The sequence below is a fragment of the Rhizophagus irregularis genome, chromosome 4, assembly GCF_026210795.1.
Source record: "Rhizophagus irregularis chromosome 4, complete sequence".
In the NCBI taxonomy this organism is placed as follows: domain Eukaryota; kingdom Fungi; phylum Glomeromycota; class Glomeromycetes; order Glomerales; family Glomeraceae; genus Rhizophagus; species Rhizophagus irregularis.
In genome coordinates, this window is record NC_089432.1 from 692,602 (window position 1) to 814,497 (window position 121,896).

Here is a 121,896-nt window from a genome sequence, read left to right on the forward strand (position 1 = left end):
TACTAAATTTATTAAAATCTGAAATACGAATTATTTAAGAAAATACTGTATATATATACTTGTGAGATTTAGATTTAGCAATTTCATTTTTTTCTTTTGTCATGTTATATTTTCGGATGTAGGTGAAACCTATGAGTTCCGTCAGATCTACAAATTTCTGAAACCTCCAAAATTTCCGTTAGAATTTATGATTATTTTTACAATCTCAATAAAATGAATAGATGAAATTTATTAAATGAATATATATTCATATTACATGCTATTATGCTTTATACTACAATTTACAAATAATTTTCTACTGTTAATTCTAGATCCCAATCATTTTCAGCATCAACATCAATCTCTTCATCATTTACTGTATCATCATCATTATGCATATCGGTTCACATACAGGTGGGTTCTTTTTTTTTTTTTGTTTTCTTTTTCGTTTTCTAAATTCATTTCTAACTTCTTTTCTTTTTTTTTTGTTTCTTTCTTTTCGGTCCTTCTTTCTTTTTGTTCTTTTGTTTTCTCTTTTTCGTGTTTTCACTGCGTTTTGTTTTCTTTTTTTTTCTTCAATACCCAAAGAAAAAAGAGAAAGGTGATATGAAAAAAATTATTAAGAAAAATAAAAACTAAACGCGTCCTAGACCCCAGTTCAAGTTTCTTATTCTAGACCCCGGGGTTCAGAATTCTTATCCTAGACCCTCCTTAAATATGATTGATTTAATCAGCCACCGAAATCCATTAGACAAGACTTATTTTTGCATAACATTTATCTGTTATCTTGGAAAATTTTTCACGATGTACTGTATACCTGTGAGAAGAATAGTTGTGGAGTCCGGTGAGGATGTTGAGTGGAGTACGGTGACATTTGGCGGTGTGTAACATAAGAGTGTGAAGCGTACTCAGGTGATAAGAACTACCAAAAATAATATTTATTTTTTTTTTCAAAAAATATTAAAATATTTATTATTATTTTTATTGACATAATATCTCAAATAAATAATAATAATAATAATAATGATTACGCCTGATACCTTGATGAATACTATCTCAGCCCGAAAATATTTTTGAGCATGCCATGTTGGTACACTCTGAATCACGTGTTTGGCCGTCGTGTTAGAGTAAACTGTCACATATGGGACCGGACTCCACACCGGACTCCACAACTTTCCATATCACTACTGTATACACGCGTAACAACTATAACTTTCATCTTAGAAGATTTTCATAAATTTTTTTTTTATAATATATACATTAATACGCACGTAACATTTTTATCTTAGAAAATTTTCATAAATTTTTTTTATTATACATTATACGCTAATACGCGCGTAACATTTATAGAAATTTTTCAAGATTTTTAAATTAATTTTTTTATTAAAGAAATATTTTACAACGAGATACAAAGTATGAGCATTTTTCTTGGAATATTTTATGACAAAAAATTAAACTAAACCAAATATTAGAAATGTTTATCAAATGGGTAAAGAATTATCTATTATATTATTATTTATTCTCTCCTTACAAAATAACCTTTGTATTAAAAAAATACCATTATTAAAGTGAAAACACTTCACAAATTTTCCATTGAAATTTTGTTTGTAAATATGAGTATTCAAACAATTTTATTTTTCAACATACCAATCAAAGCCAATTAATTTAATCAGAATGCTAAAATTATACTATGAAAATCTACAAAAAGCACGTACATGTTAGTAAAATCACAAACTTTAGTTGAAAGAAGTTTCAAACAATACATAATAATTATTTAATCCAAAACTCAAAGAAACCAGAATAAACTTACCTATTGCAAGTGTTAAAGCGTAATTATTAGGGAAAGTACACTTTGTATTTATTTGATTTAAAAATTTTGAAATTTTTGATAAAAAGATTTATTTATTGTTCTAATATACACTATTATGAAAATAATGGTAATAAAAAAATATTTAATATAAAAAAAAGAATATAAAAGAAAAAAAACCAAATGAAAGAGCAGTGTAAGAAAGAGTGTGAGCATAGCGTTTATGATTTCGTGTGAAAAAAAAAATGGACTAACACATGGTCAATAATAACATAATCAGTTTTCCCAACAGAACTAATGATAACTTTATTTTTCCGGTGCATGTAAGTTTAGTCAATAGCATAATAAATATGACAATATACAAAGTATAGACATTATTTTTATTTTATAATGTTTTACATTCGTAGTATAAAAAAAAATGATTATTTAGCTTCCTCTACCCACTGATCACCCTTCTTATGAAGAACCCTACTCAACACATATGCACGTTTCCCCTGAAAAACAATTCCGCACTCAACCAATTTTGTAGTTCTTATCCCGGTGCGGTATTTTTTCTCCTTTATCTGATCTAATGCCTCTTTAGCTTTTTTTTCCATATCTATGTTTTTCTTTTTCTTATCGTATATTTTGAAATCCATAAGTATTGATACCTCATAAATTACTTTTTCTGTATTTGGTACTATTCTAACATCAAAACGTCCTTCACCAGCTTCTCTGTTTGAAGACAGCTCATAATTATGATATCGTACTGGTGAAAGTATGCCAACCATGAGCATATGATAATTAGTTTCCGCTAAGTTATCTGGAACATCAAAATATGAAAGAGATTCCATTATCATTATTGGAAGTTCTTTCTCAAATTTCGTGAGGTTGCATTGCAAAAGCATCTCCAACATTGTATCTGGATTAAATGAAATTCTTCTATTTAACCATCCCTTCCATTCTGTGAAAACCTCTGTGTTTGGAATGTATAGATGCCCTTCTTTGTTCATGGTAAGATAACCTCCATAGTAAAGTAATGTCCATAGTGTATCATTTGCACATTGAGATAATAAATTGTAATCGATATCTCCCATAATCTCCACATTGACCGCGTCTTTTCGGAGCAACATTATGGTTTTGTTTCTAAAGTCTTCATTTGAGTGCCAAAGTAATTGTTTGATAGTTGCGGTGCCTCCTGTTATATTTCAAGAAACCATGTTATGAAACAATTTCTAACAGGGCCAATTAATGCATGCCTTACCTGTATCTACCCAGTGTGCCTCCAAACGATTCGTGCTAATGAATTTATTGATTGACCAAGGATTGTATAAAGGTATTGTACCATTCGAAGCCATATAACCGTCATACCAATCTTTGACCTTCTTAGCTTGAGACTTTTTGTAATGTTGAAGAATAATGGAAACCTCATCTTCAGTGAAGCCAAATTTGTCAGCATACTCTTGATCGTGCATTGGGAATACTTGCATGTTGTTAAGCCCTGACAAATATCCTGATTTGGCAACACGGGACACACCGACAAGAAGAGCTTTTTCCAAATTGTCGTCATTGCTCTGTATTTGTCAATCCAATCATTTGTTAGGTTATCGCTTGCATGATCTTACGAAGACAGTCTAAAATATGTAATAAGTGCTTACCTTGAGGAGCGCTCCAAATAGAGAAGCAAAAAAACCACGAGCTTCTTCATAATATTGATACCGATAGGCAATGTCAAGAGGATGGTCATATTCATCAATTAGGACGATACACTCTTTTCCATGATAATCTTTCAGATACCTAGAAAGGTCAACGAGAACATCATCCATGCGTTTACAATTCTCATCTTCAGAACGTATTTGACTGAAACGTGTCTTCTCATAAGGGTCAAGTTTATCATAAACATAATTATGATTTTTGTACAGCATTGCAAACATCCCAAATAGCTTGATTTTCATCTTTGACCAAGTTTCACAGCCATCGAAATTCTGCAAAGGAAACGTAAAAAAAAGGCAGATCAACAGAACAATTCACAGTAGCAGTCCGGATGCAAATAATGCCATACCTTCAAAGAGAGAAAGATGACTGGGTACTTGCAAAAATGTGTGTCAAAAAGGCTCTGTTTCTCCATAATTTTCATGTCTACGAACAATTCACGGCGGTATTTCTTATTGTCTGGGTGGATGGGAATCGAAAAAAAATCTCTAAGCATCGTGAGGTTAATTGTTTTTCCAAACCGCCTTGGCCGAACGATAAGAGAGACTTTCGAATTGCACTCAATGAACTCGGAGATCAGAGATGTCTTATCAAGAAAAGTGCAACCTCCGTTCACAATTTTGCTGAAGCTGTCCCAGCCAATGGGTATGCTTTTTCCTGCGAAGAGAGTAGCAGTACCATCTAACATAATCGAAAAAGAGATTAGTCTCTATGAAAAGAAAAAAGGGAAATAAACAAAGAATAGTGCACATACATTTTATCATCTTTTGTCTTTTGCACGAAGGTGACCACGGTGGCACTAGAAAAAATGATTAGAATGATTTTGTAAATTACAGAGAATACTAAGGGAGTATATGCCTTCTTTATTCTGCGAATATTTACCTTCCTCTTCTGTACGTGCTCTCTTCAAAGGAGGTTCTTTGGCTGAATATAGGGATAAAAGAAAAAAGAAGAAAGGAAATGCAAGTTAGTCGAAAAAGTTGTACAAGATATCCTCAAAGATAAGTATTTTCCGCCATAACTTTTCTAATAAAACAGTATTTATACCAAACCAGTACTTACCCGGTTTCTCTATTATGATGTGAATGTGTTTATCGGGAGGATCCTCAACAAAAATGTTTTTAATATAGTCATCCGGGTTTAATGGCACACCTCCGAGTTGCTTTTTAATATCAATCCCTGCGTGAACATTTGGTACGTCTTGTAATTTTGTTAGTTTATCGTCCTTGTCTTCTGGCTTTGTGGAAATGGACACCTTCCATAACCTTAACTCGTTGGCTATAAAGGTGTACCTGTAATATTCGCATAACAGTTTTTTGAAATGATCAATATTGAGTTTTTCGAAACTGATTTTCTCTCGTCCTATCTTTTTTCCTTCAGTCCTACTAATATTAATCGTGAAACGGTCCTCGATACTGTCGCCTAAAACAAGACAAAAAATAATCATTATGTCGTTTAAGTTAGACATGTTTATGCGCTATTTACAGGTATATATACAAAAATATGGTTGTTAAAGGTGACCAACGTTGATAAACGATGAATATGTTTCGAAAGAGTATAATAATGTTGCGTAACACTGAGTAAAATTCGCACGTCTGAAATGTGTGTCAGGTTGACGGCGCAATGTGGTGCAGTAATTTCAAAAAATCTTTAACTTTTTTATGTAATGCTTTCAAATTTACACATTATGTGTATTTTAATCTGTTTTACAAAATTCACTTATAAATGGAAGGAGGTTTTGGAAGTAGATTTGACTTTAGTATATAAAAACCGATTTTATCGTTTTTGCCGATCATTTCCAAAATTGGATTTGTCAAAAAAAAGGTTTTTGTTAAATAACTCGAAAATGCACCACCGTAGGATCTTGTGTAAATATCGAAATGTCATTTTTTTGTTATGTGGTAAATAAATAATGAGGATGATCTAGGTTAAGTTGCGCACGATGTATTGTAAATGGTTATTTATGTGGGTAGCCTAAACATAACGCCCACGTGATTGCAGTGTTTTTAAATATTAGATAACAGTTTTTAATTGATTTAATAATTAAATGGTGTGAACCCATTTTTTATTATCTAAATCACTTAACAAGAAATGATTCATGCCATTTCTTTATTAAACCTATTGTTTGTTATCAAATTACTAATCAAAAATGGGTTCGCACCATATTTATTATCAAATGGCTAATAATTTAATAATATAACAGTGCGAACTCTTAAAACTTCAAAGATTTTTAAAATTAATTTTAACCCTTACAATTTAAGGGATAGTTAAATAAAGTATAATGCTTAAAAGCTTACTAACTTGTACTTAGTAATTATCCTAGTTTTTCTAATAAAGATTAAAATATACATTTTATAATTTGTTAAATAAAATTTATTATATCAAATAAATTAATATGCAATACATTTTATTTCAGTGATGTTTGTCATTAATGTCAAAATATTAGCTGTAAAATTTAACTAATATACTTTGTTATATTCTATTTAAAGATTTGAATAAATGTTTTATGTAATATTTTATAACTTACTATAAAGTTGAGTTACTAAACATTTTATGAAGTATTCTAGGAGTAGATACTAGTAAATTTCCAACAAGTATGTATCAATTTTAATTTTTTCAATAAAAAGTTCATGAAACGAACGATTTTCTTTTTATTTAATACTTAAAAAATTTTCCAAAGTATGTTGAATAAAGCAAAAATGATATTATTAAGAAAAGTAAATAATTATAAGCTGTTAAGGATATCTTTTAAATCAAATAAATTTTCCATTTCTTTTCTTGAAAAATACTTGTCTTTGAAAGTTTCTGGAACATTTGAGAAAAATTTGTGATAATCTGGTAACAAATAACTCATAAAACTCATGTCGGGAATGTAAGTTATTGTGTTTGGATTATCAAATCGAACATATTCTATTTGCTATGTAAATCAAAAAATATTATTATATTTTGTTCTGAAAGTAATTAATCTGAATAAGTAAATAGGAACATACCATCTCAATAGAATTTATTTCAATTGAAAGTTGAGCATTATGTAGGCCATATATTGAAATCTGATATTCTATCCAACCTAACCCCTCAAGTTTTGATACATCTTTATGTTTTAACATATAATCTTTACGATAATTCTATAATTAAGTTAATATTAATTTAAATTTAAATAAAATAATAGAGATTTTAATCAATTAACTTACGCCATTGGGTATAAATTTTATAAAGCAATCCTTAGATAATATTTTTTTAACATTCATTTTACAAATGAGATTATCATAATAATTATTTTCTAGTTTAGGCAAAACCAAATGAAGATTTTCATTTTTAGAAGACATTACCAGTCCTGATAAACTTTAATTTTAAAATTATGATTAATTTGTATTTAAGACTATTTGATTTAAAGTATTATTATCATGAGTAAACCTTACCTGCTTATATCACTTTCTTGAAATTGACAAAGTTCACTATTCAAATTTATAAGATTTGAAACAAAATATACTCCATGTTCTAATGAGTTTAAGATATTAATTATCATTAACTTAACTAGAAGATAATAAATAATTTGAATATTTACTTACCTTTATACATATATTTACTAAATTCATTGACAATTCCAAATTCGGTAAAATCATTTTTGTTAATTTCACAAACTTCATATAAATATGACCAAAAATCTGGATGATCTTGTATAAAATAACCAATAAATGTAAATCCAATATAATTATTCAAAAGTGGTATTGCTTTACTATACTCTTTTAATTCAATATAAGTTTTGCATTCAATAAAATGTAGTGATTCATCTTTATAAATATGAATTTGATCGATTTTTTTTAATATATTGTTTAAATATATAGAACTATTTTTATTTAGTAAGTATTCTAGATGAAATAACTGAATCTTTGCTAAAGTATTATCAGAATTCAATAATTCTGCATACTTTTTAAATGATACTTTAGCTTTGTTATTATCATTCTTTGCATAATACGTTAAACTTTTAAGATAATATGCTGAGCTATTTAATGGATCTAATTGTATAATTTTATCAAGATCTGATAATACTTTATCATATTCCTTAATAATACAGTATGTAATAGCTCTCCTATTCAAGTTATGAATGTTTTCTGGATCTATAGTATAAGCTTTTGTAAAGTATGATATAGCTTTTCTATATTGTGTCATATTATATAAAATTTCTCCATAATAACATAAAACCAAAGAATCCTCGTTATTGATATTTAATAATTTATCTAATGTATCTAATGCACTCAAATAATCTACTTTTATTTCATAAATGTATGCACAATTTTTAAGACATAAATAATTATTTGGATCATTTTTCAATGCAATATTATAATTTTCTATAGCTTTAGCTGCTCTATAAACATAATAATATGAAAAATAGCTATTTCCGAGTAATATATATAAGTTATTTATTTTTGATTTATGTTCTAATGATTTTTTTATATTAACTATTGCTTTATCATATTTATTTTGTCTAAAAAATATTTCTCCACAAATAAAATAAGCAACTGGTCTTTTGGGTTTTAAATCAATAGCTTCTTTTGAAAATAAGTGTGCTTGTTCATAATTGTCAAGACATCTATAAATATACGCTAAAATACATCTTAAAGAATAACTTTTAGGAAAAAAATTTATAAATTCTTTGCATAAAGATTCAGCTTTTTCATAATTTTTTTCATTTATTTCTTTTATAATATTTTGGAATGTTGGATGTTGTTTTTTTGTAATTCTTGAAAATATTGGGAATGATATTTTTGAATTTAATTTAATAATTGAATTCATAAATTCCTTTTTTTTAGTTAATATGAGTTCAACTTCCGAATTATCTGAATCATCACTGTCATATAATTGATCAGAATTTTCTAATTCAATTGAAGGTAAAATACGTCCAGATTCAAAAAATTTTGTATACAAATTTTTATAAATTGAATTTTGTGGTAAATATCTAATATCATTATCTTCAATTTTTTCTCGACAATTAGGACATATTTTTTGCTTCAATTTTTTTAAATTGCTTAATGCTAGCATATGTTGGCATTTTAAAATACATAATTGATCCGTTGGTTCACTATTAATTGGACAAGTAATTTCATCTGCTATAACATCTAAAATGTTAAAATTTGATATTTGTTCTTTCTTTAAATATGAATTTTGATTTGAGTTTTTTCCTTTCCCCTCTTTTTCCTTTCCAGTATTATTACTTAGAATTTTTAAATCTTCAAGGTATTTCTCTTTAGCAAAAGTTAATAAATTTCGAAATTTTTCTAAAGATTCTTCCAAATTATTTTCACTTAATTTTTGCATGTATTGATCAAAATCAATTTCAATCATTGAAAACATTTTATTATCAATATTATATAAATGTAATAATAATTCAATAGATTTAAACTGAATAAAACTGCTTGGTGCTTTATTAAGTGATTCAATTGCTAAATAATAACAAAGACCATATGTTGCTATTCGAGATGATCTTTGAATAAGATTTTGTGCAAGATCTAATATTCCAAACCACAAAATATGTGGTAGTGCTATAGGTTCATTTCCAGCAAGTTCATTTAAAAAACCTCCAACATTTTTCAAAGCTTTAGCGGCTTTATTTGATACTTCATCAAATTTTGTTTGAGAATCTAAAATAGATTTGTCCGCAGCATCAACCCATTCTCTTTCCAAAAAGCTCCAAATATATTCCATTAATACCAATTCTCCAAATTTTTTACTTATGGTCTTTTCAGAACTTCCAGACCAAATGAAAAGATTATGTTGAATTATTAACATAATTCTCCAATCTACATAATAAGATGCTACTGGATATTTAAAACTTAAACTTTGACGTATTTGAGTAAGCATTGATAAGATTGAACTATCATTTGGAAGATTGATTCCTGCTATTGTTAGAATTCCTGGTGTAATATTCAATGCAGTCTTAAGTAAGTCTCTAATTCTTCGTATAATTTCTTGAAACCAAGTCTCATCATCACGTAAACTATGAAGAGTATCTCGCAAATGGATTAATAAAAAATCAATATTATAATTACGCTTTTTAATTGCAATTTGAGCATTATTTTGTTGATTGAATTGATTAAAATTTGATCTAAAATTATTATCAAGTCCTATTTCGATAACCTGAGTTGTTTTACGATGAATTTCTGCAAATTTTGCCAAAGAATTATAAACTTTATCTCGAAGTTCTTTACTAAGTACTATTGGTGAAAAACATATCCTTTCTAAAACAGTAACCAAAATTCTTAAATGTAATTCCAATCTTGCTACACTTTCTTTTGAATAATGCTTAAAAGAAGTATCAACTAAAGCTTCTAATGAATTTTCTAAAACTTGAGACGAAAACTCATTTTGTAAATTTTCAAAAAGTAATTTAAGTGCATACAAATAACTTGGTTTAGTTAGATTTTTTAAAAGTTCTTCTACTTTATCATCTGGAGTAGTGAATCCATCCTCTTCTAATTTGAGAAGGATATGATTATTGAGCATATTTTCATAAAAAATCGTTTTATATGAAACAAGGTCATTATTTTCTAAGCTACCAGAAGCAGTATTAGTAGAAGAATTTCCACTCTATTATTATATAAAGTTAATTTTAATGATATGCAATTAATTAATTTTAATATCTTTTAAATAATAATTTACCTGACTTGAACTTCCTTCCATATTTTTTATTAAGAAAAAATTTTATTATACCAACCGAATTAAGTAAATTATAATCAAAATGTGTTTGTGTAATAAATATTACTAATCTATGACATATTAAATTGTTTTATTTAAATCACACAAAGTTTTGGCTCCTTTTTTTTCGGGCAATTACGAATGTACGAAACGGGTACGCAGGAAACATGTAGTGTCCGGTGTGCTTTGTACGTCTGTATGGTGTTGCGTATACGTTGTACACGGGTGTGACGCTTTCACGTGACTATGCATTAAAGTATTGATGTGTCATATAACATATATTTATCACGTGATTGGGAGTGTTGTTTAGCTATTTCAACTGTTACATGTCGCACTGGACGCGACGTACATAGCTCACCGGACGATACATGTTTCTATGTGATCTTAGCAGAGACCGGATTTATTCCGATATTAAATCGCAAATTTTTATCACGATAACGGAAAAAATTCGATTTTATTCTGATAAAAAATTACCAATTATAGTAAGAATTCAGGCCAACTTAGGTTGCGCTAGTGACACGACAATAATTTTAGCCAAAAACTGTATAGATATTGCAAAATTGCAAAATCACATTTTTTAATGAGACTTCTATCACGAAATAAAATATGCAATAATTATTGACTAGTTGTCACGTGTCGGAATAAAATTGTTAAAAATCATAAAAATTCCGTTTTATTCCATAATACAGCAAAAATTCCGATTTATTCATTTATTATAAAAATGGAATTTTCCCGGGTCTCCTTATGTGTAGTGTACGGTGATCTTTTGCTATGTACGTTTGATTGCACTAAGTTGCACTAAGTGTATTATTTATAATATGTACATAAATAATATTAATTAAATCAAAACGTACGTACGTATGAAAGAAATAAGAGACCGAACGCACGTAAATAGATTATATAGAAAAGATGTTATGTATAGACACCTATGTATGTAGTGTATAGTGATGTGCACTATACGTTGATTTTGTGATTGTACGACATGACAAACATATTTTTTGTACGTATGTACACTAACCATACGTAATTGTTATATGTATATATAAATGTATCCAGTGGCGCAGCATATGTGAACCGGCAAATTTTGCAAACAGGGCCGTTTTACGGCGTCATGCACTAACACGTGAAAACAAAGTGACGAATAAAGGCGTGACGAATAAGTTTTTACTCACTCGAAAAAAACTAAGTCCCTCAGATAATTATAAACAGTGAAACAAGGCTCGGGCGTGACGATGTGATGAATTAAAAATAGATCACGTGACTGTGCAAAAATTGCCGGTGCGGCTGGGCTAGTACTAGTGTAGACAGTTACTGCGGCTGCGCCTTATCATTTGTATTTACGTGCGTTTGGTCTCTTATTTCATTCATACGTACGTACGTTTTGATTTAATTAATATTTATTATTATTTATTTGCCATGTATGTACGTACAGTACACTCAGTGCAACCATACGTACATAGCTAAATTTCACCATACACTACACACAAGGGTCTCTATACACTACATGTTTCCTAATTGCCCACGTAAATACAAATGATAAGGCGAAGCCGCAGTAACTGTTCTACACTCGGGTTTAACTAGCCCAGCCGGCCAGCCGCACCGGCAATAATTTCACATAGCATACCTCTAAGTCATCACAACCATCAAGTTTGCGCTATTATATTTTCGTCATTGTTTACTTTCATGTGTTCTTGCATAATGTCGTAATGCCAGCCCTGTGCTATCTGACGACAAGAAGTACTGCATCATTTGTGTGTTTCATAATCGACATTCGATTTTATCCATTAAAAATGGCAATAAATTAATTGTTTTTGGCATTTCAAAAAAAATAAGAAAGGGTCTTCTAATCTGTTTACATTATTATGAAAATATTATCATATTATCAACAACATCTTTGTTATAGATTTTTACGTAAATATTTTAAATATTTTGAATTTTATGGTATCACTGACTGGTCGTTGGAGTATTGGTAGCAAGAGTGTTCACTACAAGCAGTCTTCTGCAAATTTGTCAATATGGGCTTTAAACATAATTTCAATGATCTATTTGCTATATTTCATTTTATTGATTCTTTTTTTACGAATTAATGTTGGAAGAATTTTATTTTATTATACTATATCACCTTATTCACAAATATTAATCACATAAAATTTGGCTTTCATGTATAGATGAATAAATGTTGTGTAATATATCTTAATTAATTAGCCAACTGTTTGGAAATTTTAAAATTTTATTTATTGCAACCATATTAGTAAAAAGGATTTTTGTTTCACAATTTGTTTCAAAAATGATGTCGAAAAAATGTTCAGGACTTCAGGGTTTGTTTGGTGATTTTTTTTAAAAAAAAACTTAAACAAAAAATAGTAGTAAATTCGCATATCCGTCGATCTGCAGAATGCATGTGCGCTGCTAGACGAGACGTTCGAGACGTCGAGACGGGCTTTTATATAATAGCAGATCGCCAGATATGAAAAAGATAATATATAAAAGAATTTAATGGAAATGTAAGAAAATAACCCCTTTCTCTAATTAATGGGTTAATAACTTTATGTTATAGATAACAATTTCATGCTACTTTGCATGTTTAAAATTATACTATTTAAGTTATGAGTTGTAAAGGTTTAAGAATTAAGACTTGGGAAATTCGTATGTTTTTATTTCTTTCTTTGCTTATATCACATTTTAAAAAAATTTAAGTAATAATAATGATTTTATTATATAAAAATTACCTTTTGTAGATCGATTTAAAATACGTAATATTTATTTGATGTATTCAGGTTAAATTAGTTCGGCATTATGAACTTTACCCTTTCAGTTTTTAATTTGAAAAAAAAAAAATGTAAATTATTTTTTTAGCATTTGTACACAATAAATTTATTACAATAAATATAAAAACAAATTAAATGAAGTTCGATTTTCCGTTAAAATTCGTGATCAACAAAATTGCTGCGCCACTACTATTATGGTGGTTATCGACCACGATCAAAAAATTAATTTTTAAATTTTATTATCCAGAATTTCGGGTCAAATCCGGATTAACCGAATAAAAACCGCAATTATCCGGAAAATTATCCGGTTGAACCCGGTTATGGATCGAAGCAATATTATCAACAACTCATTAATAATTAAAATTTTTATTTTGAAATATAGAAAAAGGAAGAAAAATTTTTAATAAAGTTATTACAACTTACAAAGCTTATTTATTTAACATCATGTTATATTATGGTTTTTTTTATTTTTTATTTATAATTTATCTAATTTTGGACACTAATTGATTGAAATTCAGTTGATAATCTATATTTGAGATGATCATATCTAATTGAAATTTGACTTAATAAACAATATATGTGGATCCTTTTATAATTTTGGGTTATCTACCTTGTACATACCTTTTTAAATTTATTAAATTTATTAAAATGAGAATGAACGTAAATCGTTCATTAGTAATTGCCGATCATTTGTGACTACTTAATGATCGACATCAATTTCCTTTTTGAACGATTATATGACAATTATAGAAAGACTTTTTTGTATTTCCAAATACTTCATTAAAATTGTCAAATAAAAAAACAAGAAATATGGACAAAAAACGGAAATATGAACGGAAATATGGACAAATATGGTTAAAAAAACGGGAAATATGGAAAAGACGTTACGCTTCAAACAACCAATCATGCACATCATAAATATTCTATATAAATATGATAAATATAATGTTAAAGAAATTAAAGACTATTAATAATAATGGTATTCCCGCAACATAAAAAATTATCATATTTATTAAATGATGAAGAAAAAGCAGAAATCGATTCAATTTGTTCATTTGATTCAAAACATTTAATCTCATGTGATGACCATCAATATATTGCTGTAAGTTCAGATGGTACTCAAATAGTAACATTAAACGCAGAAACTTATCAATTAAAATTATGCAAATTTGATAAGATAACACAATTACGTGAAATAAATTGTGCAGGATTTAAAAATATTGATATGCCTTTGGAAAAAATAAAATGGAGTTTATCAATATCCAACGAATTTACTTTGGCTGATGGGACTATCGATGTTCTAATTGCTGTCTCTCATTTTAAATCTGAAATAAATTATAAAAGTCATTTTGATGATGAAGAAATTGATGATATCAATAATTATAGTGATGATATGATTTATACTGAAAAAAGTTTGGCGTCTACATGGATTATTTCTGTGGCACAACAGTCAAGAATATTTTCTAGTATCAATAATCTCGGCGGTATCGTTAAATTCTTGGATAATAAAGGTGATGATTCAACTGAAATAGTTCTTATTAATATGGATGGAATCATTAAATATTTAATAAAACATGAAAAAATTAGAGGAATGATTAATAAAAAACATAATGATATGTTTAATTTCTTTCGCTCTAATGAATCAATTGAATATTTTAATTTTCCAACAAAATTTTTAAACCAATTGAAAAAGTCTTCGATGAATGAAACTTGGTTTTTCGTTCAACGAAGGTTAGTGAAAGGACGGCTCGTTGTAGAAGATTATAAAGATAAAATACAAACTGTTGAAATGTATAATTTAAAAACAAATTTATTAGAAAATACTTTTCAAAAATTTGAAAAATATGTTATGGGAAATGGTCCTTCCTGTTTTGCTATTTCAAATAATGAAACACTTTTTGCTTATTGTCATGGTGCAAATTGTATTACTATTTATTTAATGGAAAATGGTTTAAAAGTTACTACAAGGAAATTTAATGATAAAAATATTCAAATACTTTTTTTTGATTTTATACAAGAAGATAGTAAATTATTAATTGTTATTGAGAAAGGAAGATATAATAATGATACTGAAGAAATTGATATTATACCTATAATTGTGATCTGGGATTTATTTGATTGTTCTGATAATTGTGTTAAAAGAATAAATGATAGTTATTCACTCTTTCCCACAAAATATGAATATCCTCAAAGATTAATAAATTCTTCTGGAAACCTTATTATTATAACAGAAGGTGGAACTATTATTTCAATATTAGAAGAATCAGAAATTATTAAATTATTAAGCTCTGAAAATAATAATATGAGAAATATTATTATACTTGATAATTCTCATTATATTAATGATACTTTTTTGTCATCATCGTCCTCGCCTATAACAGATTATCATTTAATTTATAATTCTTTTGGAGAACGTTTATGCTTTAAACCTGAAAATAATAAAGAAATTATTATTAAAAATCCTGAACCATGGTTACAAAACAAAAGATACAAACGTATTTCAGTATATCTTGATGATAATAAATCTATTCAATTAATTATTGGAGAATTAACTGTTCAAGTATGGCGTAAAAGAAAAAGTGGTTCAAAAGTTCTTGAATACATTTGGGCAAATAAGCACACAGAAAAACATAAGCAATTTCAAATTCATCTTTTAAAAGTCGGACTTAATGGATTCTATTTAAAATTACATATACCTTCTGGAAATTCACCTCAACTTGGAAATGAAATTGAGTTTGAATGGCCTGAAAAAGTTAATACTCCAGTAGATGCATGTCAAACATTAGAATTCCTTGAAAAAACAAGGCGTGAATCTAATAATTTAAAGGAAAAACTTCATATTGAAAATTTAATTCAAAAAACCGAGATTATTATCAAAAAATTTTTTGTTAAGAAATGTGGACTGTGGAGAATGTTAGATATACGTTTTGATATTATGGCAAATCTCATTCGTGGTAATCGTGTTTCTATCATCAGAAAAATTTTATCTTCTAAATCCGGTGATGGAAAAAGTAAATATCTACATATTCCAAGATGTTATTCTTGGAGCAAACAAATTAAAGAAACCGATCTTGAGATTGCTATTAAATGCACAAATAGAAGACATCGTAAATATACAATTATAATTAAGTATTTATTAGACTATTATTCAGATAATGCAATAAAGACTTCAAATTGGATGTTTACCGTTGTTAAAGCAATTCCATTACTCTATGATAATCAATTAGCATTTTATGTTAAAGAATTATTTCAAAAACCTTGTTTTGGTTCTAATGAAGTTTGCTTGAAACGAATCAACATTTCCAGTAAGGTTATGAAAGATATTATCAAAAACAATAAGAAAAATATACATGCGATAAAAGTGGATACTTCACTTCCCAAGAAAAATAATGGGGATGGTTTTATACGAAAATTATTTTCTCGAAAACAAAGGTAATATTTGCTGTATATTAATTAAATAAAAAGTATTTGGTGAATTAACAATTTTTTTAAAAATATTTAGTGAGAAAATGACAACTTCGAACGTAATAGGGACAAAATCATCTTCTACTCCTAATCAAGTTTACGTCGTTCCTCTCCCAGATTTCACTTTGTATCCCGAAGGAATTGATGATAAAAGAAAAGAATGTTGGATGATTTTTCTTAAATTCCTAAAGTTGCTGATTTGGCCACGTGGGCATGTAATTAGAAAAGAAGAAAAAATGAGTCCATTCTTACGAATGATTAGAAATGAAAATAGTGCAGAAATTTATGATAATCCATCAATAGCCGCAATAATAGATTTTAAGTGGAATTTGGCGAGAAGTTTTTTCTTTAGAAAAATATTATTATACTTCATATTTACAATGTGTTATGTCTTAATGGTGTATAGTTTTGAAGGTTATAGAATTGCTCCTTTAACTGAAAATGATGAAAATGTTGCTATTCTGGTTTCGATAGTTATATATTATTCTGCAATATTGATTGGATTTTTTTGGACTGGAGGTTATTTATTAAATACTGAAAGAATTCGGCTAAAATATGATGGATGGAAAAGATATTTTAATTTTTATAATTTTTTTGATTCGGTTTCAATACTTCTGCCAATGATATGTTATTTTACTGGATTTGTAAGATATAAAGCTGATTATATGACACCATTTACAATTTTGGTAATTTCATTTGAGCATTTATTGGTAAGCTTATTTAAAATGTCTACATGCATTATAACATTTCATATGATATTATAAATTAATTATTATTAATTATACCAATTTTTTTTTAAAAAAATAGTTATTACGATATTTTGAAAAAACTGGGGCTTACATTTATATCATTGACAACATTTTGAAACAAATAATACCATTCTTACTTTTTATTCTTTTGTTTGTTTTCGGGATTGGTTTTTCAATGTTAGTTAAATTTAATTTGTGCAACCAATATTGTTCTCGTAATTATTAACTCATGAACCTTTGTATTTTACTTGATAGGTTTGCTTTACTTAAGGATAATCATATTAAACCCGAAGGTACTACATATCAATTCGATGTAAATGGAAAAGACACTATTGAAATGAAACAAAGGATAGATGTAGATAATTATTATGCAAATTTACTTAAATCTATCGAAGCAGTTTTCTTTTGGACAAATGGTCGTTGGGATCAATTAGATCAATGGAATATCTGGGAAGTAGATGTTATTTCTATCATTGGTAGTATTCTTCTTGTTACAATTTTACAGAATATGTTAATCGCAATTATGACGTAAGTGTTAACTTATATTTGAATGATAATCAACTATGCAAAACTATCAACTAATTATTTCACTATTAGTTCGGCATTTGATGATGCAAAAGAAATTAGTAGACATGCCGTATTAAAATTTCGGGCAGAAATGATTGCAGATTATGAAACAATTGAAAAATTATCTGGAAATGAAGATGGAAATCCTCGATATATATATTTTACTGCAAATTCTAATTATATTGAAAGATGGTTAAAAAAATCTAAAAAAGCTAGAGACAATCATAAAAATTTATTAGCTAAAGTTGATGATGATGGTGATGATTCTAATGATGATGATAATTGTGATGATGATAATTGTGATGATGATAATTGTGATGATGATAATAGTGGTGGTAATATTGTTGATAGTGATGGAGATCTGACCAATTCTCTTCAAATTCCTTCTTCTAATACTTTTAATACTTTACAAAGTGAAGAACAAGTAATTCCATTATCATCATATTGGTTCGTTGATGAGGATGAAAATAAATCCCAAACTTTATTAATAACTTCTTTAAAAATTCAATCTAATGATAATAATCAAATATTACAGGATAAAATTGATCAATTAATTTATTTATTACAAAATCAAAATAATTGTTGTTCAAATAATGTTTAGTTTTATTAATTGATAGTTAGTAACATATTACTATTTAGTACTTTTCCTTTTCTAAAACAAATTATTACGTTAAATATGTAATAAAGATTTATTATTTCTTGAATACTTTTTTCCAAATAATAATAAAATTTGAATTTGCATTATTGTATAATAACTGGTAACTTCTTTACTAATTTACAAAATATGCAATTTTTTTCAACAGTAACACAATTTACACATATTAATATTGTACAATACTTGTTATTGCAGTATTCAAAATGATGTCTATTAAATATAGTAAGGTAGTGATAGAATAACACGCAAATAAATTGGTTCACAAAACACAAAAAAATGTATATATATAAATGTATGTAACGTAACATTTAAATTTTCGACATTTAATTCTTAATAACGGTAAATTAATTATTTCATAATATCATATTATTTATAATAATAATGTGAAAAACTTATACGGACATTTTTGTATTTGTAGTTTCGTTTAACCGTTAAGCGCTCCACATGGCCCATTTGTTTCATCGCTTCATATATTTTCTCATCTTTCAGAAAATCGTAAATCTCAAGTTACGTGATGTAAAGGAAAAATGTTTATCCAAATAGTTGCTGTTTCCGTTTTGCGGTTTTTGTGTAGCTGATTTATTTTATTTTCCATGTTTAAATTCTTTTGTTCTCCATATCAACTCAATAAAAAGGCCAATTTTCATAAATGAAAAAATTCACAAGCAAAAAAAAAATTTTTTTTTTTTCCACATTACAATATATATAATATATATTTTTTTTCACATTTTTTTTTGTTTTATTTTTTTCCGGTTGTTACGCTTCCGCCCAGACTTACTTCTTTTGATTCCGTTACTCGTTTCTTTTTTCTTTTCTGATTCTAACTCCTTTTAATTCTATTTTCTAAATTAAGATATAATGGCTTCAAGTTTCTCTTTATGGCTCAATATTATTCTTCTGTTACATTTTTTAAATCAAATTCTCCAAATCACATGGTACCGAAGAATTACTGCGGCTTTCGTTGGAAAAATTTTTTTCAAGAAACAGTTTAAAATGGTTCAAAAGAGCTTTGCCGTTCCATTTTATTATAAAAGTGCCAACCAAATATGCCTCTAAAGGTCGTTTTAATACCAATCGTGAGTATTCCTGGCTATAACTTTTCCTGCTTCCATAAAAGCGTTCGGGCCTAGCAGCTAGTTCTTTCCATTCAAAGTTGACATAATCATTCACAGTTTTTATCTTGTATATTTGTTCTAAAAACTTTTTCCTTCCAGTCCTGTAAACTCGCTATAAAAGTCTTCCATAAATTTGCATATCAACTCTTTCTGCGTCTGTGTAATTAATATGTTTTTTGACATATTTGTATATAGTTTATACGGTTTTATTAAATAAAAAATTGTTATTATTTCTTAATTTGGTCGGAAGATCAGCCAATCCTTCCAATTCCAATTCTTTTCAATATTCCAATAATTTTTTATTCATATTATCTTACATATAATATATATGTAAATCTATGGTATTGAAAGCTTCCAATAGAAATTTTATTGGGTTGGAGGGTTGGAATTTGAAGAATTGGAAGTTTCCAATGTTCCAATGCACATCGCTGCACATGGGCAGTTTATAAACTAAGATGTAATGCACGCCCACTAGAGGTTTGCAAACGGGACCCGGAACCCAGAAACCCTAACCCGGCCCGGACCCGGATCCGTGTTTAGGCCGGCAAATTTTCTTCAAAATTCACCCGGGCCGGGTCCGGGCCGGGTTGTAAAATAGTGGATGCAGACCTCTAACGCCCACCTAGCTTAGAAACTATGTCGATTATTTGGCTGGGGTGCACCAATCAAATCTGAAATCCTTTGATGTGTGAAAACAAATAAGGTTAGTCTTGCAGATCAACTTTATTACAAATATGCATCTGCCCTTCGATGAAGTAGTGAAGTACTTTCAAATAAAACCGAATTTTCAATGGTACAATAGCGAATTCACCGACAGAAATTTCCTTTTTTTTTTAGGGATTCGTTATAAGAATTTGAAAAACTATAAATATGTCAAGTTTCTTATACTGTAATATTATAAAAATGGAACTTTTAAAATTAAATGATGAAAATTCTTTTGATCCAACACCGAAATTAAAATCTAGTCCCGTACCGATTTTTTTTGTTTCATTTAATTGTGATGATAAAAATTGTTTTCATTGTGGAGAAGAGTATACGGAAATGACTATTTACAGATATTGCAAAAAATGTTTATCGTATTATTTAACCAATATAACCGATACTAATAATATATACTTGGACGTACATTTATTCACAAAGGAACTGGAGTGTAATAAACATGAAATAAGTATAACAAAAGTACCACAAAATATCCAAGAATGCTGTAGAAATTGTTTGACAATATTATGCTTTAAACAAATATCTGATTATCGATTTAACCGGGATGCGGATAGTGAATCACACATTTCATATAAAAATTTAATTGAAAGTGAAAAATATTGTAATCTATGTGGAAAATTATTATATTATGGAACAGATAAAAAGAAGATAATATTGTGTTCAAGTTGTTATCTAATATCTTCCGGATGTATCGAATCAACCTTTACTAAAAAGTTTATTTCAATTATTTATTTGCCATGGTGGGATAATGTGTCTCAGTGTTATTTTTGTGATGAGGAATTAGTATTTACATCAAAATGTCAAAAGTATTGTATGTATTGTATTATATTTTTTATTGGGTGTAGATACTGTTTAACAACAAACATAATTTTTGGATATACAAATCAATCGCAATGTAAAAAGTGCAAAAGAATATCAACTATTACTATTGATATTAGAAAGATTATTAGTATTAACAGTGGGAATAGTGTTTTAGATGAATTTCTTGTTAGTACAAGATCATATCAATCAACAATAGCTAAATTTGTTGATAATGTAAAAAATATTGGTAGATGGTTCTCGCCAGATATAACTGCTTTTTTATATCATGATATTGAAACATATAAAATTATGAATTATATACCATATTCTCAATTTACAAATGTAAAAGAATTAGCGGAAGGAGGATTTAGTATTGTGTATCAAGCAACTTGGTTAGATGGTCCAAAAAATAGTGATAAAATTGCTATTTTAAAAAGATTTAAAAATTCTCGGGACGTTAGCAGATATTTTTTAGATGAGGTAAATACTTTAGATTAAAAAATTCGTATTTGTTGTATGAAAATTTAAATTTAATCTTGAAATTTATAGTTAAAGTCGAATTATCATTGTTATTATCGTTATTTGATTAAAACTTATGGTTTTACAAAAGATCCTCAATCAGATATTTATATATTAGTTATGCAATATGCTCCAGAAGGAGATTTGCATAAGTATTTGCAAAAGAACTTTAGAGAAATTAAATGGATAAATAAATTATATTTCCTAGAATATATTATAATTGGGTATTTATATTTTAAATATATTAGTAAATGATTAATTTATAATACAAATTTACTAATTACTATTATTTTAGACTTACTGATATTCATAGTAAAAATTTCATACATCGAGATTTCCACAGTGGGAATGTGTTGGTAAATTCGTCTGACGATTGTTTTGTCGGGGATCTAGGATTATCACGACCTGCAAATGATAACTCATCGGATAATGAAATATATGGAGTGATACCTTATATTGCACCAGAAATATTTAAGGGGTCTGCATTTTCCAAAGAAACTGATATTTATAGCCTGGGTATGATTATGTGGGAACTGACAACAGGCTGTAAGCCTTTTGCTAATTTTGAACATGATCATAGTCTTATTTATAAAATTATTGATGGTGTACGACCTGAAATTACAAAAGATACACCAGAATCCTATGCTGATTTAATGAAAAGTTGTTGGGATCCTGATCCCAAAAAAAGACCTTCTATAAAAGAAATTTATAATATTAGTGATAAATGGCTTCAATCCAAAAGTAAATCCGATCAATCATTCGAAAATCAATTTGATCAAGCTGAATTAATAAGGAAAAAGTTAATAGATTCAAAGAAGCTTGGACCCGAGTTCAGTGAAAAGTCTCATCCAAAAGCTATTTATACAAGTAGATCATTAAACTCTTACATTTCCAAATGTTCATCTATATTTTCTAAATGTTCATCAATAAATTTTACATCAAATGGTATGTATTTTGCTATTTAATAAAAATTATCTTTAGATAGATAAATTAATTTTACTTTATTTTTTTATAGATTACATTTCAGAAGAATTAAAATTAGACATAGATATTGAAAGGTATTATAAAATTTAAAATATTTGTCATTTATAATTTAATCCAGCAACGAAAGTCTATAACAAATACAATTCTATATTAGTAGTGGGCTCAATTCACTTGGAATTAAGAGGAACATTGAAGAATTAAATATTAATTCTTGTGAAAATAATGGTAAATATTTTAAAATATTATTAAAATTTGTTTGCTTATATTGTTTATTTATTTTTCTACTTTTAAAAATAGGAAAACGCATTAAAAATTAGTTTTATGAACTCCTCTCAAATCTCAAAAAAAAATAATAATGAAGAACTATTTATAAGGCGCAGGTAAAATAATAACTTGAAACGATTGATAAACCGAAGTTTTTCAAAAGTGTTGTCACTTCAGCAACTTTATTCATGAAAAAAAATGTATGATTTTGTAGTCAACATATTTTTTTATTTATATTGTCTATTATAAAAATTTTTATTTATATTAATTATTTATATTATATATATATTGCGTCAACGAATTTTTTATTTATATTATCTATTATAAAAATTTTTTATTTATGTTAATTTCTAAAAAATGGTCGCACATTTTACAAATTTTTCCAATAGTTTTGAATGTACATTTTGATTAAATTTAACATATGTCGTAAAATACAAAAAGATTTCTGCTAATGACGTACGCCTAAGAAAATTCTACTTTACACTTTGGCAATTTCTCAGATAGAGCCATCGTATAAAAATTTTCATATCCTTTTATATTCTTTTTTTTTTAAAATAGTTTGGCAAGGAATTTTCATAAATATTGATATACTAAGTTCAATAAATATAAATTTTAATTAATCTCATTTAGTAACACGCATATGAGAAGTCGTTACACTAGTTATAATTGCAAAATATTTTGCGTATAATTAAACTAAAAATATGTTAGCCAAATTTACTGCGTCCACTGCGGTCCACGACTGATTTTTTTTGTATGGTATTATGGCCGCAGGCGCAGTAATGAGCTCATTGATGATCGATCCAGAACTACTGCGTCTGCTTCAGCCACGTTATTATTGCGGTGTGATCTGCAACACATATAAAGCAATTATTTACGAAAATTTCTTTAACCTATTTTATTATTACTCGCAATGTCCGAAATAAAAGTTACCAATGATTCCGATAATTCAAATATATCAAATACGGCCAATTCATCTTATAGAGAATTAGCTCCAAATTATGATAATATTGATAAGATTAATATAAAAGAAATAAAACCCACAATTAAAAATATTAATGAAAATATATATGAAGAGGATCTAAGTTTTATAATTGAAGAATTAATTAATATTTACCTTAATGATTTAAATAAAGGAATTAAAACTAAGACAAGAAAGAAAAATTTTCTTAATTATATTAATAATAACGAGATAAATTTACAAGAAATTTATTATTGGCTTTTAAATAATCAAAATAATCCAAATTCTATTTATTTACTTGGATATTTTAATTATCATGGAATTGTAACAAATATAAATAAGGAAAAAACATTTGAATTATATCAAAAAGCAGCAAAATTAGAAAATATTGCAGCTCAATTGGATCTTGCAGCTATATATATGGATGAAAAGGATAAAAAAGATTATGAAAAAGCTTATGAATTATTTAAAAAGCTAACAGAGAAGGAAAATCCAAATGCAATAAATATGTTAGGATATTGTTATGATTATGGATTTGGAATTGATGTTAACAAGCAAAAGGCAGTTGAATTATATCAAAAGGCAGCAGATTTAGGAAATTCAGATGCATTAATAAACTTAGAAGTTTATGAAATTTTTAATTGATCATAAAGCATTTGTGGTTATATATTTTAATTTTTGTTCTGTAATTTCCGTAATTAAACTGATATATTAATGATTTATAATTATTACTACAATAGAAAAATGAATATGCATTGAAAAAATAATAGTAGAACAATATATGAGTAACAAAGAATTTAAAAATAAGCAAATAATTTAAATTTTAAGATCACACCATGCTGTTTTTATGCTAAATTTGTACAACAATTATTCTTTACCAGTTATTTTAACTAAATGGTAACGAACTATTAAATTTATGTAGATGAGAAATAAATCAAAGTTCTAAAAATCTTCTTTAAAATGATAACATCTCACAGTTTTTAATTTACATTTTTCTGTACATATAAAATATTCACCAATTTTATTCTGGCAAAATCAAAATGCGTTGCAGATAGTTGACGAAGCTAGCCATATTATTGGAATCTTATTTGATTGCACAACCACTAAATGGATACCCGAAGAATGTACTCTTGATATTTAATTGGGATGAAAAACTTTTTCTTGGCCCTATAATTATTATTTAAATAATTAAATATGCTTTTACGTCTATGATTACTTCATTATTATTTAATTTATTGTATGTGTTTCACAACTATTTTAACAACAAATAAGCTATTATAAAAAAAATTCTTAATTTATCGTATATAAATTTAAATATTTTATTCTCGAAATTTATTCTGTAAACATTTTGATCTTTAACTTAAATTATTAAAAAAAAAAAGATTACCTTACCAAGGTCATAATATATAGGATGTTATACAAAATCTCATATGATATATTAAACTTTATATAAAATTATGATTTAAATGGTTCAATCTTCAATAAAATTTTCTAACACTTCTTTAGCATTCATATGTCCTTGTTCAGCAGATTTTTTATACCAATAAATTGCTTGAGTTATATCTTTTTTAATTACATTACCATTTTCATACATCAAAGCAAGATTATATTGAGCAAAATGATTTCCCAAATTTGCTGCTTTTTGAAATAATATAAAAGCTTTTTCTTCATCAATTTCAGTTCCAATACCACTTTCATGACAAACTCCCAAGTTACATAATCCATATAAATTTCCTAAATCTGCTGCCTTTTTATATAATCCAAATGCTTTTTGTTCATTTATATCAATTCCAATTCCTTTTTCATAACAAAATCCTAAATTATTTATTCCATAAGAATTTCCTAAATCTGCTGCTTTTTGAAATAATTCAAATGCCTTTTCTTCATTAATTTCAGTTCCAACTCCATTTTCATAACAAACTCCCAAGTTACATATTCCATTTAAATTTCCTAAATCTGCTGCTTTTTGATATAATTCAAATGCCTTTTGTTTATTAATATCAATTCCAATTCCAATATCATAACAATATCCTAACCTATTTATTGCATTTGGATTATTACTTTCTGATAATTTTTTAGATAATTCAAAAGCCATTTTATAATTTTTTTCAATACCCTTTCCATTTATATACATAGCAGAAAGTTCTAATTGTGCTACAACATTTTCTAATTCTGCTGCTTTTTGATATAATTTAATTGCTTCTTGTTTATTTATATTTGTTACAATTCCATTATAATTAAAATATCCAAGTAAATAAATAGAATTTGAATTATTTTGATTATTTAAAAGCCAATTATATAGCTCTTGTGGAATTATATTATGATTATCAATATAATCAAAAATATATTGTTTTCTTACATTATCTTCATTTCCTTTATTTAAACTATTAAAAATAAGTTCAATTAATTCATCTATCATAATACTTAAATCTTCTTCATATATATTCTTATTAATATTTTGAGTTGTAGGTTTTATATCCTTTATATCTATTTTATCAAAATTTTGAATAATTTGAGTATCTTTTTTATGTGATGAATTAGAAGTATTTGATACATTCAAATTATTAGTATTATTAACAACATGCATTTCAACATTGTTAGACATTGTGATTAATAATCAAATAATTTTACTAAAGGAAAGAAAAGTAAGAAGTAAAAAAAAAAAAAAAAAAAAAAAATAGGTTATACTAAAATAGTTTACTAATTTTGTAATAATCTACTTCTATATTTATCTTGTATCCGGTAGTACAGGTAGCTGAATTCCCTAATTACGATAATGGTCACATGACTTGTACAATAGCTAAATGATAGATAAGAAATTTTCCTTTTTTGGAAATTAGCGTAAATTCACGTGATATACCATGAAGGCATTACGAACCTGGCTGAAATTAATTTACGGCATTACGGGTATTTACGGCACGTGGCGCAACCGTAAAAATAATTCTGTAAACATGGCGGCATAATCCATAATTGGATCAGGATTATACAATATGATTCCAAAGTATATTTTATGGACAACATACTTTATAAAATATGGTTAACCAAATCATATATTTTGACGTTACCTAGTTATTTCATTTAACGTTTAAAATTATATTATTGAAAATTGTAAAATTATGAACTATAGCAGATAGAAGCGTATATAAAGATTATCTTCAGAATAAATAGATTATTCATTATATCAGCAATTAAATTATATTTATATCTTTAATTGATGTTAGAAAATATTAATTAATATAAAACCAGAACTTACGTCAGTAATATGAGAATTCTACTTTTTTTCACTTAATACTAATTTCTAACATTTTCTAAATAATAATAACGATAGCTGTCATAAACTATTACTACCATTTTCAAAGTTCATAATTATTAAATATAGAAGATTAGAAAGTTTTGTTTTAAATATACAGTATTTTCAGATTATTAAATTGAACAAAGTAATCAAATTAGTTAATCTATTTTTCAGTCGTTACTTTGTCTGATATATTTGAAATAATTTAAGGCAAATATTAAAAATTAAAGTTTATTTAAAACTACTATGTTATAAATATAAAAGACATGCAGACTTATTGAATACGCCGATACGCCGATTGGTAAACCATTTTATAAAATCTTTAATTAGCTATTTCGTACAATAACCATCATAATAATTAGGCTTTACCTATTAAAGGTATAAAATGTTTTATTTCATGTTCACTAATTGGTCGCCAGTGATTTTTTTTTGATGATATTTTTCATGCTCGCGTGTTTTATAGTTTATCTATATCTTTCCCACTCTTTCCCATCACTGGACGTTAGTCTCCATGAGATAAAAAAGTTATTTTACGTGTCGCATAAATATCATGACTCCCCGTGAAATAACTATTATAATATTATTTTAACTTATCATATGCATATCCTTTACTAAAACAATGTATTAAAATTTAAAAACATTAAAAACCAAATTATTAAATTTATAATATTGTTATTTCGCAAATTTTTTTGGTTTATTAAATAAAATATAACAACTTAAAATAAGGTCTTTTAGTATATAGTACGATATTAAAATATAAAATATGAATTTATCTTTATAATTACTAATCATGGCTATTTTAAAAGCATAAATAAGAAAATTAATCCATTAAATAAAAGGTAAAATATTAAATTCTTTAACGTGAAATGAATTTCTTAATAATTCCTAAATTAATATATTTTTCAATTAATTATTTTCATATTTTCATTATTTTACATAGTAAAGCCATTACTATAATCTCTAAAGTAAATGGTTTTGTGGTATACGTTTTTGTCCAACTTACAAAAAAGGACTCTAATTCTTCTGAAAGTATTTTCAAATTTTAGTTTATCTTGTTAAAATATTATTATTTCATGAATAGTACTTATTGAATATTTCACAATAGTTTCCAACAATGTATCCACATGCCCAATATGCAAATGACGTAGAACATGTCCTTTTCCTTTTCAAAGACGTAACTTCATATTCGAAGAAGGTTGGTGTGATGTCTTCTCATTTAAAAATGGACCACCACACCAAATTTTAATACTTCCAAATATCGGCTATATTGCAGTATCATTAGGACACTTTTGGCAGTGATTCGCTAAATGTCTTCCCTTGTTTCCAAAATTTTTACAATAACTTTATGTTGCAGAATAATGTCCTTTTGATTGTTTGGCGCCTTGTATCATGTGCTTATCCCAAACATCAGAAGGCAACAATCAAAATTTTCTTTTAATGTTTCTAATTTATAAATTCTATTAGAAAGTTTTCTAGGAATTGTAATGAATTATAATTCCCTCAAATTTTTTCCGTTATTTTCCAAGAAATTTATTATAATCCAATTTCTGGACATTCCAAAATTTTCAAGAACTGCTACCATATCGCCTGATTCTGTTAGAAATATGGCTGTCACCTTTGTTAATTCTTTTCTGAACATCTGTTATAGTGATTTGACCATCATTTAGGTATTACATCTTCTCCATCTGTCATTGAGTTCTCATTATTATTTATTTTTTTACCTTCTATATTTTGATAATAATTAATTAATTCTTTATTATAATACATGATATAAATTTTTAAGAAAGAAGTGGTAATTGAATTTGAACTTGTCTATTTAGTTCACTGAGATTAAGATACCAATGTTGTTACTTTGAAAATTATAATCATCATATTTATAATAATTATATTGTCAATTAGAATTTCTTTGAGATTATTACCAGTAACAGTTCTAGTAGAATTATTAAAATACATATCTTCATTAATTTTACTAAATTTTCAAGAATTTTATAATGGTATTTATTAAGGTAAAAAATTTTTTCAATGATTGTTTTACAATGATATTCCATTACTAGGAGCCATGTTGAGAGATTTAGAAGATTGTTGATAAGATTAAAATCCAATAAGGCTCTAGTCTATTATTGTTATATTGAAATTATTATATTTATGATAATCATATTAGAATTTTTTTTGAAATTATCACCATTCACCAGTAATAGGTCTAGTAATATTTTTAAGAATATTATAACTTGATTACCTTTTTCTCTATACATGTATAAACTTTTAAGTAATAGAAGTGAGTTATTGAATTTGAATCACTACTTTTCGACTATTTGGTTCACTTTCTCATAATCTTCAAAAATTTTTGATAAATAAATTTAAAAATTCATGGTAATTTAAGGTTTCATTAATTTCTCCAAATTAGAGGTTGGAACTGGTCTGAAAGTCTTAACTGGTTAATCGTTTTAATCAGTTAATTAACCGGTTAAGCTTAGCTGGTTCCAACCTCTACTCCAAATAAGCATTCTTCCTTTCAAAAATCCATATCATCCTCCAACTTCATAATTATATTATCCCATTGATGCATCACCTTATCTTGTGCCTCTCAAACCTCTTTCTGAGTTTTCGGTATTTTGTTTAGAGTTCTTTTATTCTTTTTTTTAAAAAATCTGATAAATGACAGAAATACGGTATAATGTCAACCTCTCCTCTATAATTATCTGCTTCAGATCATACGTATAGAGGTGATAAAGGTCAGTTTTAGTGTTAAGGGTGAGGTTTTTGAAAAATATTAAAGAATGTCTAGTTTGAGTGTGATTTGTTATTCATATAATATAATATTTTTTATTTTATTTTTTTTTTTTGAAGAAATGTGAGAGAAGAAATTTAATTTATAAGCAAAATAAAAAAATTGTCAAGATAAATATAATAATAAAGGGTGGCTTAAATATTTGTTTATTACTTTGATAGTGCCATAAATAAATTCAGGAGGAATTTTTTTTTGTTGTATTTGTGGTTTTTTTGTAAGAAGAAATCTTCTATAGAATGCTCATTAATCATTATGGCTTGGAACTAAAACAATATTTCCTAAAATAATTATTATCATATGCATTAGAAATTATATAAGTTGAGAAAATTAAATCAAGTGATTCAGTATTCCAGTTTGAAAATAAAGCTGGTGGTACAGCCTAATGGGGCTGTTCTCAAAGTTAGAATCAAGTTATTCAGTCCGAAAATAAAACTGGTAGCATAGCCCAATGAGGCTGTTCTTAAAGTTATAATCAAGTTATTCAGTTGAAAATAAAGCTGGTGACATAGCCCAATGAGGCTGTTTTCAAAGTTATGATCAAGTTATTTAGTTGAAAATAAAGTTGATAGTACAGCCCAATGAGGCTGTTCTTGAAGTTATAATCAAGCTATTCAGTTTAAAAATAAAGTTGGTAGCACAGCCCATTCTCAAAGTTATAATCAAGTTATTCAGTCTGAAAATAAAGATAGTTACACAACCCAATGAGGCTGTTCTCAAAGTTATTGCTGTGTTAATTTGAGTCATGTGAATTTTGAATTTAAGTAGTGAAATTAAATTTCAGTCAATATAAGAGTATATTGAATTTGCAAAATTCTCATAAAATTAAATTAAGGGTTTAAATGGATGCATAATAAAATAATCTTATGATGTCAATCACTGTCACATTTAGAATACCCTGTATAAATAATTTCAATTGTGTAACATTTTGTGCAACACAAGCACGTGCAACTGTAAGTCGTGTAATCTTTTGATAATACGGAAAAAATAAATAGTAAAATATATTTTTCCAGCCTCAGTAATTACTTGACATATTTTTTCTTGCTCAACCACCAGAAAAAACTCTGATAAATGAAGAAACTCAGACACGTGATCATTTTTATTTTTCCGAAAAATTTTTTATAGGAAACTAGCTTGACAATTAACAGAAAAAAAACATAGTCTCAAGTAAATCATATTTAAAAGCTAAAAGTTTTCATGAATTGACAACAATAAAAAATTCTTCATGCTATATTCGCATTATTTTACAATAGAAAAAAATATTTCTGCTAACAAGATTATGTAATATTATGGGAAATTTGCAATTTAAGCTGCTATAATTTAAATAATTTGTTTTATGATATTTAGTAGAAATATAAAACTTGCTACGCTAATATAATATACTAGCAATTTCATATTGAAATATATGAATATCAAGTCGTTAAAATAAATCAAAGAAAATTTGATTTACAACAAGATAAAATATGAGTATGAATTACTTTTATTACTGTATCATATATAAAAAAGAATTAGCTATTAAAGTTTTCTTAACTGAAGAAACATTTCTGTATGTTGTAAATTTAATAATAATATTTAGAAATTATATACATTTTCAGTAAATGTTTAATAATTGCAAATTTTAAATGGAACTATTAAATACTAATATCTTACCAACGTACATCCGTATTTCCATTGAGTTAAAAATTACACCTATTCTGATAGAAGACCATGAAATATGATATCTAAAGAAAATATTTAATATTTTATTGTTTCAATTGATGAAATGATTCTTCGATAATTTATAATTTTTGATTACCTTCTAAAATAATTTCTAAGAATTCCTCAATTGTAAACTCGACGCTCGATGTAAATCTGTTGTCAAAATAATTGAGAGGTTAGTTAAAAATTACGAAAATAAATGATAATAGGTAGGATTATACTTGTTATTCCATGGATATCAATGAATAACTAAAATATTCACTGATACTTTGGTCATTGTATATATTGTGTATGGTGATGTATATATACATCAATGGATTTTATACTTTTTATACTTTTTCTTACTGGTGGAGTAATTGACAAAAAATCCTCAGTGTATACATAAAAATAGCGATGGGATAAAATAATAATATTTGTTAATTGGGAAATATTTCATTCGACCTATAAAAATTTTCTGGGAAAAAAACTCTGATAAATGATCATAGAGCTCGAATGCATGATTAATCTTCTAATCAATTTAAATAAAGCATTAATTACTTTTATTTCTACTTACTGCAATGTATTGGCATTATTCGTATTTCATACTATTTTATTTTACAAAGTTAGCCTGTACAACAACCAATCAAATGTTAATTATAATTAATTTATGGAAGTATACAAAAGATATTTTTTTCACTTTGTTAAAATTTCTTTCTGAGTAAGCGTAAAAAATTTTTTTTAAATAGTTTCTTGTAATTTAAAATTGAATTGAATATTGCATTGCATTTATAATTTTAACAAATTTGGAATTATTAAAGAAGTAATTTCCTTTAATCGTCATATTAATTATCTCTTTGATGTCAATATACATATAATAAGTACAATCTAATTACTATACTAGGTTTATAATAAGATATGGAAATAATTTTACAGAACAAATATTGACGAAATTTACACAAGCAAAAAATATTAAAAATTTAACTATTATTATTTATTTATTAAGATATATTTTTTGAAAACATAATGCGAATGTTACATTATATTAATAACGAAAATGGGTCAATGAAATAAACGTTTATACTTAAATTAAATTCCTTAGAAATTGTAAGAGGTTAATTCATTATATTTGGTGTTTGAAATATTTTAAATTTTTTATTATAACGTCTATTAATATAAATATATATTTAGGAATTTAACAAAACTTAATAATTTTAGAATATCAATGGGAATGAGATTTTATTAAATATCCTATTTAGTCTCATTCAAATAAATATGTAAAATATACAAAGCAAATATACTAATAATAAATAATAAATAATTTAAAAATAGCCGTTCTGTAAAATTATATTATACTTTAATAGTAAATTAATTTTAAGCAGTTTTGGATAAGAAAAAAAATGTCCAAAGTACCGGGACTCCAAAATTTAAAATCGTGATATTTGTTTTATGCACTTTTTTAATGGATGATGTACCTTTTTATTATTATTCATTCATGATGAATCAATTGCTTACGTAAATATAAATATTTAATTCAAATTTATTTTTTGGCTTCTTTTACTTTTTAACGGAAAATTAACATAATTCTACATTCTAAGAAAGAGAATGTGTTCATATATGAATAGAATATCGTACGATGTAATGAGTGATACTTATTACGAAATGGAATTTTTAATAAAAAATATGTTGAATTTTGGGATCAGGAACATTATATTATGAGAATTTTTTTGATTCATGAGACTCAATATTCTAATGATCAGTAAGTAAAGAAAAAGACATTCAAGTTATAAAGAAATAAAAAAAATATTACCTGTATTTAAAATATTTAGGACATATTTAAGAGATACTATGGTGATAATTTCGGAAAATTCTGAACTTTCAGCTTCAATTATTTATAAATTTAATTACTCTTCATATGAAACTTTGTCAATCATCTGGTTAAAATTTAAAATTAAATTTAATATTATAATAAAATAACTAGTGTACTTTTGGATATAGTGAGTGAGTTTATTTTTAAAAGTACACTAATAAATTAATAAAAGATTTTTTTATAACAATATGAACCTTATTAAATGTAATTATTGTTATAAAAATCTTTTATTATCATTACTTATTATTAATATTAGTGTTACTGTGAACTAAAAAAAATCTTACTAAAAACAATTATTAACTTCAGTTAATAAGTTAATTGTCTATTACTGATATATTGTTATTAAAAAAAATCCTAGAAAATTTTTTTATACCAAACAAGAGTCCATCATTCGTGGGGAGCTGTGAAATTCATAGCATTCTGTTCATTTTAGTTGGTTTTCAAAATACAGTAGTTGACTCAGTAATTTCGGCAGCAATTCCCGAAACTGAAACTCTGCCGAAAGTCAAAATTCAGGCCGAAATTGTCTGGCCAGCACTATACATTCTGGCTCGCATTGTGAATTTTGTAATGTTTGCTTGATCAATGATAACTTGTCAAGTGATGAACCGACTGATTTGTAATTAAAATATGGGTTTGTCACATGATTGCCGATCAATGTTGCGTTTTTTAAATTAACATTTTTTTAATTCTTTATTTAAAAATTATTTAATAGCAAGTTATTTTTAATTCTATTATTACTTATTTATATAATAACTACAAATGTTATAAGTTATTTATTTAATTCTATAATTACTTTATTTATATAATGTTTACATATAATTTTAACTAACTAAATTCTTTATTTAATAGATCGTAAGTTATAAGTTATTTATTATTGCTTATTTATATAATATTTACATGTAATTTAACTAAATTCTTTATTTAAAAAATTATTTATTTATTAATTAATTCTATTATTACTTTATTATATAATATTTACATATAGTTTAAACTAACTAAAATTAACCATGATAAAAAACGTTATTTTAACGTTACTTTAATGTTTTTTTAAATTAACTATGATAAAAAAAATGGTATATAACGTTAAATAACGTTATTTTAACATGTTTTATAATAAAAAATGTTATATGACGTTAAATAACGTTATTTTAACATGTTTTATAATAAAAAATGGTATATGACGTTAAATAACGTTATTTTAACATGTTTTATAATAAAAAATGGTATATGACGTTAAATAACGTTATTTTAACATGTTTTATAATAAAAGAACGTTATATGACGTTAAATAACGTTATTTTAACATGTTTTATAATAAAAAATGGTATATGACGTTAAATAACGTTATTTTAACATGTTTTATAATAAAAAATGGTATATGACGTTAAATAACGTTATTTTAACATGTTTTATAATAAAAAATGTTATATGACGTTAAATAACGTTATTTTAACATGTTTTATAATAAAAAAATGTTATATGACGTTAAATAACGTTATTTAACATGTTTTACAATAAAAAAATGGTATATGACGTTAAATAACGTTATTTAACATTATTTTAACATGTCTTATAATAAAAAAACGTTATATAACGTTATATAACGTTATTTTAACATGTTTTATAATAAAAGAACGTTATATAACGTTATATAACGTTATTTTAACATGTTTTATAATAAAAGAACGTTATATAACGTTATATAACGTTATTTTAACATGTTTTATAATAAAAGAACGTTATATAACGTTATATAACGTTATTTTAACATGTTTTATAATAAAAGAACGTTATATAACGTTATATAACGTTATTTTAACATGTTTTATAATAAAAGAACGTTATATAACGTTATATAACGTTATTTTAACATGTTTTATAATAAAAGAACGTTATATAACGTTATAATAAAAGAACGTTATATAACATTATTTAACGTTGTTTTAACATGTTTTATAATAAAAAATGGTATATGACGTTAAATAACGTTATTTTAACATGTTTTATAATAAAAAAATGTTATATGACGTTAAATAACGTTATTTAACATTATTTTAACATGTCTTATAATAAAAAAACGTTATTCTAACATGTCTTATAATGGAAAAACGTTATATAACGTTATTTTAACGTTATTTAACATTTCTTATGATAAAAAAACGTTATTTTAACGTTATTTAACATTTCTTATGATAAAAAAACGTTATTTTAACGTTATTTAACATTTCTTATGATAAAAAAACGTTATTTTAACGTTATTTTAACATTTCTTATGATAAAAAATGTTATATAACGTTATTTTAACATGTTTTATAATAAAAGAACGTTATATAACGTTATTTAACGTTATTTTAACATGTTTTATAATAAAAGAACGTTATATAACGTTATATAACGTTATTTTAACATGTTTTATAATAAAAGAACGTTATATAACGTTATATAACGTTATTTTAACATGTTTTATAATAAAAGAACGTTATATAACGTTATATAACGTTATTTTAACATGTTTTATAATAAAAAATGTTATATGACGTTATTTTAACATGTTTTATAATAAAAGAACGTTATATAACATTATTTAACGTTGTTTTAACATGTTTTATAATAAAAAATGGTATATGACGTTAAATAACGTTATTTTAACATGTTTTATAATAAAAAATGTAATATGACGTTAAATAACGTTATTTTAACATGTTTTATAATAAAAAATGTTATATGACGTTATTTAACGTTATTTTTCCAATATCTACTGCGCCACCCAAAGTGCAATACAAGATCTTAGAGAATGCGAAATGAAAATAACAGCTAATACATAAAATATTTAAATGAACATGAATTTTCAATCACTAAATATTACTTAAGGGTTTTATATTTAAGAATCCTTGGATAAATTAGTTTTTAACTGTAAATAAAAATATTGGCAAAATTAAATTTTTGTTTTGTGCAAGAACAAAAATCGATCGACATAATATTAAAAAATGTGATTTATTCGTGATCTATCAAATTAACATTCATCTTTAGTAGCACAGTTAAATTCAGTGCAAAAAGTTAACATTATGATTGACTGTCTATGTACTGTACATGTACATGTACAGTACATGTTCATGTTAATGTACTGTACATGTACATGTATAAGTACATAAGTTATATAAGATTTGATGGACCTTTTTTTACCAAAAAGGAAATTTTTTTCAATTTCATGGCAATTCTGCATGTGGGTAAATATCAAATTAAGAAACGATGTACATATATTCGAATTAATAAATTTGATAAATTTATAAAATGATTGACAAATGATTGACATAAAAATAACTACTTTTGTAAAAAACGCCCAACAAAAGATTATCTCTGTGTTAAAATAAATTAATAATACGATGATAACTCTCTCTCCTTTCTCTCACTTTTCTTAATGGAAATAATATTTCACTCATTTTAAAATACTCGTATTTAAAGAAGTTGCCCTAAATACCTGGTTAAAACACCAACTTGGTTTCCGCTACTTGTCTCTATTGGGTCCAGCGGCACTTGTTCATATGTTTTGAACGACTTTGGTTATAAGGTTGAAGATTCCAAGCTGGAAGGAAGAAATTTCCATTTCGCTCAGTGGTGAAAGTTCGCTTTCTTAATAATAAGGGGTTGTTCCTGGTGATAGTTTGGTGAAGTTTCCCTCTTTACCTAGGTTTTTACTCCTTTGGGTTGGTTTTCCTAGGGTTATGAATTTTTCTTATTTTTTTGGTGAATTTTTCTCGTCTTTCTTTTTTGCCTTCTGCTTTTTGGAGTTTTTCTGGGGGGTAGGGGGGTATCCCAAAATTGATCGACATCAGGTGGTTTGTAGATCTTTTCTTTTGAGAGAGTTGGGTGTAATTTAAGGGGGGTGCAGATCTTGGTGATCAGTTTTTGGTCAGGTGAGGTCAAGGTGGTACATATTTGGACTATCATGGGTTTTTTTCTGCAGTTTAGTTTAGATTGGAGGGATCGTTCGAAATGAGGTGGGTGTCCTTTTGGGGATTGCACGACACTAAAAAGTTCCCCTTTAGTTTACTCTTAGGTAGTTTATTAACTCTGGTAATATAGTCACTTGGAGAATTTATTTTTATCGACCAGTGTGGGGGGATTTTTCCAACCAGGGGCTGGCGGTTCAGTTTGATAATCTGCGGGGTACGGGCTTCAACTTACCAAAACTTAGGTTTACCTAGGCGAGAGTATGGGAGGCAGTGGCGTTATCTGGGTTTTTGTGTCGTGGGGTCTAATTTTAGTATCTCACATTATACCTTCTTCCTGTTAATTGCCCACCGGTTTGAGTAGATTATTTTCGCGTGTAGTTTAGTTAGTATTTTTGTCAATTTTGACTTATATGTAATTTTCTACTTATAATCGCGTCCATGTTAGGTTTCTAACTGGAACCCATTAATAAAAATAAAAATAAAAATAAATTAATAATACTGATCCTAACGTGTTTACTTTTATTGACATTATTAAAGGAATTATACCTATGTCACTTTCGGATTTGTTGAATTCTTGGACTACAAAGAAAAATGTTGTTGTTGTTTTGATTCAAATGAGACAGTTTATTTTCAATGAAATATTTGAAGAGGTTTGGATTCCACGGTGTTCGCACCTGAAGGAATTTGAACGTTCGTTAGGGTTGACTAAAAAGAAAAAATTAAAGTTTAAAAGTGTTCGTTCATTACCTAATAATAATAGTAGTAATAATAATATTATTCATTATGATTCTTTAGATAGTGTTAGAAATTACATTTATTTTGGCAAAAATATAATAGAATTTTATACTAATCTTACTTCGTAGCGCCATTGTAGATTTTAGTAGTTGATTTATATAATTTTATAGGGTCAATTTTACTTTCTTCTGCAGGGCGGGCTTCAACTTACCAAGTTTTGGCTAGTGTATGGGAGGTAGTGGGTTAATTAAAGAAATGGTTTTTAGGTGTAGTTGGTTATATCTTTAATAGTTTCGTATTTAATTGCCCCACCGTCGAAGTAGATTCTTCTGATAGTTTAGTTCATTTTTTTATTTTACTTTTTCATTTTTGATATGTTTATAAAATTTGTTTTCGCTAACTATTACTGTTTAATAAAAATAAATTAATAATACGGACTCTTTCAATACAACACACAATTACCTATCGTTCAAATTGGTAAACAAGGGGCAAAGGTATCATTTTTGGATAAAGAAAAATTTGACCAATTTCTTAAAATGGAAATTGTTATTCAGGAGCAAAAAGAAGGTGATTCAGGTGTAGTGTTTAATGTGAAACTTCAACCTACCCCATTGAAGCCTGAGAAGGTGCCTACTACAAATGATAAGAATAGTGATATGTCACAAAATTCCAATAGTTGTACAATTCAAGTAATCGACATTCCTGCGTATAGGCAGGTACGCGAAATTCGTGAGTCCTTTGAAGATCTTGGTGAAATTGAGAAAATTTATACACGAGGTGCTGGTCTTTACCAAGTTGCTTTCATTACGTATAAAGATGCGAATTCTATTGATTATTTCAATGAACAATGGAGCTATCATATTAATAAAGACATAGTTAGAGTTTTACCCCTGTTATTGAGCAAGGAGGAACGCGAGAAAAGGAAGCAATTCTCGTTAAGATTATCAGGTTTACATTATCAAACTAGTGGTTATGATCTTAAGGAAGTTATGACACAATGTAAAGGGAAAACTTGTTTCATCCCAGCTGTTATGATTCGTGGTAAATATCAAAGGTGTCGATATGCTTACATTCATTTTTCTTCACAAGATGATTTGGTGGCAGCCAGACAAATGAAAATTGAATTCAAAAAGGGTAACGCAGGTACTCGACAATTATACTGGAGTAAAGAGGAAGATCACATTTGTAATATTTGCGGTAATCCCACTCATATGGCCAAAGACTGTACCAACAAAGATATTAACAAATCTCAATCTAAACGTTTTGTTAGTGGCGCTGATAATTGGAAAAATTTGAAAAAGTCGTATGCGGATGCGACTAAATCTAAACAAAAGCCCAGAAATAGTTCTAAATCTAATAATAATATTCCATCTGGATCATGTGATCTAGGAAAAGCTCGCAGCAATCATGATAATGATGATGACGATAGTGAAGATTTCAATAATCATCCGATGTTTTTAAAATTCAAGGAACAAATTATTAGCACTATAAGAAAGGTGGAAGACAAAATGCTTAAAATGGAATCACTCATTGTTGACACTGGCAAGCAAATTAGTGAAGTTGTTACTGCACAACAAGCGCTTAAATGTGATAAAGCGCATCCGGTCCCAACTAGTATGAAAAAGAAAAATCAACAATCTGTTTCTGGTGCAGAAGTTAAAGCAGCGAAAAAACGCTGTAAAAGTGACTCTGAATCAAGTGAAGATGAAGATGAACTAGCAAATAAATCCGTTCTTCAATCACAACAATTTCAGAAATCTGATCAAAATATCCAAAGCATTGTTGCACAACAAAAACAAATACAAGAAAACCACAAGGAAACTAAATCCTTACTCTCATCACTTTACAACATGTTAGCTGGCGGCCCTTCAGCTTCATCATTATTGGGGGATAATGATGAAGTTTTTGATGATTCTGTCATATAATTATTTTTAATGATGAACAATAATATAATATCTCCCTCTAGTTCAACTTCTCAACAACAAAAAAATTTCCCCCAAATAGAAAATAACAATCCATTAATTACTAAAAATTTTTTAAAAAATTCTTCAATAACGAAAATAGCTACTACGAATATTCGTACCCTTAGTAAAGACAAATTAATTTTCACGTTAGATGCGATGAAAAACAATGATATTGACATATATGGATTAGCCGAGACTAATCTTTCTTATAGACAATCGAAAATATGGCAACAACAATTTGGTTTCCATGGTTATTTTGATTATTCACAACAAGGGGGTAAAAGTCAAGGTGTAGGAATTATCGTTAGCAATAAATACGATATTTTTGTTCATAAAGCGGTTGGTCATAAAGGCCGTGTTATATATCTAGACTTAAATTTTAGTCAAAAGAAAAATGTTAGGTTAATTCAGGTGTACATTAACGCTAATAAAAAAGAAAGAACACAAATTGAGGAGCTATATCAATATATCGAAAATACTATTGATGATGCGAAAAACAAGAATATGGAAATAATCATTATGGGTGATTTCAATATTAATTATAGAAAATATTTGATGGCATTTGTTAATAATAGATGGTATTTCAAATTGTTCAAAATGCTAGAAAACAGACACTTCTTAGATACAATTCCAATATTTAACGAAGATGACGAAAATATATATACTTATATTCCGCCTAATGATTCTAATGAAAAATCAAGAATAGATTATATTTGGGCTTCATTACCAATACTTGGCCAAAGTTTGAATAGTACTGTAATAGAAAATGATCATTTTACAACTGATCATAATACTGTCACTTTATCGCTTGATACACAATTATTTATAGGAAAAACATTACCTAAGATTAACAAAAGTAAAAAGAAAATAACTCGTACTGTGTTTTTATATGATGAAATGGATCAGGAAGATGATGAATTTACATGGGATAATTTCCGTGCTGGTTTGGATCATGAAATCGAAAGACTCAAACTAAAGGATCGATCGATCACGAAAAGAAAACATGTTGATCATGTGTGGGATTCTCTTAGACAACTTATCATGAAATCTGCTAATGAAAATATAAAAAACAAAAAAGTTATAAAACAGAAAATCAAATGTGCTCCTGAGAAAAAGTTGTCCGTTTACTTTGACTTAAGATATATTATTAATCGTATTCAAGAAATCCGCTCATGTATCACAGGATTAAGAAACTATCCAAATCAGGAAACGATCGACAAATGGATTAATTATCAAAACACGATAATTAAACTAAAAGACAAGTACGAGTTAGTTACTTCTGATACTAGTTTTAATTTCTTAAATAATGATCAGTTCCATAGTTATCTTGACGAACTTAATGAAATTAGAAAACAATTGAGAATTGTTTTTAAACTTGAACTTAACATTATGGAACAAGAACAAATTATCTCTAACATCAAAAAGCGATGTGATAATTATAAAGATGATCAAGGGAGAATGATTCAATCTATTACAGAAAAAGAAATGGTTTCTATTTCAATTGAAAAAATTTATAAGAAAGATCATAATGGTAATGAAGTTTTAATTACAGATGAGAATCAGGTGATGGAAGAAACAAATTGTCATTTTCAAACAGTAGCGGGCTCTGTTAATAGAAAGAAACCAATACAAGGCAGATGGAAAGAACAATATAAACCACAGCCTCATATTAACGAAAATATATATTCTGGTATTATGGACGCTCCATCTTATGATGAATGGTTAGATATTATTCGACAACTATCTAATGGAAAAGCGACAGGACCTTCAGGCGTGTCGAATGAAATGTTGAAACATCTAAGTGATGATTGTAATCATATTTTATATTATTTAATTTGTAAGATTATAGAATTGGGATATTTACCAAAACAATGGAAAGAAGCGACGGTCTTTCCTATTGCTAAACCTAAACCCTTTAATTGTGAATTATCAAACTCTCGCCCTATTACTCTTTTAGAAACCACTCGAAAAGCACTCATTTCTTTGCTAAATCGTCGTTTAACAATTATTTTGAAAGATAATAACGTATTAAAGGCAAACCAATTCGCGGGTCTGCCTAAACAATCAACATTTGAACCGATAAGGATTATGAACGAAGTTATTCAAGATTCAATCGATAATAATAATGAATTATGGATACTCTCTCAGGATATGGGAAAGGCCTATGATCGTGTGAACATCTTTCAACTCAAAAAAGCGATGGATAGAATTAAAATTCCTAACGAATTTTCATCCCTCATTTTAGAACTTTTTAAAGATAGAAAAAATCAAGTAATCACTGCGTATGGAAAAACTACACCTTATGATGTTCTTACAGGAATCGATCAAGGAGAAGTTATTTCACCGTTGCTTTGGTGTATTTATTACGATCCTCTTTTAGCAGAAATTAATAAACAACAATTGGGATATAATATTTCTTGTATATCAAAATCAGTTGTTCAAGAAGAAGGTGTTCTTAATCAACAAAATGTTTCCATTATGGCGTATATGGATGATACTCAATGGATTACTGATGAAAAATCAAAATTGGAAAAAATGTTATACATCGCTGATACATTTTATCGTCTTAACGATATTCAAATTAACAAAGAAAAGTCTGAGCTTATGATGCGGTCTACAACTGAGAAGCGTAAATATTCTCATAATTACAATGATAAAATTTCAATCAAATTTGGTCGTGAAGAAATTAATATTAAAGCCAAACATCCACACGAACCTATGCGTATCCTGGGAGTATATTTCAATATTGAATATGATGGAAATTATTTGATGTTCAAGATCAAGAATGAAATAGACCATTTAGTTAATCTTATGTATAAAAAGAAGATTACTGATAAACATATTTTATATATATTTAATAGAATTATCGTCCCTCGAGTTGAATACTGGTCACAAGTTATGGCTTTATCAAAAACACAAACAGAATCTTTAATTATTCCTTTTAGAAGGATGTTTAAAAACAAACTAAAATTCGCTCGTTCAGCGCCTAACGCTATACTCGATAATCCTTATATATATGGATATAGAGATTTTTACGACAATCAACTTCAAGCCAAAATTACGGATTTTTGTATTCAACTTAACGACAATGGTCTCTTAGGAAAAGTTACTGAAATTCGTTTAAAATCCTTACAGGATCAATTATGGACATCGCGCCCATTAATAGAAAAACTTCCTTATAATCGTGTTCCGCACACACGAAAAAATAATTATATTCTTAATATGCTTTTATTATGCTATGATAATAATATTTCGTTAGAATATTTAGATGATAATATTTTTCCATCAATTAAAGGAGGTAAAATTCCTTTGGAAGACGTGGTAGATAATGCATATTATTCTAAACATAGGAAGAGACTTCGTGAAAAGAATATCTTATTTTTAGATCAAATTATTTCAGGTGATAAATTTCGTTTATTGTTATGGAAAGAAATACTTATTAAGGCTTATATTCCTATTTTTTCACAACGGAAAGAAACTAAATGGTATTCAGATATTAGAAATTTAATTACTTCAGATGGTGTTCATTTGAATCATAATATAACACAATTATTTGGCGCTCGTGTTGATAATGTGGAAGAGACTCGATCATATGATATTAATAAAAAAAATAGATCTTTAGTTGCATGTTATAATTCACAATTTAACTCTGTAGTCATTGGAAAGATTCAAAGAATAGATGAAACAAAACGACCTGTTATTAAACATTTTCATATTGATATGTCTCGATGTACCGATACACATACTTATATATATCAATGTATGGAATATGGATGTGCTGCTAATGCATCATTATCAACTCGATCACCTTGTACGTTTTCTGCTGACTGGGAATGTTTAGTACCATTATTAACAGATTCTCAATTTGCGCCTAGTCAACTTATAAACTTAATAGAATTTAATATTTTTGACATTTTTGATTTTGCAAAAAAGAAATATGATATTATAAATCAAGCGTTAACGCAAAATCACGTGATTTCTCCTTCTTCACAATTACAAGATAATATAATTTTAGATTTATTAGATTCTTCAACTTCAAGAAATGACTTGTTAACTATACAACGAACATTAGCTCCTTTTGACAATAACAATTATTATATTTTTGAATTTTACACTGATGGATCTTTAATCGAATTAGGTACTGAGCAGTGTAGTATCAGTTGCGCCTTCGCTCAGATTAGTGATTTGTTTGATATACCTCATGTCGAATTTTATTCTACTATTGATAAATAGCCTTCTGCATATAGAGGAGAATTGTTAGCTGTTCTTTTAGCATTAAGCGTTGTTCCAAAAAATAGTAAAGTTAGAATTAACACAGACTCGCTTAACGTGATTACTCAATTTGAAAAATTGAAGAAGTCAAGATTTTCTCAAACCTCACGTGAATACTTTAAGGCTAATAATAATTTCTTATGGGCTATTTTATGTAGAATCATATTAACATTGAACTTGCATGTGGAAATGTTTAAGGTTGTTGCTCATGGTGATGATATGGGTAATAATTATGTAGATAATTTGGCGAAAATTGCACATACTGATCAAGATCGCTATATAGTTTTACGACAGAACGCTTGTATGATGAAAGTTCTTCCTTGTTGGAATGGAATTATTATTGAAAATAAGCTGCACTCATTTTTGAAAAATATATGCAACTACAAAGGTTTAGAAAAATTTATTAATTTGAATAGAAATTCTAAATATCGCACGCTAGAAGTCGACTGGACATTCACATTTAGTTGTTTAAATTGTGACATAAATAACAATGAAACTTCTGTTTCTTCTTCTAAAACGAAAGCTCAAAAAGTTCACTTGTTAATTGAAGAAATTCCTACAATTGAACAGATGAAGAAATCATTGTTTGACTTATATGATGGTTGGATGTGCCCTATATGTGGTCTACAAGATGAAACCTTTAATCATGTCTGGACGTGTAGTGGTCATTATGATATTATTAACAACATTCGAGATAAGACTATTAATCATCTCTTAACTTGGATATTAGAATATAATGATAATATACAAGATTTTAATGCTCTTATGGCACTTGATATATGGGATATATCTTATGATCCTAACGTGTTTACTTTTATTGACTTGATTAAAGGTATTATACCTATGTCACTTTCAGAATTATTGAATTCCTGGACTACAAAGAAAAATGTTGTTGATGTTTTGGTTCAAATGAGACAGTTTATTTTTAATGCTATATTCGAAGAAGTTTGGATTCCAAGGTGTTCGCATTTGAAGGAATTTGAACATTCTATAGGATTAACTAAAAAGAAAAAAATTAGAATTCAAAAGCGTTCGTTCATTACCTAGTAATAATAGTAGTTATACTAATAATATTCATTATGATTCTTTAGATAGTGTTAGGAATTACATTTATTTTGGTAAAAATATAATAGAATTTTATACTAATCTTACTTCGTAGCGCCATCGTAGATTTTAGTAGTTTGATTTATATAATTTTATAGGGTCAATTTTACTTTCTTCTGCAGGGCGGGCTTCAACTTACCAAGTTTCGGCTAGTGTATGGGAGGTAGTGGGTTAATTAAAGAAATGGTTTTTAGGTGTAGTTGGTTATATCTTTAATAGTTTCGTATTTAATTGCCCCACCGTCAAAGTAGATTCTTCTGATAGTTTAGTTCATTTTTTTATTTTACTTCTTCATTTCTGATATGTTTATAAAATTTGTATTCGCTAACTATTACTGTTCAATAAAAATAAAAATAAAAATAAAAATAAAAAATAAAAATAAATTAATAATACTAAAATGATTATCTGGGTGTTAATTCACATAAAAATATGGCAAATTGTTAAAATCGCTTAAAATCCGCAGTAAATATTTAACAATTTATAGAAAATGTCTGGAAACGCTAAACGAGGTGGTAGAGGTGGTAGACAAACACGTAGCTCAAGCCGTAATTCCCAAGCAGGTGGAAGTAGGCCAACTAGTCCTGAAAACCAGTTCACCTTCAGTGCACCGAAGGAAACTGCTTCTCATCATGAGAGTATTTGGAATACCTATCGGAAAAAGCCGCAGCCAACTTCTGACAAAAAACTGACAGAAACCATGGAAGCTGAACGTGCTATGGACATGGAAAAAGAAATTGTTCAGGATACTTATGGTCCAAACTCCAAATCTTCTTCTGGTAACAACTAAGGGAAAGCTACTGAAAAGTCCAAGCCGGTCGCGAAAGATTTGTCACGTGACCCTCCCTTACCTCCGCAGAATATTGTTAACAACGTGAATGGAACCAATAAGATTCCGACTCTTAACAAAGAAATTACTTCAACTCCTCATAAAGATCAACAACAATCTGTTGTATTGCCTAATCAGGAAAAGATTAATCTGCAAGTTGATCAAGGGTCCCAGCCCATGGATGTTGATCCTAGTACTTCTAACAAAGACCCGTCGATCATCACTATAGAAAAAGTAAAAGAACACATTGCACTTGTTCCATATGGTGAGCTTATTGGAGGAAAAAATCTGAAAACTACTAAAATTAAAAAGGCACTACAAACCTATAATATCCAATATAACAAACAACTTCCAGTTACCCCGTTGGGGAAACAAGGGGCCAAGGTATCATTTTTAGATAAAGAAAAATTTGACCAATTTCTCAAAATGGAACTAATTATTCAGGAGCAAAAAGAAGGCGATTCGGGTGAAGTGTTTAATGTGAAACTCCAACCTACCCCATTAAAACCTGAAAAGGTGGCTACTACAAACGACAATAATAATGACATGTCACAAAATTCCAACAGTCGTACAATTCAAGTGATCGATATTCCTGCATTTCGACAGGTACGCGAAATTCGTGAGTCCTTTGAAGATCTTGGTGAAATTGAGAAAATTTATACGAGAGGTGCTGGTCTTTACCAAGTTGCCTTCATTACGTATAAGGATGCTACTTCTATTGATTACTTTAAAGAGCAATGGAGCTATCATATTAATAAAGACATAGTTAGAGTCTTACCTTTGTTATTGAGCAAGGAGGAACGCGAGAATAGGAAGCAATTCTCGTTAAGATTGTCAGGATTACATTATCAAACTAGTGGTTATGATCTCAAGGAAGTTATGACACAATGTAAAGGGAAAACTTGTTTTATCCCAGCTGTTATGATTCGTGGTAAATATCAAAGATGTCGCTATGCTTACATCCATTTTTCTTCGAGAGATGATTTGGTGGCAGCCAGACAAATGAATATTGAATTTAAAAAAGGCCACGCTGGTACTCGACATTTATATTGGAGCAAAGAAGAAGACCGCATTTGTAATATTTGCGGTAATCCCACTCATATGGCCAAAGACTGTACTAACAAAGATATTAACAAATCTCATTCCAAACGGTTTGTTAGTGGTGCTGATAATTGGAAAAATTTAAAAAGTCGTATGCAGATGCGGCTAAATCTAAACAAAATTCCAGAAATAATTCTAAATTTAATAAAAATATTCCCTCTGGATCACGTGATCAAGGAAGACCTCGCAGTAATCATGATAATAATGACGACGATAGTGATGATTTTAATAACCATCCGATGTTTTTAAAATTCAAGGAACAAATTATTAACACTATAAGGAAGGTTGAAGATAAATTGCTCAATATGGAGTCGCTTATTAGCGATACTGGCAAGCAAATTGGTGAAGTTGTTACGGCTCAACAAGCGCTTAAATGTGATAAAGCGCATCCAGTTCCGATTAATAAGAAAAAGAATAATCATCAATCTGGTAATAATACAGAAGTTAAAGCGAAAAGACGCTGTAAAAGTGATTCTGAATCAAGTGAAGATGAAGATGAACTCGCGAATAAGTCCATTATTCAATCACAACAATTCCAAAAATCTGATCAAAACATTCAAAGTATTGTTGCTCAACAGAAGCAAATACAACAAAATCACCAGGAAACTAAATCCTTACTTTCATCTCTTTACAACATGTTAGCTGGTGGCCCTTCAGCTTCGTCATTATTGGGGATAATGATGAAGTTTTTGAGGATTCTGCCGTATAATTATTTTTATGATGAACAATAATATAATTTCTCCTTCTAGTTCGAACATTCAACAACAAAAAAATTTCCCCCAAATAGAAAATAACAACCCAATTATTACAAAAGATTCTTTAAAAAATTTTTCAATAACGAAAATAGCTACTACGAATATTCGTACCCTTAGTAAAGACAAATTAATTTTTACGTTAGATGCGATGAAAAATAATGATATTGACATATATGGATTAGCTGAGACTAATCTTTCTTATAGACAATCGAAAATTTGGCAACAACAATTTGGTTTCCATGGTTATTTTGATTATTCACAACAAGGGGGTAAAGGTCAAGGCATAGGAATTATCGTTAGCGATAAATACGATATATTTGTTCATAAAGCGGTTGGTCATAAAGGCCGTGTTATATATTTAGACTTAAATTTTAGTCAAAAGAAAAATGTTAGGTTACTTCAGGTGTACATTAACGCTAACAAAAATGAAAGAACACAAATTGAGGAACTTTATCAATATATCGAAAATGTTATCGATGACGCGAAAAACAAAAATATGGAAATAATCATTATGGGTGATTTCAACATTAATTATAGAAAATATTTGATGTCATTTGTTAATAATAGATGGTATTTCAAATTGTTCAAAATGCTAGAAAACAGACACCTTTTAGATACAATTCCGATATTCAACGAAGATGACGAAAATATATATACTTATATTCCGCCTAATGATTCTAATGAAAAATCAAGAATAGATTATATTTGGGCTTCATTACCAATACTTGGCCAAAGTTTGAATAGTACTGTAATAGAAAATGATCATTTTACAACTGATCATAATACTGTCACTTTATCGCTTGATACACAATTATTTATAGGAAAAACATTACCTAAGATTAACAAAAGTAAAAAGAAAATAACTCGTACTGTGTTTTTATATGATGAAATGGATCAGGAAGATGATGAATTTACATGGGATAATTTCCGTGCTGGTTTGGATCATGAAATCGAAAGACTCAAACTAAAGGATCGATCGATCACGAAAAGAAAACATGTTGATCATGTGTGGGATTCTCTTAGACAACTTATCATGAAATCTGCTAATGAAAATATAAAAAACAAAAAAGTGATAAAACAGAAAATCAAATGTGCTCCTGAGAAAAAGTTGTCAGTTTACTTTGATTTAAGATATATCATTAATCGTATTCAAGAAATCCGCTCATGTATCACAAAATTAAGAAACCATCCAAATCAGGAAATGATCGACAAATGGATTAATTATCAAAATGCGATAATTAAATTAAAAGACAAGTATGAGTTAGTTACTTCTGACAATAATTTTAATTTCTTAGATAATGATCAGTTCCATAGATATCTTGATGAACTTAATGAAATTAGAAAACAATTGAGAATTGTTTTTAAACTTGAACTTAATATTATGGAACAAGAACAAATTATCTCTAACATCAAGAAGCGATGTGATAATTATAAAGAAGATCAAGGAAGAATGATTCAATCTATTACAGAAAAAGAAATGGTTTCCATTTTTATTGAAAAAATTTATAAGAAAGATCATAATGGTAATGAAGTCTTAATTACAGATGAGAATCACATGATAGAAGAAACAAATCGTCATTTTCAAACAGTGGCAGGCTCTGTTAATCGAAAGAAACCAATACAAGGCAGATGGAAAGAGCAATATAAACCACAGTCTCATATTAACGAAAATATATACTCTAGCATTATGGACGCTCCATCTTATGATGAATGGTTAGATATTATTCGACAACTATCTAATGGAAAAGCGACAGGACCTTCTGGCGTGTCGAATGAAATGTTAAAACATCTAAGTGATGATTGTAATCATATTTTATATTATTTAATTTGTAAGATTATAGAATTGGGATATTTACCAAAACAATGGAAAGATGCGATGGTCTTTCCTATTGCTAAACCTAAACCCTTTAATTGTGAATTATCAAACTCTCGCCCTATTACTCTTTTAGAAACCACTCGAAAAGCACTTATTTCCTTGCTAAATCGTCGTTTAGCAATCATTTTGAAAGATAATAATGTACTAAAGGCAAATCAATTCGCTGGTCTGCCTAAACAATCAACATTTGAACCGATAAGGATTATGAACGAAGTTATTCAAGATTCAATCGATAATAATAATGAATTATGGATACTCTCTCAGGATATGGGAAAGGCTTATGATCGTGTGAACATCTTTCAACTCAAAAAAGCGATGGATAGAATTAAAATTCCTAACGATTTTTCATCTCTCATTTTAGAACTTTTTAAAGATAGAAAAAATCAAGTAATCACTGCGTATGGAAAAACTGCACCTTATGATGTTCTTACAGGAATCGATCAAGAAGAAGTTATTTCACCGTTACTTTGGTGTATTTATTACGATCCTCTTTTAGCAGAAATTGATAAACAACAATTGGGATATAATATTTCTTGTATATCAAAATCAGTTGTTCAAGAAGAAGGTGTACTCAATCAACAAAATGTTTCCATTATGGCGTATATGGATGATACTCAATGGATTACTGATGAAAAATCGAAATTGGAAAAGATGTTATACATTGCTGATACATTTTATCATCTTAATGATATTCAAATCAACAAAGAAAAGTCTGAGCTTATGATGAGAACTACAACTGAGAAGCGTAAATATTCTCATAATTACAATGACAAAATTTCAATCAAGTTTGGTCGTGAAGAAATTAATATTAAAGCCAAACATCCACACGAACCTATGCGTATCCTGGGAGTGTATTTTAATATTGAACATGATGGAAATTATCTAATGTTCAAAATCAAGAATGAAATAGACCATTTAGTTAATCTTATGTATAAAAAGAAGATTACTGATAAACATATTTTGTATATATTTAATAGAATTATCGTTCCTCGAGTTGAATACTGGTCACAAGTTATGGCTTTATCAAAAACACAAACAGAATCTTTAATTATTCCTTTTAGAAGGATGTTTAAAAACAAATTAAAATTCGCTCGTTCAGCGCCTAACGCTATACTTGATAATCCTTATATATATGGATATAGAGATTTTTACGACAATCAACTTCAAGCCAAAATTACTGATTTTTGTATTCAACTTAATGATAATGGTCTATTAGGAAAAGTTACTGAAATTCGTTTAAAATCCTTACAGGATCAATTATGGACATCGCGCCCATTGATAGAAAAACTTCCTTATAATCGTGTTTCGCATACACGAAAAAATAATTATATTCTTAATATGCTTTTATTATGTTATGATAACAATATTTCGTTAGAAAATTTAGATAAATTTATTTTTCCATCAATTAAAGGAGGTACAATTCCTTTGGAAGACGTGGTTGATAATGCATATTATTCCAAATATAGGATGAGACTTCGTGAAAAGAATATTTTATTTTTAGATCAAATTATTTCAGGTGATAAATCTCGTTTATTGTTATGGAAAGAAATACTTATTAAGGCTTATATTCCTGTTTTTTCACAACGGAAAGAAACTAAATGGTATTCAGATATTAGAAACTTAATTACTTCAGATGGTGTTCATTTGATTCTTAATATAACACAATTATTTGGCGCTCGTGTTGACAATGTGGAAGAGGCTCGATCATATGATATTGCTAAAAAAAATAGATCTTTAATAGCCGTTTATAATTCACAATTTAACTCCGTAGTTATTGGTAAAATTCAAGGAATAGATGATACACAACGACCTGTTATTAAACATTTTCATATTGATATGTCTAGATGTACCAATACACATACTTATATATATCAATGTATGGAATATGGATGTGCTGCTAATGCATCATTATCAATACGATCACCTTGTACGTTTTCTGCTGACTGGGAATGTTTAGTACCATTATTAACAGATTCTCAATTTGCACCTAGTCAACTTACAAACTTAATAGAATTTAATATTTTTGACATTTTTGATTTTGCAAAAAAGAAGTATGATATTATACATCAAGCGTTAACGCAAAATCACGTGATTTCATCACAAGTGCAAGATAATATAATTTTGGATTTATTAGATTCTTCAACTTCAAGAAATGACTTGTTAACTATACAACGCACATTAGCTCCTTTTGACAACAACAATTATTATATTTTTGAGTTTTACACCGATGGATCATTAATAGAATTAGGTACTGAACAATGTAGTATTAGTTGCGCTTTCGCTCAGATTAGTGATTTATTTGATATACCTCATGTAGAATTTTATTCTACTATTGATAAATGGCCTTCTGCATATAGAGGAGAATTATTAGCAGTCCTTTTAGCATTAAGCGTTGTTCCAAAAAATAGCAAAGTTAGAATTAATACAGATTCGCTTAACGTAATTACACAATTTGAAAAATTAAAGAACTCAAGATTTTCTCAAACTTCACGAGAATACTTTAAGACTAATAATAATTTCTTATGAGCTATTTTATGTAGAATTATATTAACATTGAACTTGCATGTGGAAATGTTTAAAGTTGTTGCTCATGGTGATGATATGGGTAATAATTATGTAGATAATTTGGCAAAAATTGCACATACTGATCAGGATCGCTATATAGTTTTTCAACGGGATGCTTGTATGATGAAAGTTCTTCCTTGTTGGAATGGGATTATTATTGAAAATAAGCTGCGTTCATTTTTGAAAAATATATGCAACTACAAAGGATTGGAAAAATTTATTAATTTAAACAGAAATTCTAAATATCGCACGTTAGAAGTTGACTGGACATCCACATTTAGTTGTTTAAATTGTGATATAAATAACAATGAAACTTCTGTTTCTTCTTCTAAAACGAAAGCTCAAAAAGTTCACTTGTTAATTGAAGAAATTCCTACAATTGAACAGATGAAGAAATCATTGCTTGACTTATATGATGGTTGGATGTGCCCTATATGTGGACTACAAGACGAAACTTTTAATCATGTCTGGACGTGTAGTGGTCATTATGATATTATTCACAACATTAGAGATAAGACTATTATTCATCTCTTGACCTGGATTTTGGAATATAATGATAATATACACGATTTTAATGCTCTTATGGCGCTTGATATATGGGATATATCTTATGATCCTAACGTATTTACTTTCATCGATCTTATTAAAGGACTTATACCTATGTCACTTTCAGATTTGTTGAGTTCTTGGACTACAAAGAATAACGTTGCTGATGTTTTAATTCAAATGAGGCAGTTTATTTTTAATGAGATATTTGAAGAGGTTTGGATTCCAAGGTGTTCGCATTTGAAGGAATTTGAACGTTCTTTAGGGTTGACTAAAAAGAAAAAATTAGAGTTTAAAAGCGTTCGTTTATTACCTAATAATAATAATAGTAATAATAATATTATTCATTATGATTCTTTAGATAGTGTTAGAAATTACATTTATTTTGGCAAAAATATAATAGAATTTTATACTAATCTTACTTCGTAGCGCCATCGTAGATTTTAGTAGTTGATTTATATAATTTTATAGGGTCAATTTTACTTTCTTCTGCAGGGCGGGCTTCAACTTACCAAGTTTTGGCTAGTGTATGGGAGGTAGTGGGTTAATTAAAGAAATGGTTTTTAGGTGTAGTTGGTTATATCTTTAATAGTTTCGTGTTTAATTGCCCCACCATCGAAGTAGATTCTTCTGATAGTTTAGTTCATTTTTTTATTTTACTTTTCATTTTTGATATGTTTATAAAATTTGTATCCGCTAACTATTACTGTTAAATAAAAATAAAAATAAAAATAAATTAATAATACTGGAACTCTCTCTCCTTTCTCTCACTTTTCTTAATGGAAATAATATTTCACTCATTTTAAAATACTCGTATTTAAAGAAGTTGCCCTAAATACCTGGTTAAAACACCAACTTGGTTTCCGCTACTTGTCTCTATTGGGTCCAGCGGCACTTGTTCATATGTTTTGAACGACTTTGGTTATAAGGTTGAAGATTCCAAGCTGGAAGGAAGAAATTTCCATTTCGCTCAGTGATGAAAGTTCGCTTTCTTAATAATAAGGGGTTGTTCCTGGTGATAGTTTGGTGAAATTTCCCTCTTTACCTAGGTTTTTACTCCTTTGGGTTGGTTTTCCTAGTGTTATGAATTTTTCTTATTTTTTTGGTGAATTTTTCTCGTCTTTCTTTTTTGCCTTCTGCTTTTTGGAGTTTTTCTGGGGGGTAGAGGGGTATCCCAAAATTGATCGACATCAGGTGGTTTGTAGATCTTTTCTTTTGAGAGAGTTGGGTGTAATTTAAGGGGGGTGCAGATCTTGGTGATCAGTTTTTGGTCAGGTGAGGTCAAGGTGGCACATGTTTGGACTATCATGAGTTTTTACTGCAGTTTAGTTTAGATTGGAGGGATCGTTCGAAATGAGGTGGGTGTCCTTTCGGGGATTGCATGACACTAAAAAGTTCCCCTTTAGTTTACTCTTAGGTAGTTTGTTAACTCTGGTAATATAGTCACTTGGAGAATTTATTTTTATCGACCAGTGTGGGGGGATTTTTCCAACCAGGGGCTGGCGGTTCAGTTTGATAATCTGCGGGGTACGGGCTTCAACTTACCAAAACTTAGGTTTACCTAGGCGAGAGTATGGGAGGCAGTGGCGTTATCTGGGTTTTTGTGTCGTGGGGTCTAATTTTAGTATCTCACATTATACCTTCTTCCTGTTAATTGCCCACCGGTTTGAGTAGATTATTTTCGCGTGTAGTTTAGTTAGTATTTTTGTCAATTTTGACTTATATGTAATTTTCTACTTATAATCACGTCCATGTTAGGTTTCTAACTGGAACCCATTAATAAAAATAAAAATAAAAATAAATTAATAATACTGGTTATCATCATTACTTAAAAAATCTTAAATGGAATAGTAATCAAAGAAACTTGTATTAAGAATACAAATGAAAGGACCAATCTACCAAAAAATTTAATTCATTTTATAATAAAAAATAATAAAATTTTTTATAATAAGGCAAGAAATTTACAATTATTTTCCTAATGTTATACGGTAGTTGAATTATCATCATTATTATCATTATCATTATTTTATATAATTTTAATAATTTAAGATACAATAAAATCTGAAAGATGTGATTGGATTATTTAATGATAAATATAAATATATTTATATTCATAGAATTTCATATAATGTCATTACAAATGCTTAATATAAAAGTGATAGAAATACTTGAAAAGATAGAATCGTGTAACTTTTACAAATATAAACTAAAAATATCTATTATTCTCTTGAAAATTCAATGAATATAGAAAAGTAAGTGAAAACAATATACTATATATTTTTTATATAAAGTTATTCTATTATAACAATGTATCTTTATTTTTATACAATATCGATAAAACCATATTCCTTATAACATGATACCTTAGCACTGATAAGAAAAATCAATCTGCTCATATTACATGGAAATTTGATTACAGACCTGGCTACTCTCCTGCTTTTACATAAATTAAATAAATAATAAATATTACAGACCCGGAAATTTTCATATTAATTCTTTAAAACTTAAATTGAAATTTCATTATTCTTCTAATAGATCAAAAATTCAATGGTTAATTAAATTATTACCTACAAGAAAAATTGTTAAAGATGAATATGGATTCATCTTAAAAGTAAAGATGATTGGCGGAAAAAACAAGATGTAAATAAAAATAAAAAATCATTATTACATTTAAATGATGATGGATATTGAAGTAAAATTAACTATAATATGTGATGAATTTAAAAAAAATTTACTATAAATGAAAAAAATTGATTAAATGATAAAAATACGAGATTTCATTATTAGATTAGAATTAACAACAAATAATTATAAAATATTTTAGAAAAAAATTTTTTACCTGATTATAAAATTCTTATGTCAAAATCAGATTATTTAAAGTGTTACTTATTAATGATTGGATTGATTTATTATATGTTTCCTCTAGATTTCTAATACCTAAATTGGTTGAAATTTCTGTGAATATTGATGATGTAGAAGAAATTAAATTAATCGCAAGGGAATGTAATGTCATTTAATTAGTTAGATATTGTGAAATGTATGAAATTAAAAAATAGAACAAATAAAACAGTTGTATAGAAAAGGACTATAGAAATATGAATAAATTGATATATCAAAATCTAACGCATTATAAAGTTATAATTAAAATATGAATGATCATTATTTTGCACTAGTCACAAAATTTTTATTTAAGTCTACAAATTTATTAGTGAACAGTCAAAAATGTGTACAAAAAACTTTCTTGTAACCAAATCTTGCGTCTAACCAATTTTTCCAGTATTATCATTTTTAGGGAAATAGCTTAATCATGTTTCTGTAAGTCAATTTTAATTCACAAGAGCACTGCAAAATTTCGTAAATTCATAATATTACTTAACGGTATGAACTGAAAAAAAAATAAACAAATAAAAAAAAAATTTTATTTTTTAATATTGAAAAAAATGAAAAGAAATACTGTAGATTTGAACTTTCTATTTAATTATTTCTGAAAAAAAACATTTTAATGGATCCGAAGAAATTTTGTATTGTTACACTATACCTCATGTCTCTTACGTCATAATAGCACGTCCGAAATGTGTGACAGGTTACGCCGAAATCGGTGACAAATAACTGGTGACAAATAAGTTTGGGACCACTAAAAAAAAAACTAAGTCCCTCAGATAAATAGTGTTTTTGAACCACGGGCTTGCACGTGATTATGTGACGCTAAAAAAACTTACCTAGCGTCACCTAGAAAAAATGGTAGACGGATAGGTTTGCTGGCTACACGTGATTCGGAAACTGATTTCCGGTTACATTAATTGATTATAAATCAATTTTTACCTTTTTACCTTTTCATCAATATCTTTCTGTAATAATACTTACTTCGGAAGGTGATGGCTATTCATGGGTTTATCGCAATAAAAATCAAAGAAAAGACTCTCTTCATATATTATATTATTGCAATTGTCGAATTGAACTTGGAAAACGGCAAGTAAAGCATCCTATATTAGATAAACAAAGAGACACATCTACCTATTTATAACGGTACCATTGTGAAGGAACAATAAATATAGAAATCTTATCAAAACTGGACTTAATCAAAGTTTAAAAATATTCTCATAAAATGTTACATCCACGACCAAGGCATGTTAATACTATGTATAAATTTCATATACAGATGCATTTTTAATCTTTACTAATGTCAAAATAATTTTTTTAGGCTAAAGAATTGTTAAAAGAATCATATAACAAACCAAAACGACATCTATGGTTAAAAAATGTTTGCAAAATTTCAGATTGTTGGAAAAGGTGAATAATTAAAAAACGTGGCAAAATCGTTAATAAAACGACAATTTTATGGCAAAAATACCCTTGTCTACGCCTCCTTTACTTCGCATTTCATTGGTAATATTGGTAATAATATGAAACAATGTAATCATGAAATAATTTGAAATACGTGTTACTATAGAAAAAGTTTCTTATTATAAACACTTGAGGAAGAGGAGAGAAATTTCTGATCAAACAAAATAACAAACAACAAATTAAATAGATATTAAAGCACTAGAAAACTGTTGAACAATGCCAAAAACATCGAAAAACTTTAACAAAATTACAATAAATAAAATAAATAATATCATAGCAATAAATAAAATTTCAGCCATTTTCTTAAAATACTTAACACGTGTAACTCGGAAAACCTATCCGGAAAAACTCTAAAGCTAATATATTCGGCGTTACCTGTCACACATTCCGGACCGGCAACAAAATATCAAGTTGTTTGGCACGTGTTTCTCCAAAAATTTGATATGTTATAGTATGTTTTTTTATTAAATAGAATTAATAATAATAATTTACATGTTAAAAAAAATAATCATTATGAGATTATGAGATCAGATACTGTAATATCATTGACTTATATGAGTAATAATACAAACTAACATATTTTATTAATACGCAGTATATTATAATCATTAATATAAATTAATTAAATAAGTTTTATAACTTAATAAAGAAATGCATTACAAATTTTTTTTTAAAAAAAAACTAAATAAGTTCTATAACTGGTATTTATAAGTATATAAATTTGTTATACCTACCTCTGCAAATTTTTCCATATAACTTATGATTGTTCAAATCTTGTTCCAGTCAACTAAATATAATAAAGTATAAAATATCTTTAATTCAATATCATATTTTAGTAAGTAAAGAATTATAAACTTACCAATCAAATTTGAAGAGAATTTATGATATTCCGAAGGTTCGGTACTAGTATGCGATTCAGAAATTAAATTACCATCCATTCTTTCAAATTCATCCAATATTTCATTAATAGTTGGTCTTAATCTAGGTTCTTGACTCCAACATTTTGTATAAAGTTTCTCATATTTTTCAGGAGTATTGGGAACTAACTTTTCACGAGTATTATTATTAACAATAGAAGCAGCAAGTGCCATTTTATCATCAATATGTTTAAATGGAGGATGACCACTAGAAATTTCCCACATTAATACACCAAAGCTATAGATGTCTGAAGATTTAGTATATGGGGATTCTGGATTTTTAAGATGTTCTGGTCCCATATAAGAAATAATACCAAAATTACCAATATAAGCTGAAGTTTGATTATTTTGATTTTTTGAAATACCAAAATCTGTGATTTTAGCATTATTTTCATGAATAACTATATTCTTAGAATGCTAAAAAAAAAAATAAATTACATAAATAAATTATTGCTGCTAGTACTAATATGATATTAAATAATAAATACTAATACTTACAAGATCTCTATGTAAAATATTTACATGATGCAAATAATTTAATCCATCTGCAATTTGAAATGCTAATTTTTTCTTATCATTCCATGTCAAATTATTAAAATTATTTTTGAGATAATTTTGAAGATCCCCATCATTAGCATACTGCATAATAAGAAGATATTCATTTGTTTTTGGATCTAAAAATAATTTATAAGAAATTAAAAAAATAACAAAAAATGTAATGTAAAAAAAAAAAAGTTTCAAATTACCTAAACTAATACCAAAGCAACGTATAATTCTTTCACTATAATCAAGTTGCATATGCATTTTTAGTTCATGAGTAAATGCATCTAACAAATCATTCTTAATATAAGTTGTGTTAGTTAATTTTTTACAAACAACATAATTATTAGTTTTAGTCCAAATTGCTTTAGATATTATTCCAAACCTTCCTGCATCAAGTGGTTCCACATTTTTTAATTCTTTATAAGATATAAGTTTAACTTTTTCATATTTTAAAGCATTTTCAATCCATTTATTTGCGCCTAAACTTCCTTTTTCTACTCTTTTAAACGGGCTTTTTAAAACTTCTTTCACCCCTTTACCAATCTTATAAAAGAATCCAGGTCTATATTGTGCATTGCTAAATCTTTGTTGAACCGCTTTTTGATACCAATAAGAGGCTTTAACTTCATCTTTTTTAACACCAATTCCTTCTTTATAACAAACCCATAAATTAAATTGTGCTTCTTTATCTCCATTTTCTGCTGCTTTTTTATACCAATAGAAAGCTTTTTCTAAATTCTTTTCTATTCCTATTCCATTTGTATAACATATAGCTAAATTAAACATTGCATAAGTATTACCATTTTCTGCTGCTTTTTGATACCAATGAAATGCTTTTTCTAAATTCTTTTCTGTTCCTTCTCCATTATAATAACATATGGCTAAACTATTCATAGCAACTTCATTACTATTTTCTGCTGCTTTTTGATACCAATAGAAGGCTTTTTCTAAATTCTTTTCTGTTCCTTCTCCATAGTAATAATATATGGCTAAACTATTCATTGCAGCTTCATTACCATTTTCTGCTGCTTTTTGATACCAATAGAAGGCTTTTTTTAAATTCTTTTCTGTTCCTTCTCCATTGTAATAACATATAGCTAAATTATTCATTTCATTTTTATTGCCATTTACTGCTGTTTTTTGATACCAATAGAAGGCTTTATCTAAATTCTTTTCTGTTCCTTTTCCATTTTTATAGAATATAGCTAAACTATTCATTGCATAAGTATTACCATTTTCTGCTGCTTTTTGATACCAATAGAAAGCTTTTTCTAAATTCTTTTCTGTTCCTTCTCCATTTTCATGACATATGGCTAAACTATTCATTGCTTTTTTATCTCCATTTTCTGCTGCTTTTTGATACCAATAGAAAGCTTTTTCTAAATTCTTTTCTATTCCTTCTCCATTTTTATAACATATGGCTAAACTATTCATTGCTTTTTTATCTCCATTTTCTGCTGCTTTTAGATACCAATAGAAAGCTTTTTCTAAATTCTTTTCTATTCCTTCTCCATTTTTATAACATATGGCTAAATTATTCATTGCAGTTTCATTGTCATCTTCTGCTGCTTTTTGAAACCAATGAAATGCTTTTTCTAAATTCTTTTCTGTTCCTTCTCCATTTTCATGACATATGGCTAAATTATTCATTGCCTTTTTATTGCCGTTTTCTGCTGATTTTTGAAACCAATAGAAGGCTTTTTCTAGATTCTTTTCTGTTCCTTCTCCATTTTCATGACATATAGCTAAATTATTCATTGCATTTTTATCTCCATTTTCTGCTGCTTTTTGATACCAATGAAATGCTTTTTCTAAATTCTTTTCTGTTCCTTCTCCATTTTTAAAACATATCATGGCTAAATTAGTCATTGCATTTTTATTGCCATTTTCTGCTGCTTTTTGAAACCAATAGAAGGCTTTTTCTAAATTCTTTTCTGTTCCTTCTCCATTGTAATAACATATGGCTAAACTATTCATTGCAACTTCATTACTATTTTCTGCTGCTTTTTGATACCAATAGAAGGCTTTTTCTAAATTCTTTTCTGTCCCTTCTCCATTATAATAATATATGGCTAAACTATTCATTGCAGCTTCATTACCATTTTCTGCTGCTTTTTGATACCAATAGAAGGCTTTTTCTAAATTCTTTTCTGTCCCTTCTCCATTTTCATGACATATGGCTAAACTATTCATTGCTTTTTTATCTCCATATTCTGCTGCTTTTTGATACCAATAGAAGGCTTTTTCTAAATTTTTTTCTGTTCCTTCTCCATTTTTATAACATATGGCTAAATTATTCATTGCAACTTCATTACTATTTTCTGCTCCTTTTTGAAACCAATGAAATGCTTTTTCTAAATTCTTTTCTGTTCCTTCTCCATTTTCATGACATATGGCTAAATTATTCATTGCTTTTTTATTGCCATTTTCTGCTGATTTTTGAAACCAATAGAAGGCTTTTTCTAGATTCTTTTCTGTTCCTTCTCCATTTTCATGACATATGGCTAAATTATTCATTGCATTTTTATCTCCATTTTCTGCTGCTTTTTGATACCAATGGAATGCTTTTTCTAAATTCTTTTCTGTTCCCATTCCATTTTTATAACATATCATGGCTAAACTAGTCATTGCATTTTTATTGCCATTTTCTGCTGCTTTTTGAAACCAATAGAAGGCTTTTTCTAAATTCTTTTCTGCTCCTTCTCCATTGTAATAACATATGGCTAAACTATTCATTGCAACTTCATTACTATTTTCTGCTGCTTTTTGATACCAATAGAAGGCTTTTTCTAAATTCTTTTCTGTCCCTTCTCCATAGTAATAATATATGGCTAAACTATTCATTGCAGCTTCATTACCAATTTCTGCTGCTTTTTGATACCAATAGAAGGCTTTTTTTAAATTCTTTTCTGTTCCTTCTCCATTGTAATAACATATAGCTAAATTATTCATTTCATTTTTATTGCCATTTACTGCTGTTTTTTGGTACCAATAGAAGGCTTTTTCTAAATTCTTTTCTGTTCCTTTTCCATTTTTATAACATATAGCTAAACTATTCATTGCATAAGTATTACCATTTTCTGCTGCTTTTTGATACCAATAGAAGGCTTTTTCTAAATTCTTTTCTGTCCCTTCTCCATTTTCATGACATATGGCTAAACTAGTCATTGCTTTTTTATCCCCATTTTCTGCTGCTTTTTGATACCAATAGTAGGCTTTTTCTAAATTTTTTTCTGTTCCTTCTCCATTTTTATAACATATGGCTAAACTATTCATTGCAGTTTCATTGTCATTTTCTGCTGCTTTTTGAAACCAATGAAATGCTTTTTCTAAATTCTTTTCTGTTCCTTCTCCATTGTAATAATATATGGCTAAACTATTCATTGCAACTTCATTACTATTTTCTGCTGCTTTTTGGTACCAATAGAAGGCTTTTTCTAAATTCTTTTCCGTTCCTTCTCCATTTTCATGACATATGGCTAAATTATTCATTGCTTTTTTATTGCCATTTTCTGCTGATTTTTGAAACCAATAGAAGGCTTTTTCTAAATTCTTTTCTGTTCCTTCTCCATTTTCATGACATATGCCTAAATTATTCATTGCATTTTTATCTCCATTTTCTGCTGCTTTTTGATACCAATAAAATGCTTTTTCTAAATTCTTTTCTGTTCCTTCTCCATTTTTATAACATATCATGGCTAAACTAGTCATTGCATTTTTATTGCCATTTTCTGCTGCTTTTTGAAACCAATAGAAGGCTTTTTCTAAATTCTTTTCTGCTCCTTCTCCATTTTTATAACATATGGCTAAATTAAACATTGCATAAGTATTACCATTCTCTGCTGCTTTTTGATACCAATGAAATGCTTTTTCTAAATTCTTTTCTGTTCCTTCTCCATTGTAATAATATATGGCTAAACTATTCATTGCAACTCCATTACTATTTTCTGCTGCTTTTTGACACCAATGAAATGCTTTTTCTAAATTCTTTTCTGTTCCTTCTCCATTTTTATAACATATGGCTAAACTATTCATTGCAACTTCATTACTATTTTCTGCTGCTTTTTTTTGATACCAATAAAAGGCTTTTTCTAAATTCTTTTCTGTTCCTTCTCCATTGTAATAACAAATGGCTAAATTATTCATTGCATCTTTATTGTCATTTTCTGCTGCTTTTTGATACCAATAGAAGGCTTTTTCTAAATTCTTTTCTATTCCTTCTCCATTGTAATAACATATGGCTAAATTATTCATTGCAATTTCATTACCATTTTCTGCTGATTTTTGATACCAATGAAATGCTTTTTCTAAATTCTTTTCTGTTCCTTCTCCATTTTTATAACATACGGCTAAACCAGTCATTGCATCAATCTGATCCTTTTCTGCTGACTTTTGATACCAATAGAAGGCTTTTTCTGAATTCTTTTCTGTTCCTTCTCCATTTTTATTACAAATGGCTAAATTATTCATTGCATCTTTATTGTTATTTTCTGCTGCTTTTTGATACCAATAAAAGGCTTTTTCTAAATTCTTTTCTGTTCCTTTTCCATTTTCATAACATATGGCTAAATTATTCATTGCAATTTCATTACCATTTTCTGCTGATTTTTGATACCAATGAAATGCTTTTTCTAAATTCTTTTCTGTTCCTTCTCCATTGTAATAACATATGGCTAAACCAGTCATTGCATCAATCTGATTTTTTTCTGCTGCTTTTTGATACCAATAGAAGGCTTTTTCTAAGTTCATTTCTGTTCCTTCTCCATTGTAATAACATATGGCTAAATTATTCATTGCATTTTTATTGTCATTTTCTGCTGCTTTTTGATACCAATAGAAGGCTTTTTCTAAATTCTTTTCTGTTCCTTCTCCATTGTAATAACATATAGCTAAATTATATATTCCATTTTTATTGCCATTTTCTGCTGCTTTTTTATACCAATAAAAGGCTTTTTCTAAATTCTTTTCTGTTCCTTCTACATTTTTATAACATCTGGCTAAACTATTCATTGCATTAATATGACCATTTTCTGCTGCTTTTTGATACCAATAAAAGGCTTTTTCTAAATTCTTTTCTCCATTTTCATAACATATGGCTAAATTATTCATTGCAATTACATTACCATTTTCTGCTGATTTTTGATACCAATAAAAGGCTTTTTCTAAATTCTTTTCTGTTCCTTCTCCATTGTAATAACATATGGCTAAATTATTCATTGCTTTTTTATTGCCATTTTCTGCTGCTTTTTGATACCAATGAAATGCTTTTTCTAAGTTTTTTTCTGTTCCTTCTCCATTGTAATAACATATGGCTAAGCTATTCATTGCAACTTCATTGCCATTTTCTGCTGCTTTTTGATACCAATGAAATGCTTTTTCTAAATTCTTTTCTGTTCCTTCTCCATTGTAATAACATATGGCTAAATTATACATTGCAACTTCTTCACCATTTTCTGCTGCTTTTTTATTTTGATGAAATAATTCAGTTTCATTTTTTACACTATTAATTACATTTTTGAATTTTTCTTCAGACATTTTTAGTTAAAATTTTTTTTTTTTTTTTTGCTTACAAAAAATTACGGTGAAAATCTGGCATCTCTAATTATAAACAAAAAAAAAACTAAGAAAGACGAAATACTGAAAGTTGAAAACATTTATGTTTGTTGGCGTTATTAATTACACTAGATCAACAGTTTGTGTAATTTAGTTCTTATTATGTTTTCTAAAATGGATGTCGCACAAAAAAACGAACAGACAAATGATCAGCGATCACATGATATTAGACCAATCAAATGGTTTATTGTGCACAATAAATTACCTGCCGATCAAGAACTCACGTGACATTACTTCTGGAAGGACGAAGAGATTTAAAAAGCATAGGATACGTGAAACAATTAAAAGTCAAATATTGCTATAGATATAAAAAAAATTCGGTTTACTAAAGCCTACGAACAAGTATTTACGCGAGAAGGCTCCGACAATGTCGTTAGTAAAAATGGTCAGAATATTTTTTAGAATATTTGACTCTAGTTAGTAATTAATATTTTTCCTGATACACGATTTTTTGCCTGATACACAATTTATTATAACCATTTTTTAATTATAAAATCACATGATACCGGATAAAATGATGATATTTGTACGAAAATATTTAATCGGCAAATCAGGCTTAATAATTTCATAACATTTTCTTTAAAGATATATTTTAATTCTATTTTCATTAAGATTATTTGTATAAATTTATATTCTAATGTAAAAAAAAATTTCAAGTTCAGTGATTCTTTTAAAACTATTAAAACAATTAATAAAACTCTGCGTATAAAACCAAATTTATTCTAACATTAAAAGAAGTTATATTATTTTAATGATGCATTAAAAATTCGTTATTTGCAGAATTTTAATTTGTATATTCAATAAGCAAAATTCTATATCAGTTTCCAAATGAAATTAGTTAGTAACTAGGTGTAACCCGTCGCGTTGCGGCGGGAATGATACTTGCCCATCAAGTAAGAGAGTAATAAAGAGAGTAATAATAACACACGTCTCCCACTACTCCTCTTCATCTTCTCATCACTTCTTTACGCCTCCCATCGCTCCTCTTCGTCTCCCATCACCCTCCCATCACTCCTCTTCGTCTCCCATCACTTCTTTTTGTCTCTCATCACTTCTTTTCGTCTCCCATCACTCCTCTTCGTTTCCCATCACTACTTTTCATCTCTCATCATGTCCTATTTCTCCTTTTTGTTTCCTATCACTTCTCATTACTCTTTTTTTCTCTTTCATCTTCTATTACTTTCCATTACTCCATTGTTATTTCATTTTTTTTATTAGCATCTTTCTCCTTGGTCATTGTAATTTATTTACCTTTTTATTTATTGTTATTGTTTAAATACGGTGATTTTTTTCTTTAAAATCGTAAATGTGTGGCTTAAATTTTAATATTTGCAAATATAATTTCATTAAATAAGATTATTTTGAATAAATATGCAAAGAAATTTTTTTTAAAAATATCTTCGCAATAAAATTTTAAGTTTAACCGATCAAAATAGCTAAGTTAAAAAATAAGACTAATAAATTTGTACATCATGTGACATATTTGAAAAAAACCCAGGCGGTGATCGGTTAGCAATCCTCCCAAAAAAATATCTCCCCAAAAATCAATTATAACAATCTTATGTTTAGAAATTTCGTTACTTATATAATACTAATTTTTTTGTAATTAGAAATTTGAAGAATTGAAAGTAAATAAATAATTCAAAATAAAATAAATAATAAAATTAAAATAAAATAAAAATTTAAAAAGGTAAAAAAAAAACCTAAGAAAGGGGTCTAAAAGGTGGTCAGAACCCTTAGAAAAAATTTTTTTTATATAGAAATATTCTTTTACATATTAGAAAAATTTTTTGGATGTTAATAAAAAACTGAAGTAGTTATGTAGATTTATTTAATATTTGACTAAGAATTTAATTTTTGTATAATACTGAACATACAGTAATTTATATTTACAATATTTACAATACAATAATGTGAGGCATATTTACAATACGATTAAATTAAAATGATATATTAAAATAAATGTTGCAGTATTATAGAATTTATGGTTTATTTATATGTTTGCAGACTCATCACAAAATCAATTCTGAATAATTAATTGTTACAAAAAAAAAAATAAATTCTCATCACCAAGAATACCATCATACGAATGTATTATTATAGAAGATTACATCATAATAATCTATTTAAAAAAAATTTATATAAAAAAAATTTCCATTATCAAATCTATTATTACAAAAAAAAAATTCTTATCACCAAAGCCTATTGTAAAAAAATTGATAGAACTATTACTTAATAGTATTAGAATGATGCCAGTTACCAGGAAGCAAAAAAAAAGTAAATTTTTTTTAACCGGGAACTTACCGAACATAAAGAAAGGGCAAAGTCCGATCTATTGTTGGAAAAAAAATTTAATGAAAAAAAAATCTGATCTGTTGTTAAAAAATTTCTAAATTAAAAAAAAATCCTAAAAAAAAAAATTAAAAAAAATTAAAAAAAAATTACTAAATGAGAAAAATTCTGATTGTAAAAAAAAAAAACTAAACAAAAGAAAGGCCAAAAGTTCGATCTATTGTTACAAAAAAAAAAAATTCTGAAGTTAATGTATTACGGTTAATAAAAAATAAAAATAAATACTAATCGTAAAAAGAAGAGTAATATTGTTTTTAAAAATTTTATAATTTATTAACTTTAATTACTTGTTAATATTAGCAAAACTTCAATTACTGGAAACTAAAAAAGTAATCAAACATGGATTTGCTGATCAACTACTATATGAATACGGAATAGTTCAGGCGCAGACAAATCATGTGTTAGACAATTCAAAATTATTTATACAGGCTCTAACATAATATGGAATAGATTAGGCGTGTTTCATATTACACAATTCAAATTATTTATATACGGTAATCTAAACATGACCAAATTTTTTTAGTTATATAGATATTTAATATTATATTTCTTTTTAAGAGTTAAGTTTGTTAAGGAAATAAGGAAATTGCTAGTAAATAAACTGATGCTATCCTATCCTTATATAGTAAATAATAAAAAGATTCTTATATAGAAAAAAATTCTAATAGGAAAGTAAATGATGAACCTATAGAGACAAAAGAATTAATAAAGGAAAATTTTTTAAGTTCCATCTAGGAGAATTTTAAATACCTATGGAAAAGATTTATAAAGATCTATGACAATTATGAGATTATTTGATATAGATGCATAAACAAATTGAACAATTCATGACTAACTTATTTATTATTATATAATTTCATGCAATTAATTAATAAAAATTAAAAAAACCCAATAATTAAATATTTTAAAAAAAAATTAAAATACATGCATTAATCCACCTGCTATTATTTATGCTTCCAATTATGTTTCAGATTAATCATACATTAAATATTTAATTTTTATGCTTCTAATAATTAAATCATATCCACTTGCTTTTTCCAATTTTCCCATAATCCTTTCTGGTTTAAGGTTATAACTTGATTTCTTGATACCACATAATTTCATTTAAAATTTTTTTTGCATATATTGCAATCTAGTGAGAAAAACCAAATTTTGTTTTCACTATACATATTTTGTCATTGGTATGTTTTACAGGTCACTGGATTATTAAAATTTTCAAATCTCCTTTGATATTTCATGCAACAACTATCACAAATTTTATCATTTACCATACCATTCATCTCTTTAATTCTTTTTTTACATTCAGGACATTCTTTTTTGCTACTATAAAATCTATTGCTCCTTTTTTGATAACATTCATGACATTCTCCTAGTCTAACAGACTTTTTCTTATAACAATGGATACATCCTCCTTCTTTCTTTTTTACTAGTTCTGAAAATGCTGGTGAATTCTTTTTCGTTAGTTTGTCTAAGGATGCTGATGGTATCTCCTTCTTTTTTTGATAACATTCATAGCATTCCCCAAGTTTAACAGGTTTTTTCTGATGACAATGAACGCATTCTCCAGTAGATATATTTTTAATACTTTCATTCTTTTCCATTTGTTCAGAAGATGCTAGTGAATTCTTCTTTTTTTGATAACATTCATAACATTCTCCTAGTTTAACAGGTCTTTTCTGATGACAATGGATGCATTCTTCAGTAGGTATATTTTCAATCCTTTCATTCTTTTTGTTTAATTCTAAAGATGTTGATGGTATCTCCTTCTTTTTTTGATAACATTCATAACATTCTCCAAGTCTAACAGGTTTTTTCTGATGACAATGGATGCATTCTTCAGTAGATATATTCTTTTCCATTTGTTTAAAAGATGCAAAATTCTGAAGATGTCGCTTGCCTAGGATATGAGGATTTAGGAAATGAGAATATAACAATCCTTATGAATTTAAAAAATTCTTTTTTTTTTTTTTAGAATTTAAAAAATTAAGAATTTTTTTTTTTTAGAATTTTTTAACCAATGACAAATGATTCCTATTTATACTTTTATTCTTTACAGATTTGCAAAAATTTCAAATTATTTTCCAACATTATATATTTGAAAAAAATTATTTGAAACATTTTGCATTATAAAGAATTTCTTTTAACTGTTACATATTTAATGTTTTTAATTTTATATAAATCTGCCATAGAATTAAAATAATAATTTGTTTGACACACTTTTTGGAAATTTTCATTGTAAAAATTATACTTACATATCATTGAAACCATTAATAAAATCTTCCTAACACTATAGGATCATAATTAAATTTTAAATTTTTAGACTATTTCACTTGAAAATTTTTGAAATACATTATTTAATTGATGTTTAAGATTGTAAATATATTATTATTATGGTAATGTATAAGAATGATTAGAAAAACCATTTAAAGAATATATTTGTTATAATTAAATTAATTGTTATTGTTAGTGGTTCACACCCATTAAATCATTTCCTAGTTAATTAGTTATATACAAAGTTTTAAAATTTTTATTAAGTCATGTGATGTATTTAATTATTAGTCATCTTTTATAATATCTTAGAAACTTGTATTATACCAATAGTCGATTAATCGATACTTTTATGGATGATAGTTTATAATCGTGTACGTGACGTTAGTCTCCATGGTTATTTCACGGATCAACCCTGATCTAATCATTCGTGATGATCAATGATTCGGAAGATTTACTTTGCACGTTGGAATATCAGAATATCATGATCTTTACAGCTGCGCCATGAAAATCAATCATCGATATCCACATGTAAATTTTTATGTTTTGAATAAATAGTTATTGTCTAACTTACTTTTTTAGCTACTTGAAATACTTCGTAATCTTTTATTACAATAGTTTCTGAAATACCTATATTAGGAAACCAATTTCCATTATTATAATTATAATTCAAATTATTGGAATTAGGAATGATGGTTCAACAATTATTGAAAATGCAGAAACGAACATTATTGACAATTCACAAAATTTCCTTGAAATTATGAATATTATGATATAAAAATTGAAGATGGTGATGTAAAATCATTGAATACTTACATATTGGTCATTTTATTAATTACCGTTCTCCTCATCTGAGAAAAAAGTTATCGACTAATATAAAAAATAATGATGGAACTTTTGGCACGCACTGAACTATCTAATATTTTATCAAAAATAATTTTAAGGTAAAAACTAATTGAATCAATGTATTATTAATTTATTTTCATCATTACATTTCCAATCTTAAAATATTGTATTTTTTATTTTTTAGATACATTTATGGCGGAAAACTTTCTTAAATAGATATTGATAATTAAATATAATTAAATTATTGGTTGCCGTTAATGAATTAAGAATTTTCTATATTCAATCCTTTTTAATTGAAATCAAAAAAAACTGGATGGAATAAATTTTTGATTTAATATATTTTTGAAAAGTTTTAAAAAACTAGAAGTATTTATTCGATAATATGCTACTATTTAGTACACGATTATTAATTATTCATTTCACCAAAAATTGTGATTGAGCGCTCTCTTGAAATTATGAATTTTCTAACATAAATAAGAATATATTAAAAATAGAAAATAGAAAATAAAAAATGAAAGATGGAAAATAGAAAATAGTCAAAAGAACATAATTTCTGGTGTCCATTTATAAGAATAATATATTATATAGAGTACATTTTTTTTATAATTGCTTTACAACTATCTGTTATTGTTAAAAAATCCAAATTCATTAAAATTTAATTTGGTATTATTTATTCCATGGACTGAAAAATAAATTATTGGTTACAAAATAAATATATAACCTTGTTATTTCAAAAAAATTTTAAATTATGTTAGTGTTAGTGTCGGCATTACGGTATATCAAAATGGCATAACTTTATGGCATTACGACACGTGATATAACCTGCAGCCGTGACGCAATCGTATTATAATTTTAACAGCGCCCTCGTTAAATAAAGATTATAAGCTTTATGACTTTATCCCCTTTGTTCAAATGTATCATGTGATAGAACAAAACAAATACGTATAAAAACTTAACAGGTTTCTTATTGTTTGTTATGTAAGCAGATTTGTAAGTAAAGGCTAAAGGCTTTTAAAACTAAGCCTTAAAACAATTTGTTCGGCATAACTAAGCCATAGGAATAAGCCTGCATATTTTTATAAAAAATATCAACTTATTATTGATTTTTATTCTAAATTTATTATAATTTATTTTAATTTATCATCAATAATATGTATCTTATTCCTGATTTTCAACAAGAATTTAAATGAATTAATATAGTAAAATAAGAGGCTTTTAAGGAAGTTTACTTATGTGGCTTTAATGTCAGTAATATTTATTTCAATTCTGGTTTGCAATATTATAAAGATAATTTCAGCCAAACTCTAATAATTGAAAATATAATTAGTAAAGGTACAAATTATTATTTAATTTTTTCATCGTAAAACTTTATTGTTATTGGAATATATTTTAATAATGACTATGTAACTTTGAGTGTAACCGATAATTAGTTTCATCCTAATTAATGTATAGTACAAATCATTTATTATAAAAAAAAAATAATATATGTATATATTTACTTTCATTCTTTAATATATCTCTACATTACTATATAATTTTAACAAACTTGTAGTTTTTTTGATTTTCAAATGGGTTGAAAATTGTGTGGTTGTGACTAAAGCTTTGATATTATTTATACCCGGGTTGAAATTGTGTGGCTGTGACTTAGGCTTTGACATTATACTCGGATTGTAATTGTGTGGCTGTGACTTAGGCTTTGACATTATACTCGGATTGAAATTTTGTGGCTGTGACTTAGGCTTTGATATTATACCCAGGTTGAAATTTTGCGGCTGTGATTTAGGCTTTGATATTATCATGTTGCAAAATTCTGATTTAAAAAATAAATAAATAGGTTCAAAATATATTAATTTGATCATCTTTATTTCCTTTTTTCTACTTAATAAATGGAGAATATTTTTTACAATTATACTACATATGAATATTAAATAAATTACCTATGTTTAAATTATTCAAGTTTAGAATAGCTAGTTTCAACAATACGAAGAGAAAAACCATAAACTGATATTTACCAAAAAATCCATATCTTGTCAATAAACAATAAAACAATTATGGACATACAAATGATAATAACAAGGAGTATGCATAAAAGGACAATTCAGGATCATTCCTACCGTCCAAACCATATGCTTATTTCACCTTTGTCAATGATTGACACCAAGGCTTCAGCTGTGGAATTTTCTTGCTCCTTTCCGCAACATTTGTCCTTACCTGGCACGAAGGCAAAGATAAATTTAAATTTTACATTATATATAGTTTAAACATTAATTGCATAAAAATAATTCTTTAATAGAAATATTACAACAATATAATAATGAAAGTATCAGTAGCAATTGGATTTATTATTAATAAGCAAATTTATAAAATAGCATATCTATTAAAGCACATTTCTTAATTTTATAATACTCATTCAGGGTAAATCTAGTATTACTTAATATCCATATTCAATCATTTAAATAGTATTAATGATGAATACATAATACAATTCTGATCAGAAATAGTCTAATCAATCTGATACTCAAACATCCAATTATTAAAAAATTTTTACAAAAACAATTATACGAGTAAAAACTAGAAAAATGATCATTCATTGGAGTTTTTTCCAGATTTTTTTTTATAGGGTAATACTATTGTATACTGTATATCCAATGCAGTTCTTAAATATTATCAAATATAATTATTATAAAGATATTAGAATAATAAAGTTCGATTGTTGAAATCATGTAAAATTAGACTTGTTTGTAATTTGTAATTTTTGTGCAAATCTTTTATTAATAAAGAATTTTTTAACGAATACCAAGTAAAATGCTTCTGTTAGTTATTACTCTGTTTAAGTAAAATTTGTTGAAAATTTTTACACAATATTTTACTCAAATAGTAACTCCTTTATTGTTACAATTTCTATGAAAAGTCTCACCATCAAATCCATCTCTGCTTGAACGACAAATTCATAGGTGCGTGCTATACATTTAATTGTGAATTAAATCTCGTGGCAAGATGTATGTCCTTATAAACGAGCAATCTGAGTACGGTATAGTAAAATTAAGCATATTTGTAATGACGTCATGGTCATTTAATAAAGAACATACATTAATAAATGGTGTACGAATTAAAATTCGATATAAAAAGGTTTTCTTATCAATCCGATCACTGTTCCTAACCTAAAGAACAAAAGAACAAAAAAACAAAAGGAAAAAGAAAAAGTAAAAAAATTTTAAAATTGATAAAATTGATTAAAAATCCGGTTTAAAAAACTGTGAAAGGAGAAAAGTATTATTGAACCGGAAGGAAGAGAAAAAAAATAATAAATCCGGTTTAACCGTTAAAAAATTTCGTTTTATAGGTTTAACCATTTTAAAAAGGAAAAACCGAAGGGAAAAAATTCAAAAAATTTATTTTTTACTGTATCGTTTCGAAATGATAATGATAGAACGGCCGAAAAAGAATATGATTAATAATTTTATCATTCCCTATAAAAATTCTATCTGTTATTTCTGTAAAAACTCGACTTTTTTTGTTTTGAAATGATAAATATAATATATAAATTTTATACGGTTCTAAAGATCCTATATAATATTATAATGGTTCCAATTATTTAGTTATTATCTAACACTGGCAGTAATACTTGTAAATTTCTCAATTTGCAATTTTAAATTAATTCGTTATTTGAAAATTGCTAAGCTCACCGGCGGTGATGATCACCATACCAGCATTATGATGTACTTTCGACCAGAATTAAAAATCTAATAAAATACTGGCCGGCATTACATCATAATTTCACCACCGGTGATGTTTAGTAATACTCCTTATTTTATTTATTAAAATACATGTAACATTGTAACATACATAAATAATTTTACTTTATAATTTATTTAATTAATCAATAAATACATTTATAACATAATTTACATATATCCGCCAATTCGTCCTTATTTTTTTGCGCTAAGATCGTCTTTCCGTTATCAACAGGTCAAACAAATCCAAAATTATTTTATAAAAGGAACGTATTATTAAAGAAAAAAGTATTATCATTAAATTATCCACGAATTACTAATAATATTGACTTACGTGTTTAATCAAACAATTATCACAATTATCACAATTGTTATACAAATTTAGGAATATCAGCCACAATTTCTCATCAATCAGTGATCAGTAACTGGTCATTTTTTATTTTTTACATGTCACGACTCATTACAAAAAGTTTGTATAACCAAAAATATGAACTTTTTTTTCCCACTTAAATTACTTATTTAGATAAACTTTTTTTTCCCACTTAAAATATTTAAATAAACTTTTTTTTTCCCACTTTTTTTCCCACTTTCTATAATCTAAAAACTTTTTTCTCTCCTATAGAAATATTATTATTTTAGTAAAAGCTTTTTCCAATGGAAGAACCGTTTATAGAAGAATCAGTAAGAGGTGAAATTTTTATACGAGATCCTGATGCTATATTCCAAGAACTTGCGCGTAAACAATCTTACATCAATTATATGATATTAATGATTTTCCCATGAGAGAAATTATCTATAAAATCGCTTTTTTTTTCCCATTAGAATTTTTAGTTTTCGAAAGTTTTTTTTTCCTTTTAATATTCACTCTTGTCCTCAAATATTATTTCTTCAATACAATATTTGCTATTTCTTTTTCTTCAATATTTCTTTTTCAGTTCAACTGATATGAAATTCAAGGCAATTATGTATGGTGAGTATGAAGGGATGGTGCGCACTGCAGGGTTCACGATCGGGCTAGTTTCTTCCCAATTGTATCCAAGGTTACAGCCTGAACGGAGTCTTACTTAGTTATTTTTGTAACTAATCTTTAATTCTTTAAAATTTGTAGGTTATCATTCTCAAGGAGAAATAGGAAAGACTGGAGAAAAATCCGGATGATTATACCTTTGACGTGGTACATACTAAATATTTAAGTTACTATAATGTCAACATTTGAAATGGTTAGTGTTAGTTAGGGTTAAGGTTAGAGTTAGGGTTAGCACTTCGTTATTGCACCTACAATGTCTATGACAGAAGAAACTTTTTATTTGGTAACAAAGAGACAAAATATGACATGGACCGTCTTCTTGCATACGCAATTCATACATGGATCGCATTGGACAAGCCAACCTTTAAAGATCTTCTTCAGAATGAGTCCTGTATATAGCATTTTCTGCCTCGTTCGTTTGATTTCATCAAACAAGATTGATATATTTGGATGACATTTTGGAAGAATTAGATGCTTTCGGATGGAATCCACACGCGGACCAGCATACGGTAGGAATAGGAGATGATGAATTAAAAAAGAATAAAAAAGTTGATTTAGAAAGTGTTATCTAACCAATATTTCTGATATTGAGGATACGTTCATTATGTTTTAACAATATTATCTGATTATTGTGATTGAATTCCGAGGGTCCAGTGATGTTTTTTTGCTAAATTTGTAGTAATGCATAAGAAAAATAATTAAAGAACGTTGATTTTTAAGTATTTCTTTTTCTTTTTTAACCCAATTTTATTAATTAATTATAATCGGGTTGGTTTTTTTTTAAACCGAAAAAACTTTCAAAATTTTTTTTTCGGTTTTTTTTAACCTAATTCCTGTTGATGAAATTTTAATGCTATTTTTTTTTTTTTTGCTAATTACTTAAAAGTTTAATTTGTCTTATTAATCATATTTTATTTTTTTCCAAACAAAAAAAAATGTTTTTCAAACCAAAATATTTTTTTTTTAGATAGTTCTATTTACTTATTAATTATTAAATATTAACATTAATATATGCATCTTTAAGTGCAAAAGCTACTGAACATTTATATAATCAATTTTTTTTAGTTTAGCAAGTGTAATAAGAGATAAGAAATAAAAACGTTAGGGAACTTCTTATATATTTAAAGTGTCATAGGTAGTACAAAAGGATACGAAAGGGTCAAATTTTACTGTCTACTAAATTAGTAAAATTTCATACATAAATAAAAAACTTCTATTTGGCTTTTAGACGTAATCTCATTATAATTGTAAATAAAAAAAAACTTATAAAATGAAATAAATTGATAATGTAGTATTTGCGTAAATTTTCTTAAATACGGATTATTTTATTTTATAATATTTTAAAACATTCAATTTTTTATTTTGGATTTTAATTTAATTACTTTCCATTACTTTGTATAGTTGTATAAGGATTTTAAATTAATAGGTATATAGCAATCATGTATGGTATGGTAAGGAACTCTTTCAACTACTTATAACTTTTGAGAAAATAACATATCTACGAGAGTGAATAAACAGTTGATGATGTCAGAAATGCGTAAACTTCTCTGTCTATTTTTTTCGTTCTGAAAATTTTTTGGACTGATGATTGATGTATAGAGTTTTACTAAAAAGTTGTTTTTGACCGGTTTTGTAAAAAAAAAAAGAAAAGAAAATACCCAAAAAGCTGGCAGCCTGGCATGGGCCAAGGTTTTTAAAAAGGCAAGTCTAGAAAGAAGCAACACAGGATAACAAATAATTAAACCAATTTTAACTTTTTTTATAGTCTTTGGATACTTGGACTTGAACTTTTCGGTCTTTTGGTGATTAATTAGTGATGGAACATGAGGTGATTGTTGTGGTACTGCAACGAATATTCACACCGTAGTATTACCTACAAGGATAATCATCCTTTGACACCAGACCTATTGCATTTGCCAAAATAATAACTTCATTTCCGAGTTCATTAGTAAATACAAAAATAACAAAAATAAAACAAATTGGAAAATCCGCTCAAATTTTTTTTTTTATTAAGATCAAATTTCTAAAATTAGTTGTTCATAATTATCACCAATCAAATAATTTAACCCAAATTTTTAATATCAACTTCATATCATCTATATAATTAAAATCTATATAATTAAACAAGTGGCATTTTCGTTTCTTATGATGTAATATGTTCATAAACAAGTAGTAATAAATGACAGGAAAGTTGAAGTATTAGTAGTTTATTGCGGAACATAGTTACTTTTGGGTTAACTTTATTGTTGTAAACAGGGACAGAAAAGTATAACAATTGTCAACAATGGAATTTGAAGGTATAAAAAACATGTAAAAGACATCAATATTAAGATATATTTTGTATAGAAAGGGTATATGGTGAAATGAGAAGGTTGGCCAAATAATAAATTAATTTTTTTTTTGTTTCGAAGTGCTATAATTATTTAAAAACAATATAAAAAAATAGTATAATAAAAATAATAAAAATAAGCAAACTAACTTTACTAATTAATATTATATATAAAATAATTTCATTGGTGCCTAATAATTATCTAAGATGAAATGAATAATCAGTTACTGCAAATCTGCAATTTTGTAATAATTGAAATACATTCCGGTTATGCAACATTTGTTTGTCATATATGCAATGATGCAATGCTTGTACTTGTGAACAACGCTTTTGCACATAATGCATTTTGCATAAATATTATTACCATATTTATTCATACAAATAGGGGCTTTTAATAATAATAATAAAAAAAAAAGATATTTACTTTATCCTTTTCAATTAGGGAGAATTTTTGATATAGCAATGGACCAATGTATTGGTAAAGGTAAAGTATATAACATGAATAATAATATAAATTAGAATTATTCAAAATTATTAAACCAAATTTGCAATATAACAAAACTAGTTTCTAGTAATATTGAAGAATTTGAGGAAAGTGGTACTGAAGAATTTGAAGGAAGTGGCACTGAAGAATTTGAAAGTAGTAGTATTGATGAATTTGAAGGAAGTTACACCAAGGAATCTGAAGGTATATCAAACAAACTGAAATTTAAGTTTTTATTTATAAACAATTCAAATACTACAAATATAATTTAGACTAACTATATTATATAAAAATTATATTAAATATTTAGCTCGTAAGTTAATATAATTGAATAATAATGAATTACTCATTATTTTATTGTATTCCACATAACTAAATAATTTATTCGATGATTAATGATGATGTAGTTAGTAAGTTATCAGTTATTTAAATCTTTAGTCCTTTACTTTATTTATTCTACATATATAACATTCAAATAACTAAATTCTTTGCTTAAATAACTATTTAATAATTAATTATATTATTACAGTTGGTAAGTTACAACATATATATTATATTTATTTGTTTAATATTTTACATAATTCAACTAATTATATTCTTAATTTAAATAACTAGATTGTAAGTAATATATATAATTTACAGCAAATAATGTTATATTATCTTTATATCCAACTAATTAATAATAATTAACAATACTACAGGGTGTAAGTTATATGATATTTATATTTGTATTATTTATAAAATTTAACTAATTCTTTATTTAAAAAATTATTAAATAATATAGGGGGTAAGTTATTTATTTACTTATAATATTTACATATAATTTAAACTAACTAATTTCTTTATTTAAAAATTATTAGATAATATAGCTCGTAAGTTATTTATTTAATTCTATTATTACTTATTGTTATAATATTTTCATATAATTTAAAATAACTAATTTCTTTATTTAATAATATAGCTCGTAAGTTATTTATTTAATTCTATTATTACTTATTGTTATAATATTTACATATAGTCTAAACTAACTAATTTCTTTATTTAAAAAATTATTTAATAATATAGTTCGTAAGTTATTTATTTAATTCTATTATTACTTATTGTTACAATAATTTAAACTAACTAATTTCTTATTTAAAAAATTATTTAATAATATAGCTCGTAAGTTATTTATTTAATTCTATTATTACTTATTGTTATAATATTTACATATAATTTAAACTAACTAATTTCTTTATTTAAATATTATAGGGTGTAAGTTATTCATTTAATTCTATTATTAAATAATTTAAACTAACTAATTTCTTTATTTAAAAATATTATTAAATAATATAGTTTGTAAGTTATTTATCTAATTCTATTATTACTTATTGTTATAATATTTACATATAATTTAAACTAACTAATTTCTTTATTTAAAAAATTATTTTATAGATGGTAGGTTATTTATTTAATTCTATTACAGTATTACTTATTGTTATAATATTTACATATAATTTAAACTAACTAATTTCTTTATTTAAAAAAATTATTAAATAATATAGGGTGTAAGTTATTTATTTAATTCTATTATTACTTATTGTTATAATATTTACATATAATTTAAACTAATTATTTAAAATATTATTAAATAATTAAGTGGGGTGTAAGTTATTTATTTAATTCTATTATTACTTATTGTTATAATAATTACATATAATTTAAACTAACTAATTTCTTTATTTAAAAAATTATTAAATAATATAGCTTGTAAGTTATTTATTTAATTCTATTATTGCTTATTGTTATAATAATTACATATAATTTAAACTAACTAATTTCTTTATTTAAAAAATTATTAAATAATATAGCTTGTAAGTTATTTATTTAATTCTATTATTACTTATTGTTATAATATTTACATATAATTTAAACTAACTAATTTCTTTATTAAAAAATTATTAAATATTATAGACGGTAAGTTACTTATTTAATTCTATTATTACTTAGTTATTGTTATAATATTTACATATAATTTAAACTAACTAATTTAAAAAATTATTTATGATCTAGTTTGTAAGTATCTCTACTGTTACATATTTTATGTAATATTTATTTGCTAACTGAATTCTTTCATTTAAAAAATATCTGTTACTTTACTAGTTGGTAAGTTGTAAATTGTAGGTTACCATATGTATTTATCTGAAAAATTAAGACTTATATTAATTAAATTTCTATTTAAATTTTAGAGTAAGTAATGATATATTTTGTGTGAATTATAATACAATCTATAATACAATTTTAATTATTTATAGATTTGGAAAAAGTGGAAATGCAATTATAGATGATTTTATTCTTGAAAAAAAATTAAGATGGATTCCTTATAACAAATTTAAAAATGTTGAATATCTTACTGAAGGAGGATTTGGTACTATATATAAAGCTATTTGGTTAAAGAATAATAGAGATGGAGATGAAGTAATTCTTAAATGTCACAAGAATTTAAATGAAAATTTAAATGAATTTTTAAAAGAAGTATGATAGTATATTATTTTCTATTTTTAATTTGAATTAAAATTTATCTATATTAATAAATTATTATTATTATTTATAGTGGGAATATCATACAAGTGTTTTAACTTCAAGAGAAATTATAAATGTTTATGGATTCACAAAAGATCCAAATACTTCAAAATATATGGTTGTAATGGAGTATGCAAATAAAGGTAATTTAAGAGAAAATTTAGCAAGAATAGTCAAAAATAATTGGAATCAAAAATTATATATGTTGTACGAAATTATTTCTGGACTTAGTGAGATACATGAAAAAAAACTTATTCATTGTGATTTTCATGATGGTAATATTTTAAATCATAATGATGAGAATGAGGATAAAATTTATATTAGTGATTTAGGATTATGTCAACCTGTAAAATCATTTTTGAAAGAGCATAATATTTATGGTGTTGTACCATTTATGGCTCCTGAAGTTTTAAGAGGCAAATCTTATACCCCAGCTAGTGATATATATAGTTTTTCCATGATTATGTGGGAGTTTACATCTGGAATATCACCATTTAATAATAGAGCACATGATATTCAACTTAGTTTAAGTATTTGTAAAGGTGAACGTCCTGAAATTATTGAAAATACTCCACAATGTTATGTAGATTTAATGAAAAAATGTTGGAATGGAGATCCATTAAAAAGGCCATCTACTTCAGAAGTGAAAAAAGTTATTTGTAATTGGATTTTCAGTCCTGATTATGATCAAATTGATCAAATTAATGAAGAATTAAAAAACAACATTATGGAATTTATAAATGCACCAATTGGGCATAACAATCTTGCTACTAAATCTCATCCTAAAGCATGTTTTACAAGTCGCTTACTTGATTTTACTAGTAAAAAATTGAATGAAATTCTTGAAAGTGAAGATTCACAAGCATATCATACAAGTCATTCAGATTTGAATGATTGTGTGATTAAAGATTTGAGGTCATTAGGTATGTACTATGATATATAAAAAAATTAATCTTGCAAATTATTTATATGAAAATTAATTGATCTATTTAATTATTAAAACAGATGAGAATACTAATAAAAAGTTGAATGAAATTTTTGAAAGTGAAGATTCAAGTTATTAGTGTAAAAGTTAGTAAGTGAATAATTATATAATTAAGGATCTGGGTCATTAGGTATGTACTATGATGTATAAAAGAATTAATCTTGCAAATTATTTATGTGAAATTAATTTTATTTAATATTTAATTATTTAGATATTAAAGCGGATGAAAATTAACTAATGATTGTTTGTTTTTAAAAAATTTAAAGTGACATTTGATATTGCACATTCAAAAAAAATTGTTTTTATTTTATTCTTTTAAATTTCAGTTATTTAAACACTAAGGCTAGAGTAGTAAAATATTTTACAGGTTTCTTAGTTTGTAATTTAAATAATTCTTTTTTTTTGCTTATGTATTTATTTATATTCACCATTTTTTATTATACTTAGAATTATTTAAACACTAGAGTTAGAGTACTAGTAAAATATTTTACAAGATTCTTAGTTTGTAATTTAAATAAATCTTTTTTTTTATAACTTTTCCAATTACTACTATGGGATATAAATTGAATAAAATAATATAAAACCATTTTCACTGATAATGTAAAACTTTTTATACTTATTCTTGACTTTTATTTTAATATTATTTTAAATATTTTGATAAGAAACTACACCAAGGATATCTGCTGGATTATATAATGCATCAGTTACTTATTAAATGAATATATATAATTTATTGCTTAATAAAAAAAATTCAAATGTACAATAAATTATAATGTTACAAATCACAGTGAACAATTCAAAAAAAATTTTTTTTTTTCATATTTTTTTTAATTAAAAATATATAAAAATGTTGTCATGACTTAAAAATAGTTAATCAATTGATAAAAAAGCAAATTAATCATCCGGGATAGCAAATTAATAGGCAGTAAGTAGGGTTGGATCGGTCCTAGCAAAGACCGGTCCTGTATCAGTCTTGGGACTGGTCTTCCTGGTCTTCCTGGTCTTCATTCAGAGGACGATCCATATGATTATTTGTTTCAATAAAGATGAGCCAAATTTTTATGCTCACCTATTTCTACTTTAGATTTTGTTTCAGTTTTTTTTTTTTTAACTCGAAATGATTGTATTTATAGCAAAGTTATATAACCAGACTTTGGAGAACCACAAATTGTACTATACAATGTTTTTTATTACTATAATTGTAAATTTAATTACAATCCTATGGAAAGCCATCCTTGACAAAAGGTTGATATCCAGACATCATGTTGGATAATGTCTAGAGCATCATGTCAAATATATGTAGAATAATGTTTGTACATCATGTTACCAAATATAGTAAATTTTATTTTGTGTAATTCATAAATATACTATATTTGGTAATTTGATCAGCATGATGTCTAGACATCATGTTTGATATATGTAGGATGATGTTTGTACATTATTTAACATGATGTGAAAGACATCAACTGACATGATGTCTAGACATCATGCTGATCAAATTACCAAATATAGTATATTTATGAGTTACACAAAATAAAATTTACTATATTTGGTAACATGATGTCTAAGACATCATGTCGGTTGATGCTTGAGCATCATGTTGAATGATATACAAACATTATTCTACATATATCAAACATGATGTCTAGACATTATCCAACATGATGTCTGGATATCAACCTTTTGTCAAGGACGGCTTTCCATATAGACATACCATCATGATGTCTAAACATTATATTTCATGATGTTTGGACACAACCTTTTGTCAAGGACGGCTTCCCATACAATCCTGATTCAAATTTCTAATTTAAGTATTTCGCCAACGCACCGTAACCTAAAATTTATACCCATGGCCTTTTTTCTTTTTCTGCTACATGCTTATCTATCTTTACATAATCTTTTTTACGTTGTTCAGGCACCTCAACTTCAAATATTTCCTAAAAAAAAGCCATTTTGATAAAGCATTAACATTATATTTATTGAAAAATTGATGCATAGTATATGAAAGAAGTATGGCGAAATATACTGTATCTTATAATTACATGTTATCGTTTAGCTTTTTTTAGTTCATATTGAGAGTTATAAAAGTTTTAGTTTTAAAAAAAAATTATATGTAAAAGTTTAAAAAAAGTTTATTATATAAAAGTTTAAAGTTTATATAAATGTATAAATAAGTTTATTTTAAGTGATTGTTTTATTTTTTTATTCTACTTACTTAAATTATCGTATGATCATATATGGATTATTGTATGTCTGCATAATATGAACCTATGTGGCTAAATGATAATCAATATAATTAAATATTCTATTTTATATTATTAAATTTACTACAACTTATGTTAGAGGAAGGAGACAACAAAAAAAATTGCGTCAATTAATTGTTATTTAATTAATAAACAACAAAAAAAAAACTAATTAAAAAAGATTTATTTTTCGGGTTGAACCAAAAAACAATAAATAAAAAGACAAAAAAATTTTTACTCCAAAATTAAAAAAAAATATGAAAAAACTGATATTTTTTTTTTTGGTATTGAACTAAAAACTGAAGGATAGCTTCAAATTATGCGATCTGCTGCTGAAATATGATTAAAAGTCAAATTAAACTTTTTATTTCGTTAGCATTATCTACCAGCAAAAAAAAAAGTATCCGATTAAAATTTCATTAGAAAATCTCTCAGATTGGTTATCAGAACGGATTTACCGACAACATATCACCGACATTCTACAATCCTGACACCAAGATCCCGATAAACCCAAATCCCTGACAGAAAAATCTTGACAGCCAAAATCCTAATAATTACATTAAAAAAATTCATTTGATTGAGTCTTAGGATTGATTCAATCATTTATGATGTCAGAACAAACTGTACATGTGACCAATCAAATTATAATTTATCAGTTTATCAGAATAATTTTTTTTTAGTTATATATTTTAAATAGTGAAGAAAGAATAATAACAATTTTAATGGTTTACAGAGATTTTTCATTAAATAGTAATTCTTATTTCTAAATTAATTTTTAATTTGGAAATTACAATATGAATCAGTTTTATATATGAAGATTGAACTTTAGGTTATAGTATGGTCTCAAAATAATTTATGTCATCTCTAAATTGAAATACAAAATATAATCCTCTTTCGGTAAATTTATTTTTTTGGATGAAAATTCAGGATATGAATCAAACTTTCAAACTTTCATCTTAAAAATTCCTTCATTAATCTACATAGAGTACATAGAGTATCAACATCTTTACTACAATTTGATGAACACATTATTTAATATTTTCTTAATATATTGAAAAGATTTTTAAAAGCCTCAAATCATCAGAATTAACAAATCTTTATAATTTCAACCTTTTATGTTAAAAAAGAATATTCTATAGATCCTGTGTTACATCATATACATTACATATGTTCTTTTAACTTATTAAAATGTAGCAATGTTGTAATTTTGGAATTTTTTTTATTATCTAAAAATATTTTGTAAATAGGTCGATTCAGATATTCACGTAATCGTCGCCAGGAATTATAAACATAACCCCCTGTCGCACTAAGTGTCACTCATGATCACCTTCATACTAATTTTTAAAAATTACGAGTGATTAGCAATTTATAAATGACCGAAAATCTTCGTTTAGAAAAGCGATAAATAATTGTAAAAATAATGTTTTTATTAAAATTATCACGAATCTAATAAGTGAAAATATTATTGGGTTACAATTGTTAATATAATTCACTATTTTCCCCTTTTAGGCACAGGATAAATAAAATACTATTAATAAAAAATAATTATCATGTACTTTTTAGTTACATTTCGAATAAAAAAATCAATTTTCTTAATTTTTTTAATTTAATTTGAGCGTATGTAAATTTTTGTTTAGCAGATTTCTCATACCAATAAATCGCTTGATTTATATCCTTTTCATTTCCCCTTCCGTATTCGTACATAAGAGCAAGATTATGTTGAGCATACTTATCTCCCGCATTTGCTGCCTTGTAATATAATTCAAAAGCTTTGTCATAATTTTTTTCAACACTTGCTCCAATATAATACATATTGCCAAGATTATTTTGAGCATTACTATTTCCTAAATTTGCTGCCTTGTGATATAATTCAAAGGCTTTGTTATAATCTTTATAAACTCCTTTTCCTTTATAATACATATTGCCAAGATTATTTTGAGCATCACCATTTCCTAAATTCGCTGCTTGTTGATAAAATTCAACTGCTTTTTGCTTATCAACTATAGTTCCAAAACCCTTTCGATAGAAATAACCAATCTTTGATAATCCTGAAGCATAACCCATATTAGCAATTTTTTCGTAACTTATAAAAGCTAATTTTTCATCTTTTACAGTTCCACGACCAGTTTCATAACACAATCCAGCATAAAATTGTGCTAATATATGACCTTTCCCTGATGCATTAATAAATAAATCAAATGCTTTCTTATCATCTTCAATTGTTTCAATCCCTAAATAATTAAAATATCCAAGTAAGAATATAAAATCTAAATTATTTTGATTAGTTAATAATAAATAGTAAATTTCTTGTGAATTTATATTATTATCAAAATAATCAAGAATATCTTTATTATTTTTGTCAATCGTTGATTTTTTTCCTTCATTAATTATTTTGAAAATGTAATTTATTGTATTGTTAACTATTTTATTTAAATTTTTTTCATTTTCATTTGTTAATGATGTAGGTACTATTTCTCTTGTGTTCATTTTATCAAAATTTTGTATAATTTGAGATATTTCCCCATGTAATGAATTATCAATATTTGATAAAGTATCAATATTAGTTGGATTAAAATTTAGTTCCACTGTTGATGTTAACATTGTTTGATGATTTTCCATCAATGTGTTTGTTTTTGTCATAGTTGTCTTTAGTCTTTCTACTACTTGATTTATGGTTGGGCGTTTATCTGGCTCACCATTCCAACATTCTAAAAAAAGTACATTGTAATAATGAGAGTTTGTTGAAAATTTTATTTTCTAAATAAATATATTACATACCAGTATAAATTTCAACATAATCTTTAGGTGTATCGGGAGCGGGTTCTTCTCTAAGACCCTGTGAAATTTCTAAAGCCAAATCAATATCATACTGTTCACTTTTATAATAAAAAGGAGGTCGGCCACTAGATATCTCCCAGAATAATACACCAACACTATAGATATCACTTTTTTCATTTAACGAAAATACTTGTGTTGAGGCTTGATTTTCTCTTTGTCCATTAAATCTTTTTGGATCAACGTAAGGAATTATTCCAAAAAGTTTTGATTGTGTGTTGGATGATGATTCAATTCTCTTTGACAACCCAAAGTCGGATAATTTGATAATATTTCGATGAACCAATACATTACCCGAGTGCTATAAATGCGTTATGATATTAAAAAATATGGAAAAAAAAATTTTACAATAATACTAACAATACTTTTATAGTTAATAAAATAAATTACCAAATCACGATGCACTATTCCTTCATTATGTAAACATGACACGGCACAGGCTAATTGGTATGCAAAGTTATATTTATCGTTCCATGTAAGATTATTGAAGTTTTCCTTTAAATAATCTTTAAGAGGACCAGAATCAGCATACTCCATCACTAGTAGCAAATAATTATTTGATTGAGAATTTTGGTTTTCTAATTATAAATAATAAAATAAAAAGAAATAATCATTTTTTTTTATTAAAATATATTTTAAAAATCACATATTAAACATACAAAAATATTAATAAATTTACTATACCTGGATCAAATTTTGCAATTCCATAGAATTTAATAATGTTATTATGTAATTGTATATCACGTTGAAGTTTAAGCTAGAATATCAATATTATAAATACTATAAACTTTAAATGAACAAAATTTCATATTATGAATATTAAAATGTTTATTATGATGATTATCTCATAATTTCATACCTCATGAACGATTTCTTTTGCAATGACGTCATCGACGTCATCAAGATTAAAAAAAGATTTCAACGCAAAATATTGAGAATTTTTCCAACTCGCACGATAAACTTTTCCGAATCCTCCAGTTCCAACTTTTTGGATATTACTAAAATGTTTTTGTTCATAAAGTCTATAATATTCTCTAGAAATAGCTTCTTCAATCGTATTCACCCATTTGTTTGTGTTATTCATTTTGATATTACTAGTAATCGTTAGTAAAAAAAAAATTCAATGAAAATTCTATTTGTGGACTTAAATAGTTTGGTAATGTTATACAAACACAATAGTAGCACAATCAAAGCCACCGTGTGTAACATTATTCGTAATCTTCTATATATTTAAATTTTAAAATCGTTGCAGTCACGTGGTGTCATGTTTAGACCACCCGGTAAATTATTATGAGGAGCTAACGTAACACTGATTATCAAGCTGGAACTTGTGATACAATATAGTGATAACTACAGTATATGATGATCAACGAGTTAAAAGTTTAATAGACAAATAATGCTTAGTTTCAATATTGGATTTATAATAAAAATACTTGTCGTTAAAATCCCGAATATTATCTGCATAATTATATAGCGTACGTACGATCTTTTTTTGTATAAGATATTTATAATTTTTTAGGATATAAACAAGAAAAGAAATAATCCTGTTGTATAAACCTATTATATGATCCACCAGTGTATCTTGGCAAATAGAGATAAATTCTTTTAGGATAATTCATCTGGGAACTTGTGATTCAGAGCTGAATTTTTAACATGTAAAGAATGTTAAATCAAGCTGTACCAAAGATAAATATTGGATTTAACTATTTTACGCTGGTCAGTTCAATCCATATAAAGTAATTTGACGTATTCAAAACTTAATAAATAAATAAGTCTATGCATGAATAATCGAAATAATTAAAATATAACATCATTAATATAATGTACTGACTGTATTAATGAAGAGTTGTGTAACAGCAGAAAATTATCAAAAGCCTTCACCTAAAGATATCTTCATTTATTGTTTTAATAATGAATAAAATCGAGGTCTAAAAAATTATTTGATATAAGAAATTACAAAAGTAATTGTTGATATTTTTGGTGTTGTATATTTTAAAATTTCGTAATAAAAAAAAAAATTTAATCGATCACTAACTATAATAATAGGCGGACATGTTTATAAGATATTTATAAGTTAATGAATAAATTTTTATTTTTTTATATATAGAGCAACTTTAGGTATTAAAAACACATTCATATAATTTTAAAATATTACTAGATAATTCACCGATCTTTTATTCTAAAATAGAAAGGAATATTAGTCCTTAATTCTGTTCTATCTAAAAAAATTATTTGTAACCTTTATATTATTTTATTTTTAAAGCTCATCGAAAGTGTTCCTCTTAATGTTTTTCTCGATAAGAAATTAAAAAGATGCGAAAAACATCACCCTAGTGATATACGGTGAAATTTAATAAATAAATTTTCTATAAAAAAAAGATCTCTAACAAAATTCTTTATTAAAAAAAATAAACTTCAAGCTTAATACTCACATTACTGCATTAAAAAAAATTATTTTCTAGACTTCTAAATGAAATTCTCCATTAAAAAAAGACCCACCTATAAAAAACATTTCAACCAACAAATTTATAAAAAACTCCTAAAAAAATTTTTACTAAAAAAAATTAACTACTCATATAAATAATTTTGAATTGCGTGAAACGTGATTCATTCGTTTAGAAATTTGGATCGGCAGATACTATTTTTTTTAGACAATTAACTTTATTAGTATTAGTGTTACTGGAAACTAAAAAAAAATCTTACTAGAAAACAATTATTAACTTAATAAGTAATAAATTACTCCAAACAAATTATATACATATTCATATTTGATGATGAAATGATTATTGATTATTCGATGTTTGTAAAATGATAAAGAAATGATTTTAAACCTTTTGTTAGAAAAAAATTAGCTTTAAGTGTGTATGAATTTTACGAAAAATAAAATAAATAAATATACTAAAGAGTTTTCATACATTTTAATATTTGTAAAACTACTTTTTTGCTAAATATATATTATATACACAACATGTTTATATCATCAACTATACTATCTAAACATTCACTTCCCAGAATTTCATATGTTGTTACATTCATTTTGTGCATTTATAAATTTCATATTATATATGTGAAATTGTGAAAATTTTTTGGTTGATTATTAGTAATTCTCCTAAAGGATTTAATAAAAAATTATCGGGCTGTTCTTTCCTTTTGTAGGTAATCCCGGCGAGAATTTTTACCATTTTAGAAACTGGCCGAGATTATTATAATTCCAGCAAATAGTAATAATTTACCCCTGTATATATATTTTGAGTCATAACTTAATGTCAAAATACAAAATCATTCATCACAAGTATTCGCACAATACATTTATACTTTGTATACATCTATTCTATAGACTTCCAATTCTGGCTGTATGATATTTATACCTTGACGAAAATGTTAAAGTGACAAGTTATATTTAAATAATCTTATAAAAAATAGTTAGGTAAATAATATTAATTAAACAAAATTTTATATGAATCAAATTCTGTCAGACCTCCAAAATATTAAATTCAAATTTTACAGTTTAAGACCATTGAATAAAAAATCTAGTTTTGTTCTTTGTCAATTTCTTATTAATTATTTATTAAAGTTTAACAAAGATTTTAATTGGTTCATAAACAAATCAATAAATGTCTTAAGTTTGTGATTGACAATCAAGAATAGTTTGATGGCTAAGTCAAATAACATCATTTTAGTTAACAAAATCTCATCAAAAAAGTAGTATTATCAAGATAATTGAACTGAAATTCCTTGTGGCAATAGTAATAAGCACTTGAAATTATTTTTTTTAATTCTAAAGTCCAATAAGTCTATACTTCACATTAAAAAATTATTCATCTCATTGAACTCACACTAGTCACGTTTCAAAATTTCAATACTTCCTAAATTCCTCCTCATACCACAGCTTTCATTTAGTAAAATAGCTTCCTGCAAATGCTGTTGAATCACAATCAACTATGTTCATTCCAAAATTGTGAAATTTGGAATATATATGAAATATGAATCAATATTTGCTATAAAAATGTATATTTCCTTCCTTTTTCTTTGATATTCAACTAAGCCTACTAGCCAACTAAATTTATTAGATCATAGAAGTAATAATCTAAGTTGTTCAGAAAGACCAGTATTAATGATACTTACGATAATGATTCAGTAATTTAGTTGCACTACAATTTATAAGAAATAATGATTTTAATATTAATAATACCAGTAAAATTTTAAATTATGGATTTGGGTATTAAACTTAAATTTTCAAAAAAAATTGCAAATGAAAATAAACATTGTTTCAATAATTTACACAATAATGCTTTTTTACTTTATTGTAAATGCTGTAATAGAGTACATGGTAAAAATGTTTCTATATAATAACTGATAAATGAAGAATGAATAAAAAAATTTATATTAATCTTCAATCATACAATCAAGACTTTGAGACCCTTCTTCTAAAATTTCGTTAAGTCCGCGACTTGTATAATGTGCTTGTGAATGATATTGCATAATAGAAGTACCTGCTTGTTCTTGCACTAAAGCTTTGTCTGCTTCTACAAATTCCAACATATCATTTTTTAATCGATTATCAATATCAGATACTTCATACTCATAATTACCATCCTTGTTTATCTCATAATATTTATTAATACATCTAATCCATTCAGATATAATTATTTCAAGCACTATTATGGTTGGTCTATTGGATGGATCTGAATCCCAACATTTTTTCATTAAATCTATATAACACTTGGGTGTAGTTTTTATAATTTCAGGTCGTTCCCCTCTACTACAAATATCCAAGGTAAGGTGATGATCATGTGCTTTATAATTAAATGGAGGAATACCTGATGTAAATTCCCACATTATCATTGAAAAGCTATAAATATCACTTGCTGTAGTATAGGCTTTTTTTCTTAATAATTCGGGCGCCATATAAGGTAAAACTCCATAAATTTTATTCACTTTATTATCAGAATATTGTAAATCACTTATAGGTTTACATAATCCTAAATCAATAATAAATAACTCATAATTATCTGATATTAAAATATTACCATCATGGAAATCACCATGAGTTAAATTTGATTCATGGATTACTTTAAGTCCTAATATAATTTTTTTCAACAATTGTAACTTTTCTTGCCACTTAAGTTTAATTATATCAGATAAACATTTTCTCAAACTTCCTTTTTTTGCATAACTCATTATTATTATATAATTTAAATTTTTCGGATCTTGGGTAATTCCAAAAAATTGAGTAAATTTTGAAAATGATTTCTTCTGACAATTATAATGATATTTCCACTATATATATATAATAAAAAAGATTATTAAATTTTTGAAAAAGAAATAGAGTATTGCTAATATCACCGTTGGCGATTGTTACCTTACCAAAATTAGGGTGGCAGAATTAAAAATTTCATGAAACTCCACCCACTAATTCTGGTACAGTGATGATCATCCATCGGTGATATTTAGGCAATTTTCAACTATTAAATATAAATACTATACCTCATCCAGAAATTTGCTATTTAAACCTGATGAATTATTAAGTGATTTGAGAATAACTTCATAATCTGTTTGTCTGTTCCATTGTTGTTTGTCAAAATTCCAACTATAAATAGGTCCATCTGACCAGATAGCTTTATGAATTTCACTGAATCCTCCTTTATCATAATAATTAATATTTGACAACTTATTATAAGGTATCCACTCTAAAATTTCATAACTATTTTTAGCATTTAGTTGTGCTTCTTGAATAAATTTATCAATAAATTCATTTTTACTAGTCCACTTTGAAAAATCTTGTTGGAATTGTTTAGTATTACATTGTTGGCACCACTGGTAATCAGTATATGGTTGTTTGCACTCATTACATAATTCAGCTTCATTTTTAGGGTTCATTTTGTTATTTTCTGCAGCTTTTTGATGCCAATAAAAAGCCTTTTCAAAATTCTTTTCTATTCCTTCTCCATTATTGTAACTATTGGCCAAATTAATCATTGCTTCAGTATAACCATATTCTGCTGCTTGTTGATACCAATAAAATGCTTCTTTTAAATTCTTTTCTGTTCCTTCTCCATTTTTATAACATATACCTAAACTATTCATTGCTTCTTTACCACCATTTTCTGCTGCTTTTTGGTACCAATAAAATGCTTCTTCTAAATTCCTTTCTGTTCCTTCTCCATTTTTATAACATATGGCTAAACTATTCATTGCTTCTTTGTCATCGTTTTTCGCTGCTTTTTGATACCAATAAAATGCTTTTTCTAAATTCTTTTCTGTTCCTTCTCTATTTTTATAACATACAGCCAAACTATTCATTGCTTCTTTATCATTATTTTCTGCTGCTTTTTGATACCAACAAAATGCTTTTTCTAAATTCTTTTCTGTTCCCTCTCCATTTTTATAACATACAGCTAAATTAAACATTGCTCCAATGTGATCTTCTTCTGCTGCTTTTTGATACCAATAAAAGACTTTTTCTAAATTTCTTTCAGTACCTTCTCCAAGTTCATAACATATAGCTAAAGTATACATTGCTTCAATATAATTTTTTTCTGCTGCTTTTTGATACCAATAAAGGGCTTTTTCTAAATTCTTTTCTGTTCCTTCTCCATTTCCATAACATATGGCTAGATTAAACATTGCTTCTTTAACACCATTTTCTGCTGCTTTTTGATACCAATAAAAAGCTTTTTCTAAAATTTTTTCTGTTCCTTCTCCAATTTCATAACATATAGCTAAACTATTCATTGCTTTAATATGACCATTTTCTGCTGCTTTTTGGTACCAATTAAAGGTTTTTTCTAAATTTTTTTCTGTTCCTTTTCCATTTTCATAACATATAGCTAGATTAAACATTGCTTCAATATAATCTTCTTCTGCTGCTTTTTGATACCAGCAAAATGCTTTTTCTAAATTCTTTTCTGTTCCTTTTCCATTTTCATAACGTATGGAAAGATTAAACATTGCTTCTTTAATGCCATTTTCTGCTGCTTTTTGATACCAATAAAGGGCTTTTTCTAAATTCTTTTCTGTTCCTTTTCCATTTTCATAACATATGGCTAGATTAAACATTGCTTCTTTAATACCATTTTCTGCCCCTTCTTGATACCAAGAAATGGCTTTTCCTAAATTCTTTTCTGTTCCTTCCCCAATTTCATAACATATGGCTAGATTAAACATTGCCTTAATGTGACCATTTTCTGCTGCTTTTTGATACCAATAAAAAGCTTTTTCTAAAATTTTTTCTGTCCCTTCTCCATTTTTATAGCATCTACCTAAACTATTCATTGCTTCTTTATCACCATTTTCTGCTACTTTTTGATACCAATAAAAGGCTTTTTCTAAATTCTTTTCTGTTCCTTTTCCATTTCCATAACATATGGCTAGATTAAACATTGCTTCTTTAACACCATTTTCTGCTGCTTTTTGATACCAATGAAGGGCTTTTTCTAGGTACTTTTCTGTTCCTTCTCCAATTTCATAGCATATGGCTAGATTAAACATTGCTTTAATATGATCATTTTCTGCTGCTTTTTGATACCAATAAAAAGCTTTTTCTAAAATTTTTTCTGTCCCTTCTCCATTTTTATAGCATATGCCTAAACTATTCATTGCTTCTTTAACACCATTTTCTGCTGCTTTTTGGTACCAATAAAAGGCTTTTTCTAAATTCTTTTCTGTTCCTTTTCCATTTCCATAACATATAGCTAAACTATTCATTGCTTTAAGATGAACATTTTCTGCTGCATTTTTATACCAATAAAGGGCTTTTTCTAAATTCTTTTCTGTTCCTTTTCCATTTTAATAACATATAGCTAGATTAAACATTGCTTCTTTTACACCATTTTCTGCTGCTTTTTGATACCAGCAAAATGCTTCTCCTAAATTCTTTTCTACTCCTTTTCCATTTCCATAACATATAGCTAGATTAAACATTGCTTCTTTAACACCATTTTCTGCTGCTTTTTGATACCAGTAAAATGCTTTTTCTAAATTCTTTTCTGTCTCTTCTCTATTTTTATAACATATGCCTAAACTATTCATTGCTTCTTTATCACCATTTTCTGCTGCTTTTTGGTACCAATAAAGGGCTTTTCCTAGATTCTTTTCTGTTCCTTCTCCAATTTCATAACATATGGCTAGATTAAACATTGCTTCTTCAATACCATTTTCTGCTGCTTTTTTATACCAACGAATGGCTTTTTTTAAATTCTTTTCTGTTCCTTCTCCATTTTCATAATATATAGCTAAACTATTCATTGCTTTAATATGACCATTTTCTGCTGCCTTTTTATACCAATGAAAGGCTTTTTTAAAATTCTTTTCTATTCCTTCCCCAATTTCATAATATATAGCTAAACTATTCATTGCTTCTTTAACACCATCTTCTGCTGCCTTTTTATACCAATGAAAAGCTTTTTCTAAATTCTTTTCTGTTCCTTCCCCAATTTCATAACATATAGCTAAACTATTCATTGCTTCTTTAACACCATCTTCTGCTGCTTTTTGGTACCAGTAAAATGCTTTTTCTAAATTCTTTTCTGTTCCTTTTCCATTTTCATAACATATGGCTAGATTAAATATTGCTTCTTTAACACCATTTTCTGCTGATTTTTTATACCAGCAAAATGCTTTTTCTAGATTCTTTTCTGTTCCTTTTCCATTTTCATAACATATGGATAAATTAAACATTGCTTCTTTATCATCATTTTCTGCTGCTTTTTGGTACCAATAAACTGCTTTTTCTAAATTCTTTTCTGTTCCTTTTCCATTTTTATAACACACAGCTAGATTAAACATTGCTTTAATGTGACCATTTTCTGCTGCTTTTTGATACCAATGAAGAGATTTTTTAAAACTCTTTTCTGTTCCTTCCCCAATTTTATAACATATGGCTAAAATATTCATTGCTTCTTTATCATCATTTTCTGCTGCTTGTTGATACCAATAAACTGCTTTTTTTAAATTCTTTTCTGTTCCTTTTCCATTTTTATAACATACAGCTAGATTAAACATTGCTTCATTAACACCATTTTCTGCTGCTTTTTGGTACCAGCAAAATGCTTTTTCTAAATTCTTTTCTGTTCCTTTTCCATTTTCATAATATATGGATAGATTAAACATTGCTTCTTTAACACCATTTTCTGCTGCTTTTTGGTACCAGCAAAATGCTTTGTCTAAATTCTTTTCTGTTCCTTTTCCATTTTCATAACATAAGCCTAAAATATTCATTGCTGCTTTGTTATCATTTACTGCTGCTTTTTGATACCAGCAAAATGCTTCTTCTAAATTCTTTTCTGTTCCTTTTCCATTTTCATAACATATGCCTAAACTATTCATTGCTTCTTTATCATCATTTTCTGCTGCATTTTTATACCAATAAAATGCTTTTTCTAAATTTTTTTCTGTTCCTTCTCCATTTTCATAACATATGGCAAGGTTAAACATTGCTTCCTTAATACCATTTTCTGCTGCATTTTGATACCAGCAAAATGCTTTTCCTAAATTCTTTTCTGTTCCTTTTCCATTTTCATAATATATGGATAGATTAAACATTGCTTCTTTAACACCATTTTCTGCTGCTTTTTTATACCAACGAAAGGCTTTTTTTAAATTCTTTTCTGTTCCCTTTCCAATTTCATAATATATAGCTAAACTATTCATTGCTTTAATATGACCATTTTCTGCTGCCTTTTTATACCAATGAAAGGATTTTTTTAAATTCTTTGCTGTTCCTTCCCCAATTTCATAATATATAGCTAAACTATTCATTGCTTTAATATGACCATTTTCTGCTGCCTTTTTATACCAATGAAAGGCTTTTTTTAAATCCTTTTCTATTCCTTCCCCAATTTCATAACATATAGCTAAACTATTCATTGCTTCTTCAACACCATTTTCTGCTGCTTTTTGGTACCAATAAAAGGCTTTTTCTAAATTCTTTTCTGTTCCTTTTCCATTTTCATAACATATGGATAGATTAAACATTGCTTCTTTGGCACCATTTTCTGCTGCTTTTTGATACCAGCAAAATGCTTTTTCTAAATTCTTTTCTGTCCCTTTTCCATTTTCATAACATATTGCTAAACTACACATTGCTTCTTTATCAATGTTTTTTGCTGCTTTTTGATACCAATAAAATGCTTTTTCTAAATTCTGTTCTGTTCCTTTTCCATTTTCATAACATATGGCTAGGTTAAACATTGCTTCTTTAATACCATTTTCTGCTGCTTTTTGGTACCAGCAAAATGCTTTTTCTAAATTCTTTTCTGTTCCTTTTCCATTTTCATAACATATGCCTAAACTATTCATTGCTTCAATATCATTTTCTGCTGCTTTTTGATACCAGCAAAATGCTTTTCCTAAATTATTTTCCGTTCCTTCCCCAATTTCATAACATATGGCTAGATTAAACATTGCTTTAATGTGACTATTTTCTGCTGCTTTTTGATACCAATAAAAGGCTTTTTCTAAATTCTTTTCTGTTCCTTCTCCATTTTCATAACATATGGCTAGATTAAACATTGCTTCTTTAACACCATTTTCTGCTGCTTTTTGATACCAATAAAGTGCTTTTTCTAAATTCTTTTCTGTTCCCTTTCCATTATAATAGCAAATTGCTAAATTAAACATTGCTTCAATATGACCATTTTCCACTGCTTTTTGATACCAATAAAAGGCATTTTTTAAGTTTTTTTCTGTTTCTTCTCCAGTTATATAATTATTGGCTGAATTAAACATTATTGCTTTATCACATTTCTTACACCATAGTTCTTTGGTAAAATGTTTATTGCAATATGAACAATTTTTGGAATTTACGTTATTGGTATTTTTATTCAAGATACTTGATTTACTAAATCTGGTTTCCATTCAGTTATGTAATGGATTTATTTTATTAAAAAAAAAATTTAATAGACAATTATTCTGTTGAGCATGAGTTATTAAAAAGAAATAATTTAGCCAAAAATATTTTTTATACAATATTATTTATGGCAAGTCGACGAGTCGTGCTTGACAAAAGTGTGCTGCACTTTACGGCAGGTACAGCAGGTACAACAGGTATCACGGCAGATGTTGCAGCAGGTACAGCAGCAGGTACGGCGGTGTTGCAGCAAGTACAGCAGCAGGTACAGCAGGTGTTGCAGCAGGTACAGCACTGGATTAATTATTAGAATCCATATACATAACGCATAGAGCTGACCCAAAAGTTTATAGTAAGAAAGTGGTTTGGCATTTTTTTTTAAATTTTAAATATAAAAATGCTGAAACTTTTTATATTCAAATTATTAAGAAAAAAAAGTTCAAAAAAAAAACGTTTTTTATTTTTTTCTTAATGAAAAAAAAGTTGGGTTCAACGTTTTTAGAAAAATTTAAAACTTCTTTTATTTCTTTTATCGCGTTTGATGTTTATTATTTTTTTTTTAATGAAAAAAATATTTTTAGATAATTTTACAAAAATCCCGCATAACACGAGATCACGTGATTGTTTATTGATTTGTTATGATTTTTATATAAACCCTTACTTGATCTTCCGATCTTCCTTTCTGTCTTTCTCTTTTCTCTTGTCTTATTTTTGTTATTTTTTCTAAAATTTTCTTCTTTCTTCGTCACCCCCTTTTTAAAAAAAAAATTTTTTTTTTCGTACCTCACTTTAAAAAAGTTTTTTTTTCGTCACTCTCCTTTAAAAAAAAATTTTTTTTCGTCACCCTTAAAAAAAAAAATTTTTTTGATTTTATTCTTTTATTCCCACTCTTCTTTTTTTTTAAAAAATTTTTTTTCTTTCTATTTCTATTTCCTCTCTAAAAAAATTTTATTTTTCTAACTTTGACGTCCTCCCTTTAAAAAAAATTTTTTTTTAACTTTTCTAACTTCGTTACCCCTCTTTTAAAAAAATATTTTTTTTTGATTTATTCTTTTTCCCCTTTCTTTTTATTTATATTTATCCCTTTTTTTATTTCATAGGCCAGCAGATTTTTTTTTGTGAGAAGATTCAGTTTTCTTTTTTCTTTTTGTAGATCAGTTTGGGAGTCCTTTCCTTTTTGGGAAACTTTTTGCTCAATATACTCCAGTCTATTATAAAAAACACCAAGGATAAAGCCTGAGGCGATCGTGGTATACTTTTGTTTATAACAACCTTTTGTACTCGGTCGACCGGTTGGGTTATCGTTAAACTCCCGAAATTCCTACATTGTCTTTAAGTTATATATGTCCGTCAAAAACCTTTCTTCAAAATTCTCAAAACTTGCAAGAAACGCCTCCATAAAGTCATTTGTGACCTCTTCCCGAGTTAAAACTATATTTTTCGACATTTTGTATTATAGTTTTATGGTATTTTTTAAAAAAATATTGCTTTATTTTTTGTTGGACCAAAAATTACGGGAGAGAGTTTTTCTCTCATTTTCATGCCGACCTTAATTTATATATTTTTCAACCACAATTTTCATTTTATTTATATTATTAAAATTATAAAGTTTTCAGAGCAACTCTATTAAATGTATTCAATAACATATCAATAAATAAGGTAGGATGTTATAGATATATAATCCTTCTAATTATTTACATTATTTGGCTAAAAGTAATTCAAGGTTATCAAGATATTGATTATTTAAACAATTCTAACATATTTAAGATTGTGACAAAATTGAGAAATAAATGTTCAGAATTATATAATAATATATTATAGCAACGAAACAAGATATATAAGAACCTGAAACTCAGAAAGAACAATAATTATTGTATATTAATTAATTATGAGAAAAAGATTTCAAAAAAATCCTTAATCACTCCAATGATTTCTTGTCCAACATTAACTCAATCGAAAAAAGATATAGCTCGAAAAATAATCAGCCCAATATTATAATGCTTCGATCATCTGACGAACCCAAACATTTGATTGGCTATCAGGTCATGTGGACGTTCCGACACCCATTTTCATTATTAATCAACATTTCTTTTTTTTTTTGCTAATGCGATCGACGACTTTTTTCCTTTCAGTTTCTTTAATGGTTAAACCAACTAAATTTTTTAATTGTTTTTTTTCGTTAGACTAAATTTTTTTTTGGTTTTTTTTCGGTTAAACCGAAGTTAAATTTAATAAATAAACTAGAATATGCATTTTGTAGGGAACTTCGTCCCCCATTGTTTAATTTTTTGTATTAAAATATTGAAATCAAATCCATAAGTTGCATTTTGCTACATACCCTTTAAGAGAATAGTTTAAAAATTTTTTTCAATCAAAATTTTATTTTTTATAAACCAAAAATATATTTTTTTTAAAAAAAAGATAATTGAGATGCAAGTACATTTGACGAATTTTCTTTTCCCCAATCCTTTGCCTATTCTCATTACTAACTTTTTTCTCATCCAAGAAGCGTCTGTCTCCCTATCCTCTGATGTCTTGGGGTTGGTATCAACAGTTTCACAATCAGGCTTACACTGCTCGATCCAAAACGAAGTCGGGTAAATTGGTAGGTTTTTCGAAAAGGAAATCATTCTGTGGTTGTCTAGAATCCTGTTCCGACTTCGCAACTCTAGCAACATTCTCAGCGTCAAGCCTAGCATTCTCAGCAATAATATCTGTCCTTCTCTTCTTCAACTCCTCGATTCTGGCCTTATGCTTGGCTCTTAGTTTTACAATCTCATCCATAGCCTCGTAGTACTTGGCCTCAAGCTCGAAATTCTAGGCCTCAAGTTCAGCTTTTTCATTCTAAATCTCATTATTCTCGGATTCAAGATCATCTTTCTCAGCCTTAACCTTAATGATCTCAGCCTCAACAATAATTTTTAACCTGGATGACATGATCGATTATAATTTTATATACAAGGATTACAGTATTCAATGTTACGTGGCAAATGTAAAGACGCTTTATTAATACAATGTTACGTGGTAAATATAAGGACGCTTTATTAATATGAAATAAAAAATAAATACATATTTGGTCTTAACCCGTAATAACGTAATATTTATATGTACATATAATGGGAAAATAAAATTTTATCGTTCTTAATAGTATATCCAAGCTATCAATGTAATTTAATAAGCCTGTGTAACAAGAAAGAATTTTGATCACGTTTCATCATTTGTTACTGATGATTACACATTCAGACTTTATAAACTGATAAAATGAGTAATATCAAAATTAGTTCATAAAAAGGTTGAGTATTATAAAAAGTAAGTTTTGAGTGTATAAAAAGATTGATTATTTAATTTAAAACCAATTGCTTCTATCAAATAATAAACAATTCAAAATGAATTATTTAGTTTTCGCTAGAGAATACAAAAATATATTTCCAGATGCTTCACCTGATGATGTCAAGCAAGCTTACGAAGTTAGTCAAAGAAATGACAATTTAGGTAAGTTTGCATCCAAATATCTAGCCAACACGAATATGACATTTACTCAGCTGTGTAGTATTTGTTGTTAATATGAAGCTAGTACTGTGACTTATACAGAGAAATCTTTTCCTTTTAGTAAACGTGGGGTCCGCCAACGATATATATATATTTGTAAATAATTCAAATCTTTTTTTTGAAGGAACTCGTTCAATCCGTCGATGTGAGGGTTTAGCTAATAACGCCAAACTTACTATTGATTATGGAAGACTGCTTGAAGTCATTCAAGGTGATCGTGAATTAGGTCAGCATCCAATTCTCGTTGGTTATAAACCACCATCCAGAGATACATTATGGGAACGTGTTCGAAATGCTGGGTATGATATAATCATTTTTGATCGTTGGGATTATCATGAGAAAGATGTTGGTAATGTAATTGGGTACTTGATTGATGAAGTAATTTTCACAAAGACTCCTGCTACGATTGCACTTGTCTCGGGTGATGGTGATTTTTATTGGAATGTCAAAGTAGCCCTAGAACGAGGCTGGAATGTAGAAATTTGGGCTTGGAACTCAGGTGTTAAATGATTGTTGTTTTGTTCTTTCTCAACTCTATTTCTAAACCCGTTTATGTTATTATTAGGTTTATCATTTTATGCCAAAAATATTTTGCCACCATTTCTTAATACAACTTTTATGCCACTTGAGGAATTTTATAGATATTTTTCATGGTGTTATGATAATGTTAGTAAAGTTGGAGAAATGAGAGTTCTAAAGCTTGCTGACGGAAATGCGAATCGGAACTGGGGGAGTAATGATGTGATGGATTGTTTTGTAGAGCTGAATTTATTTGGGTGGTGGCACCGAGATCGACCAGGAATTCTGCTTTTATATTTTAGAAATCAGAATGAGATGCAGAATGCACAAGCATGGTTGAGTAGGAATCACCCTGAAATATGGGCTGGGGAATTAGTAACAAGACGGCGACATTCAAGACATAATAATAACTAAATAATGTATGCCTATATGTGATGTTGTGTGTAACTGAATAAAAATAAATGTAAATTTTTTATATTAGCTATTTTTCAACTAACTGTCTAATATAAATGCAACTGATTTGTGATTATATAAATTAATATATATTTAATACTAACCCATTTAATCTAGTTGAAATTTTGGTACTGATCCTAAATTTTTTATTGAACGACAAGGCTTTTATTTACCCTGATTTTAACCAACTTTAGTATTACACTGCAGGATAAATATTATGCAATTAAAATATCCATAGCAAGAAAGGTTTTTATAGTTTACCTATTTCACAATTGATTTTAATAATTTCTAAATATTGACAACTATCTAAATTCTGGTAAGGTGATAATCACCAGCGGTGATATTTAACAATACTCTAAAAAAAAATGAAAAAAAAATTAAATTTTGGTGGTTTAAAATAAAAACCAAAATAAAAAAATAAAATTATTTTTAATGTTCCCAATTCACTATTTTTAAATTACAATAAAAAGTTTTCTAAGAACTAAACAAAACTTAGTAATAGCTAAATTTATTGAATTATTGTTATTATAACCAGTATATTCACATAAATAAAATTCCTTTTTAAAGTTTTTTTTCCATTATTCTCTAAAAATTTTATTAATAATTCACTTTTTAGACATATTTAAATTTGTAATTTTAAAAGTAGTATATTGTGAAGCTTCAAAATCTTAAACTGTATGAATTCTAATATTTAAGTTCTTGGTAAGTCTGTAAATTTAGCGGTAAAGGATGCTTTTCAAAAAGTGATCTAAATTGATTAAGGTATTAGGAAGTTTTGTCATTAACGAATTAATTTTATCATCATCAATATCATTCACTAAAGTAAAGTATTTTAAACCTTTCTGATCAAGAAATTAAATCTATCAAATTAACTGAAATATAACGTTATTATACTATGACATATTTGAGATAATTGAAATTGAAGTCTTTTTTTTTTTACAATAACTTTCACTTAAAAGATCTTTTAAAAGTATGTCAAACTCCCCCATGAAAATGACCTCTTGTTGTAAAATAATTTATATGTAACACCGCGTGATAAGATAAAAGCCACATTGATTAGTGAAATTAGTCAATCGTACGGCCACTCGTACGACCTGAAAATTACGTAACATTAATTCACTGATTTTTGATAAATTACTTTTTTTACTATTTTTATTTAACTTATTTATATTATATTTAATTATTACTTGTAGAACTAGTAGATTGTTTATTATTTTGTAAAATTATTTGCTTCAAATCTTGAATTTCTCGTTTAAGTATTTGTATTTCATCATTAGCAATTGGAACAGATTCTCGTCCGTGATTGTAACTCGTATTAATTATTGTAGCTGGAGCGAGAGGTTGTACTATTTCTTGTCCAGGGTAATAATTACTTTCATTTCTATTTCTATTTATATCATTATTTATCACTTCAGGTTGTTGTACAATTTCCTGTCCGGGATAATAATTATTTCTTTCAGTTTGATAATTATTATTACTATTTTCATTTCTATTTCTATCTATATCATTATTAATTAATGAAGCTGGAACGGGTAGTTGTACTGTATCTTGTACGGGATAATAACTATAATTTTCTGCTTCATATTGATTATAATTACTTTCATTTACAATTCTATTTCTACATCGTCTAAATAAATAGGCTCCTACAATTAATAATACAACACCACTAATCAAAAATACTACAATTACGCCAATTTTACTTGAAATATTATTAGAATCTTTGCTATAATATCCAGAATAAACTGATGGTGATGAAGATGGCGAAGTTGGCAACGGTATGGGAGCTGTTTTTGACGCTCCTGCTATTTTTGATGGTACTGCTGATGTTAATGCTACTACTTCGCCTAATGATAAAGATTTAAATTCATTCGTCCATATATATTCGTTTATATTACTGATGTCAAGTAACAGAATATCATTTTCATTATTTTTCTTATAATCTAATCCTATTAAAATTTATTATAACTTGGTTAATAATTTTATTAAACTAATTTAAATAATAGTTTTAAAAGTATATTTACCAAATGATAATACCATATAATTTCCAATTACATTTGCTTTATGATACCTTCGGGACTCCGGAATTGACCCAGAAAATTTCGGGATACGCCATTCAAAATTTATTAAATTTAATTCATGAAGTTGATCTGGCGACGCAGTGAGAAAACCTCCAAAGGTGATTACTCTTTTACCATCTAATCCTATTAAAATACAATTACATCTTATTTTAAAACACAGAAAATAGTTTGATAATATTATTGTTTATATACATACCAAGTACAGCGGATCCTCCATCTTTTCTAGGTGGTATCGTACCTGTAGTTGTCTATAATTTAATAATGAAAATGCTTAGTAGTAGTAAGTCTTTTACAATTAATTGATAATTTATAATTACTTACTTTCGTACTCCAATTATTGTTTACTGTATCATATATATAAACCTATATAAATAATTAGTTAAACTAACCCAGAACAAAATTTTATCGGATAAAACAATAACCTCAAATCGGAATTTATTTATTGATTTCTATACCTCTGCTAAACTACCGGTACTACTATCTAAATAAAAATAAAAAAATGACATATATAAAGATAGTAAATACAAAGAATTATAGAATTACTTTGCTTACCTAGATAAATTATCTTGTTATCAGGCAATAAAATGGAAGTAATCTCCAATCCCATATTTTGTGTACCAATAGGACTTGCTTTTTTCCAAACTAAGTTTATTGTATCTAAAATATTAATATTAAATCCACTCCAGATATAGAAATCTATCATTCCATTATGGTTTATAGCTGTCATCTCATAATTTAAAAGAAACGACGGGTTTTCTCCTGCTATTTTTGGAATACTCCATGAATTACTTCGTGGATTAAATGTGTTAATTGATTCCATTTTAGGATATTTGGCATTACTGATGCCTACTAATATAAACAACGTATCATTATTTGCGCCACCTATCGCGGATCCAGAATTATAATGAGGAGAAAGGGTATTAATATTTGATAAATCATTCACTTTTAAATTTTGAGTATTAAATGAGACAGAAAAATCGATATAAAAAAATTCATTTCCAATTTCTTCAAGTGGGAAACCACCCAAAATATACAATTTTTTATCAAAAAGCGTTGCAGTATGACCACGCCGTTCTTTTAGTATATAGGGTGATATTTGGCAATTTATTTCAATAAATAATTGAAATAAAAACCAAAATGTAATAATATAAACTCGATGTATTTGCAACATAACAGCACTTCTTTTATTTTTTTTTTTAAAAAAAAAAGAAGAAATTAATTTTTCAACAAAAAAAAAAAACGAATTGAAGTTTTATATTTATTGCAATTTGTGTTACATTCCAATTTGATTTTTTTTTTTTTTTGCATTTTCTAAAAAAGTCAAAAAAAGAACCGAAATTTTATATATATTTTTATAAGTTACAATGGGAAAATTATCTTATATAAGCCTTATTATTATATATGTATTTAAAATAAAATAAAGTCTATCATAAATATATTCGTCAACTCATCCATTATGTAGTTCTGCTTTGTAGAAAATTTTTTTATTTTACTTAAAAGGACCTACAATAACACGTGTTGATTGTACTACTATCTATAAAAAGTGAATTAATCTAATATTGTACGATCAACAATCGAACTAAAAAAAATGAAAATAATGCAACGTTGCACAATCACTACTGGTTTGTGATATCAATCTCGCATAATAGTATTAGCATCAAATTATTGTCTGATCAGAATAGGATTATAAGGTAATAAAATAAATCTTTTCACCCTTGTTTCGCAATTGTTTTGTGGTAATCATTTGTACATTAAATAAACTAAATTTATTTTATATTGTCAAGTCACTCAAGTGATATCAAGCGGGACGACACTTTTCCTTATAAAGAGATAAATAACGAAATAAATGTTTCTAAATTTAATAGAGATTCAAATAAGACTGATGAAACAGTTATTCGACGTCTTAACTTCAGTATTATTGTATCTTATGCAAGTTATGTAAAAGTGGATATAATAAATTAAATCTCTAGGCAAAAACTAATTAATTTAAATTAAATTTTCATGCATTTATTATTTTCCTGTCATTTTATGAATCAAAAAACTTTCTTATTTCAAATATGATTTTATTGGCGCAGTTGCTAAGTACGTTAAGTACGAGGTATTTAAAAATTTAAAATTTTAGACACAGCAATCTAACATTTATATGGCCATCCTTATCCCAAGAAAAAGTTAAATTATTTTATTTTTATTTTCAGATTCCACGTGAACGAAGTCACGATACAAATTACAAGGACAAACTATTCGTAAATCGTGAACCAAACCGCCATTACGACAGCGCCACCCTGGTGTCGAAAAATAAACCTGTGGAGGGGCGTACCTAGGCAAATTTAATATGAAATTTCTAGAATTTGGAACAATTTATGTATAGATAGAAATACCACGTGTTGTTTTATTCATAATTAGAGGTTTCGTAAAATTAAATTTTGGAGTCATAATTTTCTGTTAGAATAATTCTGGCTTGCATGCATGATTGATAAATTGATTATGAACTTTCAAACATTTTCGACTTGAACAAATTTTAAGTAGTTTTTTGGTCTTGCAACATATGCTTTATTCTTTACTACTAACTTAAAAAAAATGTTTATATACAATGAAATCCACCAATTTTAATTTTCCTTGCGCACACCTTAAAGTCAGCGTAAACAATAATTATTTATGAGTTTAGTAAATATAAATATTTGAATTTTAAAATTTATCATATATGATGACGATCACTAACCATGCTATATAAAACACATACTCATATAATCGGTTTATAATAATAATATTTTAATTCTTAACAAATTTTTGTTTCTAAGTTAAATTTTGATGATCAAAATATTATATCGCGTGCCTAGTTTAATTTTAATTTCGCCACAATTTTAATACTTACTATACTTAGTTAAACATTTTATTTATTTTTATTTTATTTATTTATCTAATCTTACCTATTATGGAAAATTTAAATAATTTGCCAAAATTGAAATTAATCTTTTTTTATATAATTTTGTTGCCGATCTTGAAATCATTCAAAACATAAAAATAACAGTTTCCCCACTATTTTTTTTTATTTTACAAATTAACATATTTTTTTATTTAATGAATTATTAGTTAAAATGGATGAAATTAAACTAAGTGATGATGTATTTGAACAAATAAAAAATTTTACTCATTATCTCCTGACTGAAGAACAAAAATCGTTAATTGATAAACTAATAACAGACAAAGAATTAAATGAACGGTATAAAAAAAATGGGGTATGTAAAAATTGTAAGAAGATTAATGCTAGATCTTTCTGGTGCCAGCCATGTGTTTCTAAACGTTTTCAACAAAATTTCAAAAATTGGACAAGTGGAAATCATGACGTTGATGAATTTATTCAAAAAGCACAATTAAAAGCTAAAGATGAAGAACATATTGTAGAATGGATTGAATATGATAAATTTGAAGATGTTGTATATTTAGCAAAAGGGGGATTTGGAACTACTTTTAAAGCAGTTTGGAAAGATGGTCCTTATAATAGACGATTGGAAAGAAAAGGTGAAACAAAAGTTGCTTTAAAGTGTTTACATAACTCACAAGGTATTACGACAGAATTCTTAAAAGAAGTAAGTTATTTTCATTAAATTTAAATTAGCTTTTATAAATGTTGAACTAACTATAATTTTCTTTTAAGGTTGAATCAAACATTTTAGTATATAATTCTCGTTGGATAGTTCGTTGTTTTGGTATTACCAAAGATCCAAAAACAAATAATTTTATGATGGTAATGGAATTAAAAAATGGTGGTTTAAGACAACATTTGAATAACAACTTCATTTCACTGAATTGGAAACAAAAGTTGTGTAGTTTAACTGCTATTTTACGTGGTCTTAGTGATATTCATATAAAAGGATTAATTCATCATGATTTTCATTGTGGAAATATATTAAGCGATTTCGTTGAACTTGCTTTTATTACTGATTTAGGATTAAGTCAACCGGCAAATATCAAATCCTCTCAAAATAATAATAAAAAAATATATGGAGTATTACCTTATGTAGCTCCGGAAGTTTTAAGAGGAAAAGAATATACTCAAAAAAGCGATATTTATGGGTTTGGAATCATTGCATATGAAATTTGTACAGGTTTCCCTCCTTATTATGATATAGCTCATGATGATTTCTTAGCAATGAAAATTTGTAATGGGTTGAGACCAAAGTCTAATTATAGAATTCCTCAATTAATTTTTGACATGATTAATCAATGTTGGGATGCAGACCCTTTAAAACGACCTAATGCAGTTGAATTAAATAATTTATTTCTTGATTTATGGAAAGATATCGCTTACAAGAAAATGGATTCTGTAATTTATGGGCAAGTTAAAGAAGCAGATGATATTAATAAAAAGTTATCTTTTTCATCACCTTTGATATCCACTGGTACTATATCATATAAAACACATCCTCAAGCGGTTTATACAAGTAGACTTTTAGATTTTAATAATCTTCCAGAACAAAAAAATGCCGATAATAATAATGATTTACTTGGAATAGAATATTCAGGTAAACATATATAGTTTTCCATAATAATTTAAATTATTTTTACAATTCTAACAAATAATATTTATAGATTCCTTAAAAATGGATTTTACTGAACTTGATATTAATTCTAAAGGTAAATTACTCTCGTATGTGATTTTTTTGATTTATTAAATTTTAATTAAAACTATCTTTTATTATAGATGAAAGTAATTAAACTTGGATTACTTAAAATTAAAGTATAAAAGATTATCGTATTTATTTTATTTGTATTTGTAATTTTGAAATTTGGAGATTAAAAGAATTATTTATGATATAAATTTAACAAATCTATATAAATTTCCTAATTTAAACGGTCTTCAGATTGGAGTCCTGCGCAAAAGTTCATATTTTTAAATCCGATCCGGTTCCAATATCTTCGTGTTTATTTATTAAAAAATTTTGTATTTACTATTAAGATATATTTTTGTACTGTATTTATTTGTTAATAAAGTTATTTATATTATTTATTACTATTTATTAAAATATTATCAATGAATTTATTATTAAAATTTATTTACTAAAAAACCATCAACAACGTGATTTTACTATTATCTATAATTTTATACTCTACAAAACAAATAAAATTTATATTAAATTCTCCATATTTTATAACTAGATAATACATATGTTAAATGTTTGATACTTTTTTTGTTCAATTAAATTTTTATAGCAAAGGATCTGCAGAAAATGGAAATTTGGCGTGGCATCAAATAAAAGTAAATTATTTGAAACTTTGGGACAAATATTATTTATTAAACTATAATATTGTTTACCGCCTGCATTACTTTTTATTTTTACGTAAATTTAAATCCTTACAAAGAATTATCAAAATTAATAACGAAACACATTTCCTAATCCGGAATCACTTACCATGAATAACAATGCATCCCATCTAAAAAAAGGTTAGCAATATTAACATTTATCAATAAAGTATTAAACGAACATTAAAGTGTTTGAATTCAAATAACAGATAATTTCGTTTTATTAATAATGATATTTATTCAAATCTATGGATATTATATAAAATATATGGAAAAAAAATCTAAAAAAAAATAACACATCAAATAATAACAAATAAATAATAATATAAAACCCTATAAAAAATTATCAACATTTATCCAGTTCATCAGATGGGAAAATGTTAATACTTTGATCCTTTAATGAATTAATAATTTCTAATTCATCATTCGTCCAATTAAATTCACACATATAACCTTTATTAATTCCCAATATCTTTAAAGAATTATGAACTTTTTGATAATTATTTACATATTTTAAATAATCTTTCCTTAAATCTTCTTCCCCCTCAATATAAATAATCCACTTTTTCAAATTTGCTCTACAATTTTTCGTAAAATATTCAAAAGATAATAGATCGATATGAAAATCTAAAAATAAATATTCAACAAAATTTAAATAATTACCCAAAGTTTTTAACCAATTGACTAGCATAATATTCATGATCTATCTCAATTTTTAAGAGTTTTAATGATGATATTTCACAAATAAGTGTATCTAAATCTTGTTAATATAGATATTAACGTCACGAAGCATTAACCAATATAAATACAACACCATACAATATCCATAAAGTATCTGGTCATTAAAAATTTATTATAACGAGGCTTCCATATGACTTTGTCTTCCAAAAAAATTATTTCTTATGTATATAATTTTTACTAGTTGTAACGAGCTCAAAATGTGTAAAGATGAAGTGCTAGGCTCCGGCCATCACGTCCGCAATTTTTTATTATAAAAATCTCACATAAAAATATGACTAGAAGAAGTATCATAAAGTAAATTTAGAATTTCTTAATATGATTCAACCTAAATTAATTACTTTCACTTCTTTGACCTTCACTTGCAAATAAAACTATCGTAAACGTAATACTTAATATTCATTTTATAATAGGTATCCTTTATTATTTTATTTAATATATATATTTCTACCAGATTTCTATTATATCGTAAATATTTCACATGAAAATTATTTATGGGAGAGTAATTAATAATTAATAATACTAAATAAGTATGTGAAATATATAGATAAAGATCTTGACATAAATAGTAATATAATTTGAAATGGAGTAACCGCTTTTTTACAAGTTAGGGCAGTGACATATATTAGCTAATATTATTTTAATAGTAACGTTTACTCCCCCAAGATTTTATGACCAATCCAATCATTTCACATAGTTTATATTATGTGTAACCTAAGATATTCTTTTACTCCCCCACCCCCTAAAATATTAGCTAATATATGTCATTGCCCTTATGATACACAATGATATAATGATCGACATGTTATTCATGAATGAAATTTTACTGTACTACTGTACTACTACACTTGTAAAACCAGGTTTACTTTTTTTTTTCATTATTATTATTATTCATAATTTCTACAATTGCTGATAACATCGAAATGCATGCTACTAACGATTCAGATAACGCAGTAAATATATCTGATATATATAATTTATCACATGAAGAATTATCTCAATTTATTCAAAATTTTAAAAAAATGGATATAAAAGAAGTAGAACCTACGACTCAAAATATTAACAAAAATATATGTGAAGAGGATTTAAGTATTGTGATTGATGAATTGGTTAATTTTTATTTCAAGATGGTAAATGAAGGAAAAGAAGACAGTATAAGTAAGCAATATGTTCTTGATTATATTAATAATCATAAGTTAAATTTACGAGAAATTCATCATTGGCTTTTAAATAATCCAAATGATTCAAATTCTATTTATTTACTTGGATATTTTAGTTATCATGGAATTGGAACTGATATTAGCAAACACAAAGCACTTGTACTTTATCAAAAAGCAGCAGGATTAGAAAATAATGTAGCTCAGTATAATCTTGCTAAAATGTATTTGAATGGAGATGGTGTCGAAATAAATCATGTAAAGGTTTTTGATTTATGTAAAAAATTAGCAGAAAAAGAATATTTGGCAGGAATGAATAGATTAGGATATTGTTACGAGTGTGGAATTGGAACTGATATTGATACGCAGAAAGCATTTGAATTATATCAAAAGGGTGCGAATTTAGGGAATTGTAAATCTCAATATAATGTTGCTTTGATGTATGAATTTGGAAAAGGGATTGGAAAAGATTTATATTTGGCAAAATATTGGTATAAAAAATCTGCTGATCAAGGAGATAATTATTCTAAAAAGAGATTAATACTTTTGATTGGAATGTATTAATTATATCTTTAAATATTCGATTAATTGCAAATTTATAAATTATTATTCTCACATACATGTTTTTTAGACAAAGTACTTTTTTTAATTTAAATTATATTAATTATTTTTAAATTTCATTTTGTGAAATAAATATTTAATTGTTATTCAAAGAATACATGTATATTCAATTATGCATACGGTCTTTATATCTATATCACGTGTAATAAATGCTCGATGTTAAAAATTTGGCCATGTACTGTACGTTACTCAGTAATTGCTTCGTACGATATTCATGAGAGTATTCTTATTCACTTACGTAACTAGATAACTTAGGTCAAACCCAAATTTAATATTTATTTATTTTTTTTCGTTCAATTTTTTATGCGGAATAGTAAAATTTTGCATGTGCGCTAACACAAATCATACGTTGACGAAAGCGGGTTAGATCGTGTGGATCAGTGGATCACAATCAATTTAAATTCGAGTCGGGGCCCAGGTCGACAAAGTACTAACGTTTCTCACTCTATAAACCTTTTTTGTAGATATTTGAATAGGTTGATATTTATTATAATCATCAAAGTAAAAATTTCTTTAATTCTCTAGATTTCAAAATATAATGTACTCATACTAATATTTTTAAAAAATATTACAAAATTATATTCACCTAATTCACGTTTATTTATTTACGTAGATTTTATATCAGGATAAATAAATAATTAATTAATCAATACAATCACTTTATTCATAAAATCTTTTTTATATTTCAATGATTTAAACTCCTTCCTTTTATCCTTTCATTCCTTTGGATGATTTATTTATGGAATATATAATTTTTTTTTTTAAACAAAAAAAAGTTTTAGAATTGAATTAAACAATATCAGATAATTAATTTATCAAATTAAATAATGTTTAAATATTATGTCAAGAATGGCCATAAATAAATCACGGGTTTGTAATAGAGGATATTAATAAATCAAATTAATTCATTATTTGTTAATACTATAAACAAAACTCGTCATGATTTCGAAGCAAAAAAGAGATGACTAAAATTTGCGATTTTATTGGATGACGATCACGTGCGAATTTGAATTATCTTTAATTTCTTTTCTGTACACGCTGTTTTTGATTGATTTGCTTGAAGATGCCGAATTTTCCTGTTAATTCAGTTACTATTAACTTTTCACATATTTTATATGTCCTTCGCTTCATTCCGTATCGACTAATAATGAACTAAGTTTAATTATTCGGATAATTTCGGATCATCACTTGCTTACGGAAATTGCAGGATCCAAAAATTGATTAGCGCTTTATGGTTGTACTACCAGTATTACAAATAAATACGTATTTATTTAAACAATCAATATTAATAAACGATTCAATACTCCTTTTTTTTATAGGAAAATTATTTAAAAATTTTCAAATTCCAAATATTTTTTTTTAAAAAATTGAAATGCAAACTATAAATAATAATTTAAATAATATTAATAAATCAAATATTAATAATTCATTCCATGATAAATTTATTAAAAATTTTAATAAATTGAATATAAAGGAAATAGAACCTACGACTCAAAATATTAATGAAAATATATATGAAGAAGATTTAGGTATTGTAATTGATGGGTTGATTAATATTTATTCTAAAATGGAAGGAAAAGAAGAAAGTATTAAAAGAAAACATATTTTTGATTATATTAATAATCATAAATTAAGTTTACAAGAAATTTATAATTGGCTTTTAGAAAATTCAAATGATTCAAATTCTATTTATTTACTTGGATATTTTAATTATTATGGTATTGAAACTAATATTAATAAACGTAAAGCATTTATTTTTTATAAAAAATCTGCAGAATTAGGAAGTAATATAGCTCAATATAAACTTTCTAAAATGTATATGGATGGTAAAGGAGTTGAAAAAAATAATAAGAAAGTTTATGAATTATCTAAAAAATTAGCAGAGAAAGGTTATTTACCTGGTTTAAATAGGTTGGGATATTGTTATGATTGTGGAATTGGAACTAATGTTAATAAGAAAAAAGCATTTGAATCATATCAAAAAGCTGCGAAATCTGGAAATATTGTAGCACAATATAATATTGCTTTGATGTATGAATTTGGAAAAGGAATCGAAAAAGATATGAGTCAAGCAATTTATTGGTACAAAAAATCTGCTGAACAAGGAGATAAATATTCAAAAATTAAACTAAAATCTCTTTCAAATGTATTAAATTAATTTAGTATTTAAAGTAGTTATATATGTAATTACAAATTTATAAAATTATACATAATAGGAAAATCTAAATATTCTATATGTGTGATTAAAATTATTATTTGGTACATTAAATTAAAGTGAACTTAGGAAAAGAAATGCCTTATTTCTAAAGGATAAAAATTAAGATAATTAATTATAAATGGTTTTTGTTGATTTAATAAACATTATGATGTAGTTTTCCATAAATGACTTCTAATCAACCAATCATTTGTCATTATTTTGATTTTGATTGGTTGGCATAATATCACGTGATATAATTAGGCCAAGTATAATGTAGGCCGGAATTATATAGTGTTGACCAGCCTTAATCTCAAATCGGTTTTGGCTACGAAAATGATCGATCACGTGAATTTCGCTGCCTCACGTGACTTAAAGCTAACGATCATTTCCACATTATTTGCTAGTGCTTCGATCCGTGTACGGATTGATCCGGATTGATCCGGATTAAATCAAAAATCCGGATGTAATCCGCGGTTTGAACCGGATTTCGTCAGATCCATCCGGATTGCCAGTTTTCGGATAACTTAAAATATTTCCGAAACCAATGATCAGAATTTAACAATTTAAGACATATTTGATAGTGCTTGACGGTGCGCATTTAATGGTAGGACTGGATTTTTTGAAATAATTTTTTTTATCCGGATTTTCGTTTAATAACAGTTTTCATCCGGATTAAATTGTTATTCAATCCGGATGACGGATTTCATCCGGATCGAAGCACTATTATTTGCTTTTATCGCTTTATAATTATGCACCATTATTCATATAATTTGCTGCGCCAATATCAAAGGTAAATGTGATAACACTGAAACGAGAAATATTATAAAAATTAATATTTTTATTACACGAATTTTCTCAATTTTAATAAATTGGATATAAAAGAAATAGACGAATAACTAAAACTTAATGCAATATATACAAAAAATAGTTTATGATTGGTTAATCTTCATTTAGTATATTTTTTTTTAGATTATCTTATATATATGGTAAGATTTTTACAAAAGATCGATCAGTTTCACGATTTTAGTGCTTACCAATATCGAACAGGCATAAAGTAATTTTTAAATATGAAAGAAAATATTTAATGGTTGGATGCATACTGTTATATCTCTCTATCTTTAAAATACTATACAGCAGTTATTGATTATAATGTAATAAAATCAGATTTATTTAATATTAGATAAGTCATAAAAAAAAAAGAATTATTTAAATTACAAACTAAGAAACCTGTAAACTTTTACTACTCTAGTCTTAGTGTTTAAATAATCCTAAAAAAAAGAAAGAATACATATTGGATAAATCATAAAAAAAAAAGAATTATTTAAATTACAAACTAAGAAAATTGTAAAATATTTTACTACTCTAGTCTTAGTGTTTAAATAATTCTTGAAAAAAAAAAAAATCAAAAATAACTTCTGTTAAATGTATAGTATCACATATAACATAGTAGAATAGTGTTGTAAAGTTTTAAAATTCGTAAATTTAATAAAATAATTTTTATCTATTTCCGATATCTAAATAATTAAACAAATTACTTTATATAAAAAAATTAACTTTTTTGTACATACAGTATTATATACTTACTCAATGACTACATGTCTTTAAATCATACAATCTTCAAAACTTTCACTAGCAAAACTAAGTAAGCCACTACAATCCAAGCAATCAGAGTTTTGATCTAAAATTTTGGTAGTTAAACGGTTTGTATAATATGCTTGTGGACGAAATTGTATAATAGAAGTTTCAGTTTGTTCTTGCAATAAAGCTTTATTGGCTTTTACAAATTCTTCTATAACATTTCTGTTTTGGTCCATATTAATACTAGTTATAGAATATTCACTATTTTCTTCATTCACTTCATAATATTCATTAACACATATAAGCCATTTAGATATAATATTTTCAAGATCTCCTATAGTTGGTCTTTTAAAAGGGTCCGAATTCCAACATTTTTTCATTAAATCTATATAACATTTTGGAGTACTTTTTATAATTTCAGGACGTTCTCCTTCACAAATATCTATAATGAGTTGATGATCATGTACTTTATTATTAAATGGAGGAACACCTGACGTAAATTCCCACATTATCATTGAGAAGCTATAGATATCACTTGCTTGAACATAAGGTTGGTTTCTTAATGCTTCAGGTGCTATATACGGTATAATTCCATAAATTTTGTCAATTTCATTTTGTAATGAGTCTTTTACGAGTTTACACAATCCTAGATCAATAATATATGTTTCAAAATTATCTGATATTAAAACATTACCATCATGAAGGTCACAATGAATAAGATTTGATTCATGTATTGTCTTAAGTCCCAAAATAATATTTTTTAGTAATTGTAATTTGTATTGCCATTTAATTTTAGCTATGTCAGATAAACATTTTCTTAAACTTCCTTTTTTTGCATAACTCATTACTATTATATAATTTAAATTATTTGGGTCTTGAGTAATCCCAAAAATTTGAATAAATTTTGAAAATGATTTTTTCTGACAATTATAATGATATTTCCACTATATAAGTGATTAAAAAAATCATTAGTTTTAATAAATAAAAGAAAAAATAAAATAAAATTTACCTCACTTAAAAATCTATCAAAATTTGATGAATTATTAAAACATTTAAGAACAACTTCATAATTTGGTAGCCTATTCCACTGTTGTTTATTAAAATTCCAACTATTAATAGGACCATCTAGCCAAATAGCTTTATGGATTTCACTAAATCCACCTTTATCATAATAACTAATATTTTTCAATCTATTATAAGATATCCACTCTAAAACTTCATAACTATTTTTAGCATTTAGTTGTGCTTCTTGAATAAATTCATCAATAAACTTGTTTTTACTTGTCCAACTTAAAAAATATTGTTGAAATTGTCTAGTATTACATTTTTGACACCAATAGTAATCAGTAAATGGTTGTTTACATTCTTTACATAATTTATTACCATAAAAATTTTTAAGAATTATTTTATCATTTTCTGCTACTTTTTGATACCAATAAAAGGCTTTTTCTAAATTCTTTTCCGTTCCTTTACCATCATAATAACATCTAGCTAAATTAATTTGTGATTCTTTAACACCATTTTCTGCTGCTTTTTGATACCAATGAAAGGCATCTTTTAGATTCTTTTTTGTTACTGTACCATAGTAATAACTTAAACCTAAATTAAATTGTGCTTCTTTAACACCATTTTCTGCTGCTTTATAATCCCAATAAAAGGCCTTCTTTAGATCCTTTTTTACTCCTTCACCATTAGTATAACAACCAGCTAAACTGTTCATTGCATATTTATTACCATTTTCTGCTGCTTTTTGATACCAATAAAAGGCTTTTTCTAGATTTTTTTCTGTTTCTTTACTATTTCTATAATAGTTGGCTAAAGTATATTGTGCATTTTCTTCACCATTTTCTGCTGCTTTTTGACGCCAATAAAAGCCTTTTTCTAAACTCTTTCCTGTTCCTATACCATTATAATAAAATATAGCTAAATTAATTTGTGATTCTTTAACACCATTTTCTGCTGCTTTTTGATACCAATAAAAGGCTTTTTCTAGACTCTTTTCTGTTCCTTCACCATGTTCATAATGTATGGCTAGATTAAACATTGCTTCTTTAACATCATTTTCTGCTGCTTTGTAATACCAGTAAAAGGCTTTTTCCAATTTTTTTTCTGTTCCTTTACCAGTTTTAAAACAATTGGCTAAATCACATTGTGCACTTTTATTACCATTTTCAGCTGCTCTTTGATACCAATAAACAGCTTTTTCTAGATTCTTTTCTGTTCCTTCACCATTGTAAAAATGTGTAGCTAAACTATTCATTGCACTTTTATGATCATTTTCTGCTGCTTTTTGATACCAATAAAAGGCCTTTTCTAAATTATTTTCTATTCCTTTACCATTTTTATAATATAAAGCTAAACTGTTCATTGCATTTTTATCACCATTTTCTGCTGATTTCTGAAACCAATAAAAGGCTTTTTCATGATTCTTTTCTGTTCCTTCACCATTGTAATAATGTATAGCTAAATTATGCATTGCATTTTTATTACCATTTTTTACTGCTTTTTGAAACCAATAAAAAGCTTTTTCTAGATTCTCTTCAATTCCTTCACCATTATAATAATGCATAGCTAAATTAGCCATTGCATTTTCATCACCATTATCTGCTGCTTTTTGAAACCAATAAAAGGCTTTTTCTAGATTCTTTTCTGTTCCTTCACCATTATGATAACATGCAGCAAAATTAAATATTGCATTATCGTTACCATTTTCAACTGCTTTTTGACACCAATAAAAGGCTTTTTTTTGATTCATTCCTATTCCTTTACCATTATGATAACATTTGGCCAAACCGTTCATTGCATCTTTAGAACCATTTTCTGCTGCCTTTTGATACCAATAGAAGGTTTTTTCTAGATTTTTTTCAGTTCCTTTACCAGTTTTAAAACATAAGGCTAAATTATATTGTGCATTTTTATTACCATTTTCAGCTGCTCTTTGATACCAATAAACAGCTTTTTCTAGATTTTTTTCTGTTCCTTTACCATTTGCATAATATATGGCTAAAATGTTCATTGCATCTTTATCACCATTTTCTGCTGCTTTTTGATACCAATAAAAAGCTTTTTCTAGATTCTTTTCTGTTCCTTCACCATTTTTATAACATGCAGCCAAATTAAATATTGCATTATTATTACCATTTTCAACTGCTTTTTGACACCAATAAAAGGCTTTTTCTAGATTTTTTTCTGTTCCTCTACCATTTGCATAATATATGGCTAAAATGTTCATTGCGTCTTTATCACCATTTTCTGCTGCTTTTTGATACCAATAAAAAGCTTTTTCTAGATTCTTTTCTGTTCCTTCACCATTTTTATAACATGCAGCCAAATTAAATATTGCATTATCATTACCATTTTCAACTGCTTTTTGACACCAATAAAAGGCTTTTTCTAGATTTTTTTCTGTTCCTTTACCATTTTTATAATGTATAGCTAATTTATTCATTGCATTTTTATCACCATTTTCTGCTGATTTTTGATACCAATTATAAGCTTTTTCTAGATTCTTTTCTGTTCCTTCACCATTTTTATAACATTTAGCTAAATTAAATTGGGCACTTTTACTACCATTTTTTACTGCTTTTTGAAACCAATAAAATGCTTTTTCTAAATTCTTTTCTGTTCCCTTACCAATGTAAAAATGTGCAGCTAGGCTATTCATTGCACTATTATGACCATTTTCTGCTGCTTTTTGATACCAATAAAAGGCTTTTTCTAGATCCTTTTTTATTCCTTCACCATTTTCAAAGCATACAGCTAAATTATTCATTGCAACTTCATTACCATTTTCTGCTGCTTTTTGATACCAATGAAATGCTTTTTCTAGATTCTTTTCTGTTCCTTTGCCATATTTAAAACACATGGCTAAATTATATTGTGCACTTTTATTACCATTTTCAGCTGCTTTTTGACACCAATAAACAGCTTTTTCTAGATTCTTTTCTGTTACTTCACCATCTTTATAACATATAGCTAAACTGTTCATTGCATCTTTATTACCATTTTCTGCTGCTTTTTGATACCAATAAAAGGATTTTTCTAGATTCTTTTCTATTCCTTTGCCCTTTTCATAATATATTGCTAAATTATATTGTGCATCTATATGACCATTTTCTGCTGCTTTTTGGAACCAATAAAAGGCTTTTTTCAAATTCTTTTCTGTTTCTTCACTATTGCAATAATATACAGCTAAATTGTATATAGCCTTTGTATTACCATTTTCTGCAGCTTTTTGAAACCAATAAAAGGCTTTTTCTAGATTCTTTTCTGTTCCTTTACCATTTGCATAATATATGGCTAAAATGTTCATTGCATCTTTATCACCATTTTTGGCTGCTTTTTGATACCAATAAAAAGCTTTTTCTAAATTCTTTTCTGTTCCTTTACCATCTTCATAACATAAAGCTAAACTGTTCATTGCATTTTTATTATTACCATTTTCTGCTACCTTTTGATACCAATAAAAGGCCTTTTCTAGGTTCTTTTCTATTCCTTTACCATTTTCATAACATGCAGCTAAGGCAAATTGTGCAATTTCATCGCCATTTTCTGCTGCTTTTTGATAGCAATAAAAGGTTTCTTTTAACAAATCAATATTAACACTTGAATCACTCATATTAGTGAGACTGAGTTACTATTATTGAGGCAATAAGTTGTCAATTTAATAATTTTTTTTCATTTATTTGAATTTGGATTTCTTTTAATAATTAAGAATAAAAAACAATGTATAGTCCTTTATGTAATCCGTATATATATGGAAATTATATGTTTACATTTAGAATTAGGTTTGTGTAATGGCGTTTGATGTATCATGTGAGAATGTCACATTTATTCTTAAACATGAAATCCAGATTATCTGTGTAACAGGCATGCATCAGGAAGTCACGAGAAAAATGTTCATCACATGTATATTTTTGCATTATTTTAAATGTACATGTAATATTTAACGTTAATGAACATCATCAATGAGATTTTTATCAAATGGCACTGAGTGAATAAATTTATATGTATTTGAAAATAAAATTTTAAATTAGCTTATAGGTGCGGTCGGAATTGCCAAATTGAAATTATGGCATTACGAAATATGGATTTTACCATTTAAAATATATAACAAAACATCAAGATTATCAGATTTACGGATTACAAATTATCTATGCCCATAATCAAAAAAAAATTTTACTTTCTTTGTGTAATTTTTGTATATTTGGCATTAAATAATTATGACATTACGGCGATTTAATATATTACGGTATAAGCTTCATATGTATGGCAAGCCGAGTTGGACTAAACTATCAGGCATTGGGCGGATGAAAAATAAAGCATGGATTGACAAATGTTACACTGTGCCTGACATTTTATCTGTTGTAAGACCTAAGCCCGTATAACAATACGTTTGCCACCTTAGGACTTAACAAAATAATACTTTATTAATAATATAAACAAATACAATATATGCTTGGTTTAACAATACTAAATATTATCCTAAAATAAATCTCTAAATTCGTATCCTAGAATTTAATCTTCAAATTAATTCACGAAATTCGTAACTTGAAATTTTATCAGTCAAATTTGGTTCCTTTTTGTATTTTTCTAACTCTTAGCAGCACCCATTCCTTAACAATTCAAGTATACTTTCTTCATGTATCAACAATTACACAAATCCGTAGTTACTCCTTAAATTGATCATCAGAATTTTCTAAATTCTTAATTCCTAAATTTACTAGTTTAACGTCATCTCGTAACGTTACATTTGTAACGTCATACAATTTTAAAATACTAAAAATTCATACACTAATTTTAAATACGACATTACCCTTCATAATTAATAAATTTACTAGGTATATTACGGCATTACAGTGTTCATGCTTGATATTCATCTGTCCGTGCTTGATATTTATCTATCACGTGCTTGATATTTTTATTTGTACGTGCTTGATGGTTTTATTTGACCATGCTTGACGTCTGTGCTTGATGTTTTTGTCCAACTGTGTTTGATTTAATCCAACTATACTCAATAATTTTATCTTTGTCAAAAATTAGTTTCTTTGACAGCACAGGCTGTCGATCACATGTTTTTAAGTTTAGGTAGTATTAAAATTTTTTTTTTTTATAAATTTTGTAGAGAATTTTTATTTTTAATATAGGAAAGGCTTTGTTTGATAGAATTTCTTTGGGAATTTTTTTAAATAAAAAGATTTTTTTCGATAAAAAATTTCGTTAGAAAATTTTTTCATTGGTAGGGACATTTCTGAGTTTTTTTTTGATGGATAATTTCGTTAAAAACTTTTATTTGATAGAAATTTCAATTGGAGAATTTTTTTTTAATAAGATTTTTTTTTCTTAATTTGTTGGAACAATTTTTTTAACAGGAGGGATATTTTTTTTTGATAGAGAATATATTGAGAATTTTTTTTTTTTGTAGAAAATTATTTGATAGATAATTTCGTTAGAAAATTTTTTTAACAAGTGAGATTTTTTTTTGATAGAGAATTTCGTTAAAAATTTTTTTTAATAGGAGGGAGTTTCCTTGATAAAGAATTTCTTTTGAGAATTTTTTTAATAGGTGAAAGTAATTTTTGACGGAGAATTTTATTAGAGAATTTTTTTAATAGGGGGATTGTTTTTGATAGAGAATTTCATTAAAGAATTTTTCTTTAATAGGTTTCGCTGAGAATTTTTTTTTTTTTTGATAGAAATTTCATCATAGAATTTTT

At 26.7% G+C, this 121,896-nt stretch overlaps 20 protein-coding genes across 21 annotated transcripts, besides 2 other annotated features; 9 read left to right on the forward strand and 11 right to left on the reverse strand.

Moving 5' to 3' along the window:
- Window positions 1–2,208: 2,208 nt before the first annotated feature.
- On the reverse strand, window positions 2,209–4,925 carry OCT59_023527 (uncharacterized protein; the record flags this gene model as incomplete). The annotated part of the gene is made up of 7 exons (XM_066134757.1): window positions 2,209–2,963; window positions 3,030–3,339; window positions 3,424–3,750; window positions 3,828–4,159; window positions 4,233–4,277; window positions 4,361–4,402; window positions 4,541–4,925. 7 exons carry the CDS (start codon window positions 4,923–4,925, stop codon window positions 2,209–2,211), a joined length of 2,196 nt encoding a protein of 731 aa, XP_065990847.1.
- Window positions 4,926–6,203: 1,278 nt separating this feature from the next.
- Window positions 6,204–10,156, reverse strand: OCT59_023528 (uncharacterized protein; the record flags this gene model as incomplete). The annotated part of the gene is made up of 6 exons (XM_066134758.1): window positions 6,204–6,395; window positions 6,469–6,603; window positions 6,670–6,820; window positions 6,898–6,976; window positions 7,048–10,063; window positions 10,136–10,156. The coding sequence occupies 6 exons, from the start codon at window positions 10,154–10,156 to the stop codon at window positions 6,204–6,206; spliced, it is 3,594 nt and encodes a 1,197-aa protein (XP_065990848.1).
- Window positions 10,157–13,915: 3,759 nt separating this feature from the next.
- Window positions 13,916–18,321, forward strand: OCT59_023529 (uncharacterized protein; the record flags this gene model as incomplete). Its single annotated transcript, XM_066134759.1, has 5 exons — window positions 13,916–16,371; window positions 16,442–17,114; window positions 17,212–17,330; window positions 17,409–17,681; window positions 17,751–18,321. 5 exons carry the CDS (start codon window positions 13,916–13,918, stop codon window positions 18,319–18,321), a joined length of 4,092 nt encoding a protein of 1,363 aa, XP_065990849.1.
- A 2,072-nt stretch (window positions 18,322–20,393) lies between these two features.
- OCT59_023530 (uncharacterized protein) lies at window positions 20,394–22,831 on the forward strand (the record flags this gene model as incomplete). Its single annotated transcript, XM_066134760.1, has 7 exons — window positions 20,394–21,491; window positions 21,561–21,754; window positions 21,826–21,842; window positions 22,158–22,475; window positions 22,546–22,588; window positions 22,669–22,739; window positions 22,812–22,831. 7 exons carry the CDS (start codon window positions 20,394–20,396, stop codon window positions 22,829–22,831), a joined length of 1,761 nt encoding a protein of 586 aa, XP_065990850.1.
- Window positions 22,832–23,688: 857 nt separating this feature from the next.
- Window positions 23,689–24,693, forward strand: OCT59_023531 (uncharacterized protein; the record flags this gene model as incomplete). Its single annotated transcript, XM_066134761.1, has 1 exon — window positions 23,689–24,693. The coding sequence occupies one exon, from the start codon at window positions 23,689–23,691 to the stop codon at window positions 24,379–24,381; it is 693 nt and encodes a 230-aa protein (XP_065990851.1). The 3' UTR covers window positions 24,382–24,693.
- Window positions 24,694–25,043: 350 nt separating this feature from the next.
- OCT59_023532 (uncharacterized protein) lies at window positions 25,044–26,341 on the reverse strand (the record flags this gene model as incomplete). The annotated part of the gene is made up of 1 exon (XM_066134762.1): window positions 25,044–26,341. One exon carries the CDS (start codon window positions 26,339–26,341, stop codon window positions 25,208–25,210), a length of 1,134 nt encoding a protein of 377 aa, XP_065990852.1. The 3' UTR covers window positions 25,044–25,207.
- Window positions 26,342–45,875: 19,534 nt separating this feature from the next.
- OCT59_023533 (uncharacterized protein) lies at window positions 45,876–46,980 on the forward strand (the record flags this gene model as incomplete). The annotated part of the gene is made up of 3 exons (XM_066134763.1): window positions 45,876–46,164; window positions 46,321–46,820; window positions 46,948–46,980. 3 exons carry the CDS (start codon window positions 45,876–45,878, stop codon window positions 46,978–46,980), a joined length of 822 nt encoding a protein of 273 aa, XP_065990853.1.
- Window positions 46,981–58,168: 11,188 nt separating this feature from the next.
- On the reverse strand, window positions 58,169–64,480 carry OCT59_023534 (uncharacterized protein; the record flags this gene model as incomplete). Its single annotated transcript, XM_066134764.1, has 4 exons — window positions 59,065–64,480; window positions 58,817–58,992; window positions 58,261–58,735; window positions 58,169–58,188 (listed from the first exon to the last, which is right to left on the reverse strand). Exons 1-4 carry the CDS (start codon window positions 64,394–64,396, stop codon window positions 58,169–58,171), a joined length of 6,003 nt encoding a protein of 2,000 aa, XP_065990854.1. The 5' UTR covers window positions 64,397–64,480.
- Window positions 64,481–77,492: 13,012 nt separating this feature from the next.
- Window positions 77,493–77,514: a sequence feature (Short protein (OCT59_023535, UZO03122.1) was converted to a misc_feature.).
- A 3,758-nt stretch (window positions 77,515–81,272) lies between these two features.
- Window positions 81,273–81,295: a sequence feature (Short protein (OCT59_023535, UZO03122.1) was converted to a misc_feature.).
- A 3,572-nt stretch (window positions 81,296–84,867) lies between these two features.
- On the reverse strand, window positions 84,868–87,223 carry OCT59_023536 (uncharacterized protein; the record flags this gene model as incomplete). The annotated part of the gene is made up of 5 exons (XM_025324137.1): window positions 84,868–86,012; window positions 86,083–86,440; window positions 86,530–86,717; window positions 86,824–86,896; window positions 86,999–87,223. 5 exons carry the CDS (start codon window positions 87,221–87,223, stop codon window positions 84,868–84,870), a joined length of 1,989 nt encoding a protein of 662 aa, XP_025187846.1.
- A 3,302-nt stretch (window positions 87,224–90,525) lies between these two features.
- Window positions 90,526–90,846, reverse strand: OCT59_023537 (uncharacterized protein; the record flags this gene model as incomplete). The annotated part of the gene is made up of 1 exon (XM_066134766.1): window positions 90,526–90,846. The coding sequence occupies one exon, from the start codon at window positions 90,844–90,846 to the stop codon at window positions 90,526–90,528; it is 321 nt and encodes a 106-aa protein (XP_065990855.1).
- A 1,054-nt stretch (window positions 90,847–91,900) lies between these two features.
- On the reverse strand, window positions 91,901–93,846 carry OCT59_023538 (uncharacterized protein; the record flags this gene model as incomplete). Its single annotated transcript, XM_066134767.1, has 2 exons — window positions 91,901–91,908; window positions 91,992–93,846. The coding sequence occupies 2 exons, from the start codon at window positions 93,844–93,846 to the stop codon at window positions 91,901–91,903; spliced, it is 1,863 nt and encodes a 620-aa protein (XP_065990856.1).
- Window positions 93,847–93,927: 81 nt separating this feature from the next.
- On the reverse strand, window positions 93,928–96,867 carry OCT59_023539 (uncharacterized protein; the record flags this gene model as incomplete). Of its 2 annotated transcripts, XM_066134769.1 has the most annotated exons (2): window positions 96,426–96,430; window positions 96,525–96,867. In XM_066134769.1, the coding sequence occupies 2 exons, from the start codon at window positions 96,865–96,867 to the stop codon at window positions 96,426–96,428; spliced, it is 348 nt and encodes a 115-aa protein (XP_065990858.1). The 2 variants fall into 2 exon arrangements, with proteins under 2 accessions (XP_065990857.1, XP_065990858.1); XM_066134768.1 differs by having other exon boundaries at window positions 93,928–96,867.
- Window positions 96,868–99,418: 2,551 nt separating this feature from the next.
- OCT59_023540 (uncharacterized protein) lies at window positions 99,419–100,737 on the forward strand (the record flags this gene model as incomplete). The annotated part of the gene is made up of 9 exons (XM_066134770.1): window positions 99,419–99,424; window positions 99,495–99,593; window positions 99,755–99,781; window positions 99,959–100,012; window positions 100,137–100,154; window positions 100,270–100,297; window positions 100,388–100,480; window positions 100,599–100,633; window positions 100,729–100,737. The coding sequence occupies 9 exons, from the start codon at window positions 99,419–99,421 to the stop codon at window positions 100,735–100,737; spliced, it is 369 nt and encodes a 122-aa protein (XP_065990859.1).
- A 75-nt stretch (window positions 100,738–100,812) lies between these two features.
- Window positions 100,813–101,550, forward strand: OCT59_023541 (uncharacterized protein; the record flags this gene model as incomplete). Its single annotated transcript, XM_066134771.1, has 3 exons — window positions 100,813–100,836; window positions 100,931–101,036; window positions 101,103–101,550. 3 exons carry the CDS (start codon window positions 100,813–100,815, stop codon window positions 101,468–101,470), a joined length of 498 nt encoding a protein of 165 aa, XP_065990860.1. The 3' UTR covers window positions 101,471–101,550.
- A 1,135-nt stretch (window positions 101,551–102,685) lies between these two features.
- OCT59_023542 (uncharacterized protein) lies at window positions 102,686–104,758 on the reverse strand (the record flags this gene model as incomplete). Its single annotated transcript, XM_025324138.1, has 6 exons — window positions 102,686–103,455; window positions 103,531–103,710; window positions 103,784–103,835; window positions 103,909–103,950; window positions 104,043–104,068; window positions 104,140–104,758. 6 exons carry the CDS (start codon window positions 104,756–104,758, stop codon window positions 102,686–102,688), a joined length of 1,689 nt encoding a protein of 562 aa, XP_025187851.1.
- A 1,924-nt stretch (window positions 104,759–106,682) lies between these two features.
- Window positions 106,683–108,303, forward strand: OCT59_023543 (uncharacterized protein; the record flags this gene model as incomplete). The annotated part of the gene is made up of 6 exons (XM_066134772.1): window positions 106,683–106,807; window positions 106,919–107,174; window positions 107,243–107,294; window positions 107,826–108,110; window positions 108,178–108,222; window positions 108,290–108,303. The coding sequence occupies 6 exons, from the start codon at window positions 106,683–106,685 to the stop codon at window positions 108,301–108,303; spliced, it is 777 nt and encodes a 258-aa protein (XP_065990861.1).
- A 932-nt stretch (window positions 108,304–109,235) lies between these two features.
- On the reverse strand, window positions 109,236–109,589 carry OCT59_023544 (uncharacterized protein; the record flags this gene model as incomplete). The annotated part of the gene is made up of 1 exon (XM_025324139.1): window positions 109,236–109,589. The coding sequence occupies one exon, from the start codon at window positions 109,587–109,589 to the stop codon at window positions 109,236–109,238; it is 354 nt and encodes a 117-aa protein (XP_025187853.1).
- Window positions 109,590–110,550: 961 nt separating this feature from the next.
- Window positions 110,551–111,494, forward strand: OCT59_023545 (uncharacterized protein; the record flags this gene model as incomplete). Its single annotated transcript, XM_025308989.2, has 1 exon — window positions 110,551–111,494. One exon carries the CDS (start codon window positions 110,551–110,553, stop codon window positions 111,346–111,348), a length of 798 nt encoding a protein of 265 aa, XP_025187854.2. The 3' UTR covers window positions 111,349–111,494.
- A 1,196-nt stretch (window positions 111,495–112,690) lies between these two features.
- OCT59_023546 (uncharacterized protein) lies at window positions 112,691–113,669 on the forward strand. Its single transcript, XM_066134773.1, has one exon. It carries the CDS (start codon window positions 112,778–112,780, stop codon window positions 113,561–113,563), a length of 786 nt encoding a protein of 261 aa, XP_065990862.1. The 5' UTR covers window positions 112,691–112,777; the 3' UTR covers window positions 113,564–113,669.
- A 1,534-nt stretch (window positions 113,670–115,203) lies between these two features.
- On the reverse strand, window positions 115,204–119,882 carry OCT59_023547 (uncharacterized protein; the record flags this gene model as incomplete). Its single annotated transcript, XM_066134775.1, has 3 exons — window positions 116,504–119,882; window positions 115,875–116,054; window positions 115,204–115,514 (listed from the first exon to the last, which is right to left on the reverse strand). The coding sequence occupies exons 1-3, from the start codon at window positions 119,796–119,798 to the stop codon at window positions 115,204–115,206; spliced, it is 3,786 nt and encodes a 1,261-aa protein (XP_065990863.1). The 5' UTR covers window positions 119,799–119,882.
- Window positions 119,883–121,896: the final 2,014 nt, after the last annotated feature.

What these genes read in the sequence shown, in the direction of transcription:
- OCT59_023546 (XM_066134773.1), top strand. Translation starts at nt 112,778, where the DNA reads ATGCAAACTATAAATAATAATTTAAATAATATTAATAAATCAAATATT.